General features: G+C 44.3%; 4 protein-coding genes across 6 annotated transcripts; 2 read left to right on the top strand and 2 right to left on the bottom strand.

The window, feature by feature from the left end:
• Window positions 1-2,388: 2,388 nt before the first annotated feature.
• MRPS18B (mitochondrial ribosomal protein S18B) lies at window positions 2,389-14,940 on the bottom strand. Its single transcript, XM_063291328.1, has 7 exons — window positions 14,800-14,940; window positions 9,699-9,849; window positions 6,947-7,044; window positions 5,742-5,810; window positions 5,288-5,354; window positions 3,319-3,378; window positions 2,389-2,910 (listed from the first exon to the last, which is right to left on the bottom strand). Exons 1-7 carry the CDS (start codon window positions 14,923-14,925, stop codon window positions 2,696-2,698), a joined length of 786 nt encoding a protein of 261 aa, XP_063147398.1. The 5' UTR covers window positions 14,926-14,940; the 3' UTR covers window positions 2,389-2,695.
• Window positions 14,941-15,571: 631 nt separating this feature from the next.
• PPP1R10 (protein phosphatase 1 regulatory subunit 10) lies at window positions 15,572-38,733 on the top strand. 3 transcript variants are annotated; one of them, XM_063291325.1, is made up of 20 exons: window positions 15,572-15,642; window positions 16,069-16,421; window positions 26,530-26,647; window positions 27,054-27,140; window positions 27,740-27,875; window positions 28,347-28,398; window positions 28,518-28,595; window positions 29,045-29,215; window positions 29,397-29,502; window positions 30,384-30,493; window positions 31,221-31,321; window positions 31,421-31,568; window positions 31,834-31,995; window positions 33,456-33,702; window positions 34,111-34,186; window positions 34,637-34,834; window positions 35,269-35,383; window positions 36,325-36,432; window positions 36,590-37,180; window positions 37,636-38,733. In XM_063291325.1, exons 3-20 carry the CDS (start codon window positions 26,541-26,543, stop codon window positions 37,743-37,745), a joined length of 2,703 nt encoding a protein of 900 aa, XP_063147395.1. In that variant the 5' UTR covers window positions 15,572-15,642; window positions 16,069-16,421; window positions 26,530-26,540; the 3' UTR covers window positions 37,746-38,733. The 3 variants fall into 3 exon arrangements, with proteins under 3 accessions (XP_063147395.1, XP_063147394.1, XP_063147396.1); XM_063291324.1 differs by lacking the exon at window positions 15,572-15,642 and having other exon boundaries at window positions 15,986-16,421; XM_063291326.1 differs by lacking the exons at window positions 15,572-15,642; window positions 34,637-34,834 and having other exon boundaries at window positions 15,986-16,421.
• A 5,092-nt stretch (window positions 38,734-43,825) lies between these two features.
• On the bottom strand, window positions 43,826-76,660 carry ABCF1 (ATP binding cassette subfamily F member 1). Its single transcript, XM_063291327.1, has 25 exons — window positions 76,543-76,660; window positions 70,044-70,090; window positions 68,319-68,405; window positions 68,049-68,193; window positions 67,315-67,352; window positions 65,687-65,773; window positions 63,778-63,852; window positions 61,968-62,060; window positions 60,889-60,972; window positions 59,618-59,740; window positions 58,987-59,087; window positions 58,205-58,290; window positions 57,381-57,520; window positions 56,356-56,504; window positions 55,203-55,286; window positions 53,524-53,648; window positions 51,834-51,946; window positions 50,468-50,639; window positions 48,991-49,065; window positions 47,652-47,722; window positions 47,381-47,413; window positions 46,588-46,756; window positions 46,096-46,160; window positions 45,515-45,587; window positions 43,826-44,370 (listed from the first exon to the last, which is right to left on the bottom strand). The coding sequence occupies exons 1-25, from the start codon at window positions 76,625-76,627 to the stop codon at window positions 44,204-44,206; spliced, it is 2,487 nt and encodes an 828-aa protein (XP_063147397.1). The 5' UTR covers window positions 76,628-76,660; the 3' UTR covers window positions 43,826-44,203.
• Window positions 76,661-80,197: 3,537 nt separating this feature from the next.
• On the top strand, window positions 80,198-118,233 carry GNL1 (G protein nucleolar 1 (putative)). Its single transcript, XM_063291323.1, has 12 exons — window positions 80,198-80,356; window positions 90,419-90,587; window positions 99,153-99,289; window positions 99,995-100,146; window positions 102,170-102,241; window positions 103,437-103,635; window positions 104,378-104,473; window positions 105,578-105,775; window positions 114,078-114,256; window positions 115,920-116,082; window positions 116,169-116,309; window positions 117,809-118,233. The coding sequence occupies exons 1-12, from the start codon at window positions 80,281-80,283 to the stop codon at window positions 118,105-118,107; spliced, it is 1,881 nt and encodes a 626-aa protein (XP_063147393.1). The 5' UTR covers window positions 80,198-80,280; the 3' UTR covers window positions 118,108-118,233.
• Window positions 118,234-120,142: the final 1,909 nt, after the last annotated feature.

Genomic DNA, 120,142 nt, shown 5'->3' with positions numbered 1-120,142 from the left:
ATAAATACATTTAGGGTGATATTATACTTAATTACAGGTTACACGGAGTATAAAATACTTCATTTGACCAGCATTCAGTTTTAGGAAAGAATCCCAAGTATGTCCAGAAATCCTGTGTACTACATAAATAAGTTAACTTGCTCATTTATTAACCTTCCAGACAGATTCTTTATACTTGAAATTATTCTCTCATCATCATCAGGAAGAGAGAAGACACATAAAAAATCTAAAGATTAGAGAATACTAACCTGGAAAAAAAAGGGAAGTTTGATGCTACCGAATCACTGACTCAGACTAAGAGGGGCTAACTCATCAGACACTGAGCAATTCTTGACAGTTTATTCAATGCTAACTATACCAAATTCTCACTTGCTATCTTAGCTGAGAATAATTTATTTATACATTATTTATTCAAATTTGTTATAGTTGCCCAACCCCAATGGACTCTAATAAGTCACACACCCTGTTTAGATTTTGTGTGAAACCTGGTTTTGTTTTTGTAGTTTTTTTTTTTTGCTTAGGAGCCCATTTTTGAATAGAGAAAGCTATGTTTGTACTACAGCCTTTTCTGTGCAGCACGTGCCTTCTGGAATACCGTATCCCCTGAGATCCAGCTGGCTCTGACTCTGCTGGTGTTCCAGAAAGCCTTAAAAAACATGGCTGTTTTCCCAGGCTTGCAAGGTTAATGGGGCCAATGAGATGGATGCTATTTGTAGTAACTGTTGTCCTTAGCTATCACTATATATAGATTTATTGTTGATATTACTGGTTGTTTTGATGGAATGTTTGTTAGCCACCCAGAGTCACTGCTGTGAGATGGGCAGCCACAGAGATTTAAATAAATAAATAAAACGTCATTGGACTCGGTTACTGGGGTTTGTACAATTCCACAAAAACCTTCAGGGCAAAGCATTGTGCTGCGGCCCAAATTAACTGATCTGAAGTAATTACTTTGGGTTCAACCTCATAGCCCATGAGCCCCATGTGGCCTCCCATGCCCCCAACTTTGTGGGTGCCAAGGGCATGTCCTGGCAAGGCCAGGGCACTAAATGCTCCAAGCTAGGCCATGGGAAGCATTCTCTGAAAACAAGTGGCAGGGCAGTGGGTTTTGGAACAGCAGCAGCAGCGCCTGCTTGGTTGGACCATACAGTTGGTGCCCTGGGGCCTCTCATGCCAAGCAGCACCACCCATGTTCTCTTGTGCCATGGCAGTAGGTACTTCAGAGGAGGCACTAGGCTTTCCAGGCAGGGTGGTAGGAAGGTGAGGCTTGGCCAGGGAAGATGGGCTTGGAGGCTGAGGAGGGGAGAAACAGCTGCAGACGAAGGCCAGGTCTGGCCACAACACCCCATGGTCACTCTGCCAGGCAAGAAGTGAGAAAGATGGCAGGCAACCAAGATCTCTTTTCTAGGGATTTGGCCAGGCAAGGGAAGGAAAAAAGAGGAAAAGCCTAAAGCAAGTTCTCAGCAAGAAAAGGGATTTTGGCAGCTCTGGGATGGGTTTCCTACACTGTATGGTATTAGATATATCTTGAAAGTATTTTCAAGATACGTATTCTGGTTAACAAAAACATGGTTGGATAAAATGACTGTTTTGCTGTAACTTTTTATTTAATGAATTTCTGTTTAATGACATGCTGCAGCAACCTTCATTTTTGTCTCACCAAAGCAGTGTTTCTCAACCTTGGCCTCTTTCAGATGTGTGGACTTCAACTCCCAGAATTCCCTAGCCAGCAAGGCTGGCTAGGGAATTCTGGGAGTTGGTCCACACATCTGAAAGAGGCCAAGGTAGAGAAACACTGCAGCAGACTTTTGTATCAATGCCTGAAAAGGCTTCAGTGTTACAGCTCTCAGACTAACAAACTTGTCTTCATGCAGCATGAGGGAAATTGATAAAACAATGCCACGCAAGTTGATTCTTCCAGCTACTTGCTTAGTCCAGTACTGACCTGCTCTCAACATGTACCTCTTCCCGGTTTCCTTCAATTTTACCTCTTTTCACTACACTATCCATTTTTATTTATTGGTTTCTGTGGTATTCTGAATTGTTTTAACTGATTTTAAAATGCTTTTTAAAACTTGGGAGAATCTTGTAATTTTTTAATGACATCTTTTGATGTAAACTATCTAGGAGCAGAAGTCCAGGAGGGCATACAAATACTCATAGGCTACATTTATTTCAATTTAGGAAAATCAGGCATTTGCCAGAGGTTTTATATGTGCAATACTTTATGTCTTTGCAGTAAGAGTGAAAAGTGTAATTAGGGAGGAAGATGGTTAAAGGGATTGAGGATTTTTAGAATTATGACACTGAATTCATGCATTATATGAAGTCATAATGTGGCGTGCAGACCTGTTTAAAGCTTGTATGAATCCAGCCAACAGCAGCCTCTTTAACAAACCATGATTTATTGTGAAATAAAAACCCCATCACACTGTAGATACACGCATCAAATAGCTCTTCACTGGAACTGTGTTTTTGTTTTACCATTGCCTATACTCCCCCCCCACCCCATTCAGTCAAGTGTTTCCAGCAAAGTTCAACCACCAGAATCATTAGTAACCCCATTCAGTTTATTATGTTGGAAGCCCTCCTGGAGGAGAAAACAGACAACAGCCCCCTTACAGCTGGACTATGCTTCAGAGGATTTTAAAGGATCAGTTATCATTGGGAATGCTGCCATTGCTTTTTGCCAGGCTTATGAAGGGTTGTTCTCCTCTTTCAGGTAATCCTTGTAAATCCTCCTGAAGAGTTTAATTTTGTTTTCTGGAGGCTGCTGCCAGTCATACCAAGGATACCACGATGTCTTGTTACACAAAGCTGGGGATGGAGGAGTCTTGGAAACAGCTGGATGCCAGTTGCTCCAATCCACATCTTGGAAAGAGATCAAGGGTGTGCTAACAGGTAGAAGTCCTGAGAAAGGAGGCACAAGAGAAAATTTATCAGAAAGACGACAATTATTGATCTGGTTCACACCTCCCATCAAACTGTAATAGGAGATGGGGGTGGTTGGCTTAGCATACCCTATGAATTGAGCCACAATGAATTTATAAACCATGGCATATAGTGGATAACTTATGGCACCAGCATCCCATCCACAACCTCCAAAGCACTCCACTGAAATCTGGCAGCAAAATGGCAGATGGGGTGGTGAAAGCAGGGAAACAGTAGAAATGGGTGCAAGCCTTCTGTAAGGTGAGTCACTCCCATCCTCACTCTTGATGCTCTGAAAACTCCAAAACTGATACAAGGGCCATACAAATACTCACCAGCTTCCACAGAACTCTGCTCCATTTCCCAGACCCAATTTATGCTACTTACCGTTGTCCTGAGCTTGATCAATGGCTTTGATTAGCTCCTTGTATTTCTTCATACACACTCCTGCAAAGCAAGAGAAAATATGTTCCCAAGGCTAATAAGAGATCACTATGGCATGAAAAAAAATTAATAATGAAATACAGGTAGTCCTTGTTTAGCGACTACAACTGGGACTGGAAACTTGGTCATTAAGTGAAGGGGTCACTAAGTGAAACTGCAACTGTGCTTATGATCTTACTTCAGCTTTCCTTTGCTTTACAGACCTGCAATGGTTGTAAATGCAAGGAGTGGCTATAAGGTTGCTTCTTCATCACTGTTGTAACTGCAAATGGTCACTAAATGAGGACTACCTATACATACATTAAAATCAGAGTTTCCAACTTTAGAACATCTATCTTTGGATTTTGTACACGCTGTTCTGGATAGTGTGTACAAAGGATACCCAGGAACAGATACTTTTGGATACATCTGCCACTTCATTAGGGTTACCTGAAGCCCAACTCAGGAAACTTCTTTAGAGATCAGTTGGATTTCTATCATGGCCTTTTCTCTTCAGCACTCCATTTATAGGCTATGCACTCTGGAAGGTTTGCCAGGAACCTTCACTGATAGCTTTTAACACAGCACTTATAAGATAGTTTATTCTCCTCTGTTAGACTGTGATTACACAGATGACTGAACAAGTCTGGTTGGGGATTTATTTACTAGAAATTAGCTTATTACTTGGTTGACCTTGTTTTTAAATAAGCTGCTTGGGCATTTAAACAGAAAAGACAAAAAACAATTTAAGAAATACACTCCATGATTATGAAGCCTGAATCGCTCTCAGGTCAGTGGAAGAACAAATTTTCACTGCGTACACTGTTGACCAATGCAACCTGGCACCGTCTCTCCTGACTTACAGTTCTCCCTGAATCTCAGTCAGAGAAAGGCCATTTCCACCACCGGCCACGTGATTGTGCTGCTCTCGGCTCCTCACTTTTGAATTAATTCAATAGCATCTTGGGCCTAACAGAGTCAGCTTAATTGTGGTCAGGATGCTGGACTTTTAGAAGGATGGGAAAAATTGTTTTCCACACCATCTACAATGTTATGAACTTGTAGACCTGTACCCAATCTCCGTTTTTTTAATTTCCCCCCCCTAAATTATAGAGATGTAAGTGCTATGGCCTTGTACAGATGCTCCAAGTCTCACTATTCTGGACACACATTTTCTACTCCCTTATAAGTATCTGCTCCTTTCTGAAATGAGACAAGCAGCCTAAAGCAGCCATTCACTATCATCCTTTCTCTTGATCTCTTCCAACTTTTATCCTCATACCTTCTGACATTCTGCTCCCAATTCCTGGTACGGCTTCCTTTCCCTCTTCTGATATCCATCTTTGAGACCCATTCTCCTTTCCTGAATGAGCCAGCCACATCCTTCTTGTATCTCCACTTCCTCATCCTTCCTGTACTGCTGATAAATCTCGGACCTCTCAATCTACCCTGTTTTGTTCACACACACTCAGATCAACAGGACGAGTACAGTCTATGTCCCAATGGCTACCTAAGAACTCTGTGAATTCTGGACAGATTTGCATTCGGGGAGTTTATTCTGCATGCTACCTATTCCCACAAGGTCCTCAGGCGTTGTATTAAAATGCTATCATTCCAAAGCCCTGGGATCTTGCCTGGAGACAATGCGAGCTGGAAGCCAACATCTGAAAAGCCACAAACTGGAAGCAAAGTAGCTACTGAGGCGCCACAGCCACCCAACTGGGACAATTTCTAAAATAAGGTTTTGGAAAATACTGCAGTTGCTCCAAATGAGTGCAAATGTGGTCAGCATTAACACTGTGTATGGAGAAGGGGGAGAGCAGAAATAACAAATAGACAAAACCAGTAAAAAAAAAAGGGTCGGGGAAGGAGGAAACCATAGCTGGGGCAGGGAATTAAATGGAACAGGCATGAAATGCAATAGCTGGTTTACCTGTATGGATTGGGTCATACAGGATATTCGTGTGGGGGCAGATGAACTGTTCAAGAAGCTTCACGTTCTGTAAGATGAAAAGGCATGCCCAATTTTACTCATCAGTTAGAAAGGGAAACATGGCTTATACAACCATTTCAATTGTTTTGTAGCTGCCTGGATGCCACTGATGGCAAGATAGAACAGAATTGTTTCTGCAGTGGCACCAGTGTCTGAAACTTCTTGTTCAAGTTTATCCTGTTACCTTCTGGGTGCTGTGGCAATTGTTTTCCATCAAATTTCAGTGCTGCCCTTATAGTCTTTATGTCCAGCTGCTCCAAAACTTCATGCATTTTATATTATTTGTAGCACGTTTAAATATCTATGGAACATGTTTGAATCTTTACTTTGGAGACTTTCAGATAAGTTAGATATATTTCAACAAAAATGTAAGAACCGCCCTCTCTACTCTTACCCTATAATCCACAAGAAGATTTTGATCTCTACAGATGGGACAGGGATTCCCACAGATATGATCTTTTCTCTGTAAGTACAAAACAAAACAGTTGAATGTTATTGTGGGAAAAATTAGACAAGAGAATGCTATATATGCCCCATTGGCCATATGCCACCTTAAATATTGTGCCTGGTGTTAGGCACCCTACTTTAAGGAACATTCAGACAACTGGAACAAGTTCAGGGATGAGCAGGGGACTGGAAATTGTCTCATGAACAGAAATCGAAGGAAGACTAAGGAGAGATTTTAAAATACTATACCATAATATCACATAAAGTAAGATGAAGACCTATTCCCTATTATCCCAGAATGCAGAATAATGGACTTGTTAGTTACAGTAAGACAGAGTCTCACTGAAAGAACAAGTAGCTGTTTGACAATAATTGGCCTCCCCATTCATTCCTCTGGATAGGTTCAAGCAGAAACCAGACAGCCTTCTGTCAGGATAAATTAAGACTCCTGCATCGAGAAGGGTTTTGAACTCAATGGTCTAAGGAGCCCCTACAATTTCTAGATCAATTAAGCAAACTATCGGCCCCTCCCCTTCCAAATACTCAGATTAGCCCATTCAAAGAGAAAAAATGGAACATTCCAGGAACAAACCAAGCTATACCGCATACAGTTAATACAAAATACTCAGTCTATCGCTTAAGCCTGAAACTTCCCTTCAAGTACAAATTACAAATATGCTGCATCTTATCCAACCGTCCATACAATTTTTACTGCTTTTTACACCACTTAACCAATTAAGGGGAAGACAGAGTTGCTGTAAATATGATTTTTACAATGTTAGCAAATTATTGCTAAATTTTATAGTTCTGTATTTGCTCCAAGCCCAGTAAAATCACTTTCGGACTAAAAAGGGCCCAGAAGTTGGGGTGCAGGAGAAAAGAAGCATGGAAACTAAGTACAGTTGATTGGCAACAGAATTTGGTGAGGTGAACCATCAAGACTTCCATTAATCATGTTAAACTGCATCAGTCTTAGTGGGTTAACTCTAAGTATGGATTTAGATTTATACTGGATTTATACACGGTTTCACTGAAACAGCATTTGTGAAGTTTTATTGTATTGTCCTTGTGGGTTTTCACATTACTGTAAGTATTTTTCTAATGCTCGGTTCTCTGGGTCCACAGCCACATATATGGACAGAAAGTACTCACAATGCACATCTTCCGGGTCTTCTGTCGTGGAACCTGACCCTTGAAATTACGTATGTATCCAAACCAGACGGGATTGCTGCCATATTTATTTATGTATTCTAAAGGGGGAATGAAAAGAAAATAGAACGACTCACGGAGCATTTAATGATGTCCTGTGCCCAACATTTATTTTACAAATGTGCTCAGTATACATATAGCAACAAGTTACCATCTCATGAACACTGTCAACTCTTTGAGGTAGGCCAGGTCAGGAAAGACACCTCAAGGATTCCAGGAATGCTACTTTATAATTGTAGGGGGGTGTTTCTCAGCCTTGGCAACTTGAAGAAGTGTGGCCCAACTCACAAAATTCCCCAGCCAGCATGGCTGGCTGGGGAATTCTGGGAGTTGAAGGCCACGTGTCATAAAGTTGCTCAGGTTGAGAAACACCGTTGTAGGGTATAATAAGAGAATCTTGAAAGCCCGCCAGCATGTCCCTTTGCCCCCTCTTATACCAAACAGAATCAAGGTGGGTTATTTTAAGTTTCTTTCTCCTTTCTCAGGACTAACTTGTCCAACTGTAACAGCTATAACAATTAATTTTAGCGTTAAATTAGACTGCTGAAATGAAATACATTCAAGCTCATTAAATGAACACATCTTAGATGGAAATAATAAAAACAAATGGAACTTCACCCATATACAGCCAGACCTGATGTGAGCTTATCTATATGCGTCGAGAGTCACCACTGAAAAGACCACTGCTGGAGTTTACCAAATGAATCCATTTTATAGGTAATCCGGTACACCTGGTCTCCTCTTTGATCTTAGGGTACAGGAAGCATTATATGAGGATAGGCAGCTTTTCATGACTGCGTGACCAGCTCCGAACTGATGCTCACTATAGCAACAGAAGGGATTACTTTATACTAAACAAGACCACTTGCCCACCTGGTGCTATGCTGTCTTCTGATTAGCAGTATCCCTTGCCAGGTTTTGAACATGGCACAGGTCTTCCCTTTTTCCAGCCTCAGCTCAGAAATAGCAGACTTGCAATAAATAAAACTGACAAATGTAGAACTTTTGTCCAATGAAGGAAAGGCATATTAAGCCAAACAAAACTTTCACATTATGCTTTAGTGCACTGTGTGGAGAGAGAAAATGAAAAAGGAAATGCTGAAAAGTGTCTTCCTTGGATTCTGTCCTCCAAAAAAGCAGAGGCTTCACTATTTAGAAAATATGGAAATAGATAAGGAACTTGCCCTAAATACCTATACAGTAGGAATGTGCAAAATGTTCTCTGTACGAACCATTCCCTGCATGGAATAACTGGTTTTAGTGATTCATGCCCAGGCTTCAATGTGTGCCTGAAGGCTTTGAGTCCGTACACGGAACGAAATGGGGCTGTTGTTTTGGGTCAAAGTGGTTCAGGGAAAGGGGGTTAAGATCAAGGAAAAAACAAGACCATGGAGGGGAAGGAAGCTGCTAGGAAGAATGGGGTAGGTGGGTGGGCAGACCACAGTACAGCCCACTCTGGAGCCTGTTCCTTATTACTGAGACCCCTGCAATAGCAAACAGGCACACAGGTCAATGCAATGGTGGCGACTGATGGAAGGGAAGATGATGGGAAGACCAGGGGTGGACTGGGCAGCAGAACATAGCACACAGGGAGCTGCTGAGGGGAGGACAGGAAGGAAGGGCTGACACACACCAGCCTTCCCCTAACGCAAAATCCCTCCAGATTTTGTTTTATATAAAACCTAGAATAACCAAAGGGTACCAGGTTTTGTTTCTCCCACATTGAGGCTTACCCAAAACAGTTTGACAGGACACCCAAAGCACAATGGCTCATTCCAGGTTCAAAACATGTTTTTTTAATGTTTTTTAATCACAACCTACTTTATTACATTATTTCACCCTAAAAGCTAAGAAACATATCTCTAATACAGAAAGTATTTGAATGAGCTGTGTACTCCAATAAGATATTACATTTATATCCTGATACCCTGCCTTTTCCTCAAGAAAATTAAGGCAGCATGCACGATCCTTTCTCTCATTCACATGTTTTTCTTTCTGGAAGAACGTGTACCTGGACTCCTACCTCAGGCTAAGTGAGTAGTTTCGGTTTAGATGTGAACCCAGTTACTTATAGTGTTGTTATTCCAGATTGAAGAGTTCATAAAAGCTAATTCTGGTGAGGGCAAAGGTACAATTTCAATTATCCCTAATTATATGGTTGCTTAGTAAAAATCAAAATCTGTTAACTATTATGGTTGCTGTTTGCTCCTTTTCTTTCCTTCTTTCTTTCTTGCTATCATTCTACCTGAGTATATTTACACACTAAGAAACCTCAACTGCAGCCATTATCTACTTCTGTCGCTGTAAAGGCACCCTTAGCAATATGGATTCCTTTCCTTCTCATGTGGTGGTGTACTAAGATAATCACTTCTGAGATATTTTGTAAACATGAAGACACTTAGTTCACACACTGTGGTAAGCCACAGTTGTTTAACCATGGTTTGTTCCCTACACCACAACTAGCTGAGTCTGCACAAAAACACCAACCCAGAACCACACAGACTGCATTTTTCATCAGACTCTAGAGCAGTGTTTCTCAACCTTGGTAGCTTGAAGACCTGTGGACTTCAACTCCCAGAATGCTGGCTGGGGAATTCTGGGAGTTGAAGTCCACACGTCTTCAGGTTGCCAAGGTTGAGCAACACTGCACTAGACCCACACAAACCCTTCCCCTCTCCCTGCGTTCGACGCATACCTTCACTCTCCAAGTATTTCCACGGGGCTTCTTTATAACGTGAATCTATCTCACGATCAACTGGCTTTGTGGGCTCCTCTCGGTTGACTTCTGTGCAGTAAATACGGAAGGCCAATTGCTCAGGTAGCAGGAAGGAAGTGGGGGGTACAGGCTAGGAAACAAAGCAAGGAAAGGTAAGCACTAAATACAGGTACCAGCACGGCTGGCAGTGACACAGTAGATGAAAGAAGTGGAAATTAAGAAAGAATTTTTCAATCAGATATTCAGAAATTAAGAGCAGTATCTCCAATGGGGTAGGCAACCCACTGCCCTCCAGCTATTTTGCAGTATAGGGATTATGGAAACTAAAGTTCAAAATGCCAGGTTGTCTCCTCTTGCTTACAGTTTCTGTTGTCCTGTCTGGCTAATCAATAGCAGTATATTTTTTCTTACTCAACCTTAAGGGTGATCGATTCCACTTCACTGTAACTGCTTATTATCCAGGAAACACATAATTCTGCCATTGCAAGCCAGTATGGTGCAGTGGTTAATGCAGTGTTTCTCAACCTTGGCGACTTCAAGATGTGTGGACTTCAACTCCCAGAATTCCCCAGCCAGCCTTGGTTGGGGAATTCTGGGAGTTGAAGTCTATACATCTTGAAGTTGTCAAGGTTGAGAAACACTGGGTTAATGTGTAAAAAGGGCAGACAACCCCCCCCCCCCAATATTCACTGACAGCCAGCCACACTGACCACCAGGAGGCAGTATGTGACTGGTGACATCCTTATTAGGAATCAGCGGATATACACAGCCAGATCAGTTTCAGTCAGCATTCAAGGTGACTGAGGCATAGCTTGAGATCATACATGCAAGGAAATTATCCCCAAACCACCCGTCCTGCTAGATAAAGGTTTTGTCTTTTTAAAATGAGGGTAGAAGCTGGGAACTGAGGGTAAGAAACAGGTGCATCCCATTTCTTCAGCAGCCTCAGACTTGACTGCCTGGAATCGCCAGGGATCTGGAAGGGAAGCCTTTAAATACAATGCATAGTCAGAAATGGTGCTACTAGATTCCTCCTGATTTTATTTTATTGCCATTATAGGCTGTCCTGCTTCACTATTTCAGGAAAGCTACCTCTGAAAGAACGGGTAACGATGTGTGCTTATATCTCATCTTTTGTTTCTGGTTTTATTCTCTCTATACAAGTAACTATGTTGTCTTTGAATTGGAAGCAGACCAATTCCTTTACATTTTTCTATAGGAAATCCTTTTGAACAGTTTTATATTTTTATTGCTTTGCTATTGAATGTTTTGCATAGGATTATTTTAAGCTAAAAAGGGATTTGTCCTTTTTAAAAAAAAAAATTCTCTTTTTTTGAGATTTGGCTATCTCCCAATGAGTAAGTCTTAATTCTCTTAGTCGCATACCACTACTCTACTCAGCCTGTCAGCCCTTCAAAGTGATCGAGATAGGAAACCAAAACCATGAGTACTAATACTCTTACTATAAAGTTGCAGGAACAGAATCTTGCAAATCTGAAAGCACTTCCCCCCTCCAGTGCCTTTACTTTCCAGACAACTAGGGAGGGTCCCTTCCCAGACTCTTACTCCACCCCATTCCTCCTTCAGACTCAGACTGTTCATTGTCTAGGCGGTCTCCCAAGGTTATCCTCACAGCCCACATCCAGGAAGTGGCACTCCAGAATTATTCCATTTTTATCATCTTTTACTTGTCAGTAACAGAAGGGTGGGAGGAGCCTTATCTTTCTCACACCCTGGGGTCAGAGGGGAGGATGTGAAGCTGAGAAGGCCTCTACAGGGTAATGAGAATGACCAAGCTGCTACCCCAGCAGGCAGAGGGATGGGGCCATGTGTGAAGACCTAGACAGCCACTATAAGAGGGAGTTTGAGAGCTCCACTCAGCCATGCAAGTACAACTGGAAATGTTTCAATCACTCCAATGTTATTTAGAGTTGGGTATAACCATAACCAACCAATTTCAGCACAATCCTATACGTATCTATGGAGTCCTTGGTGCTCCGTGAGCTTGGCGGTTTGCTTGCAGACATTTCATTACCTGACTAGGTAACACCGTCAGTGCGAGGGAGGGTGGGGTTCGCTCCCTGTGTATATACAGTAGCTTGCCCTGCCAGTGTTGGTGGGGGTGCGGTTTTCTCCTTGGGAATTCCTTGATTAGGGTATTGTTTTCTGATAGATTGTTTGTCTGGAGTTAATCCCTGCTTATCTGGGTGTCGGCTGCTGGCGGGGATGTATTCTGGACTTTTTGTTTCCTTCTTAGCTGCTGCTGCTATTATATTATTATTATTGTCTCTTTTGAATGGTGTGTAAATATGGTTTATCTCTATGTGTCTAGTGTTGGCTGATTTGTCTGAGTGCCAGGCTTCCAGCAATTCCCTAGCATTTTTAGATTTAGCTTGGTCTAGGAGGCTCCCAGATTCCCAGCTGAAACTGGTTGAGTCTGTCCATGTGCTGTGAGGTGAAGGAGTTTTTGTCGTGTCTTCTGACTGCCAGTTGGTGTTCGTGGATGCCCTCTGCTGCTCTTCTGCCCGCCTGTCCTGCATAGTGGCTCTTACAGTCCTTGCACCGTCTGTTGTAGATGACTCTTGATTTTTTCTTCTTGGGCTACTGGGTCTTTTGGTTTGCTTAAGATGTTCTGAAGGGCTTTGGTGGGTTTGTGTGCTATGGTGATGCCGTGTGGTTGTAACAGTTGGATTGTAACAACCCGACCTCCCACAAGAGGAGCTGTGTGGAAGGTTGGGTTGTTACATTACTTAGATGAGCACAGACGCACTGCAGCAATCCAGAACACCAGAAAAAGGAAACAGACCGCCTACACAGCATCTTCCAGCAACAACTTTATCAAAAAGTACCTGACCACTCAACCCACTACAGCACAACCTACACAAGCTATGAAAAGGAGAACACTGCTATACATCAGAAACATCTCAGAAGCAACCAAGAGACTATGGTTGAGCCTGTCCATGTGTTGTGAGATGGAGTTTTCATCATGTCTTCTGACTGCTAGTTGGTGTTTGTGCTCTGCTAGTCTTCTGCCTGTCTGTCCTACATAGTGGCTCTTACGGTCCTTACACCGTCTGTTGTAGATGACTCAAGAGGCAGGCATAAGACTAGCAAAACAAAGCTTACAATTGTTATTATTATCTATAAGCTGGTAAGCAACCTGTGAATCTCCAACTATATTTACAGGTAGTCGCTTAATCAACCCTAATTGAGACCAGAATTTCCACTGCTAAGCGACATGGTCATTAGGCAAAATATCATGTGATTCCACTGCTTAGTGACAGCAGTTTTGATTGTGGTTAGGTGAGGACCTCACACTCACTTCTCCTGCCCTGCCACACCTGCCTCCACTTCAGATCCCCCCACCCTATCTCCTCCATCTCTGCCCTCTGGGCCACCCTGCACTCCGCCTCCCCGTTGACCTTTGTCATTGTCTTCCTCCCACTGCCAAGGTGCGCCAGCCTGCCCCTTCACGAGGTGGCTGCTGTCCATGTGCAGTCTCAGGAAGGCCGCATGCAGCCAGCAGCTGCCTCAAAAAGGGCCAGGCTGTGCATGCCTCGTCAGCAGTGGGAGGAAGAAGACAGTAAAAGTCATCTGGGGGTGACAAGGGCGGCTGGGCAGCAGAGTGCAGGGCAGCCAAATGGGCAGAGATGGAGGCAAATAGGCAGTTGGGGGGAGTTGAAGCCCACCCTGCAGTTGTAAATGCAGTGGGCTGCCAAACGCCCAAATTTTGATTACATGACCATGGGGTGCTGCAATGGCCATAACTACTATTCGTTCAGTGCTGTCATAACTTCAAACCATTGCTAAATGAATGGTCATTAAGTGAGGACTACCTGTATAACTATCACTCTCAGACAGCATATATCATTGTCAAAGGATGAAAAGAGACAAGTCCAAGTTATTTATTTACTAGGCTTCTATGTTGTTTCAATGATGTATGACTCTAAGCAGCTCACAAACTTCCAAAACAATAAAATTAAAAACTGAAACGCAACAATGTACTCATACAACTTTCCCAGCACTGAGGAATGCTGCCCAGAGTTACTTTTTTGTTGTTGTCCGCTGCCCAGAGTCTCATACCAGGCAGCTATATAAATCTGATGATTAAAAAAAACAACCAACCATAGCCCATATATATTATCAGGAGAGCAAGAGATCAGTACCTGGGGACAGAAACTATTTGGAGTTCATAAGCAATACTATTATGAGTCCCAGACCCAAAGACCATCTGAAAGTTTTCTGAGGATCACAGCTTCCCACCTTGTCACTAAAAGAACAGCGGCTAAAATATTTATGCTCTCCTGATGGAACCAAGAGTTATCTATTGTACTTTAGAACACGTGCACATCTATAACAATCTAGACAGTTTAAAATGTAGGCTCTGGGAACAAAGTTCTGTACAGTATTCTACGAAGCAAAGCTTTATAGTTTATTTCAATAAATAAAGGCTGAGAATCAAAAGAGATTTTTAAAAAATATACAAGAAAGACACAGGGATTCTCTACAAACAATACATTTTAACAGTGCGACATAGCCAACGTATTTGTTCTAGCATGAAATTAGAACATTTATTCTTATTAAACATAAAACTGAAACTATGAAGATTATGGCTGTTTTAAAGAAAGAGGACCAATTAAGAGAAAAGGGAAGAAAGACAACCACGTGGTTGAAGAAATAAGGGAATACCTACAGCCTAAACGAGGGGTTCTCAAATTCTTCAGGTCATCGATCCCTTCATGAAGTTTCAGATTGTTCATCGACCCCCAAACACTTATGATACGAAAATAATTTAACACATACTACTTTAGTTAAAGTAGGGGGTCAATTGGGGGTCAATATTGACCACTTTGGAGAACCCCGACCTAAACCGTCACGCTAGACATACAATATTCCCTTTCTTACGAGTAAACTTTAAAGAATACTTCACAAAATTTGCAGGAATATACTAGCAGGTAAATATGGCTTGCGCATCTAAATCCTCAACCAAACTAGTGATAATGCAAGTAAAAATATAACATGGAAAAAGTTTTTCTACCACATACCAACCTATTAAAAAAAACAACAAGCGTCCTCTTACCCAGAGCCTGCAAAACCTATTAAAAGCCGTGCGGGCCGCTAAAGAGGCCGAGTTTCCCCCCAGCAACATGGCTCGACTGGAGGACGCCATCTTGCGCGGGGACGAACGCTGTTGGGCATGCGCCATGGCGCCTATTTTTCAAAGTCACCTTGAGAAAATCTCAGGCACTTCCTCCCGCCCTGATTTCAAGGACAGGTCATATTAATTAGCTATTATCTTCAGTTAACTCCAGGAGATGCAATCACACATGTATTGCAAGCAAACCTCACAATTAATTTAAATACATATTTATTTCGGTTGACTCGCTCAATCCTCCTCCCTCCCCCCTCATAAAACCGCACCGGAAGCCACCGAAGCCAATAGCGCTGGTCCTTACTGCGCATGCGCAGAACGGTTACTCTCGGGCGGAGGCTCTACCTTCGTCGTCCGAACTACGCGCATGCTCAGTCCCAGGGACCACCTCGCCCTCTCGTTCCCAGCCTCCACGGGAAGGAAAACGATGGCCGTGCGCGTGCACGCGCCTAACGACGATAGCCTGGCACCCGCTCGCGCATGCGCATTTCTGATCGCTTAACTGCGTCACAAGCTTGCTCCACGTTATTTTTTAATTTTCCGCAGACCTATGTACTGCATTTCAAAAGACGATTCGAACCGTGTGCGTCGATATAAATTTTGCCCCGTATTTAGGGAAACGCGGCGACCCGATTGGGCGGGGGAGACGGCCCAGGCTTTGTTCTTTGGGCGCAGCGCGCGACGGTGGGAGGAGGCGTTAAGCGGAGGGAGTGGCCTGGTATAAAAGCCTCCGCGCGCGCTCCCTTCGGCCATTCTGGGGTCTGTTTAAAGGTGAGTACGGTGTTTCTGGCAACGTTATTACGGGAACGGCTTGGGAGGGGACAAAAGGGCATTACGGTCTGATAATTTTATTTCCTCTTTCTCCCCCCAATACATTGTTATTGGCATTTGCAAATCCTTTTTTTTTTTTCTCCTTAGGCTATAATGAAGGTAATTTGAACCTTCAAGAAAGCCCTTACTCAGTTCTCCCTAACAAAAAAAAAAACCCCGAGCCACTTAAAAGTGAGCATTTAAAACGTAAATTAACATGGTTCGATAATTTATTTCCTCTCCTCTGGTTCTTTCAACCTGATAAAAACGTTTTAGGATAATGATAAATTTACGAAGAGCAATGTTTTACACAAACGCTATCTCTCTTACCTGCTTTGAAGTTAAATTTTTGAAATCTAATTGTAATTTTTTTCCTTCATTTTATAGGTTTCCTTTGGTCTTGAGACACCGTTGAACTTCGTGAAACAAAGAAAAATTCCCCCACAGTTGAGCCTCTGAGACGACACACAAAAAAGCCATCTACATTTCTGATCGTCTGTATTGGGAAGCTGTTAAAATTCTTTATGATCTGAAGGAGAACAACTGCCACTAAAAACATAAACCAAAATTAATATTTAGCAACAACTTTCCCTGATGTTTTTTATCAAGCAACTTTTTGTTACAAAAAGTTGGTTTTTTTTAAAATGAGCAAAGCCAAATTCATTTTTTTCTTTAAAAACACAGCTTAATCCAAAAAAGCTAAACCTTGAGGCGCTGTCGACGAGAAAATTAATTGGATAGTAAGTGTCGCATTTTCAACCAACTGACCAAAAAAAAATTCATCCGTGTCGAAGTGAGCTAATGGCACGAAGAAAAGACAAAAAAATTGTGGGAAAGTGGGTTTTGTTTGAGGTGTTAACCCTTAAGACGCAGGCATTTTGCCACCGAAAATGTATATATAAGGAGAATGATGGTCTCTTAGAAAATCCATCATCTCCAGGACTGTCAAGGGTTAATGAGCTCCCACATAACAGATGGTGGTGACTGAACTATAAAGTGCTGCTTCTTTGTGTGGGAGACAACAAGTTTTTGAATTAAATAAGCAATCTGTACATAAAGATTGCAGGGCAAGAGTTGGGACAAAGAAAGCAATAACTGAGTACAGTAGTAGCCAGAAGAGAGTCATTTTTAAGGATGGGATGATGTGTCATAGCACCTATATTTCTAAGTATTTCAATGTTAAGGGGTTTGTGTTTTTTAAACGTGAAGGTTTTATAATGTATATGTAGGTTTGTAATACTGAAAAAGGCAATCTACAAATAAAGATTGCAAAATGAGTTTGGAAAATCGTTTTAAACGAATATTTTTTTTAAAAACTCGCTAATAGAAAAATAGAGACCAATTGGATTCAAGTGAGATCTTAATTTGCTTTTAAAATGTTCATCTTTCTATTTTTCTCACTCCCCTTGCTGCACTACGGCAGTGTTATTTTTAATCCTTTTGTCCCTGACAAGCAGCATTATAATTTTCCTTTACAGGATGTTTCCATTTTTATTTCATCTATCTCATCTACTGAAAAAACAGGAGGGGGCAAGAGGTATTGACCCTACAGTGGTGAATAATGAGAGGTTCTTTGAGTCTCCGGCACTCACCAACAAGGGATCCCCTTTTTTCAACTGTGTTAAATAGGTTCTAGTTGATAGAACTGACATAAAATGATAGAATTTGTGCATGTGATGGGGGTTGTGTTGCTATATAGTTTCCTCTCAATAGATTTCTGAAGCCTCTTGCTTTTTTTTCCTTAATCACCTATGCTTCTAAAATGGCGCCGCTTCTTTTCTTTCCTTCTATACAAGAACCCACGAGGCTTTCAAGAGCTGATGTAAGCAGCTTGTAGCAAGCTCCTCCCCTTCAATAGCTTGTGTTTGGAGCCCAGAGCAAGCAGTTGGGGAGGGGAGAACTGGCTAACCATTTTGTCACTTTTCCAAAATGATTTAACAAACTTCCGCTACTGCTTCATCTATAGGAAATCTCTAGGTACAGCTTGATAGAAGTGCAAAGTATTATCATAAATCCACTGAGTTTTTTTAAGGTTTCAACATCACATGAGAGCTTTGGATTTCCGTGATACCTACGTGTTTGCTGTATTTGTTTTGAGACAAATTTACTAAGTGCCTATATTTGTGATAGACCGGCAACCTTTTTTGTGTCCTCTTTTCCCTTTCCTCTTTTTTCATCTTCAGGTCTCCGAAATGGGATATGGGTCAGGGAAGCATGTTTCCTAGTTTTCTCAGGTCTAACTGTTAAGATGAAATGCTACCACTGGACCCCAAATATTTAGTGTCAGTGACACTTGCTGGAACTACAAAAAAAAGGGGGAGGGGGGTTGTATTTTCATTTTCTTTGGCCACATGTACACAAAGGGAGTGAGGGTGGGGGTACGTCTTGTATTAATTTGCCACATTCCACCGTTCCTGTACAATGTACTAGGAAAGAAGTGATCATTAGGAAAAAATGGGAATCCAGCTACTTGTATTACCTCACCAAAGGGAGGGGAACAGCCACAATTCACCTGGTAAGCAAAATCTTTATGGTATTAATTACATTTCACAACCTTCATTTCTGTTCCAGACCACTTTGGTTTTTATTTATTTATTTATTTTTGCTGCTGTTCTCTTCCATGTCAACACCATGAAGTGACACCTACTGATGCATGCAGGCTGTTACGGGTGTTAAATGTTTGACAATCTGCTGAGGCTGCTAAAATTCCTCCCTCCCAGCTTGGTTAATTCTATAAAAGTTTCTTAAATGGGTCTGCATGAAAATCAGATAGCATTTAAGAAATGCTGCCTTTGTGACTTTTCCTCATTTAAGCAATGATTATTTAATACTGTGGGGAAACATTTCACAAAGCTGAAATTAATGCCTCCATCTATTCCTCCGGTGGTAGCATTTCATATAGAAACATCCCCCTCCCTTTTTTTAAAATGGGTGATACTGTTATGACTAAAATTTGGTAATTGGTGCACCTCATTACGCACAAGAACATCTCAAGGTGCTCTGTTCAGAACAAAGTCTCAATTTAACTTGAGGGTGTGGAATAGGTAAGCTGCTGCATAAGGGCAGCCTTGACTGTAAACTTGGCAGAAAATAACAGTTCCATCTTTAGTATTCTGTTTTCTGTACAATTCACAAATGATGTATTTCAAAACACTTGATTATGAAGTTCGGATCTCAGCCTAGAACAGCCTACAACAGTTGTAATAAAACTAAGGCACAATGTAAAAGGCATTTTAAATTGCAGCAAAATAGGGTAATGTAACTACACATTAATCTTTTGGGCTAACAAATAGGTGAATATTAATGTTTGCATTGTGAAATGGGCAATTAACTGTTGAAGTTAAGATTAAGTTTTTACACAAGTATTGGTTTGAATAACAGCACAGCAGCCTACCAACAAATTAATGAAAAGATACATAGGGAAATACAAGGCTTTCCCCCAAATCCATTGTTCAGAGGATTCCCTTTCTATGGGCAGAAAACAATGCTTTTAGAATCTTGGTTTGTTTAGGATTCTGAAATTTTGATTCTGGAAGGTTAAGCTGCTGTATAGTTTCACAGAATTGTGCTGCCGCAGACTCCAGCTTTAACTACTACTCTTGTGGCTTAGCTCCTGTATTGCAGCTACATTATTATGTCAGTCAATAATTAGATGAGGCAATGAAATGTCATAACACGGAGCAACCTGGGTAAAATTCCTTCTGTGATGTAAAAACACAAGTGGAAAGCCAACCTTGTTAACTTGGCTTGCTCTTTTTATATAAGACAAAGTTGGGTTTTTCAAACATCTACTGAAGGAAATCTGAGATTGAACTAGAACCTGGCCATAAATTTGATGGATAATAGTTCAACATGGCAATATGTTCCCCTGCTTACTGAGCACTGTGTAAATGGAGAGGTATCTCTTGGGAGAAAATCCTCATTTTATATGGACAAAGAATATAACCTTCACTCCTGAGCATACTTACTAGAAATTTCACTCGGGTGGGCTAAATAATGTGTAATTTGGATGGAACTGAAAGTTAAATGAGTCCACTTAAGAGTGCTTCAAGTTTACGTCCAATTTAATTTAGCGAGTTCTTGGTGTTCAGGCAGCATTCAGTAATGCCACTTTTTTCTCTAAAAGGTATTGCAGACTGCAGCCTTAGCTTCTAATTCATAGCTTGATAATGCTTGGGAACAGTCCTTAAAAGGGTATGCTTCCCAGTATGCCTGAAGATCGTTGCATTACTTTTAAACATTGTTACTAATGCAAAGGCTACTGTAGTAAGGGGGCTGGGATGGCTCCCATGGTCTCAACCCAGAATATGCTTAGGCTGTTTTGATACTAATTCAGTTGCTTTATGGTTGAAAATGAAAATAGCTTGTCACTCCAGAAATTCTGACTTCAAATGGAATTGATTTATTTGCAGTAGTTGCTATCTCTACAATTGATGGATTGACAAGACATTCTTGGGGTAGGGGCCTTTAGCACACGACAGTACAATAATGAACTGAGTACTTGTAATAGCAAGTAAAACATTCAGAAATCGTAACTTTATAATAATTCCCTTGGGAACACATTTTAAAACACTTTGCTGACAAATTAATAGAGGTGTAGGATATACAAGTGTTTGTTGGATTAAAATCTTGATACTATAAACGTACCAAATGAATGATTTTCCGGAGTCAAATCTTGGATAATTCATTTTCAGGTGAATTGGAGCACTTTGGAGATGGCAAATTTGACATATATAAATAGTTAATGTTTGTGTTTCAAGTACCCATATCTTGCCTCTCCTTCCCCTCCATGTCCCCCCTCATTTTTCTCAGTTTTTTATCCAGGCTTTGAGAGCTTAAATGTTAAATTTGTTTTTGCTCCAGCAAATCCAGGCTCTGGGATTCTTGGAAAGGTTTCCAGGATTCTTTTCATGAATACCAAAGCAATATAATAGCATGGATCTGACTGGCTTGCATCTGACAACAGTTAACAACCTACTGTTCGTTATTTTTATGGGAATGTCTTGGTGGGATATGCTGGAGGTCCCCCATATTACAATTCCTATCAAATTTACGTTTTTTAGATATTAATAGTTATAGGTGCCCCTATTAAAATTGGTTTTGTTGCATTGAACGATGTACAAAAAACTGGTATCTTTGTTGCAAGTTGGATCTAAAGTTACTGTGCAATTGTCTGACAATTACAGTGGTGGTAGCAGTTAGCTAAATTCAGTATTTAGTATTTGCCCATCTCCTTTTTAAAGGTTGATCTCTGGAAAGATGAAAATAGCATGTATGTTTTATTCCATTGAGATTCTTATGTGATTAAGGTAACCTATTTAAACTTAATGAACTGTCTACCATATCCATCAGTTCCGGGTATAAAATGTATAAACGCTATTGAATACTGAGAAATGATAAGACATCAAAGATTTAAAACAAACATAGCTTCTAAAAATTAATTTGGGTTAGAGAAACATTTAAAGAATATTGTCACTTGATGAGTGTAGATGATTTGTTCAGACATAGTTCTGTACTGAACTATGGCAGTACTATGACTGAATTATAAGAAGTTTGATATTTAACAAGTGTCTCTCCGAGACTGAATTTCTTGTTTTTAGATCATTTATCAAATTAAGGATGTGATCATGAAATCGCAAAGAAAGATTCCTTTAATTTTAAATATACTATGTATGCAGCATCTGGAAACCAGCAGTGTAGGATACAAGTAGAATGTATCGAAAATTTATTTGGTGCTTCTTAGCCCAGCCACTGCATGTTGACATTGTGCTTCATAATAAAATTAGTTCCAAACACATTAAAATGAAATTGAAAAATGGAATAAGGCCTATGATGCGGTTACTTTTCCCTGTGTATACATTTAGGACTAGAGGCTATTGTGTGTAAAGCTTAAGCTTACGTGTGCTTGTTGATTTTTTTCACAGCCATGCTAAACTGAATAAAAATAGGATGACAAATAATTACCCCGATAATTCAACTTTTTTTCAGTTACAAGGGTTGTAAACTTAGAGTTTAGCTTCTGAAGTCTTTTCCCCCCTAACAATGAAATTTAATGCATATACTCGAGATTTAGCTAAGTGCAGAACTATTTTTTTTAAAAAACATGCTGTTACGATCTCCAACAACTTCAGATTTGAGTTAGGTTTGGTTTTTTAGTCCAGTTACATTTCAGATGTGAGAAAGAGTGGCATGGTTAATTAGGAACATTTATCAATGAAGTATATGTTGACCAGTGCTGAGCTTCATAGGAAGCCCAGTTCCATATTGAGATTATGATGAATAAATGGTGTCAAATTTATTTAACTGGTAGTTACATTAGAAAACTGCTTATTCTAATGTATATATCACTGCTTTTTATTTAACCTTCCAAGTTTGGATTATTTTTCAAACTGCTGATAATTCTTGAATTTTCATTCTGTTCAATATAGTTTTGCTCAGCATTTGTATAGTTGAAAACAGGTTTAGTGGGAGGTGCTTCCAAGTGAATATATAGTTACTAATTGGGCAGCTGCTTTAGTTATAATAAAGCACATTTTCAGAATGTTTTTGAAACTTCCTCTGTTTGATAATCTGAAATGAAACTTGCATCGTCTGTTCAGACTTGCTAACTAAAGTTAATTTTATGGAGATGCACTAAAGATAGAATCAGCTGCAGGAAAAATAGAGACATTTTCTGCTAATATCTAACCTAATTTGATTAGTACGTCTTAAGACAACTTTTTCATAGCTTTTTATTTTTAGAACCTGACTCAGAGCAGAGGTTTTAATAGTTAAATCTTACAGTTCAAAAGTTTACTGCCATAAAACTGCCTATTCAGTCTCTCGCAGTTTTAAAACATAAATAAAAGCTTAAAATGCAGCTGGGTAGCCACTTTAGTTCCTCAAATTAAAACTGCAGTCTAAATGGACATTATTTGAAATAGGCATCAAGATAAACATGTTTGGTTGAAAGAATGAGCATTTTTGCTAAAATGGTGTATCTGGCCTAATCGCTCATCCTTAGTCCAAATGCTCTTGCATCACATCTGATTTTCCTTATTTGAAATAATATCTCCCTTTTTTCTGTATAGTCACAAAAATAGTTTTCATAGCAATACCTCCTAAGTGTAGTTCTTGCTAAATTGTCTATAATTTCTACAGAAGGTTTAATAAGAGATGAAGTTTAAGTTTTGGGTCTTCAAAAATTTTAAGCCAGATGTTCTAAAATTCTGTTTTTCAGAATCTTAACTTTTGATCAGGTAGAAATCTTTTGTGAGAAGTAATTGCATACTATTTGAGTCAAAACATTGTACTTTTGTGTATATGCAAAAAAAAAAAAATAGAATTCTAGAAGACCTTGGTTGGGGGTGAACATTGTGAAACAGATTAGTTTCAAATTATGTATCAACTAATTAATCCCTTGCCTTAAAACATACCTTTTAAAAGGAGGAGAAATTAAAGGTTTATAGTCTTGAATTGCCCCCTTTGTTACATGTGTCCAGTATTATCTCTTGAAAGCATATGTGCCTTAATGTATTTATTAGTCTTTTCAGGTGCTGCTGGATTCTTAGTTTTCTTAAAAGTGAAGCTTTATCCTGTAAACCTTGATTAAATTCAAGATGGTGGCCACACTGATTTCTAAGTATTCATTTCTTTTAAAAAAAGTTGGTTTATAATGTAAAGTTCTCAAATTATGTAGGAATTCCTTACTAATATTCATAAAGATGTAAATTCTGACATGCATTAGATATCTGTAGTAAAGTTGTAATCATAATCTGTTAGCTAAGGAAAGTAAAATTTTAGAACAGCCTAGAATCTCAGGTTCACATGATCTGTAATATACCCAGTACTCAGAATTACTTCAGTTATAGACCTGCAGACCCCCAATCATTATGCCAGAACAAATGGGGCAGAGAGAACCAAGCAGAAGTATGAAAGCCTGCCTCCTATTTCAAAAAATAAAATTACAGCATCATTATGGACCATGTAATAATACTGTTTTTGAAATGCCGTTTGCTACTAACAGAACTTCAGTTAGCAGTCAGAACTTCAGTCTTTAATCAGGTAATCATCATCAAGGGCCGTATGAGTCAAAAGAATACTCTCCTCTGGTTGCTGGGATAGGTGTCCTCAAAGTCTATTGGCAAAACCACTACAGCTGTGGGGATTTAGAATCTAAGATGGCATAAATTATAAGTAACGTTTGTATTTTTTAACTCTCTCCTGGGGTTGTAGTGCTGAAAAAGTGCCAGAATGACAGCTCTGGAGACTGAGGTCCTCTTCACCAAAGCAGGCTGAGCCCAAGTTTCATCAGTGCAAGTTTTCCTCAACAATTGTGTTGCTGCCTTGCATGTGGAAGGCCATATTGTGGGGTGAAAGGGGAGTTCAGTCTCCAAAGCCCACTTCATTTGGCCTTTCCGCTACTGGGTGAACTCACAAATACGGACCTTCAATACCAATTCTTCAGAACTGGACTTGAAGCCACACAAGGACTCCACAAGTCACCACAGGCTGGTAACAACTTTACAATCCCCACTCCGCTGTCATCTGTTCCTGGATAGCATTTTCCTTCATACGAAAATATAACAGGATATTGATCTCTTCTGGCCATGGACTTTTTAGAATTACCAATATCCAAAACATGGGAGCACACTTGGACCTGGGCCCTCCTGCTTTTGAGGAAAATAATTTCTAAACAAAACCTAATCTACATGGCTTTGGAAAAGTGGGATATCTGCTTAGTCCAATTTGCTGAAGACATTGGCTGTGAAAAAAAAAACCCAAAGACGACTGCTCCATTGATTATCAGCCATTGCTTCTACTGCAGAGATGCGGTTAATGCTGTGGGAGGCTTTAAAAAATGATTCCGTATACTAATAGGGAAGGCCGAAGCTTAGTATACTTCATTTTGCAAAAGTGGTGTCACTTGCTGCAAGGTGACATAATAGGTTATTACATTAAGGTACATTTATTGTGCCACAAGTGTTTTACACTCAAAAGGGAGTATTCCTGGACAGTATTAAGATGGACAGTTTCACTGTATCAAACTTGAAAGAGCTTGCCTCAGATAACGCCTGGTTATGCGCTCTGCGTGCTTTGTAATGCAGTGGCAAGGCTGTTGCTGAACATGTCCACACCTAATCCAATAGAATGAAGATGGTTAAACCACAGGCTACCATAATTTCAAGAACTACACCTTTAGTGCAATGGGGCAATACCAAAAAACACGCTTTGCCATGGGATTTGCAACCTGCTACTTAACACAGGACACTATGGGCTTTTTCATGCAGAGCCTAATAAACATGGGAAGGCCAGTTGTAGGTAGTATGTTTTATATCTTAAAGCACTTAGATGAACTGCGTTAGGAATTAAGAAAAAGCTGCCTTAAGCATAACTAGAAGTTAAAATTAGGGCCCAACAATTTTGAGCAGCTGTCAGCCATGCGTGGCCCAAATTTAATTGGAACGGATAAAGCTAATTTTGTTCGTAATTTGACATATTTAAACTTACGTTCTTAGAATACATAAGCTAAGCTCTGACAACAAAAAGTCAAGTACAAGCAACGCAAGTTTATTAAAAACACATTTGTTGATGCTACCATCTTGGATAGTTTATCTTCAAAATACACAGTGCTCTGGCTAAAGAATTGTGGCAGGTTTCTGAACCACGTAACAGTCTTGCACAGGAAGTGATAAGTTTCTGAGCACAAACAAACCCTATGATTAAGAACACTGTCCTTGGCTATAATTTGCAATCAACTAGCTGATTCCCACTGAGCATTAAGATTTGAGGGCAATTAGGTAATTCATACCATGTATAGTAAGGTGCTTTAAATATTTTCCATTTGAATTTCTACTTTTGGGACTCATTTAGTGAGCAAGTGTGTGAATCCAACAACCAAATGGGTTTTCTAGAAGACACCAGGATCTGGGTAGCAGAAATCTTAAATAATGACAGCAGAGAAACAAAAAGCTTAGGACTTGGTTACTATGCTATATCGGTTAGATCTGACAAATGAGATCCATAATGTGTTTATGGAGTTCCACTGGGATAGTTCATCATTTGTAGCAGCTCATGTAGTATCCTTAAGTGTCCTTCACAGGTATTTGTATGCAATACTGTTCTGTGTGCTATAATGCTACAAAACAAATAGTATAGGTGGAGAAATACTACCACCAAAAAAAATTATTCTGATTTTAATTAAGAAAGAAGAACATAGTCTTTGATACCTACCTACTTAGCAGGGAATAAATTAAATTCAGTGAGGCTTTTTCTGAATAAACTTGGACTGAGAAATCCATACATTAGGATGGGTTTGTTTTAAGTGAAGACACATAAATGGTAAATCTGGGGGCAGAAGAAATCGTAATATCCTATCTGGAAAATAAGGCAGGGAGATAGTGTTCTGGGATTTGGACTAAATAGGTGCCATGGATTTTAGATAAGTTGACCTCCATTTTAGCTGAATCAACAAAATTAATGCTTGTGTAGATCTACGTGTTTTAGAAATGGACTCTGTAGTTTTAAGATCTAGTAAAGATAAGAATTTACATTAAGGGATATTTGGGATGTTTTTTGTTTTTCTTAACCAAAAGGAAGTAATGTATGTTTAAGTGAAATGCTTATTATTTGGTCCTCAAAACTTTAAGAACCCCCATAGAAGGACTAATCAGAAGATGTATGATAATACTTTGCACCTAGCAGGACAGTGACCTGTTCTCGTGCGTTTTTGCATTTTGCTATTCTGCAATGACAAATCTTGTTTAACTTTTGGGAAATTTATTTTTAAAATGTTTTTTTAAGTTTTGTTGATTTTTTTCCTCCCAAAGGAGAATTTAATATCGATCATCTCTCTCCTGTGTTTGACAGAATTTGCAAATATGGGTTCTAGACCCATAGACCCGAAGGAGCTCCTCAAAGGACTGGACTGTTTCCTTGGCAAAGATGGAGAAGTCAAAACTCATGAAGGCATCACTAAAATTTTTAAGTAAGTGTTAGCGTTAAGAATCCATTTATGGCCTGTAACTGCAAAACACTGGAGTAGTGAAATACTGTACTACTTTTAATACTTCATTGAAGCCAACTTTTATTTTTCTTTCTACTGTACTGGTATGAATTATAGGCTGCTTACATGGAAAAAATCAAAGGATGTTGACCTTTTTTTTTTTTAAAGAGGAAGTTGTCCAGTATCTCTTTCCACAATTTCCTACAGTTATGTCACACATGATGTTGGTATGCAGGTATGGAATAATTGGATGGATTAATTGCCTTTTTCCCCAATTATTTCTCCCAGATCATAACTGGCATTTGTACATTTGGCAGACTAGTCTTCCAGGCGTTCTATTTCCAATCAAACTTCTGAAAATTTCCACTCTTGACTTTTCTCATTTCAGTTTAATGAAAGATGCGCAGAAGATGGTCAGTCGGTGCATCTACCTGAACATTCTGTTGCAGACCCGAGCACAGGATATACTCGCAAAGTAAGTTCTGCCAAATGTTTGTGGGGGACGAAGTTCGGCCTGCTCGTTCCGAAAGCAAGATGCTTAATGTGTTAAAAGCAAGGTTTTTTTTAACGGAGTCTGCTAGCAGTACCTTTGAGGTACTATTTTATTTTATTTTATTTCGATCCCTTGGGCCTCCTTGTACCTTTCTGGCACTCTTCTGCATAGCTGTTCAGCTTGATCTGCTTTCAGTCAGATTCCAATACGTTGGTAACTTGTTAATTGAATGGAATGAAGGAGTAATGCAGGATTCTGAAACGTGAGTCCAGATGGGAGCAGTGATGATGGTGAGGGGAGAAGGACATAAGATTCAAGTTCCAACTCTTTCTTGGAAATTCTGAGAACACAGTTACCTAACACTATAAAACAGAAATAAAATAGAAATGACAGAATTTAAGTGTGTGTGTGTGTGTGTGTGTACAGACACTTATTCTTTACAGTCATTACAATAATGTGATTTTTGCTTGCTTTTGGCTTAAAGTGTGTATCTAGCTACTTGCAGCTATTCATAACCTGTTTTCAAGCAAGCTATAATATCCTTTACATATGAACCAAGTCTTTGTCTCCTTATTCTACAGATTCATCAAAGTTGGTGGTTATAAGCTCCTTAACACGTGGCTAACAAGCTCAAAAGCATCCAGTAATGTACCCCTTCTTCAGCAGATTCTACTCACACTCCAACACTTACCTCTGACCGTGGATCATCTGAAACAAGTTAGTTAATTAAGCAAAGTTGGAAGTGGTCCTTTTGATTTACCTTTCCAAGCTCAAGGCTTTCGCGGTGTTTTCTGGGCAGACTCTAGCAGGGTGGTTTGCCACTGCCTTCCCCAGTCATCGCCTTCCCCAGCAAGCTGGGCGCTCATTTCACCGACCTCGGAAGGTTGGAAGGCCGAGTCGACCTGAGCCGGCTGCCCGAGAGAGAATCCGGCATCCCCCCGAAGGGTCCGACATGACTCGGTGCTTGCACAGGGACCTTTCATTCGCCTTTTTCAAGATCAAGGCAAAAAATGTTTTGCTCCAGGTGCTGAGGGAGGGAAGAGGACTGTGGGGTTTGACTTTTCTTCAAGATCATATATTGGCAGTGCTCAAAACAACGCTCCCAGTTGCAGGACTGATCAAACCCGCAGCGGTACACCCAGTGGTTTCTGCATCATATAACAGAGACTCTCCTTTTCTTGTTCTCAGAACAATACTGCCAAATTGGTGAAGCAGCTCAGCAAGTCAAGCGACGATGAAGGTAATTGTCACTTGGCCATATACAGAATTCCAATACTGGACACCGTTCTGAGTTGATAGATTTTTATTTGAAGTAACCTGTTTAATTAATTGAGTGCCTGTGCATTCTTTCCTTATTAGAGCTCCGTCGACTGGCTTCCGTACTGGTGAGCGACTGGATGGGTGTGATCCGCTCTCAGAGTAGCTCCCAGCCTACAGGTTAGTGGCTTTGTGTTTCCATAGAAGCATGGACTGGGATGGCTTTACTGTAGAGAAACCAGACTCTTACTGTCATAATCTGTGGGACTGCAGTGTCGCTACCTGCTTATATCACCTACTTTGTATTCCGGGTCTGACCGGAGGGATGTGTTCTGGAACAGTATTTTAAACATCCCTTGTTAATCGATCAGCCCTCTCTTCCCCAGTGTCTTGTTTACATTTTTTACACTTGATCTTGGCCAGAAGCCAAGAAGCTATTGCGCACTGTAATTGTAATATTACAATGTCTGAAAATACATAGTTTTCAGACATTGTAATATTAGACTTTTATCTCTGAAAGGCAAAAAATGTGATTGGATGTTGAATTATAAAAGGGGTGTCTTCGAAAAGGCTCGAAAGCATGAATCCTTCAGCCCTTCTGAGCTCCTGGCTTCACTTGTTCTTTGCAGAACGAGAAAAGAAAAAACGAAAGGAAGAAAACAGAAGCAAAGCACCCGTTCAGGAGAAGCCTCAGGAAGCCAAATCAGAAGCTAAGCCTGAGGAGACCCCTGAAAAGAAGAAAGAAAAACCAAAATCTCTCCGCACCACAGCACCCAGCCACGCCAAATTCCGTTCCACAGGTAAGCACCGTGAGAATTACTATGGCTATGTGATGATGTGAGAATTATCCTAACCTAGCCTGGCTGGAGTTGTTCATGAGCCTTGGGCGAATAGCTGAATCCATGCTTGCAGAACATTCTGGGCTTCTTGGATTCACAGTTGCAAATTATTCTGTTAGTTACCATTGCCGCTTGCTTGTAGGTTTGGAAATGGAGACTCCATCACTCATTCCCATGAAAAAGAACATTAATGCTGCAGTAACCTCTGATAAATATAGTTTGAAGCCAATACCACTGAAAAGACAGAAGTAAGTATTATGGTCTTGAAGGAAAGCTCTTCATAGTTGTCTCTTAGTTTACCATACGTAGGACTGAAACTGGGGGTGTGATTGTTCAAGCACTGTAAGCCTCCAGCTTTCTAGCTTGTAACCCAAACTTGCTGGTTTAAGTTGATGGGGAGGACACTGCACAAGAGATGTGATATTTGGAGACTGGGAGCGCAGGCAAGCTTGTTCTCTTTGCGTTTTTATAAGAGCTTGGTCTTCTCCAATTAATACATGAGCCGGCGTGCAATTCTTTTGGTGTTAAAAGAGTCAGAAATCAACTTTAAAAACATTATTGGTTATATAGAAATGTAGGTATTTAGGAAATGCTCTCAGAAGTCTAAGCCAGGCTTTAAAAAGACAAACAGAAATAGGAAGCATCTTAGGAGATGGCAGGGAGAACACCAACTGGGTTGCCCTCTACTAAATCATCATCTTGTGACAGGCTGCATCCAAATAAACACGCTCTTCCATAGCAGCTCTTTGCAAAACTCATACTCTTAAGATTCCAGATGTTTCCTTCAGCCCACGAAAATGGGGAACGTTTGGTCTGCCTTGGTTGTAGCCCCCTGAGCCCTGTGCAGCTTTGGAAGGGCTAGCCCGCTGTTTCTCAGCCTTGGCAACTTGAAGACGTGTGGGCTAGACCAAAGGGGTTAGGGACGATCACAGAGGAAAAAACCAGCATGTTCATAAAACGGCATACAATGAAGAAACTACTTTTACTTCCAAATTTATATTTTTGTCAAAGACTGAATAGATCAAGTGCATACGTGGAAATGGGAATCTGTTTGGCATGAAAGATATTACCAACCCTGTGAGGTATCCAGTGTCTTCTCTTTGAACTTGAGGATTGTTTTTCTCCATAGCACATCAATCCCAGTTGCGGAAAATCCACCTGCTGAGAAGAAATACAAACCCCTCAACACCACCCCCAACGCTACCAAGGAAATTAAAGTGAAGATCATCCCCCCACAGCGTAAGGCTTTCTCCTTTTTCATACCTACGAAGTTAAGGAGTAACGTGGCTAGATTAGAGGCAGTGAAAATGGAACTCTGGTGTTTTGATCTTGCTCCTAAAATTAATCGCTGAATTCCCCTATCAACTGAAATCTTTCCACATTTGTTAGGGATGTGCTAATCTATCTATCTATCTATCTGTCTATCTATCTATCTATCTATCTATCTATCTATCTATCTATCTATCATATTTCTTTACTGCCCATCTCGTGTTGCAATGACTCTGGGCGGTTTACAAGTAAATAAAAGAATAAAAGATTCATTATAAAATATAAATATACATAAATATAAGAATATAAAATGTTCTGCGCACAAATATTCTGTGCACAAAATGTTACATGCACCGAATATCTGGGTTTGGGGCAGTTTATGCCCAAATTGAAATATGTCCATTTTGTATGTTTTTGATTGACAGACAGAACAAAACAGGGCTGTTTTCTTTCAGTGTAGAGTAAAACATAGTTATTCCAGGCAGGGGTGATTGGGGGTGATGGCAGGGAGTAAGAGTGGGTAAAATCCAGGAATGTTGGGGGCGCTGACTGAGGAGGGACGGGGAGGCGTGGTAGGATGTGCCACACTGGGACGTCAGTAGAGTCCTGGTGGCTCTGGAAAGGAAGGTAGCCATGTCATTAGGATATGTATTTTAGTACAGAATGGTTTTCAAGCCCTTGTCGATTTTCTCTCCAGCTATGGAAGGATTAGGCTTCTTGGATGCCCTAAACTCTGCCCCGGTCCCAGAAATCAAGATCAAGAAGAAAAAGAAAGTCCTGTCTCCAACTGCAGCTAAGGTAAGAAACGTGCAGAGCCAGTAATCCTCCTTTTACAGAGATGACTTTAAATTTAGGAATCGACTAATTCGCTTTGTATGTGTTTCTCACTGTTTACAGCCAAGTCCTTTCGAAGGGAAGCCAGCCCCAGAAACCACTGCTGCCAAGCCATCTTCCCCTGAGCTGAACCCCGCTTCAGAACCAATGGATGTGGATCGACCTGGTACTCCTGTGCCAGCTGTGGAGGTGCCCGAACCTATGGAGACAAGTAAGTGGGGGCAGAAGAGTGCTTTCAGTGTAACAAGGAGATGTGCTGTAGCTGTGGCAGGACACTTTCCCATCTTGCTTGCCTTGGCTAGCAAATGTTTTACTAGGTACTAACCAGCTGGTCCATGTTGTTCATTATGCAAGCGATACCTGGAGCACCATGGCAGCCTAAGGTGTACTGAGTGATCGTAGATTTTCTTTCCTTGAGTATTGTGTATGTATTGTGCTTTAAAGTATCATGGCTGAGTGGATGTGTGCTTTTTCAGATTCCTCTGAGCATGGAGGTTTGTTGGATTCAAAGCCAACTGAGAGCCCAGCTGATTCAACCCAGCTGACAAAGAAGGGCAAAAAGAAGAAAACGGTGAGCTGGCCTGAGGAGAATAAACTGCGGGAATATTTCTACTTTGAATTGGATGAGACAGAGAGAGGTGAGCGTTTTCCCTTTTCCGAACAGAAAATTGCAGAGAAGATACTGGGAAGCCTCACAGAACAGAGAGTTACACCTGTCATTTGTCTAGAGCAGGGACTCTCAACCTTTATTTGCTCAGGACCCCTTCTGAGCCTCATTTACCTCCCGTCAGAGTTGCTGTTAAGATACTGTAAACTGTAGTAATTTTCAATATTTATTCTTCTGAAACCAGCACAGAGGATGAGATGTGAGGATTATGACAAATTGATCAAACACCTGGCACTTAAGTTTAGGTCATCCCCTCAGAGACATACATATGGCCTATGTTGAGAACCACTGGTCTAAAATACATTTATGCAATCACAAAGACTTCCATAGTTTTACCTGCTTCTAAAGCTAAGGAAAAAATCAGCATGTAGTTACTAAGTGAAAAGACTAAATCCTGTTGACTTCTAGATTTCTGACTGCTTAATAACAAAGATTCAAAGCATACTTGGGTTCTCCCCAGGATTCTCTGTGCAAACAGTCATGTTATTTTTTCTTCTTTAAATGATAATACTGATATTCCAGTGCTGAAAATCCTTGAAGCCAACTTGTTACCTCTCCTGCAGGGAGAATTAGGCCCTTTCTGTGGCATTCAACAGCAAAAATCTTTAAAATAAACACAGTGGGTGGAATAGGGCAAAGAATTAACGAAATGTCCAGCTTTGGGCACATTCAGACTATTAAAAGTGTTTTGAATGGCTTCATAAAATGGCTGCCATAATGGATGCAGCTCCTCATAACACATCAATTTTACAGGAAGACAGAATGATTGCTTGAAAGATAAGTAAATTGCACAAAATCCCAAATATATGCCGGTGCTTCACTTTTTAGGATTTTTTTTTTAACTTTAAAACTTCATATGTGTATATTTATGTGTGTGTTTATATATATAATAATTATATATTAAAATAAAATAAAATAAATAAATTTTAGGGCATTTTGTGGACATAGGAAGTTTCTCCCACTAGCTAATCCTGGGCATTTATTAAGTTCCATGGAACCGAGAACTTCATTCGGTCCCATGGAAGTGTGGAGCCCATTAAATGGTTGCCTTGTGTATAAGTTTAGACTTCACTCTTCCCTATCTTTTTGTTATTGTACTTTTTAACTGTAGCTTTTCACATGCAAGTGAGATGGTAAAAGGCAGAAGGTCCCCTGTGCAAGCACCGAGTCATGTCTGACCCTTTGGGAGGACGCCACTTTCGTGACGTTTTCTTGGCAGACTGTAGTGGGGTGGTTTGCCATTGCCTTCCCAAGTCGTCACCTTCCCCAGCAAGCTTGGAAGGATGGAGGGCTGAGTCGACCTGAGCCGGCTACCCGAGAATTCATATTCCGCTGGGATTGAATTCGGGTTGTGGAGAGAGTTTCAGTTGCATATAAATTCAATAAATAAATAAAAACAAGTTGAACGTATTCTCTGTTCAATCCCCACAGTTAATGTAAATAAGATCAAGGACTTTGGTGAGGCTGCCAAACGAGAGATACTATTGGATCGCCACGCCTTTGAGACAGCCCGTCGGCTTAGCCATGATGCTATGGAAGAGAAGGTCCCCTGGGTCTATCCAAAGCCCATTGATTTGCCTGCTCCACTGGTTCAGCCAGGAAGTGGCAGCCAGGAGAAATTCACTCAAGCTGAGCGTGAAAAGGGCATTTTGCAGGAAATCTTCCTCTCCAAAGAGAGGTGAGTAAACTATATGGTGGATTTGAAGTGTGTGTGTGTGTGTGTGGAGGGTTACATATACAAGATTCTAGGCTATTCCCTAGCTGGAAAAAAAAAACTCAGTTTATGCATAGATGACTAAATAGTAACGATTTAAATGTGAGAAGATTGATTCAGAAACGTATTCAGGAAGAGAGCAATGAAGAATTACAGCTGAGAAATGAAAAAAAGGCTGAAGGAAATCGTATCGATAGTCCCGTTTTTCTGTACGATTTGGCATTTGAGCATAAATTGGCTAAAGGTTTAAACCTCCTACTTCAGACATGTGTAACATTCCAGGCTCAGTTGTCTTAGCTTCTACAGATTGATACATTTTTTTCTCACCCTGCATTAACGCCAAGCCGATCTGTGCTGCCTTCTTTTCCCCAGTGTTCCTGACAGCCCTCATGAGCCAGACCCAGAGTCCTACGAGCCGGTGCCACCCAAGCTGATTCCTTTAGATGAGGTAAGTGTGCTTGGTCCCTCTTCTATCCCACCCCGCTTCAAAGACAAAGAAAGAGCTAAGTGGGCTGCAGTAGAGTGGGAATGACAGTCAGGGCTTGCCTTTAAATTATAAAATAGGACCCCTATTTTTTAGCTCAGGGTACTTGACAGATAAGGCTCCCAAGTCCATATATGGATCAAAGAATTTCCTGAAAGGGTACTGGAAGTCCCGTCTGCTGTGACCTTTCCCCCTCTCTGTGTTTCCGTTTCCTTTCTGTGTAACGGAAACAAAGTGGAGATGGGGAATGTTTCCTCGCATAGCTGCTTTGCCTTGGGGTCAGCCAGCCACCCCTCTTTCATACGCCCCAAGTTCTCGTTGCCAGCCTCCCTCCCCCACCTCGGGTTTGAGCACCCAGCTCCCCAGCAGCCAGTCCCTCCTGACGCCTTGTGTCTCCTCTGTCACCTCTCTCAGGAATGCTCCATGGATGAGGCCAGCTACGAGGAAAGACTCGACCCACCCACCGCCTCGCAGTCTCCGGACGGAGCTGGGGGCTCCAAGCTGCCCCCGGTCCTGGCCAACCTCATGGGCAGCATGGGGGCAGGCAAGCATCCGCAGGGCCCCAACCCCAGCTCTTCCATCAACATGCAAGAGATTCTCACCTCCATCATGGTAACTAGAGCCGTCACAGGGCAGTTTTTCAAATAGTAGAAACGCTGACTGAGAAAGCACGAACACCAGCCCTTGATTCACACTCGTCCTCTGCCTTTGAGGATAGCCCAGGACCCTGAATTACTCCCAAGCTTGTCTGTCTCACATTGCCCAAACACCTCCAGAAAGATGTAGGTTCGAGAAAACCAGACTAGGGTAATAGAAAGAACAGGAGAGTTTCCAAGTCCTTAGTAAGTGAAGCTGATAAATGGGATTCTTTCTTGAAACCCATTTTCTGCTCTAGTGCCTGAAGGATACGAAACTGAATCTCTCACTTGTATCAAGTAGCATTTTTAAGCAGGTTTATACATGGGACCAGAGCAGCAAAAGGAGATAGGGCAGGGCAAGAAACAAAACATTTTCTAATTCCACAATTTCTCTTCCGTTTTGTGCAGGGTGGCTCAAACAATCATAAAACAGAAGAGCTGATGAAGCAACCAGATTATTCTGACAAGATCAAGCACCTGCTTGGCAATCTGCAGGGCCAGCCTGGACCAGGCCCTTCAGGAGGTAAAAGAACCACTGGGGGTCCGGGTATGAAGTAGTCGGTTTTGGCCAGCTGTTGACTCACGTCCAGCTGTATTTCTTTCCTTCCCCTCAGCCTGTCTGAGGTCTCAGACTTGCGTTCCCCTTTGTACCGATAGGAAAATGGAGACCCAGTTAGATACAAGTCTGAGGAGCCCTTGGTGCTCTCTGAGCCTTGTTGTTTTCTTGCAGACGTTTCATTGCCAGTCTAGGCAACATCTTCAGTGCGAAAAGGGAGGGAACTTGCTCTCAGTTTATACACCGTGGCTTGCCCTGCTTGTGTTGGTGCGGGTGTTGTTCTCTCCTTGGGAGTTCTTTGATTGGGCTGTGGTTTGCTGCTTGGTTGACTGACTGAGTTGATAGTTCCTTGATTAAGGTATAACACACTGTTTGATTGTTCATCTGGTGTTAATCCTAGTGTCAATCCTAGTGTTAATCTTTTCATATCTGGGTGTTGATTGCTGGCGAGGAGGTGTTCTGGTCTGAACACCTCCCCGCCAGCAATCAACACCCAGATATGCAAAGACTAACACTAGGATTAACACCGGATGAACCATCAAACAGCACAATACACCCTAATCAAGGAACTATCAACTCAGCAATCAACCAAGCAGCAAACAACAGCCCAATCAAAGAACTCCCAAGGAGGGAACAACACCCCCACCAACACAAGCAGGGCAAGCCACAGCGTATAAACTGAGAGCAAGGCCCACTCCCTCTTTGCACTGAAGATGTTGTCTAGTCGGGCAATGAAACGTCTGCAAGAAAACAACAAGGCTCAGAGAGCGCTGACGACTCTTCAGTTCAACCCTGAGCTACAAATATTAGCTTCGATAGATACAAGTCTACCTAGTGCCATTAAAAGTAAAAATACCTTAACCCAGTCAGGTCATGTTTCATTAACAGCTGCTTTGCTCTTCTTACAGTTCCACATGGGCTGCTTGGACCGGGGCCTGGCCCAGTCCCCAATGGATTCCCACCAGGGCCCAAGAATATGCAGCACTTCCCTCCTGGAGGGCCGGGACCGATGCCCGGTAAGTCGAGGCCAGTCAAAAGGGAACGGGACAATGTTATCAAGATGGAGGGAGGGGAGGGGAAGAGGGGGAAGTCTACAGGAGGCGCTGCGGATGGTGGGTGGTTGTCTTACAGTGCCTGGAGTCACATGCCTTACGCCTCTTCTCTCTTCGCCAGGACCACACGGAGGCCCAGGTGGCCCTAACATGCCCCCAGGCCCTGGTGTGCCCAATGGACCTCGGATGATGGGCCCACCGCCTCCCCAGTGCAATGATGGATACTGGGATCCTCCTGATGGTGGCATGCGTGGTGGGCCCCATGGAGGCATGAGAGGCGGCAGTCCCGGCCCTGGCCCCGGCCCTGGCCCTGGCCCCGGCCCCTTCCATCGTGGCCGTGGCGGCAGAGGCGGAGAGCCTCCTTTCCGAGGGCGAGGAGGTGGACGGAGTGGTGGTCCCCCCAATGGTAGGGGGGGCCCTCCCAACAACAGCATGGGCGGTGGCCATGGAGGGGGACACGGCAGCAGTGGCCATGGAGGGGGACACGGCGGTGGTGGCCATGGAGGTCACGGAGGAGGGGGCCACCCGGGGGACCACGGCAGGGGACATCCAGGCGGTCATCCAGGGGACCACGGCCGGGGACATCCAGGCGGTCATCCAGGGGACCACGGCCGGGGATATCCAGGGGACCACAGCAGGGGACATCCAGGGGACCATGGCAGAGGTCACCCAGGGGACCACGGCTGGGGGCACGGAGGCGGCCACGGTGGAGGTAAATACTGGAAATACTAATTCCTGTGCCCTTGGGTTGGGGTTTCTCAGAGGATTGGTGGAGCATTCTGGGTTTCATGGGGAGGCAGGCAGCCATAGAGGCAAGTAAGAGAGGCCTTTTATACAAGGCTTCTGGGGGGTGGGGTGGGAAGGGGGGCTGCTTTTTTCTTCCGAAAAGCAAATACTTTAAAGTGTAGTCATGTCAAGCTAGGCTGGGCAAGAATGGAGTTTTCTTACTTTAATGCTCTGCTTTTGTTTTAATGCCATGCTTTTTGCCATTTTAAAATTGCAATCTTAGTGCTGCTCAAGTAAGGCTGATGTTCTACTTTCCGGGCTCTGGACAGACCTGTGATAGATGTAGAATAATAGGCTTGTTGGGAAAAGCGATATGCATGATGTTCTGGGTTTTCTGGCTGCTGCAGCTGACAGCTCTGTTTCCTCCCTTCTGCCTTTCAGATAGGTCGAAGCGTCCCGTATGTCGCCACTTCACCATGAAAGGCAGCTGCAGATACGAGAACAACTGTGCCTTCTACCACCCTGGAGTGAATGGGCCACCCTTGCCCTAGCACGCGGAGCCTCTTTTCTCCTTGCCTGTCCTGACTGTGGCATCAGCACACATTCCCACTGCCCTGGACTCGGCCTTGCGTTCCCCCTTCAGACTGATGCTGCATCTGCTTTTATGGCTTCTGTGAGGCCCTTTAAATGCTTGGAGCCAGGGAATGTGACTACTTCCTCCTTCTGCATCTGCTGCTACTGATGAACTGCCACCCCTCCAAAAGAGAAACTGTTGGGAGGCATCTTCTCCCTCCCCGTCTGGGGAAATGAGGCAACCAGTGACTTTGAAAGCACAAGAGACTTGAAAGAGGGTTTTTAAAAACCAGTTTGTGTAAATATTCCTGTGGAACCAGCCAAGGAAGGGGAGATTCTTGCTCACAGCCTTGACTTGGCTCTGGGCTGTGTTCTTCAACTTCCTGGGAACCAGACCTGTACTGAAGAATTGCTTTGGTCTGGAGGAAGAGCTGGCATCAGCAGGAAAACCGGCCTTTTTAGGAACGTGTGTGTAAGGCAGGGGAGAGGGTGCAGCAACTGCTTGTGGATCGCTCTGGGAGATCCAAGGGCAAGAAATCCATGGCTCCTCTCAAGGCCCTAGAGCGGGGAATTCCAGCAGCTGACACTTGCACAATGCCCTCTTGAACCATGATGCCCCATCTGCCCCTTTGTAAAATACCCCTTGCAGTGCCCTATTGACTGCACAGATGTGGTTTCCCTTGGTGCTAAGTCTACCATTAGGGGAAACCTACAAACTGTTTTCTGTGAAAACTCAACCTGGAGACTAATGATTTAGGGGGTAACTTTTGTTTTCCTGATTTACATTGTTGGTTGTGGGTTTTTTAAACAGTCTCTTAAGATGTGGACTCTTCACAACATCTTTCATCTCCCCTCATCTTGAAGTGGGTGCAGCAACCCCTCTCCTGAGGGGAACACAATGTCTCTAAGTTTTGTATATTTTGTACATTAGTAATAAACATGGTGAAAAAGAAATATCTAATTTAACCATTAATAGTGTGGCCTTGTTCATTGTTGAGCTTGGAAATCGCATTGTATTGACAAAAAATTGAGTATAGTGTTCCAGGTCTTTAAAATGTACATGAACCACCCAGTGTACGTAGAGCTTGAAGTTGCTAGCCCTATTGAACAATTTTTGGAAAAATCATCAAAGACTATTCTTTGGGTGGTGGTAGAAGGAGAGAATGGAGTCCACATACTCAGTTCTGGGCTGCTTCCAGTTCTCCAGAGTATGAAGTTAGTACTTGTTGGAAGTTGCTTGTGTGGGCTCCTTTATTGGGGTTCCACAGCCAGCCCTTGACCCCCTTTCCCTGGGTTAAAAATCCCACCGGTAAAGGTTGCTCCATAGGGGTTGCAGCATTTCTTTGGAAGAATTTGAGCAAGGACCATAGGTGTTCTTTCAGAAGGTATTCCTAGGAAATGTTGAAAGTTCCAACATGTCCATATCTTTTGCAAAATGTTTGAAAATTGTTTGTCCTGGAGAGGACATATATAGCCCAAATATATATTTGCTCTGTAGAAATGTAGACCTGGAAAAATAAGATAAATTATTCTGCTAAATCTAAACTAATGTGGCCCTCAGTGGTGTTAGTTTGTGAACCATACGAGCTTCTTGGGAAGGTGGTGTGTACACGGGGGGGTAAGGGCTGTCAAATGGAACGAGTAGTTTATTATCAGTTGGACTTTATCTTTGGTACCAAAATGACTTTAAAGGAAGAGCCAATGTTTTTCTGCAGCGTGCAGTACATCCTCTTGCAAGATCATGTTTTCCTGTGTGTCATCCGTCCTTCCCAAGTACCACTAAAGTTGTATTTTACGAGCTGTGGGAAATAATTGTTTTATGTCAGGTTGAAACCATGCTCTTTCTGCTTGTATTTTTTTTTTCTGTTGAACTCATCTGCTCTTCAAAATAATTTGGAGCAAGTTTGCACTCTCCCTCCATGTAGTAGACATTAACTAACTGTACGGCTGATCGCTCCCTCTGGTAACCATTGGTTCTAATGGTAGTTCAGCTTTTCCAGCTCTTTCGCTACTCTGCTTCTGATGTATCTCAAGTTTCAGCGGTATTCCCATCACAAGTCTTGTCTTTTATTGAGCTGCTTCCTGGGGAGGCCATGCTAAGCAGGATTCGGTGTGGAGAGAATGAGTTAGTGTTTATTTTCCATGGCATTAACATTTTCCACAGTAAAAGCGCTGAGGGCCAAAATACAGAAACCCAAGGAAAAGCGAAGTACAAGTACAGAACTTGGGCTACAATAAGACTAGTAAAATTAACATTTCTAACAAGCTTGTTGAAAAGAGAACCTTACATCCAGCTCCCAAGGTCAGTCACTCCCCACGCAAGAATTTCCTAAGGATTCAGCTCAGCTCCGTTTTAAGTGGAGATTCCAGCAACGGATCTTGTAATTGATTTCACAAAAGGTGGCATGCTTCAAGAAGCCTACGGGCCTAGAAGACAAATAGGAGTTCTGATGGTTGAAGTTCCCTTTCTTAATAACCACAGAACAATATACCACATTGGTTGTAGCACTTCCACAGCTTCACGTGGGTAGAGGGTACAATTGCCACTTGGAGACGGAAATACTCTACAGGACAGCCTTAATGCAGGCTAGGTCACACCGCAAAAATGAGGCTAAATATAAAGAACGCACAAGGAGCAATACTGTGTCCAGCGATCATGTAACTAAGGAAATAAACGTGGAATAGGAGGTGTCTGTCACTGTTGGATCTATGTTTTTTGCCATGATTAGTACCTTGACCAACCTTTGGGCAGAATCTTGCTTCCACCCATAGAGGGGTGAACAGGCATCACTCTTGCAAGAGAGGAAAGCGGGATCAAGAATAGGTCCATACAAGGATCTGGGTTAGCAGCTGTACAATCACCAACCGGTTTGCTCCTGCTGCGTCCATTTATAAACATCTTCTGGGAAATCCATGTTCTCAGCCAGCCTTAAAGCTACATAATCTACACGGTGCAAACAGGCTGGTTAAAAGGTAGCTACTTCCTAGCATAAAGCATGCTATTAACTACTGCTCCTCCTGCAGTAAACATACTATTTCCTTGCTACAAGTAGGATTCTGCATAATGGCAGGGATTCTGCACATCGTACCAAGTCATGGTTTGCTACAAAAATCATACCATGAAATTAAGGTTGCTAAAACCTCAGTGGTTAGGTCACATTACAGATTAAGCCAAAAACATTGAACATTGTAACAGTGTGTTGTGTGTGAACTAGACCAGTATCAGAAACCCTTTGTAGGCAGGATGGATTTGAGGTTAATTACTGTGTGCAGATCTTAGGACAGTGTCTTAGCATGCCCTGGGAATTCTCAAACAGCCTTGGGATTTGAGTCTAGAGATGACTGCTAATGTTTCTAGGGTTACTTAATCACTGAACTAAATATTGTGGTGCTCATCTGTATGACTGCAAGAAAATCCAGGTTTAGTGTGTGTGTGTGTGTGTGTGTGTTGGTACAAATGGGTAAAAGCTGGAAATTTACCATAGAGCTAGGTAAACAGGAAACAGAAACATTTTACTTTCAGGTGAGTGTCAAGGGAAATGTAAATTCTTGATTCTCTAAGAGAGTCAGTGTGAATAACAAATTGACTGCAAAGGCTAAAATGTAAATGCAAGACTGGGGAAAATACATGGCATGTGCATACTCTCCTTTGTACCAAGTATTCTGGCAATGGTGTGGGGGTTTTTTAAGCTATTTATTGACTTAAGTAGAGCAATACGGGGCAGTTCACACTGATTCACGCCTCCAATAAGATCTCTTTTATGTCTCCCGGGCACAAGCAGAACCAACATCATCCTTAGGACATACTGGTATGAATCAAGACCCTTCTGCTTGAGGGGTGGGCAAGCCAACTAATTACTATCAGAAGGCTGAATCCACCCTATTTGCCACTGGGTGTTGTTGATCAGCACTCTGCATCAACAAGGAAGTCATCGTTTTTCCTACAGCAGGGCAGGGAAGCTAAATTTTAAATAATCTGGGAGAATTTTGTCGATGATGCAAAACTGGATGTTTAATTTTACTTTGTGTTATGTATTATATATTGTTTACTTGTAATTCAAATGGTAACATTATTAATATCTGTACAATATTGGAAGTTGAATTCAGTATGTACTGTTTAATAAAGAAAAACAAAGACAGCTTGGACATTGGAATTTCAGACTTCTTGCTGTAAATATTTTACTTCCCTATAACTACTTAAAAATGTCCATACTCTGAGTAATGTGTCTTGGTCCATATACATAAAGCATTTCATCTGTGAATATACTGCAAATGTATTTTCTCCACATCACTGGGGCTGGCAGATCATCTGGACAGATTCTGATTTAAATTCTAAAGAGCTAATAGCATATTGATTTTTGCCTAGAGACTACCGCTTGGAAAAAGACTTTGTTTCTGCCATCAAAAAATATTTTTTGAAACCTATCTTCTTTGTTGAAAACACATTTGGCTTACTAAGCTCACTGCTATGTGGATGACTGCAGGTGTTTTGTATGGGAAACTATTTAAGACACACTTAACTCTTTCTGAACACCTAGTTTGGAAGAGTTTGAATTTCTCTGGGATTTGTAAGTTTTGTTTTTAAGATAAAATCAAATTGCAGGTGAAAAAGACATTCCTAGGAAGCACTTCTGCCTTAGGCATAAAAAAAAAACAAGGTTGTTTACCAGTGCTGCTATCTGGGAAGTCTTGAGCAGTGTTTCTCAACCTAGACAACTTTAAGATGTGTAGACTTCAACTCCCAGAATTTCCCAGCCAGCACTGCTGGCTGGGGAATTCTGGGAGTTGAAGTCCATACATCTTAGTTACCAAGGTTGAGAAACACTGGTCTTGAGGATAGCTGTAGGGAAACTGGGCAGTGGGGCCCTAATGGAGTAAGACAAAGAAACTTAAGAACTGCCTTAGATCCAACCATATTGAGGTATCCATGGATGGAAGGATTGGAAAAGATGTGACATAAATGCTGAACTTCAGAGGGAGGATGAAACTGAAATTAAAATCAGCAGATGATGTAGAATGGGAGTGCACATATGTCTAACCTTCAACTAGCACAGAGTCCCAAGTAGGCGGAAACTTTTTTCTGCTACCTGATGGGTTTGTAGCTTGAGACGAGGCAAAATCCACAAGTTCCTACTTCACATATGGGATACAGTAGCCTGCTACATTCTTACTTCCCATCCATCCAGCATGGTTCACTGAGGCTCCCTTCAGACATCTGAACTCCAATGCTTATCAACCCAAGGCAGCAGAGCCAATGAGGAGGAGCAATGAGAGCTGTAAAACAGACCCAGAAGGCGGGGTCTGCCTCTCCTTTGGAACTTAGAATACTGCCATGGTGGGAGTCTCTCAGCGTAAGGGGGCATCTGAAAGATCCCTTTGATCATTTTGTTCCCCACTTGGTCTTGCTTCCAAACAATGGTCGCATAGAACCAAAGAATCTTAGAGCTGGAAGAGACCACAAGGCTCATTTAATCCAACTTTCTGCAATGCACAGGAAAGTATATGGAACAATCCTTGAGAGGTGACTGTCCTATCTTCTTAGAAAGCTCCAGAAGTGGACAATCCACAGCTTCCATAAACAATACATTTCCACTGTCCCCTCAGTTTCTCCCAACTGTAGGGAAAGCCATCCCTTGAGGTAGGGAACTGAATATAGTGAGCTTTGCTTGTTGTCACCACAGATTTATTGTGGGTGTCCTCCAATGACTGAAAATAACACACACGCTGCAAAAGGGCAACCCGAAGAGCCACTGGTACAGGTAAGCAACTAGTTTTTCTTGGCATACTTTGGGCACATCGTCAGGAAAGACCGATCGCTTGAAAAGGACATCATGTTTGGTAAAGTCGAGGGCCAGCAGAAAAGAGAAAGACCTTCAATGCAATGGATTGATACCATTACCGCCAACAATGGATGCAAAAACTGGGACAGTCAGCCATATGGCGCAAGACCGAACAGCATTTTGTTCTGTTATACGTAGGGTCACCATGCGTTGTAAACAACCCGACGGCAACTAACAACAATTGTCCAAAACATAAGAAATCAAGGAACACCATCCACAAGAGTGACCGTCACGCTTTAATTTAATAAGTTTACATGTCTGTGTTCCAACTATTCCCAAAAATAGTGGAAGGAGAGGAGAGAGGAGATTTGCAAAATGAGAGTGGTCTTCCAAAATGTCTGCTTGGGGAAAAAGAAGTCATTATGAGACACCTACCCAACCACACCCTTCATCAACCCTTTGGATAAGTTCACTTCCCTGCTGGTGGGAGAGGAAGGGGAAAAGTTAAAGAACGGACAGTTTTTAATTTCTTGCACGTGTTCAGATCTGTCCCTCCGTGTCACATAAATAAAGCCCTGCTTCTTTAGAGGGCGGAGCTTCCACTAGGAAAATGGAAAGAGGCTGTGCGTGTTCTGGAGACTCCACCTCTTACAGCCTCATTCTCTGGGTCGGTTGACAAGGACTTCACCTAGGGCTTCTAGCACTTCACGTTTGTAGTCTTCAAAGTCGCCATCAATCTGGTTGACTGTCTGGTCCTCCACCACCCACAGATGGCAGTTGGTCTCTGTGATAAGCCGAGCATCATGGCTGACAATGATCACAGCTGGAAAAGACAAAACACTTAGCAAGACTTAAAAAAAAAAAAGTTCAATCCTCTCCGATTCTTGGAGACTGCCTGGAGAAGTTCCTGCAGTTTTCTTGGCAAGGTTTTTTGGATGTGGTTTGCCATTGCCTCCTTTCTGGGGCTGAGAGGGAGGGACTGGCCCAAGGTCACCCAGCAGGCTTTGTGACTATGGTGGCACTAGAACTCCCAGTTTCTAGCCTGGTGCCTTAACCAATACACCCAACTGGGTCTCAGCAAGACCTTAAGCCATCATAAAAAAAAAAATCTTCCTTGGATGCACTCTTTATGTTTTCAAGAACTGCCCAGAGAGTGCCATTTGGAACTGAACATGAGCCAACCTTCTGCCAGTGTGATATGAGTTAGTAAAGCAGAGGCAGGCAAACTGGTGATTTCTTCTTCCCCCAGATAAGCCCCCCAAACTTATCCAATCATTAAAAAAGCAATTGCTATTTCTTAAGGTAGCGAATCTCCTAAGTCCAGGGTGCAAAAAATACAGCCCACCAACACTTCTTCCATGGCCATCAGAAGGAGCAAGCCTAAAATTCTGGCTTGTCTGTACATTTTTCTTTATGGGCTTGGGGGAATTAAGGGTTAACATAGGTACTTGAACCCTTACAGGGCCTTAAGGGACCATTCTATCCCTTAAGAACCCCCCCAAAAACTCAAAAGCCCTTTTTTGGGATGCTGCCCTCACAACGTGCAGCAAAGCCTCGTGTGGCTGTGCACTGCTGCTTCACTTGTGTTTTATAAAAATTATTCAGTTAATCAGCTGTGATCTATTCATTGATGAACAAGTTCACTAGCTCTGGCATTCATGGTGACTTGACCAGAAGCAGATCACTCTTATGTAAAGATGTTGCCCTTAATCTTCAGTCTTTCCCATCCTGCCAAATGATGGGGTAGAGCAAAGTAGCAACCTTGCCTCAAATGTAAGAGATTATACAGGACAAAAGCAATAACCTGACGTCACTTCAGGAATGCCTGATCCCTTCTGCTTTCGGTACACCTATCAAATTTGTAAGGACAGTATAGTGGTAAGAACAGCACGAAGAGATGGGCATGATGGGTCATGTATCACCACACTCCTTTAGAAGGAGTTCAGAGCCAACAAGTTTTCACTCACCCCCTTTATAGTCATTGATGGCATCTCCCAAGGCATCAATGGATTCAATGTCCAGGTTATTTGTTGGTTCATCCTAGGGGAAAGGGGATTTATTTTTATTTTATTTATTTTTCAAATTTTGCCACCGCCCATCTCCCCTCCACAAGAGGGACTCTGGGTGGTTTACAATAAAAACCATCAATTAAAACAATAACCATGAAATATAAATACATAAACTATAAATACAATTATCAAATATATATAAAAATAAGAATAGGAATAAAATCCAAGTGGCAAAAAGATGTAACTCAGTCCAGTGAGATGGGCAGTGACAAAATTCGATAAACAAACAAGGAAGGAAGGAAGGAAGGAAGGAAGGAAGGAAGGAAGGAAGGAAGGAAGGAAGGAAGGAAGGAAGGAAGGAAGGAAGGTTGATTTAAAAGACTCTTGTCTTTTATTGTTCTCTGCTTCTACAATGGGACAACAGTGCTGATACCGTATGGAACATGCTAGTGCTGAAGGAGACAAGTTGATTTGGGTTTCCTGGGGGGAAAATACTACAGACGTCAATAGAGATTATTGTAGATAAGATGGTAACTCACCAAAATGAGGACATCTGGCTCTCTGCAAGCCAGTTCAGCAAATACTACACGGGCTTTTTGTCCCCCTGGTAATGGGAAAAAAAACGAGAGAGAGAGGAAGGACTGGAAGATTAGCAAGAACATGCCCGCTTCCCCAAAGCTGATGCAGAGAGAATCTTGCCTGCCAGCATTTGAAAAGACAGGACATCTGGAAGGGCAGGGCGTGGGGTCAGAACTCCTGAGCTTTGCAAGACCCCACCAAGTCCTTTTGAAGGCTATCGGTGCTGAGCAACATCCACCTCCAGCCTGCTTGCTCAAGGCATAGATGGACTACCAGGCACTGAAGCTCCAGTACTTGGTGCCCTCCAGATGTGATGGGCTATAACTTTTATTATCCAACACACCTGGAACATGCCACAGTGGGGAAAGCTACACTAGCAGCCCCCATCCTTTCTTGGGGTGCTCTTGACCCATTATCCCCTCTTCCCTTCTCCCAAGAAATGTTCCCCATACCAGACAGCTTGCAAATCTGGATGGTGTGCGCATGACTCTCAAGGCCAAACCGCCCCAGACATTTACGGGCATCTTGATAGGGCAGGTTGAAATTGCGCTGAAGATATTCCGTCGCTGTTTCCTGCATATTCAGCTGATCGGCGTATTGCTGGTTGAAGAAGCCGACTTTCTACCAGGAGAAAAAGGGGAAACTGGATGAAACCTCACTCAGACGGGCACTCAAGCTTAACACGACGTTCACACCTCCCAAGGCCACAGCTGGCATTCCAGGGTGTCTTCTGTGATTCTGCTCCTGAAACCCTCCGCATTTCTATTTCATCCAACTCATTTTGGCCAGGGTGAAGGCTGACAGGGGCTTTCCAAGTATTCTGGACTAGAACTTCCACAATCCCTTGCCACTGGCTCAGGCTGGCTGGGGTGATGGGAGGTAGAATCCAAAACATGGGATAGGAAATAACAAGGTTGCCTCATTCTAATTTAGGACATGGTGCTGTCCTGAAATCACAGTCTCCAAACTGTGTGATGAGGTCCTCAAGCTGAGGACATGAGTAAGCAGGCTGTGTGTAGACATACTAAAACGTGAAAGACCAACAGGGGTGTTGGATATCCCTCAATCAAACCATCCCCTCTCCAAGAAGACTACTCCAACAGCAAACCACAGCTGCATGTGTGCACTGCTTCCTACCACCAAAGGCTTCCCAACATGACTTCTAGCCCTGCTTTATAAATAACCCCCCTCAAATCGCACGGCGCCTTCCCACAACATCCCAACTGAAATCTCACCAACACTTACTAGCCTGTGGTTTTTCCTCATTTCTCCTCTGGTCTGGAAAGATAAAAAGGAAAACAAAACAGGAAGTTACCAATGCCTTGGTTCTCTTTTCTGCAGTCCCGTCAGATTAAAGCAGAAGTGATTTTTAATGGACTCATACTACTATACTTCCCAATAATAGGTTGCACTCCTTTGGGGTTTGATCAACAGGGGTCCAAAACAAAGAAAAGGGAATCTCAGGGAAGGACAATCGACATCAAGTGGAGCCAAAGGTTAAACGGACGGTACTTACCGGTGTCAGCTTCCCAGTTAACAGCAACAGCAGTGTACTTTTCCCCACCCCATTGGGGCCCACGATACAGACTGAGAGGCAGAAAAAAGGGAGGGAGAAGGGATTATCGTTAGTAACAAGACAGTGCCAGGCAGACATATTTTTTTTTGGAAACTGACTTTTTTTCCCCACCTCCATCTTTCAATAAAGAGAACTACATCAAAAGCAGAAGTGACTTTTCCCAGCTGCAGCACTTTTAAATTATTAAAAAGAAAAAGTCCTGATGAGGATTTCCCCCTTGGAAACCAAGAAACACAAACAGAAGGCTGAGAGCATTAAAATTTCCTGGATTGCAAAGCCCTCTGGTCACTCATGCCCTAGTCATCTCCTGTATAGACTATTGCAATGAGCTCTACATCGGGTTACCCTTGAAGAGTATCTGGAAGCTACAGCTGGTTCAAAACGAGGCTGTGCAAGTTTAGGCGCCCCAAGATTGGCACATGTAACACCTTTGCTGTGAGAGTTGCATTGGGTACCAGTTTGCTTTGCTTCTGGGTCCAATTCAAGGTGTTGGTCATCACCTTTAAACCCTACATGGCATGGGTCCAGGCTACCTGAGGGACTGCCTCATCCCCATCACATCAACCCATCTCACCCGGTCAGGCAGAGAGGGCATGTTATTGTCATGAGTACTGATGGCGAGCAGGAGGGGGCCTCTATCCAGGGTGGAAAATGCATGCGTAGTACTGAGGAATTAAGCAGCCATTCAGAGAGACACAGATCAGACCCGCCTTGACTTTTGGGGTTTATCTGTCTGGGTTTTTCCCACGCTTCTTCAGTTTGTTAGGATTCTGTCTTATGTAGCAGTAATAAACACTAGAGACCTACTCCTTGTCTCAGCGTGATTCCTGACTGTTAGGACAGTTATGTCCATGAGAGATTGTCGGTTGGCAGGGCCCAGGAAGAGACCCTTCTCTGCCGTTGCCCCCGCCCTATGGAACACTCTTCCCCCAGAGGTGAGGCAGGCCACCCTCATGGTCTTCCAGAAAGGAGTGAAGACCTGGCTCTGCCATCTTGCGTGGGGCGTGAAGAGGGTAACCAGCCCTGGGGGTGGTTAGCACCCTGAAGACGCTCCCTGGAAATTAAACTAAGAACTTTTTACCATCCACCTCTTTGAAAGTATTATTAAGAAGATTGTTTTTACTGCATTGTTTTATTGTTTTACTGTATTTTAACTAATATTTTATTCCTGTTTTATGTCAACCACCCAGAGTTGCTCTCTGAGTGAGATGGGCGGTGACTAAATTTGATAAACAAACAAACAAATAAACAGTCTCTTCTCTCCTTCCACATTGCTTACTTCGTGATTCCATGTCAATCCCAAAGTCCAAATTTTTGAAAAGGGGCTTCTGCCCTTCATAACTGAAGTCCACGCCTGAAAGAGAAACAAGGAGAGAAGGATCAAAAGGAAAAAATGTTTTCTCAGGAACATGAAAGCAGAGTTTAGAGGAACGACCGCAAGAACGGCCAGACCGAAAGACCAGTTCTTAGCTGGTCGTTAACAGCAGAGCTTTGACTGAACATTCAGAATTTGGGCCTGAGGTTGTTGGGGTTTTTCAGCTCATTCCTCCCCATCCCATCTTGATCATGTCTTCTGGACTGAGTGCCTCAAAGCGAGGGATTGTGCTTTGCTTTGAACTGACCTGCTAACTGTACAAAAGCAGCTCTGGGGCCCCCATCCCCAGCAGATAATGCAATCTTAAGAGATCAGTAACCCATGCTCTGAAAAGTACTGCAGAGCTCGCCATTCTCTGCTGAAGATGCCTCCAAGCTTTTTTCCTGAACATCTCCCTGGCATGCAGAGCCAGTGTGCATGTGCTGCAGCAGTTACGAAGGCAGCTCCTCCCTCTGGGCAGGGGCTATGAGCTGCAAGCACGGTGGGAAGGCAAGACGAGGGGTCCTAAGGAAGCCCAAAGCAGGAGATTTCCAACAGCGCCCCTGGTACCTGATCCCCCCACCCCACTAATTCCTAAAGATGGCAGATAGACTCGTCCTATTGATACAGTCCTTGGCACATGCAGATGCCCTGTTTTTCCAGCACTGGGGAAGCTAAATGAGCAGCATAAACCTCCCTATTTCTGCATCCATTAGCAATCCATGGGCAGTATCCTGCCCTGGCCACCTTGGATCGGCAAAAACCAAGGCAGGACCTGAACCTAAGTTACACGGCTGCCAGGCAGAGGGTCTCTGCCCACAAGAAGTCAAGCATCCCTCCCCTGCAGATCCTGCTGGGCTGTAAGTCCCAGCTACCTCAGCCAGCCTGGTTGGTGGCAAGGGATGCTGGGAATTGTAGTTTTGCGACAGCCAGAAGTTCAGATGCCCTCATCTTCCTCTAATGCAGGGTTCTTGTCATGAGTAAGGATGGCGAGCAGGGGGCTCCCATCCAGGCTGTAAAGCACATGTGTAGTACTGAGGAATTAAGCAGCCATTCAAAGAGACACAGATCAGGCCCACCTTAGCCTTTGGGGTTTATATGTCTGGGTTTTTCCCACGCTTATACAGTTTGTTAGGATTCTGTTTATGTAGCAGTAATAAACATTAGAGAACTACTCCAGCAAAGCAAAGCTGGCTGGGGAATTCTGGGAGTTGAAGTCCGCACAGCTTAGAGCTGCCAAGTTGAAGAACCCTGGTCTAATGGCTTGAAGAAAAGAAAACAGAGTTCAGAACAGCTGATACCGAGTTTTCTTTCTAGGAAGTCATTCACCCCGCAGCAGGCCCCTAATCCTTCCCCTGCACCCCCTTCCTGACAATTTGCCCTGCCCAGAGAGGAGCCGTACCATGGAGGCCCAGAATGGGTGGGGCGAGAGGTGGTGGGTCTGGAAAGGTGAACTTCACGGTGTACTCCTTTGGCCGTTTCAGGAGCTCGGGGGCCTCGCTGGACTCTTCGTCCTGGTTCTTCTTGCGGCATTTCTGCTGCTTCCGCGTCAGGGCCTCCTTGGTCTGCTTTTCCTGGGCCAAGCAAGACAGGTTAAAGGAGGAACAGGCAGCCCTTCTTTCATTTTGGGTGCGGGGGGAGGCAGATGGGGGGCAGAAGCATCCTCTTCAAAAGGGAGGATTCTTCTTCCTTAGTGCCGAGAGCCACGGCAGGAATCCTGACAGCACCAAGTGGGCAGGGCTCAGGATTTCTGGCGGAGTGGGAGTCAGCTCCTCCCACGGGAGATCTCAGATTTTCCAATCCCAAATGGGCAGAAAACTGGACAGCCAATTCTGTTAGTACAGTCAGAAAGGGGTTTCAGTGTGCATCTCCCAGATCAAAGGGTACAGCTGAATTACTTAGCATCCTCCAACTGAGCTGGAATGTCAGAACGCTGAAAAGCGCTGATGATGTTGCCTAGTTGGGTAATGAAACATCTGATGGAAAATCTCTGTAGCTCAGGGCTGAACTGTGGAGTCCTCGGTGCTCTCTGAGCTTGGCTGTTGGCTTGCAGACCTTTCGCTGCCCGACTAGGCAGCATCTTCAACGCCCTGAAGGTGCTGCCTAGTTGGGCAATGAAATGGCTGCAAGCAACTGTACATCTGGGGGGATGTACAAATAAAGGCACTTTGGAGTCCTTGAGCTTGGCTCTTGGCTTGCAGATGTTTCATTGCCCGACTAGGCAGCATCTAGTTGGACACTCACTTTCAAATAAGCCTGCACAAAATGGCAAACTTACTTATGAGAGTCAATCTTCTCTCAACTTCCCTGCTCTGGAAGAAGAGTTTTGGCCTAACCTCAGAGAACTCAAGGTGAGATTTTGATAACGTACAGGTAGTCCTTGTTTAGCGACTGCCTCATTTATCGACCGTTCGCAGTTAAGATGGTGATGAAAAAGTAACTTTACAACCAATCCTCACATTTACGACCTTCATAGGTCTGTAAAGCAAATGAAAGCTGAAGTAAGATCATAAGTAGAGTTGTGGTTTCGCTTAGCGACCACTTTGCTCGCTTAATGACCAAATTTCTGGTCCCAGTTGTGGTCGCTAAATGAGGACTACCTGTATCGTAGTTTCGATATCCACAGAATGGGAAAATACTGTAGCATCTAGTTCTGCAGATTTAATTCAGCATAATCGTCCTGCTTCCTCAGGCCACTTTAGTGAAGAGGAGAAGACTGTAATTGCGCAACATTTCTGAGCTGGCAGGTCCTATATCTTGGCACTTACTGCCTGCTTTGTTGACTTTCCCCCGGCTTTCAGGTCTTTGAGCTTCTTCTCTTGCTTCTCATACTGTTTGAGCAGCTCCTTCTGTTTCTGCTGATACATCTTCTTGAAAGTCACTGTCAGGAAAAGTGACAAAATACGACACTGAGGTGAGCCTATTTCCCTATCCCCACCCCGCAGTACAGCTTGGTATCATTGAACAGGGGAAGAGGCAGACTTCTGCTTGTTAATCTGTGGTTGGCCCTGACTCTGCAATAAAACAAATAAATCTACCTTTAAAAAAAAAAAGATAAGCCCCCAAGCCATCAATCCGAGTCAAGGGGAAAAGATTGATGCTTAGAGCCAAAGAACAGAATGACGAGGAGCACATTCAGTGCATGCCCGGCCACTTCAGATCTCCCTTCCCTGTAAGACCATGACTTCAGGCATCTAAAGATCTGAAGCCCGTGATTATCATTTTGGCTCTGAAATATATTTACAGGTAGTCCTCAACTTATGACCATTCGTTTAGCAACCATTCAAAGTTACGACAGCCTGAAAAAAATGACTTGCAACCGGTCCTTGCACTTACAAATATCATCATGTCCCTGTGGTCACATGATCAAATCCAGGCACTTGGCAAATGGCTCACACTTACAATGGTTGCAGTATTCCAGGGTAACATGATTGCCATTTCCAACCTTCCCAGCTGGCTTCCAACAAGCAAAGTCAGTGGGGGAAGCCAGATTTGCTTAACCACCGTGGTGATTCACTTAACAACCAAAGCAAAAAAGGTCATAAAATTGGGCACGACTCACTTAACAACTGTCTCGCTTAGCAATAGAAGTTCCAGTTCCAATTGTGGTCGCAAGTCGAGGACTACCTGTCATTCATTTTTATGATCCAAATCCAGCTTGCTTCATCCATTGCAGTCCCTTCCTTTCCCCTTCTGGAATGTCAATCCATTCGACTTGGGACTAATGCAAGAAAATTTGGCAAGGAGGTAGATTTGATGAGCCCATAATGAGGCTTGCTTACGACCATGCATGCTGGGAAATATTTGGAAACAGTATTTTGAACCTCACTCAAGCATGAGCCCAGAACCTATTCTTTAAAGCAGCCTCTAATTCTTCAGGCTTCCAAAGAAGTCTGAAAAAAAAAATATTACAGCTCTTTGAAGGAAGCAACTCATTGAAGTTAAGGTGACCCCTAAAACAGCTGCATCCCGGAGATCTTTCCAGCAGCCATACGCCAGGTCTTCTGCCATCTTTGCAACAACCCCCTTCCATTCTATCTTGCAAGGGAGAAACGAAACATTAAATGCTGCCCTGGGCTCTTGCCCTAAAGCAGGAAAAATGTGTAAATCACATGCAGCAGCTTTAAGAACTGTTACAGGGAACTGGATCAATATCTGAAGCATGGCAGCTTGGCACACCGGGCGTTTTCCCACACAGCAAAAAGACCCAGCAATTCAAACCTTTGATCAAGAACGGGCGTGTCATTGTAAAAAATTTCTTTAAAATTGATTTTAAAATCAAACATTTGAACTTTGTGATTTGAAATGGATATAGATTTCCAAATTAGGAACCCAAGAATTACACACTTTATGTGCTTGCCAGCTGTGCTCCCTTGTTCTTGTATTTTTCACCTTATTTATTTATTTAATTCGATTTATATCACAAAGCCGTCTTCCCCTACCCTTATCACCACTCACTATAGTTTCCCCGGTAGTAGAAAAGCTTCTGCATGTCCAAGTGGATGATATCTGTGCACACATCATCCAAGAATCCCTGGTCATGGGAAACAATGAGAAGGGTTTTCTTCCATGTTTGGAGATAGCTAAAAGAAGAGGAACAGAAGGGGATTAAAATAATAATAATAATAATAATAATAATAATAATAGTTACAACTACTACTACACCCTCTTCTTGTTTAGTGACTGCATTCTGGTCCATTGACTTGGTTGTTAAATGAAATGGTCACTAAGTGAACATGTGACTGAGAGAGAGACACTGCAACGATCACTGGTTGCTGCCCTCTCGTTCAGGTAAAGGTTCTCTTGTACAGTGTCCTTTGCCCGACCCGTTTTTTTTTCTTTTTTTGCCCCCTTGCAGGGCAAAGAGATCGCTTAAACAAGCTGTCTCTCTTCATGAGCTGCTTTTCTCCACAGTGCAGTGTGTCCCTAAAAAGTGCTAAGGTCAAGTTAACAAACTCAGCTCTGTGGCCTTGATTAGTTGATTAGAACCCTCAGCTGCTGCCTGAAACTGACCAGACCTTAATCAGTTTCACACTGAAGGTTTTTGCTGTCTGGCGCATGAAATTTGGTCTAAATGCACGCATTGGCCGGAAAATGAATTTTTTATTACCATTTATTACCGTCATATCTGTGAATGGTCACTAACTAAGGTAGTTGCTAAACAAGGAGTGGCCGTACTACACCAAGATTGCCTTCAATAACTCTAACTAATTCCTCTCAGTCTGAGATCTGTGCACGTTACGGAGAATGTAAGTAGGAACATGGCACAGGTAACATTAAAGAAAAGACCCCTCTGAATAATTAATGGACACATTTCATCATTTCTGTTTCATTCAGCTAGCTATTAGCATTTGTATATTTTAAACATTTTTCAAATATATACTTTTGTTTTTAAATACTGTTATCGAATTGTGCTAATAGCTGCCCTGAGCCTGCTAATGGATGGAAAGGCGGGATAGAAAATGAATTAATAAAACAGAAGATTGCATGAAATATATTATACAAAATAAATTTTGCAAATGTGTACACAATCTCTTTATAGGCTGTTGGAGCCACTTCTGTGGGTCATTAAGAGAAACAAAAGATGAGAACAAAAGAAGCTTTGTTAACAGATTATTTAAAATGTGGCCCACACATACATCCTTACTACAGGCAGTCCTTGCTTAACAACCACAACTGGGACTGGAATTTTGGTCACTAAGCAATGCAATTAAGCGAATCTGACCCAATTTCATGAGCATTTTTGCAGTGGTCATTAAGTGAATCACATGGTCATTAAGCAAACCACATAGTTTCCCATTGATTTTGCTTGCAGGAAGCTGGCTGGGAAGGTCAAAAATGGCAATCACGTGATTGTAGCATGCTGCGACGGTTGTAGACGGCTGCCAAGCGGCTGAATCATGATCACATGACCATGGAACGCTGCGATGGTTGTAAGTGCGAGGACCAGCCACAAGTTGGGTTTAGCACCATCGTAAGTCTGAACAAATGGTCGTTAAGCGAGGACTACTGGTATGTTCTTCTGGGATTTTGCCAAGATATTTATCTGCTCCATAACAATGTCCCATAACTTGAAGGAGCCCCAAAGCCAGAACAACTGACCTTCTCTTCCCCAGCTTGGTTAGCTAGTGACTTACTTATTAAGCCAGATGACTGCATTGAGATCCAAGTGATTGGTAGGTTCATCAAGCATCAGCAACGTGGGCTCCATGAACAAGGCTCTGAGAGAAAGAAATGATTACCAATATCTGTGGGGGGGATAAACTTGCAAAGCCTCTACTTCTTATGGAGCACATTAAGGGAAACTACCTATTTGAGTAGCAGGGACTATGTGAGAAAAGAAAGCCCCTTGATATTTGGGACTCCCTAACCTGGGTTAAGAAGGGACCTTCTGCTTCATGGGAATAGAGGGGGAAAGAGGTTGTTCTAGGAGTAACAGACTCAAGGAAGGAGAGAGAAAAAGCAGTGAGGGAGCAGAGCACAAAGGCCATTGATACCCCACTGAGCAGAAGCAACACAGGAGAAATGCTATAGAATCTTACATCCAGTAACCAGCCAAAAAGAAATTCAGCACTTCATTTAAGGAGAGGCAGGGATGGAGGAGAAGAAAAGCATTAGAGGCAAGAAGGAAAGAATAGTTTAGCAAATGCATGCTCAGTTGCAATCAGAAGTTGGTAGCAAAGAGGAGGACGCCAAGGAAGAGGAAATTAATGGCAATCCACTTCAGCAATGGTCCTTTTTTATTACTACTGTGAATTAACAAAGCTTTCTTAAGCTGAGTCTGAACATTTGATCCACTCAGGGCAATCTAGCTAAGTCATTTATTCCCAAATGGCTACCCACAGGCCCTGGATGTTATCAACAACCATCAAACACTTAATGACAAAGCAGTATTAGGGTCTTTTAACCTTTTTTCAGACCCGGTTTGGAAGCTACAGATTGGATGCGAAGCCATAAGATGGTTTCTTGAGATTTGGTTGCCATGCGAACCCAACCACTGTAAACCAAGACAATATCTCCCTTAACTTTTAGGAAGACCAACAGGGGTTGGGGAAGGTGCTTCTTACCAAGTCCAAACATTGGCCTATCTAGCAGTAGGCTTCCCAAACCTGGTCTTCCCCAGATGTGTTAAAATGCAGGGGTCATCATCTCCAGCCAACATGGTCATCTGGAGGGAACCAGCTTAGGATGGACTAGTATGAGAGTGGTGAAGCAGGTAGATTGCTTTGAAGGGGTTCCCACCTTGTGATTTCCCACCCCTCTGGCTGATCTCCTGCTTTCAACAATCACCTGGCCAAGGACACCCTCATGCGCCAGCCCCCTGAGAATTTCTTGGTTTGTCTATTCTGCATCTCAGGGTTGAAGCCCAACCCAGCCAGGATTCTCCGTGCTTTGGCCTCTGCTGCTGCTGCTCCCGTAGCCCGCAGTTCCTCATAGATCTGGCAATGGAAAATAGGAAGGGCGCGTAAGAACCTCAGCCCATTCTGGATGCTAGAGTTGAGGTCAGGGTTAGGATTGGATGGAGAACGATTCTTACATGAAACTAGCATTTCCTATTTAATTCTCTAAAAACCTTAGACAATTCTGAGAGTTGCAGTCTCAACACATCTGAGGACACCAGGTTGGGATAGTCTGGACTACTTGGTCCTGCATCCTTTTCCCAGAGCAGTCCAACTGATGCCCACGGTGCTATCAACAAAAGTTCTCTCCAGTTCATATCCCTGCAACTGATGTTGAGAGGCACCCTGCCTCTTCATCACAGAGGCACCAAACAGGCCCAGCAGGGCCAGTAGCTATAATACTCCAACCCCAGTGAAAGCCAACATTATCATCAACATTATTAAAAGACTGGGCATGTTTCACATAGTCTTCAGTTGGGTTCACATAACATGCTACACCAAGGCTGGGTAGTTGGTACTTCAGTATGCCAAAAGCTGGGTTTCTGTAGCGTACTGAAATTGTGTTAAAAGCACATTCTGCTAAAAGGCCATCGTGACTGGTCTGGGCAAAGACCAGTTGTTAACCCAGCTTAAGTGTGTGGTGTGCGTTCCAAGCCTTTGAGAGCAAGACTGTGGTCAGAGATGTGATCTGAATCACTGCTAGGATTCAACCCAGATTAAAACTTGCCATAAGAAAGGGATGATTTTACAGATGTTCTTTTTAGATGCTTGGGTTTTGAGGATCTGATCTAAAGGCATGCTTGGGTCCCTGCAGGGTAATGATCTACTTAGGTAAAATTCCAGAACTGCGTAAGTGAATCATGGACCACCCATCCCCACACCAAGTCTAACAAGCTGGTCATGGCTCCTGAGTACCTTTTCCAGGCGCTCTGCTGCTGTGTCATCCCCTTTCTCCAGCTGTGCCTGCAGATGTTTCTCTTCCTCCAACAGCTTCAGTCGCTTGGTGTCAGCCTTCAGCACAGCTTGCACAGCTGGAGTCTCATCTGCAACCACCTCTGCAAGGAGCAAGGCGAGGAGGAGGAAACGGAAAGAAGCCGTATGAAGGGACCAAGAACTTTTCAACCAAAGGAAAAAATATTCTTGCTGAATTCTGGAATAGCAAATAGGGTGGCATTACAGGACAAGCAATAGGCTTGTCTTCCACCTCTAGTGGATTATCTGCTTGTGGACTTTAACATCATCAAAAGATGGGAAACTCAGCAGCTAAGAGATCTGACAATCAATCAGAAAATCTGAGCTTCCTATCACGCCTAAACAAGGATTTAGTTCAGCAACTTCCAGACAGTCATTGGTTTCCGGAGTTACAAGGGTCTAAAGCAGTGTTTCTCAACCTTGGCCACTTGAAGATGAGTGGACTTCAACTCCCAGAATTCCCCAGCCAGCATTGGGAATGACGTCAACCCATCTTCAAGCGGCCAAGGTTGAAAAACACTGATCTAATTTTCTAAACAGAAAATTCTCTCTGCCTAAAACAAACAACACCAGATTAACCAGCATGCTACAACCAGGTATTCTCCAACTGTGCTAGATTACAAATCCTATCAGCCCAGCAACATATGAGCTTTAGCCCAAATCCTTCTGGAGGAAACCAAGTCGGAGAAGGCTAGAATGAACGCAGAAGGGATCAATGAGCCCAAGAGCTGCCGGGGTTTTTGTTGTTGTTGTTGTTGTTCCTTTACCTTGTTCACAGAGCAGCACGTCAATATTGGGAGGGATGCTCAGGGCCCGGTTAGCGATGTGTTTCAGCAAAGTGGTTTTGCCCTTCCTGAAAAGAAGGACAGAGAGCAGATGAAAGAGGCGGTGGAGATGACCATCAATGCCACTCCCAAGTATTTTGGGGTGGGGAAGGTGAAAGCAGATAAACACAATCTACCCTCTTCCCTGTTCAGAATGGTTTTCCTAGAAATTAATTAATTAATACTAACTAATTAATTAATACTATTTTCTAGGAAATTAGTATTGGACAAGATAGGATCAGAACTTTTTTTCAAATGGTGGGGTAATCAAATAAAGCAATAGAGATTACAGACGTAACCGCCCAGAGTCCCCTTTTCGGGAGAGATGGGCGGTGATAGAAATTTGAAATATAAACAAACAAACAAACAAACAAACAACCCCCCCATATGGAATTTGTGAGGCATCTCCTATTAAACGTTCCAGATGCCTGCTGAAGACCCTTCTCGTCTTCCGCACCTCATCTGTACAAATGCTGGAGGAGTCGTTTGCATTTCTGCTTGTCAAATGTGTAATTAAAACATTACAAAAATGATGAAAATCTCTGTGGGCTCTCCAACCTGACAGATATTTGTTAATGGAACCTACTCTCCCACGATTAGTCCACTAAAACAAGGTCTCACTATGTTGTTAGGGTGTATTTTTTTAATTTGTAAACTGTTTCACAGTACTTCTGTACAGGAGGCATCATAACGCTTGTCTAATAATTATAATAAGATACACTTACCCATTAGGGCCCACCAGGCCATATCGGCGCCCAGCTACAATATATAAGTCTGCGTTGACAAACAATTCTTTTCCGTGAGCTGAGATGCTAAACTTCTCCAGCTATAACAGGAAATGAAGGACATTAGAGAGCTTTTTGAGTTTTTAAACCTATTTCACCCACTGGCTCTGCTTTTTAACTCTGGTGGTTCAGCAGCTATTCCAAGATTGCATTTTATTGCTTTCATTACTTTTGGGAACAGCTTGGAAAACACTTGCGACAAAATGCGAGACACCACCATTCTAAGCAAAGATGTCACAATCTACCTGCATTTACTCTTACAGGAGCAGACTGAGAAAAATGAGCAATTATTATTGTCGATTTTCAGGAAGTTATTTAAAAGCATTTCTTTTAAAAAAAGATCCTTAAAAAAAAGGCAAACCTTATTTATTTATAATCCTGAATCTGCAGAATTCTACCACTCTCCAAAATATCACGATCCTCTCAGCTTCCCTCTTGAGTCACGACCGCATTGAGAGGGTGAAATAAAAGGCAGCTGGTGCAAAACACTCGGCAAGAGAAATGGAGAACGCCGAAGAGCTGCCGCTTAGAGGAGCAAAGCAGAGCGGAGAGGGAAATGAGACCGAGGTACCTTGATGTCTGAGGCATTTTCCAACATGGCTTGCCTCGAGGTCATCTCTGCCTGGGACACCGAGAAGTCGTTCTCAGCCGCGTTGGCTGCTTTCAAGGTTGCCACCTGTCGCTCGTACTCCAGCTGACGGAGCAAAGAAAGGCCCAGTCGGGTCAGTTGCCTATTCTAAGACAAACTCGCTTGGAGGTCAAGTTAAAAGAGCAAAACGTACCATACTTTTATTTCTTCGTAAGATTTATGTAACTGCCCAACTCACATAGCTGCATCACCGGGCAATGTACATCCAGTATAAACCAAGCAGGGAACAATGGATTATAAATAAAATGCCAGACAAAAGCGAAAGAAATGAAACCTATAACCGATGTGGCAGGCAACAAATGGCTGGAGTTAATGAGACACCCTCCACCTTCCAGAAGACAGGCTCATCTATTGTCCTGACCCGATGCCTGGGCAAACAACACGTTTTTAAAGCTTTCCAGAAGGCTAACAAGATCAGAGGCATTCATATCTCAGGGAGGAGGGGGGGGGCTCATGCCAGAAAGGAGGCATCAAAACAGAAGAGACACACCTCCTAAGTCCCATCAGATGAGGAAAGGAGACTACAGGTAGTCCTCACTTAACAATCATACGTTTAGCAATGGTTCGGACTTAGGACACTGCTGAAAAACCAACTTGCGACCGGCCCTCACACTTACGACCGTTGCTGCATCCCCATGGTCATGTGATCATGATTCAGGCACCTGGCAACCAGTTTGCATTTACATCCGGCACAGCATCCCATGGTCACATGATTGCCATTTTTGACCTTCTCAGCCAGCTTCTGGCAAGCAAAATCAATGGGGAACCACGTGATTCACTTTAACAACCACGTGGTTTGCTTAACAACTGCCCCCCAAAAGGTTGTAAATTCGGGTCAGATTTGCTTAATGACCACTTGCTTAGCAACCAAAATTCTGGTCCCAATTGTGTTTGTTAAGCGAGGACTACCTGTATAGAAACACAGAGATGCGTGTTTTTACTACAGTTTCAAGTATCCTACAAGATCTACTTTGGGTAGATTCCACCACATAGAGATTATTCCCAATCTCAGTTGCAGTGAGATTTATTTCTGCCTTCCCTTGTACGAGGGCTTTCATAAACCCCTTAAAACAGAACTTCGGAGGGAGGAAGAAAATAAGCTGCTGGAAGTATACAGGAGTGGGTGCTACGGCTGTAGTCAAGCCAAGTCACAGAAGGCACAGGAGAAGTAGCAGCTGGCCTACTCCACTAACCTGCTTCTTGAGCTTCTTCTTCTCCTTCTTGCTGAGGTGTGCATAGGGATCGTCCTCCTTCTTCTCCTCTTCTTCCTCCGATGTCTACAGAGATGAGAGGAAGCAAAAGGTTATCGTGGAAGGAAACCAAAAGGCCTTACTATGAAATCCTTGGAACTTGGATGCAGAATAAGCCCCATCCCTTCATCTCCGGGGCTCAGCCTTACTTCAACAGGCTACTTGGGTGACCTGCTTGTTCCAACTTCTATTGTGACCACAAGTGGCTTGTCCTGGGAGAGGGAAGAGACCTTTCTCTGCATCCTTCCAGTCTCACTAGGAAGCACATTCACTGCTAGGATTCCGGGGCAAGTCCCAGGCCCACAGGCCACCGGCTCATCTCTCTCAACGCGCTCTGCAGCAGGGAGGAGCACCCCAGGCAAGGCGGGCCCTTCAGGGATCTGGGGGAGTTCCCAGAGTGCCCTCCCAAGATGCCGCAGCACTGTTTGCCACTGACATTTTCTTACGGCCCGGCTCAGTTAAGTTCTGGCACAACTGAGGAGAGTCCTTCCCCAGAAGAAAGCTCTATGGTGTAGAGAGCAAGAACCAGGGAAGAAAATCGGGAACTTCACGCAGCGGCGGCAAACTGGCTACGCCGCAGCCTGTTACATCTGGGTGCCCCAGAAACCATCTGGCAGCCATGAAACACACTCTGAGTCCCTGTAATGGAAAGGGCTAACACAGTCCCCCTTCCTTTTCTTTTCTTTTTTTTTGGCATTCTGGGGAAACTGAGGACCTTTAAAGAGCAGAGGCTCATAAAAACCATTTCATAATAAAAAAAAACAACCCAGTCCTCCCATGATCCTGTACACCCGTAGTAATTTATTCCAGTTAATGACCGACATGGGTGGAGAATGACGGCAGCAGTGTCAGCTCTGGAACATTCAGACATCTGAAGCACCTTGTGGGAGGCCATGTTCCTGAGGCCTGCTCTTCCTCCTGAGTACCCCACCCTACCCCATCCTAGGTAAGAAGGGGCAGCACCGAGGAAGGTACCTTAAACCAGCAGATTTGTTCTCCACCATAGAGAACTGGGTCCTTACCGACTGGCTGTCCTGTTTGGATGTCTCTCTGTCCTCAGTGAGGTCCTCCTCTTCATCATCTGTCTCCTCTGCCTCTAGAGCAGCAAACATATTCTGCAGCAATGAACGTCAAGAAAAGAATACCTTATGTGCTTGAAAAATGGTTTATCATGTGCTCACTTCCAGCAGCTCCACCTATCACTTCACCAAGTCCAATACAGATTGCACAGAAGGGTTACATATGGAAGATACTGACCAGGGTTCCATGGAACCCTTGAGTTCGGCGAGAGGTCCCTAGGGGTTCCCTGGGACATCACGATTTATTAAAAAAAATATTTCAAATTTGGGCAACTTCACATTAAAGAGATAAGTTTCATTCTTTATTTTTAATTTAAGAACACTGTTGATGCATATATACAGGCCTACTGTCAGGCCCAGCCCAAGAACGACGAAGAATCAGTCCAGCCAAAACTTCAGTTATTTGCTTTATAGACAAAATCTTACCAGACTAAAGCAACTCTACCTAACCCAAGGGGAAATAACCTGGGAAGGCCCTAGGGCGGGGCCATTCTGAACCTCTTGGTTTTCCCACAATCGCCTCCTGGACTACGTTTCCTCTTATCTTGTCCCCCTCCTTGGAATGTGCTCCCTCCTTCCTGAGAACCAGCGGCACTGCTGAAATCCACATCTACACATGAAACAAGTATTATAATTTTGTAACTTCTGGCCTATATTTGAGCCTGAATATGCAGGCTTCCCTGAGGCCTGAAAAATATTTCATGGGTTCCTCCAGGGTCAAAAGGTTGGGAAAGGCTAGTCTAGACTGAAAGCCAGCTTGGTCTAGTGTATAAGTTGTTGGACTAGAAGCAGAGAAACCTGAGTTCTAGTCTTGCCTCAGGCACGGAAGCCAGCTGGGTGGCCTTGAGACAGTCACTCCCTCTCAGGCCTAGTGTCAGATTCCTCCGATCAAAGCGTTCACAGAACCCCTTATCGGAGCATCTTCCATCACTTCCTTATCAATGGCTTAGCCTCTCTGTCGCCGGATGGGAGGGGGTGTTGGGATGGAGTGTGAATTGCATTATTGTGGCTGCAGGTTTATGATGCGGCACATCAAGGCCAGTGGTTAGAGATGCAGCAGGAACACCACCTGGGTGGGAGGGGGGTGACATGATTTCGTGGGAAAGGGAGGCAGACAAGGGAATGTAGTTTTAAATGTATGTCTTAGCGGGAACTCTCCATTCGCAGCTTTACCTCTGTCCTAGCCATTTCGCTTCATTGAACAGTCAAAGGAATCCAGGCTCCTGACTGTCACTGTGTGAATGCTCGAATGGTCTAGTGCTGACACCTAGAAGACGTTGCCTAGACAGCTGCATGGACTTGTCTGACTTGAAGACAAAAGCAAACGAGCAAAAATTGTCTAAACTGCTGCTAAGAGGAAGGCAAGGAAATGTTCCATCATTGGGGGTTTCAAGCAAAGGCTGGACAGCAATTTGTCTCAGATGGGGATGGACCCAGAGGGTCTCTTCCAACTCTATGATTCCATGGTTCTATGAAATTGCACCACAGATCCCAAACCAGTAGCTTCTTTTGCCAATACTCCTGATTAAGCTGGCACTATTAATCCCGCCCCCCTTGACTGACAGTTGCATTCAGAGACCCTGAACTGTCCTTGAGGGAGACCACCTTGACTTATCTAAGGGGGAGACACCAGTAAACAACAGATCTGAACTCTCCAAAAAAGGTAACAATCAGCAGACAGCACGTCACGTCTCTTCCACACAACCATCAAAATTGGGCATTCTAGCTTCTAGGTTAGATGTTGAACACGTACCTGGGCTGGCTGATTTTTCTTCCCTTTTGGTTTTTTGGTAGCTTCTTCAGACTGAGCAGTTTGTTTGGCTCCAGCCTAAAAAGACCAGAGAGCAAGGAAATGGGCAGAAACGGTATAAGTAGAAAACAAAACAACAGTAATTCCAACCCTCTTCCAACCTTGTAAATAATCTAATTGTCAAAATAAAGCCATCAAAAATTACTGGCCTACTCAGAAGCTAGGAGGCATCCTTCATTAAGGGAGGTAACTATTTTTAATTAAAAATAGATAAAGTAGCCCTGCTCAGCAGGGATGAAAGCACCCTACCACCTGTCCCACTAGATCAGTGTTTCTCAACCTTGGAGACTTTAGGATGTGTGGACTTCAACTCCCAGAATTCCCCAGCCAGCATGGCTGGCTGGGGTATTCTGGGAGTTGAAGTCCACACATCTTAAAGTCACCAAGGTTGAGAAACATTGCACTAGATGATGCCAAATCAGTTCAACTCTGGTCTTGCTGCTAAAGATCCTCCTTTTTTCTAATGAGCCGTTAAGATTCCAACAGTTGCCCCCAGCTCAGCCTTTACAATGCAGAGAGAAATTGCTAATTTTACCTGCCCCCCCATGCAATCTTATTGCAAAGGTGGGGGAAAAGGAATGAAGGACATGGGGAATAAAGAGAGTTTGCCAAAGGAAATGCAGGGAGGGCAGCACACCTGGGAAAGGGGGTTGAGAAGCACCATAGCAGGCCAATGAGCCAATCCTGGCCACTTTACAAATGCCTTCAATCAAGAGAAAAGGCTTTGCTAGAGCCTTTCCTGTTCAAGCGGTAGCTTTTTGATGCAAGATTCCATATAGGGAAGTTTCTGAATAGATTACTACAGTGCCCCACTCCCCCACCCCACCCCCACTGAAGGGATCTAGTTCTAAGACTATCATATGCTGTTGTTGAACTGGTCCTGGGATCAGTGTATTACAGGTAGTCCTTGGGTTATGGCGGCAATTGGGACAGGGTTTGCTGTTGCTAAGCAACGTGGCCATAAAGTGCAACGTCACATGACTGCATCGCTTAATGACGACAATCCTGGAAGTTCCGGTTGCTGTCGTAACCCCAAGACATGCAGGTTGTTATGTGGGAAGCAGCAGGAGTCCCAGGTACGGAGCACGGGGATGCCATGGGGGGGAGGCCCAATGTAGGCTATGCGAAAGAGCAGGGAGGCTGAGGGAAGTGGGGTGTGGTGCTGCGCAAGTGCAGAGAGGCCCAGGAAAGGAGGCCGTTGGTTGGCGTGAGCGCAGGGATGTTGAAGGAAGGAGGCTGTGGTGCTGCGCAAGTGCAGGGAGGCCAGGGGGACTTACAGGAGTGACTTGTGACCTTCCCCGCTGGCTTCTCCATTAACTTCGCCAGTGGGAAGCTGGCAGGGAGGTCACAAATGGCAATCATGTGACCGTGGGGTGTTGCAGCTGTCCTAACTGCGAGCCAGTTGCCAAGTGCCCAATCACAATGTAACTGTGGGGGTGGTGCGACAGCCAGAACTTCAAGGACTGGTCATAAGTACCAGTCATCCAGCACCGTCACAACTTCAAATGGTCACTGAACGAGTAATTGGTAAGCGAGGACTACCTGTGCTCTACTTAGCAGGGTAAGAGAATAAGAAGGCTGAGTTGCAGCCTTCATAGCTGTTACCCTCGGAAAATGAACAGGGGAAGACAGTGACGTAAGATATCACTTCCTATTTAGATCAGTGTTTCAATATTCAGGGTCCGGTTCTGGCATCCCTGGAAAAGACGGGGCTCATTTTCTGAATTCTACCCAATTGGGCTACTTTGATGATCCAACAAACAATCCCAACCAGAACCTGGTTAGTGATCTATCCATGGGACGCTCTCTGTGGACTTGGATTCTCATTTTCCACACTCCGCTTCTCCCACACCTTAGATTTTTCCTTGGGCTTCTTGGTTTCTTCTTCTGCTTCCTCCTCATCGCTCTGAGCCAGGACTGCAAATGCTGAGCCTCCTCTCTGAACGTAAAAAAGGGAGGGAGGGAGGGAGGAACAGACACAGACAGACTCAGCCCAGCACAAATTCCACACAATAAGAAAAATGCGTCTCTTTGACATTTTTGGGGGGGGGTTCTTCTGGAAGCAAGAGTGATGGATGAATGTCAAGATCTGCATCTGTGTTTTTGTTTCTCCTTGCTGACAGCTACTTAGCCATCCTGGTGATTATTCACTCTTCCTGAGCCCTTGTCAAAGAAACTGTCTACAATCCTCAAATCTCTTCTGCAATTGTATACAAGTAGTCCTCGCTTAATGACCACAATGGAGACCGGAATTTCTGTTGCTAAGCAAAGCAGTCATTAAATGAATCTGACCTGATTTTACCTTTTTTGCAGTGGTCATTAAGTGAACCACATGGTTGTTAAGTGAATCACACAGTTCCCTATCGATTTTGCTTGCCAGAAGCCAGCCAGGAAGGTTGAAAATGGAGATCATATGACCACAGGATGCTGTGATGGTCATAAATGCGAACCAGTCACCAAGCAACCAAATCATGATCACATGACCACAGATGTGAGCACCAGTTAGAAGTCGGTTTTTCTAGCACCATCGTAAGTCTGAACCATCACTAAATGAATGGTCATTAAGTGAGGACTCCCTGTATATATACGTGTATGTTTTTGTATTCTCGTTCGAACTGCTTAAGAGCCAGTTTGATGTGGTGGTTAAGGAATCAGGCTAGAAACCAGAGTTCGAGTCCCACCTTAGGCATGGAAGCTAGGTTGGGGGACTTTGGGCCAGCCACTCTCCTTCCGCCTTAGGAAGAAGTAATCAAGGGCAAACCATTTCCAAAATCTTGTCAAGAAAACTGCAGGGACTTGTCCAGGCAGTCACCAAACTGACTCAGAGGAATGGGAAAAAACGGGTTTACCTTATAATACAAAAGACAGTCTAAGGGAGTTATTACAGCTCTGCGTCTGGCTCACAACCCCTGCCCCCAGGATGATCATTATCTTAATGAATTACATGACTTAATAGTTTTCAAACTGTATTAATTTCCTGCCAGTTTATTATCTATACTATTACATAGGAAGCAAACCAACTAACCTGACTTTTTTTTAAAATGAGGGTTGAGCATCAGCCAGCATGGCCAATGGTGATGGATGCTAGGGGTTGAAGGTCAGCAGTATCCGGAAGCCATGGGTTCCCCATCCCAGTTTAAGGTGATTGTGTTTATGCTGATTATTTAACCATAATTCTTCCTAACCCTCCACCTGCCTTTTTAAAACAGCTTTAAGGGCCACGTAGACTGAAGTGACCTAGGAATAAAATAGCTGCTCCTAGGTGGGGCTGGCTCTGGCACCACCTTGTTCACGGTGGAGGACAAAAGTTTTGCAGAGCACCCTCTTGTATTCTGCATGACTCAATCAATATTTATAGAGCTAAAGGTTGCAAGGGCTGGTTTACTGCATCCAAACTCTCTTTTTCAAAGGTAACTCATTCCATTTTCACCTCTCAACCTTGTCCAACAAGAAAGTACTTGGAAAGCACCAGGAACTTACTTTCTTTTTCTTGTCTGCTTTGGTGACAGGAACGGGCACTGGAAGAGAAGCAAAAAAGTCATACCGGGCTGTGATCCAGAGCAGGGTTTCTCAACCAGGGTCCCGTGGCACCCTCGGGTTCCGCGAGAGGTCGCTAGGGGTTCCCTGGGAGATCACAACTGATTTAAGAAATTATTTCAAATTCAGGCAACTTCACATTAAAGAGGTAAGTTTCATTCTTTATATTTTGTTTAAGAACATTAATGCATATACACAGGCCTACCCATGAAACAAATATATTTTGTAACTTCTCGCCTCTATTGGAGCCTGAATGTGCCGGGGTTCCCCAAGGCCTGAAAAACATTTCAAGGGTTCCTCCGGGGTCAGAAGGTTGAGAAAGGCTGATCCAGAGAGATGCTAGGTAGGATTAAGCTCACAATGTGAAAGACATACTCAGACTGGTTTGGACAATCTCCAGTCACACCCAACTAGCAGAGGATGGTGGCCTTGAAGAACGCATCTCTCTCCTCGGCAACCCTGCCTGAAATCTTGCAAGATCTTGTCATTCCTTCTTCCACGAAACCTTGTGAGATCTCAGGCAGGAGCCCTGAAGTCTCCCAAGATCTCAGCCACATAAACTTAAATGTTTCTTTAACGTGGAAGGTCCTCACCACATCAAGGAGCGTTGCAAGTACCCAGGGCCAGCCCCCATAATAGCCGTCTGAAAAGCAATATGAAAGCCTGCAGCCTCCCACCTTCCTCTTCCTCTTCCTCATCGCTGGCTTGGTTAGACAGCTTCTTCAGTCTCTCAATTAGCTGGTTCTCTTCCTCATCTTCTTCCGCTGCCAGTTTTTTCTTCTGATCCTTCTTCTTATCTCGCCTTTTACTTTGCTGCTGCTGCTGCAGGCAAGAGACCGCCCAAAAAGGAGGAGGTCAGGAGGATGGGCAACCTACTGCCCTCAGCAGAGTAACACCCCGGCTACAGGGTCTGCAACGATCTACACAACGATTTGGAAATTACTTGCCTGTTGTTGTTGCTGTTCCTTCTTTTCTTTCTCTGCTGTCCGATCCTCGCTGGAGTGTTTCTCCTCCACAGCCAGTTCCTCAAAGAACTGGTGGCACAGGAAAGCAATTTGGGAGAATCAGGGGCAGGAAGATGGCAATCGAGCAGTAAGATATTGCTAACCCCACCACTCCTACTACAAGGGTGAGTAACTTCCTTGCAGTTGGGAGCTGCAAATAGGCGCAGGAACTTTCAGGAATTATGGGGGGGGGGGGGAAGAGACGGTATTTGGTGATGTCATGACATCAGAGTGGATGGGCCAATGTTCAGGTGCATTTGGGGCAGGTTAAAGAGCAGAAATGGGGACATTATGTCCCTGAAAAAACCCAAACAGAGAATATTGACCAATTTGGGGAGGAATGGAATTGGGGCTTTTAAGTAATGAAAGGAGTCTCTCAAGCTTCTGTAAGAGTTAAGGCACTGATTTTATTTTTTAGCTAATCACCTAATATGCCAAAAAAAAAAAAAAAAGTCATGTATTTTGGCTGTGCTCAATCTGGGCCTGCAAAAGGACCTCAAAAGGCATACTGGAGGGGGTAATGTGGCCCATGCTCCTTACCCTACCAAAAGGGTGATGGAATTTATTTATTTAAAGAATGTATATGGCCGCTTGTCTCACATACTGATCCTAGGCAGTTCTTAAGAAACAATTGCAAAATAATTGGTTTCAGCTCCCTTCCCTGGGCCTTTTCCATGTTGCTGTAACAACAGGAACCAAAGTTCAGGGTTTAAGCTGAATAAAAGCATGCAGGAATAGCTTTGACCCCAACTTATACCAGACAGACTCATATTTAAAGGACTGTGCTGATGGTACTTAAGGGGTTCAGAGAAGCATTTTAAGGCAGAGCTTGGTCTTTGCTCCACCAACTTTGCTCCAGCAACTCTGAAGACTGGATCATGCAAAACGTAACACGGATTATGCACTCAGTTGTGGGTATCATATGCAGAAAAGAGGAAACATTATCCTTTATAGTTATTGCTTGCTTTCTGAAAGAGAACTGGGGCATTTAAACACCCTGCCTCTCCCAAAGGGATAGTGATGGCGTTTTCATTATTTCTCAAAGGTTTTTTCCTTTGAAAAATAATGAAGTTTTCATCATTTTGAAATCAAATCAAATCAAAGCCTAGAAATCAAAGGTTACAAAGGTTTTCAAATTTTTCACACTTGAGCTAAAAAAAAAAACATGTAAATTTAACTGAAAAGCTTCACCTCACATATTTCTGTCTCCAGTTTGGGAGAGACTTCATAGAAGGAAAAAAAGGACAGGTCAAAAATAGCCACCTCTGAATTTCATGGTGGCCCTGCTGCCTTTCTCTAAGGCAAGCTCGATGGGCTGGAGTGCTGGGTCAGGAAGAGCTGGCCAGGGGTATTATCAGATAAGTAGAGCAAATAAGCCTGGGACGCTGAAGAAGTGTTACACATATAACTGAACAAAAAGGCTGTGCAATCCCAAATATTTCATAGCAGAAGAAAAATGCTGGAAATGCCCTAAAAATGTGAACAGCTGAAGTAGCCTTGATCAGTGTTGTGCCCTTCAAATTAGCTGAGACTACATTTCCCAGAATTCCTGGGCAGAACAGCCAAACAGAAAGCTGAGCCAGAGAGGCTCCAGATTTGTGAACCTCTAGCTTCTCTTGACCAAAAATAATTATGGTAAAGCCATTAAGCAACGAGACTGAAACTTACCGATTTTTTGGTCTTTTTATCCTTCTTTCCCTTCTTTACTACTTTGTCTGAAAGAAACCAAAAGAATCAAACCAAGACCTGCAAGCACCATTATTCTAAAGAAGTTCCAAGGATCACACCACTTGGCCCTCTGTCCAACCGAAACAGACTTCTCTCTCTTGCTGGTCTTTGACCGTAATAAAGATTTGATTTGACGTAAAGAGTGAGAACAGGAAAATGGGAGGACTGGCAAACTGAAAACCATTGTTAATGCTTGGCAAAGTGTGAGCCAGTGTGATATAATGGTTAAAGTACTGGATGGGAGCTGCAGGTTGAAGTCTTCACTGGAATCACAGAGTTGAAAGGGACCACGGAACCTCAGGGGTGTTGGGTCAATCGCTATCACTCTGCCCAAGCTGCCTCCAGGAGTTGTTGTCATGTGTATAAAATTAGAGGGACTTCCACAGGCGCTGCTCTGAGCATCCAAACCAAATGTAGGAATTGAAAAAAAAAGCCAAGCCAGCTTAGTTCACTACCCATTTCAAATTCAATTAAGTGCCTAAATGATGATGACTTATCCTTGAAGAATATCCGGAAGCTTCAGCTGGCTCAGAATGCGGCCGCGCAGGCAGTTTTGGGTGCCTCAAGGATGGCACGTGACAATTTTGCTGTGGGAGCTGCACTGGGTGCCAGTCTGCTTCCGGGTCCAATTCAGGGTGTTGGCTATCACCTTTAAAGCCCTACACGGCATGGGGTCAGGCTACCTGAGGGACTGTCTCATCCCCATGACATCGACCCGTCCCACCCGGTCAGGCAAAGAAAGCATGTCACAGACCCCATCCACGAAAGAATGTTGATTGGCGGGGCCCAGGAAGAAGGCCTTCTCTGCCGTGGCCCCTGCATTATGGAACACTCTTCCCACAGAGGTGAGGCAACCCCTGCTGTCCCAGCCTTCCAGAAAGGGGTGAAGATGTGGGGCGTGAGGAGGGGTAACCAACTCTGGGGGTGGTTAGCACCCAAAAGATGCTCCCATAAATTAAGAACTTTTTAACACCTATGTCTTGGACTAAATTTTTATTTAAGAATATTGCTTTATTGTACTTTAATGATTATTTATTCTTGTTTTATCGTAAACCACCCAGAGTCGCTCTTTTAGTGAGATGGGCGATGACTAAATTTGAAATATAAATAAATAAATATTATTATTCCTCCACCTTTTTTATATATACCTCAAGATGGCAAACACACCTAATACTCCTGCCTTCTATTTTCCTACAAGAACAGCACTGTGAAGGGGTTCACCTTAGAGAAAGTGACTGGCCCAAGGTAATCCGGCTGGCTTTCATGCCTAAGGGAGGCCTGGAACCCAGTTTCCTGGTTTCTAGGCTGGCATCTTCACCACTATACCAAACTGGCTCTCTAAAACGTTGTGGTGCCCCCTTCCCTCGGTGCCCTAAGCACATGCTTATTTAATCTAGAGCACATTCAAATCCGCTGCCAGGAATTGAACTCATGGACCATTGTACTTTAGATGACTGCATACAGTGTATTACCTTTAGGAGCTATCTAACATCCTGGCATTTAACTAAAGATAGCTTAACTACCTTAGGAAAGCAGCTTTGTATTTGTGTTTCAGATGAGGACTCAGAAAGTCTAAGTTAAAATCTGTATTCAGGCAGAATGCTGATCTGAGGCCAGTTGTACTTTCTCTCTCTCTAGTTGATCTTACAGAGTCATTTTCTGAAAATGATAGAAGGAAAAATCCTGACTGGCACTGCGCAGCACTTCAGAATTAATTCAGAAAAGGTGTTGTTGAACAGCCAGGCTGGTGATATAGCATCAGTCTGCAATTTTTCCAAGCAGCTGCAACATAATCCATGGGAAATATGAAGCTGTGTGAAAGAATTGCAGAGAGGTGCTATGTTCATACACCCATATCTTCTGAAGCACCTTTTCAGAATTGAATCCAAAGCATCGCAAACCAGCTCTAATATTGAATACTGCCCTGAACCATCTCAGCAGAACCACAGGACAGTATAATAACCTTTTGAAGCGAATTATTTGTAGCTCAGGGTTGAACTGTGGAGTCCTTATGGAGCACCAAGGACTCCATAATAACCTTTTTTAAAATCCATTCAATCATGTCCAATTCTTGGAGACTGCCTGGACAAGTCTCTGCAGTTTTCTTGGCAAGGCTTTTCAGAAGTGGTTTGCCATTGCCTCCTTCCTAGGGCTGAGAGAGAGTGACTGGCCCAAGGTCACCCAACAGGCTTTGTGCCTAAAGCGGGACTAGAACTCATGGCCTCCCAGCTTGTAGCCTGGTGCCTTAACCACTACACCAAACTGGCTCTCATTAATAACCATACCTAACCCACAAAGTATTTTACATGCCAATGGATCCTAAGAAAAGAAACTTGTGGCAAATAAATTTCCTGAAATAGGGTAAGGGGAAAAAAGCCCACCTTCTCATGCATTCATGGAAAAAAAAATCATAGCACATAGCAGCTTAAAAAGCTGAAACTCAATTTATTTAAAAAATGCATTATTATTATAATTGTTATTCCAGGCTTTTCCTAACAACTTCTACAAGCTTTTTGGCAGATTCAATTTGTTAATAAATCAGGAAAGAATAAGGACAAGGGTTCAAGCTTAGCAAAACACTACTCGGGCAAGACAGGGAAACCACATTGACTTGCTCCAACTTCTTCTGATAACAAATTTGCCAAAATGGCAGGATAGACAGAAATCCTACTGAGTGCTGTTGGCAGGAGAGCTGGACTGAGGGCCCTTTGGCAAACAGCCATCAGATAGGCTCCTCTATTATTGTTGTTGTTTATTTGTTTAGTCCCTTCCGTGACTTCATGGACCAGCCCACGCCAGAGGTTCCTGTCAGTCGCTGCCACCCCCAGCTCCCCCAGGGACAAGTCCGTCACCTCTAGAATATCATCTGTCCACCTTGCCCTCTCTATATTAGTAGATCCTATTTAGAGGCCTATCTGGCAATAGCAGGAATATCACTAGGTGAACATCTTTGAACAGGCTCTGGAATCCATTACTTCAATTCCGCACAAGGGGCCTGACAGTTTTGCCTCCAGGGCATTGTGGGAAACTCAAAACGGTAACTCTACTAAAGGTCTCCATTTTCATTCCCCAGAATGCAGCAGAGCAAGGTTAAGTTGAGGGCCTTGTGGGCAATTAGAGTGGGAGTCCCAGAACTAGCAGGCTGATGGGAGACAATTGTTTAAGGCAGAACTGGGCACCAATCAGCACTAGAGGTCCTGGGTCTCCAGAACCTGCCCAAGGAAACAGCAAGTTAATACTGGGTCTAGTTTGGATTTTTAAAAACACAAATAAAAGATGGTCACTACACAGTACGCAGCTAGACTAGCCTTATTTGCTTAATTAGGAAGCATCCTATTTCACAATTTGCAGGACTCCTCCCAACCCCATTATTTTTTCCCCTCCCACTCCCAATTAACTTATTTGTTTGAGCCTAATATCTTGCATTTCTCATCTCAATCAACCTTCCCAGCTGCTTTCATCCCAATCAGCATCTCTCACAGCCTTTTCACCCATAAACTGCTAAGGGTGGTTTGCTTATGAGCGAGTGAATGTGTTTGCTTCAAGGCCTTTTAATAGCTACATGCAGAAGGGTTGAAACTTTTTTCCATCCCAGACTTAGGAAAAAGATTAAGGCACTGACTTTTGCCTTTCAGGCAGCTGTTAAATGTTCAGGAGCCCAGCAGCAAAATAAATATAATTGCCAGCTCTGTTCCTAGCCAAATGCCTCACCTTTCTGAAATGTCTGGGCATTTGTAAATCAGAGCTCAAAACTTGTGAGTGGTGGGACAAATTTCCATGGCACTATTAGGCCATTAAAACTGGAGCTCGGGATGAAATGAACAAGGAACAAAAGAGATTTCCTTGGGCCACACAAAACTGGCACAGCTCTCCAGGGAATCTGCTGGATCTCCTGAAGTTGCTGAAGTCCCACAGCTGCTACAATGGCCAATGGTGAGGAATCTTGGGAGTTGTAGTTCAGTAAACAGGCTCCTGGTTTATATTAAATAATGCTGAATCAATGGATCTGACACTTCAAATCTTGCCAGGGACTCTCTCCCTTTCTTCACAACAGGAAAGAATCATAGCAACTGTTTTCCCATTTAGCACCTTCCAGCACCTGTTAAACTACAACTCCTATCAGCCATGCTGGCCAAGGATGATGAAACATTATATATTGTGCTAAGCATGATGAAGTGTTTTGTACACAGAGGTGACTAAATGAAGGAAAGACAGAGAAACAGCGTTTCTCAAGGCTGGCTGGGGAATTCTGGGAGTGGGAGTCCACCCATCTTAAACTTGCCAAGGTTGAGAAACACTGAAGAGAAAGGTAACAAAGATTCTAAGGAAGTTGTGGGTACATATGGAAGAAATTTAACAGAGCACAGGAGGCAACCCAGTATAGCAAAGAGAGAGTAGAAAGAAGGCTGAGAAAGCCACATTACACAAGAATTAGGATCAGGAGGAACTATATGGCATTGGCAAGAAGAGAACAGCAGAGGGAAAAGGAAAATGTAAGCTTTGTGAAACCCAACTCAAGGAGATTTATAGGACAATAGGATGGCCATATGCTAAATTTCACATATTTTGGGCTCCAGCAGAAAACGCACAGTTCTCAAGTGAGAAGTAATCCAATCTGGTCCACCTACCCTGCTCTCAGGAAGTTTGAATTCTCAGCCTCGCATTATATATGTAGACCAGTTGGGATAGACAGATGCAGCCCTCCCAAGTGGGAACAAGAATGACAGGGGTCAAACAACATATGGAATATATGGCATAACTGATGAAAGGTTGTACTGTAAATCAGCAAGTCTCTTTCCAACTGCTGTGAATGAAGGGTGGTCATAGACAAGCTGCTCTCTCAGTCCATCCAACTGTGATAATGGAAATTAATCATACCAACCCAGAGCAGCATGTGAAGCACTCTAACAGCCTACAGCAGGGTTTCTCAACCAGGGTTCCGGGGAACCCTAGAGTTCTGTGAGAGGTTATTAGGGGTTCCCTAGGAGATCACGATTTATTTAAAAAAATATTTCCAATTCAGGCAACTTTGAATTAAAGAGGTACGTTTCATTCTTTATTTCCAGTTTAAGAACACTGTTAACACATCTATACATCGCCATGAGTCATAAATGCCTCAACGGCAACTAACAACAACAACAACCCATGAAATGGATATAATAATAACTTCTGGCCTATATTTGAGCCTGATTGTGCAGGGGTTCCCCAAGGCCTGAAAAATGTTTCAGAGGTTCCTCCAAGGTCAAAAAGATGAGAAAGGCTGGCCGACACTGTAGCACAAATGTTAAGATGTCATTACACAGCCCCACTTATGGACAAATACATCTTTTTGGTTAGGTGGGCTGCAATGTTTATTCAGCTACAGTACTATGGATATTTATCAACCTAGCCTAAGTAATGCTTGTCTCCTTCCCCTCTTTCTTAGGAAATGAGAAAATAAATATTAAATAACAAACATTAATTCAGCTATACTAATTAAAGAGCAGGCAATGTGTACTGGCCTTTTCTGAAGCAATTATCCCAGTTTGTGATCTAGGCTACGGTCACTGCAAGTGCGTTTCCAATATATCAATACCTATTACTCATTTTTAGACAATCCGTATCTCTTTTGGATACAAATCAAATGTGGGATGGCAAAAGGTGTACCTACTATCATTTCACATATCAGGAGCACTGCTAAAGCAGAACCATGGGCCTCGTCTAAAAGCACCTACATTCAAGTTACGCCCTTCCCAAGCCAAGTGCCTTGACTAAAACTCCTATTACGTCAGCCAACGTGGCTTGGATGATTGACATTACCTTCCAAGACATATGCTGGAGAAAACTGGATTAGAAAAATGGAAATGGACTAAACCACAGAGAGAGAGAGAGAGAGAGAAGGTTGGTTTCAACAAATGGAGAGAAGTGTCATGAGGCTAAACACAAATACATTCACACAGACTTAGGTTTACCTCAGTTTCTCCTTATGTATCACCCTCTGTCTACATTGGAAATGCTGCTTATGTTAGGATTTACAGTCCAGCCTCTACAAAGGACCACAGCTGAACATATTTCTGAATAAATATGTAATTATTAGATAAAAGGCCACTTATTTTGATTTTTCTGGCATTTTGTAATGGCTAGAAACTTGTTTATAAAGCAGGATGGGGAAGGGTAATCATTAGAGCAGTGTTTCCCAACCTCAGCAACTTTAAGATGTGTGGACTTCAACTCCCACAATTCTCCAGCCAGCATGCTGGCTGGGGACTTCTGGGAGTTGACATCCACACATCTTAAAGTTGCTGAGGTTGGGAAACACTGTATTTAAGAGGAATTATTCTCCCCTTATTTTTCCCAGATTTTCAAACCCTTCCACTCCCGTTTCAGACAGGCCTCTGAAAGTCTCCAGCAATGAGCGCTCCTTCCAGATTATCCCTGTTGAATCGTCCCCCCATCGCACCTCCAGCCCCTTGCACGGGGCGAGTCTCCTCCCCGTCCCCGATCCATTCCTCTTGAGGATGGTTTTGCTTTCCTCCTTTAGGCATGGCTCAGCACTCCGGGTCTGCCCCGCCGCCGCCGAACTCCTGCGCCTCGGATGCCCGGAAAAAGAGGCTTCCCACATGCACGCCTCTTTCGCACTGCGCCTGCGCGGGAGGCGGCACAGCTGAGCTACTGCAGGCGGAGCGAATAATATCGCCCTATAAGTGCCGACCGGGTTGAATGATAGAGATCGAGATATTTCCTAGAAAGGCCCGTGGACATGCTAGCCATAGAGAGCAGCCAAGTCGGTTTAGAGATAGTCGAGGAGCCGCGGAGAGGTCCTCCCTCTGCTAAACAGATGTAGTTTTTATTTGGAGTTCAGGATGTGAGGCTTCTTACATCCCAATAAACTAAGGCCATTTCCTCAATAGTGAACTATAGTCTCTTACTGACCACCATTGTTATTGCAAATAAAGGCAAGAACTTTATTGCATCATTCTTCATAACTATATGGGGTAACTTTGGGTGGCCAATCACTTATACATGCTCCCTCCTCTTATTTTTCTCTGCAACTGAATGGTAGAGGGGATGTAAGTCATGAAAGCAAATAAAATTATATGCATGGTTGGATGATGGCATAAAGTGCCTTGAAATGGTATAAATCACATGGCCTTTTTTATTCGTAATTGATGTTTCAGCGTAGCACATAACAAACGAGTGGATGGATGTCCCAGGGAGATGAAACCAAGTCTAAAAATAGCCAGATGGCATTGAACTTAAATATTCAACTTCCACAAGCCAAAGCAACTGCATTATTGTTGAGTATTTGTGGAGATTTCTCCTACAATGAATACAAAATCCATCTGCTAATATGGGAATGTCCTTATCTGAATCGGTCAGAAGATTCTCTCTTTTCTGCAAAACCATCCAGTCGGCTGGCAAATTGTTAAAAGAACAAAGAAGTGAACTTCCTCCTACTTAATGTGGGAATGGTAGCAAATCATGTGGGTTGTCTCCCCTGCATAAACAAAATGAGAGTCAAAAAGGATATTTCTGTATTAAGTAAGTCAAGTCTCTTTGATCTGAGTTCAACTCCTAATTACTTAATGGATTTATCTATGTGGTCTTGGCAACAGTACACAAGTAGTTTGCCATTGCCTCCTTCCTGGAAATTTTTTAACTTCTCAACTAACCTTCACTTCTGGAATTCCAGCAGGTCTCTTATCCAAATATCAAGCAGGCCCAAACCAAGTCAGCCAGTTGCCTCCTGATAACAAGTGGTGACCAGCTGTATTCCTGGTCACATTCCTCAGTAGATGTACTGACAGTAAGGAATTACTTGGTGTTTAAAATTGGTATCAATTTAATTGTTTACCTTTTGGGGCAAGCAATTTTTAATTACTGCTGTTAAGTATATTATCATTGTGTTTCAATGACCAAAATCTTATAGAACCCATTGCACTCAATGAGCCTGATTAAAGTCACTAGGATTAATTTTTTACTCAGCATGCTTATAATAAACTGATTTCAAGGGATCTGAGATCCAGATTCCACTCCCACCTCCCAGCCACTGTGGCTTAGTAGAGCCATGAAGACCTGGCTTTTCACCCAGGTCTTTGGTGAGGGAGAGTGAGACCCCTCGCTTCATTGTGCTTGTCATCTTTTATCTTTATTTTTTATTTCTTACTAATTTTATTGTAATTTCTTTGTTTCATTGCTGTGAGCTGTCCAAAGTCATTCAGAGTCAGGCAGCATACAAGGTTAATAAATTATAGTTATAATTATAATTATATAGTGCTCTTATGATAGGAGGAGCTTAAATGTCCTACCTCTTTTACAATCAACAAATTCTTTTGTTGATTGTAATTCTATAGTTTTTGTTGTTGCACTCTTGTTTTAGATGTATAGTGTATGCAGCTCTGGAAATGTTTTTACATTAAAAGGATGTAAAATTATTAAGCAAACAAATTGTACTGTTGTTTGTACTAAATATAATTGCAATTGTCTTATTTTCTTTGAAGACCAAAATATAGTTAATATGGCTTTGGATCAATTCCTGTGTGTTAAAGATGCAAATATTGCCCTTGGCTGGCATTTGGAATCAATCAATCAAGATATCAATCAGCATAGATTGTTCTGACCCTAACCCTGACTAAAATATTGCTGGAATACTGGAAGTAAAAATGTGCACCTGAACTGCAGCAGTGGATTATATGATTTGTGGGGTGACATTAATTCTTTCCCTTTTTTTTTTACAAAGGAGCAAGGAGGACTTTTAAGCAGTATGTTAAAATATTTAAGAGTTCTGTTTATAATTGTATTATGATGATTAATGTGATGATATATTTACAGTGCTGTTGAATGTATGTATAATTTTGACATTAAATATTTTTAAAAGACCAATATATACTTTTAAAAATTCTTAATAAATAAATTCCATCCAATGGTTAAAGTGGTTTTGCATCTTTGACATCAGGCTCAATTAATCCTGAGTCCATTCCTATAGTAACTTTGTTCAGAGGTTCTCAGCCTGATAGAAATAGCAAGTGGGATTTAGAATAGTCTAGGTCAATGTTTTTCAACCTTGGCAACTTAAAGAACTCTGGACTTCAACTCCCAGAATTCCCCTGGGGGCAACCATTGGAATCTTGACAGCTCATTAAAAAAAAGGGGGATCTTTAGCAGCAAGACCAGAGTTGAACTGATTTGGCATCATCTAGTGCAGTGTTTTTCAAGGTTGGCAACTTTAAGAGGTGTGGACTTCAACTCCCAGAATTCCCCAGCCAGCATGGCTGGCTGGGGAATTCTGGGAGTTGAAGTCCACACCTCTTAAAGTTGCCAACCTTGAAAAACACTGCTTCAGGTGAAACACATGCCAAGTCAATGAAACTTTAATTCAGTCTTTTACAATAAATGATAAATATAATAACAGACTGCCTATAAAAATTTAGATATCCCCAAGGAAAAGTGAGTTTTTTTCCCATCAGAGAAATTGATATATCAAAGCTAGATGAATCGTGTAATAAAGATGGGGAGTCTATTCTTTTATTTCTTATTCCTAAAGGACAGCACTATTCTACCTGATTCTGGAAAATCCCAGAATTTACATGCACTTTTCCCCCATTTTCTTGCTCCTAATAAAAAAAAAAGTAATGTCAACTCGAGTGATCTCCCCCACCCGCCCCGTTCAGGGACCAACGTGGCTGTAATGGCTTTTTATGCCTTTCTACGTCACGCTAGGAGGTACTCCCGGCCCTCCAACAACCCACGAATGGAATAAGCTGAAAGGCACAATTTGGCTCAGTCCTTTCCTCCCCCGACTGAAATGGTACATTCCGCAGGGGGGCATAATGAACTCTAGGCTTTTCTGCTTTCGATGGTACAGTCCATAATCGTCGCTGTCATTCCTTTCCCAAGCGCATCACATTCCGACCTCTTCTCCCCCTGTTCGCCTGCCCCTAATGGATTGCCCCAACCACCCCCGTCCTTCAGCTCGATGTTTTCCCTCCTCTACGTCACGACCTCTCATTCTTTAGTTCGCGCCGGCTCCGCCCCTTCCACTGTGCTTCCACTCCCTTCCTCCGCGTTTATTGGTTCCTTTTCTCCCCGCCGAAGGAGTAATTTTCTTGTGGCTCCGCCCCTCTCCTTCACTCCGGGGCTGCGAGTTCGGTGCTGTTGGAGGAGAGGAAAGAGGAGGGGACGGCAGCCGGGACAGGACATGCCCCGCAAGAGGCCGTTCAGCGCTAAGCAGAAGAAGAAGCAGCTGCAGGACAAACGGGAGCGAAAGCGGCAGGGTGAGAGGGGGCGGCGGGAGGGGGCGGGGCGCCTCTCCCTCCAAGAAACATCTGGAGCATCTTCCGAGCTCCCCGTCCTCCTTGGGAGCATGTGCAGGAGTTCCTGTCCTTAGCACCTGGATTGTCCCTTTTCCTCGGACATCCCATAACGTTCTGGAGGGGGGTTTGCCCCCATATCTCATGGTCATCCACAGACCCCTTTGGGGCGCTCCTCTACTTGAAGCGTTGGTTCTGGCGGGAGAGAAGTGTGACCTTTACGTTTCCTCCTTTTGGGGTTACGTGGAGAGAAATGATTTGTTAGATAACAACCCTTTCCCTAAAATATTTAGCAAGCGCTTGACATTCCCTCTTCCAGTCTTCCCTTTGTCTTCTGGAAGATCTGAACTAAGGCTAATTTTCTAAGTCGCTCAAACATGAAAGGCGCCCCTGATTTAACTAAGACGACTGCTATGATAGTGACAGTGTTTAGTGCTATTGTATATAAATGTCAACTCTTTCTTGGAGCAGCTAAGCCTTCTCCATTTCACCAAATAATTAAGAGAATCCACCTCTTGAGCTTGGTAGAGAAAGCAGCAGTCCCTGGCTCCGACTTTCCCCTTAATCTAGATCAAAATAAATCCAAGCCGTCTTCCTAAATCTTTGCAGAATGGCTTCTCCTGTGTCTTCTAAGCCATATTGAAAGATAACTGTTTCTTTGTAAAGCTGGATTTCTTTGCCCTAATATCTGCAATGCAGTGGGTATTATATCACCCTCTCTTTTTCCCACTTAAACTGCTTATTAGAACTACTACTTATCCCATTGATAAGTACAACCTCATTTCCCCAAAATTGAGGGGAAGAAATATATTTCAGACATGGGAAGCAGCACTTTCCTCTAGAAATATATATGGGAGACCATAGACACCCATTACGTTCTACTTTTCATGTTTAATTGTATTTTCTTCCTAGTTATATTTATTATTAAATATCTCCAAACCATTCTGTATAAGGCTTTAGTTTAGAAGACAGAGGAATTAATATCAGAGAAAACAGGTATGCTGCAGTGGTTAAAATGTACTAGAAATGCCAAAGACTTGTGTCCAAATATCAGCGGGGTCAAAAACCCTCCTAGGTAACCTTGGGCCAGGCATTTGAAGTAGACTAACATACTTCATAGAGTTTTTGTAAGACTGACAGCATAGGGGGTGAGAGAATGGCTGGGAGTACCTTGAAAGTAGGGTGAGACAAAAATGTAGTGAATAACGTAGCAATGGTAAGAATGTCATTTGTACTGGATGAGTTGTCACAAATCCAGGATTTTTAGGTGGACAGGACTCCTGAATCCTGCTGCACAGTGTCCTCATTATACAGAATTCTGTTTAGGATTGCAGTGAAAAGTTTCTAGATTTCATGTGAAACCTGTGCATGTTGCAGCTCTATGCCAAGCTGCGTTTAGGGGCCGCAAAATTAAGAGGTGCATTGAGTCACTCATGGTCTGTCATACATGACAGGTGTCCTCTGTTTAGCATGGTGGGTTGCCAATTGCACAGGCCTGTTCCATATTCTTCCCTGTGATGCTTGACGGTGATGCATATGTGGGCCTAACCTTTTATTCCTGAGTCAGGTCTTGCAGTAATGATTTTCTACAGAGATGTGGGGCTTTTTGATTACTGACGGACATGTGTGGTGTAATCAGTGAAAAAAAATCACTTTAAAAATGAATTTGCATCAGTGATAATGTCCCTGGGTGGTATCTTCTTATAGCTGCATAACCACGAGCCATTCATACTCATCTAATACAATCATTTCTGATGTGAGTGTATTTAAAAATAGCAGGAGTGGTCCAGGCTGCCTGGAAGATTTTGTTGACTTTAGCATCTTTAGAAGAGGGAGCAAAAGAGAAGCATTGGGACCTCTTGTGTAAAGTCACTGAGGGCATTTTACAAAGGGGAGGGGGGGAATGTAAACGGTTACTGTGCAGAACGCTGAAAAAAAAAGCTAAGCCTTCATGACGGGGTAGGATGAAAGAAGATTTTGGAGGGTTATGAATTGTGTGCTAATAGTACTGAAATAACACTGCAGGGAATTAAATAGGCAGCTGGCTCGGAGCAAAACTTTTGTGTGGCAGCTTCCAAAGACATAGCAGAAAATAGGAAAGTAGTCATGTGTCACTGTCCTTTAACTGATGGTCGTAACAATCCATTTTCTATAATACGCTGGAGTCTAGGAAGAGTCCCACATTCAATTCAAATGGTGCTGAGAACATATTTGGGGGCAGCTTTTCAGAGCAGTGTCCTTCCAGGGCAATTCAAAACAGGTGAAACTGTAAAGCTACAATTCCAATAATAGAAAACCACCAATATCATTTTTCAAAGAAAAAAATAGTCTAAGCCAGCATTTTCCAACCCTGGCAACTTTAAAATGGGTGGACTTCGACTCCCAGAATTCCCCAGCCAGCATGAAGTCCACCCATCTTAAAGTTCCCATGGTTGAGAAACACTGGATGCGGCTATGCTTCTAATAAAGTGAGCTGCAGCCTTTTAATAAAAATATATTAGTCGGAAAAGGTACTACCAGGCTCCTGCTGATTTTTTGCCCCCATAGACGTGGCTCTCCTCCTACATTGTCCATTTATATAAAAGGTATCAGATCAGTGCTGTAAAATTCCAGAAGATCACTAGAGGGCAGCAAAGAGATACGGAAAAAACCCTTTGTTGCCATGCATAGCTATATGAGATTTTGCAAGCCAGGTATGGTACATGGAGTTTCTTGCATTCTATAGCTATCAGATTAATGCTTGAAGGCTGTTTTAATTAAACTGTGTTTAATTAAACTGTGATCCTCCCCCCCCCTTTTTTTTTTTGGTGCCTTCAAGTCAGTTTTGACTCCTAGCAACTCTAGTCCCTGCAGTGTTCTTGGCAAGATTTTTGGAAATGGTTTGCCATTGCCTCCTTCCGAGGGCTGAGCAAGAGTGACTGGCCCAAGATCATCCAGCTGGCTTTGCGTATAAAGCAGGACTAGAACTCACAGTCTCCCGGTTTCTAGCCCGGTGCCTTCACCACTACGCCAAACTGCTCTAGCCTTCTAAGAAAACACATGGCTGCCTGGGGAATTCTGGGAGTTGAAGTCCACACATCTTAATGTTCCCAAGGTTGGGCAACGCTGCTCTACTCCCTCTTTCCCTCATCCCCAAGTCAGGACACTGTCTCTGAGCTATGCTCCTGTTGATGTTAGCAAACAGGTAGCCCAGGAGGGGGTTGAATGAATAGGATGCTTTACTATATTTCTCCCCACCTGTGATTTAAGTAAGACAAGCCTACATCATGTTGTTTGTGATAGGTGGAGTTCATCTTGCCATTATTCACCTTTGAATGGGCAGATGGTTAAGGGTAAAACTGGCTTGTGCCATCCAGTTACTCCCCCAAGTAGCCAAGTATCCATCAGTATTTTTTTTTAAGAATTTACAGTCCTGCTTGTTATCTATCCTGTCTTGTTAATGGCCGTCATGGCTTTTCATTGTTAGCTTGCTTTGTACGGAGGGATTTGGATTGTTCTCACTGGCTTTAACTCTGCTGGAAATCCTTTTCACAGACTTTTTTTTCTTCTTGATGTTGTTTTTGTTGTTGTTTATTCGTTTAGTCGCTTCCGACTCTTCGTGACTTCATGGACCAGCCCACGCCAGAGCTTCCTGTCAGTCGTCAACACCCCCAGCTTCCTCAGGGACGAGTCGGTCACCTCTAGAATATCATCCATCCACCTTGCCCTTGGTCGGCCCCTCTTCCTTTTGCCTTCAACTCTCCCTAGCATCAGCATCTTCTCCAGGGTGTCCTGTCTTCTCATTATGTGGCCAAAGTATTTCAGTTTTGCCTTGAATATCATTCCCTCAAGTGAGCAGTCTGGCTTGATTTCCTGGAGGATGGACTGGTTTGATCTTCTTGCAGTCCAAGGCACTCTCAGAATTTTCCTCCAACACCACAGTTCAAAAGCATCGATCTTCCTTCGCTCAGCCTTCCTTATGGTCCAGCTCTCGCAGCCATATGTTACTACGGGGAACACCATTGCTTTAACTATGCGGACCTTTGTTGTCAGTGTGATGTCTCTGCTCTTAACTATTTTATCGAGATTTGTCATTGCTCTTCTTCCAAGGATTAAGCGTCTTCTGATTTCCTGACTGCAGTCAGCATCTGCAGTAATCTTCGCACCTAGGAATACAAAGTCTTTCACTGCTTCTACATTTTCTCCCTCTATTTGCCAGTTATCAATCAAGCTGGTTGCCATAATCTTGGTTTTTTTGAGGTTTAGCTGCAAACCAGCTTTTGCACTTTCTTCTTTCACCTTCATCATAAGGCTCCTCAGTTCCTCTTCGCTTTCAGCCATCAAAGTGGTATCATCTGCATATCTGAGATTGTTAATGTTTCTTCCAGAGATTTTAACTCCAGCCTTGGATTCCTCAAGGCCAGCTTGTCGTATGATGTGTTCTGCGTACAAGTTGAATAGGTAGGGTGAGAGGATACAGCCCTGCCGTACTCCTTTCCCAATCTTAAACCAGTCTGTTGTTCCGTGGTCTGTTCTTACTGTTGCTACTTGGTCGTTATACAGATTCTTCAGGAGGCATACAAGATGACTTGGTATCCCCATACCACTAAGAACTTGCCACAATTTGTTATGGTCCACACAGTCAAAGGCTTTAGAATAGTCAATAAAACAGAAATAGATGTTTTTCTGAAACTCCCTGGCTTTTTCCATTATCCAGCGGATATTGGCAATTTGGTCTCTAGTTCCTCTGCCTTTTCTAAACCCAGCTTGTACATCTGGCAATTCTCGCTCCATGAATTGCTGAAGTCTACCTTGCAGGATCTTGAGCATTGCCTTACTGGCATGTGAAATGAGTGCCACTGTTCGATAGTTTGAACATTCTTTAGTGTTTCCCTTTTTTGGTATGGGGATATAAGTTGATTTTTTCCAGTCTGATGGCCATTCTTGTGTTTTCCAAATTTGCTGGCATATAGCATGCATTACCTTGACAGCATCATCTTGCAAGATTTTGAACAGTTCAGCTGGGATGCCGTCGTCTCCTGTTGCCTTGTTATTAGCAATGCTTCTTAAGGCCCACTCAACCTCACTCTTCAGGATGTCTGGCTCTAGCTCACTGACCACCCCGTCAAAGCTATCCCTGATATTGTTATCCTTCCTATACAGGTCTTCTGTATATTCTTGCCACCTTTTCTTGATCTCTTCTTCTTCTGTTAGGTCCTTGCCATCTTTGTTTTTGATCATACCCATTTTTGCCTGGAATTTACCTCCAATGTTTCTAATTTTCTGGAAGAGGTCTCTTGTCCTTCCTGTTCTATTGTCTTCTTCCACTTCTGTGCATTGCTTGTTTAAAAATAATTCCTTATCTCTTCTGGCTAACCTCTGGAATTTTGCATTTAATTGGGCATATCTCCCCCTATCACTGTTGCCTTTTGCTTTCCTTCTTTCTTGGGCTACTTCTAGTGTCTCAGCAGACAGCCATTTTGCCTTCTTGGTTTTCTCTTTTTTGGGGATGTATTTTGTTGCCGCCTCCTGAACAATGCTGCCAACTTCTGTCCAGAGTTCTTCCTGGACCCTATCTACTAAGTCCAGTCCCTTAAATCTATTCTTCACCTCCACTGCATATTCCTTAGGAATATTAGTGAGCTCATATCTAGCTGATCTGTGGGTCTTCCCTAATCTCTTTAGTCTGATCCTAAATTGTGCAAGAAGAAGTTCGTGATCTGAACTACAGTCAGCTCCAGGCCTTGTTTTTACCGACTGTACAGATGTCCGCCACCTTTGGCTGCAAAGGATGTAATCAATCTGATTTCGGTGTTGTCCATCTGGGGAAGTCCATGTATAAAGCCGTCTCTTAGGTTGCTGGAAGAGAGTGTTTGTTATGCAGAGTGAGTTGTCTTGGCAAAATTCTATCAGCCTATGTCCTGCTTCGTTTTGTTCTCCCAGGCCATGCTTACCTGTAATTCGAGGTGTCATTTGACTGCCCACCTTAGCATTCCAGTCTCCTGTGATGAAAATAACATCTCTTTTAGGCCTGTTGTCCAGTAGGTGCTGCAGATCCTCATAGAACTGCTCTACTTCAGCTTCTTCAGCTTCTGTGGTTGGGGCGTATATTTGGATCACTGTGATGTTAGATGTTGTTTTAGCTTTGTTATTTATAGGTTTCTTTTACTTTGACTCCACTACGGTAAGTAATATTTTCAAATGTGAAAAACTTTTGACTCTTTTTTGAGGAAAGTCAAGTTAAAACACTTTTTCAACAAATGCAGGAGCCACGTGGAACAATTGGCGTGACTTTAATTAGCCATATTTGTTGGAAGTTTCTCAAGATTCTTCACTGGCTTTGTGAGAGTAGAAGAACTTGGCAACTGGGCATGTTACATTTAATTGAAATAAATTTATTTATTAAATGTATTAAATATGTATGAAATAAGGTGTGCTACTTCATTTTCCTACTAGGAAAGGCTATTCAACAATAGAAGTATTGATTCAGAAACCTGGTGGGCTCCCTTTCACTGGATGTCTTTAAGCAGAATCTCAATGGACATTTATCAGGGGTGTTTTACAGGTAGTCCTCACTTAACCACCATTTGTTTAGTGATGGCTCAGACTTACAACGGTGTTGAAAAAAATGACTTATGACCAGTTCTCACACTTATGACTGTCGCAGCATCCCTGTGGTCATGTGATCATGATTTGGGCGCTTGGCAACCGGTTCGCATTTATGACCATCACAGCATCCCGTGGTAATGTGATCACCATTTTCGACCTTTCTGGCAAGTAAAATCATGGGGAACTGTGTGATTCACTTAACAATCACGTGGTTTGCTTAATGCCCACGGTGATTCACTTAAGATCCCTTGCAAAAAAAGTCATAAAATCAGGTCAGATTTACTTAATGACTGCTTCGCTTAGCAACCAAATTCCAGTCCCAATTGTCATTAAGCGAGGACTGCCTGTAATTAAGATTCTTACACTTGAGTAGTGGATTGGAATCCATAATCTGCATAATTTTGGGAGTTGAAGTCCACACATCTTAAACTGGCCAAGGTTGAGAAACACTGGTCTAAGCAGCATTTGCTTAGTTTACATCAAGGTTCAAGTGAAGGCCAAACAGTAGCCATCAAGAAGCCATAACTGCCAAAATAACAGCATATCTTGGCTAAAAGGTATTTGAAACAAGCAGATCTGCAGCCCCTTGAGACAGCTGGAACTGCAGGCTGCTTGTAATCGTAACTTGTTGTAAGCCGCCCAGAGTTATTGTTGTAAGCCGCCCAGAGTCACTTGTTGAGATGGGCGGCTATAGAAATCACATACATACATACTCTCAGCCTGGGTTTCAACTCTTTGAAAATCAAAACAGGGTTATGTTGTCAGAAAAAAACCCTAAATTCTCTGAAGCGTGCTTTGCTTGAAAGATGCTACGGGACAATTGATATCCTGATATACTAACAATGGCTGAGACATGCAAAGAAATGTAGCCGTGGTAAAATAATCATTGATTTGTTTCCCCTTTTTGCCAAGCAAGTTTTGTGTATGGAAAGAAAGCTATAGGTGCCTAAAATGGGAGGGACGGGGGACTGTTTTTTGCAAAGGAGTAAATAATGTGCAAGAAGGAATGCGCCATAGGCATTTTTATGCCCAATTCACCAGTGAAAAGAGCATTGAGAAAAAAAGCAATTTTATCTCCCTGGTTTGGGGTCAAAATTGTCCCCATGCAAACATATTCACAAGACGTGCCTCTACAAGGAAATAGTGCTTTAGCGACTTGACAAATGGTAACAAGCCCAACTGGGTATTAGGGAAACGACTTCATATTATTCTGGGATGATGGACATCTGGTTGTCTTGCTCACTGTTGTAACCTTGTGTAGCTGTATGGACCAATCCCTGGAATTCCCAGACAACATGGCCATTTCTGAGCATTCTCAGAGTGGAAATTTACATGCTAGTCCAGGGTTTCTCAACCAGGGTTCTGTGGGACCCTTGGGCTCCATGAGAGGTCACTAGGGGTTCCCTGGGAGATCACGATTTATTTAAAAAGTTATTTCAACTTCAGGCAATTTCACATTAAAGAGGTAAGCTTCGTTATTTTTAGTTTAAGGACGCAGTTAATGCATATATGCAGGCCTACCCATGAAAGGAATATAATACTTTTGCAACTTCTGGCCTATATTGGAGCCTGAATGTGCAGGGGTTCCCTCAGGCCTGAAAAATATTTCCAGGGTTAAAATGTTGAGAAAGGCTGGGCTAGAGAATCGCCCACTGGGGTCAAAAGTGCATTATTGTGTATACACAGACTATGTATCTAAACGCTTTGGGAGGGGGGTCTCCCTTAGGGAGGTCTTCTTCTGCACTCAGTGAAAGAAGAAATGGAATCTCTTGCTTCTGCTTTGTGCCCTGAACCCTTGGTCTGCCAAGGTGTTTTCCTTACCCACAATCTATCTAGATCAGCGTTTCTCAACCTTGGCAGCTTGAAGATGTGTGGACTTCAACTCCCAGAATTCCCCAGCCAGCCATGGCTGGCTGGGGAATTCTGGGAGTTGAAGTCCACACATCTTCAAGCTGCCAAGGTTGAGAAATCTACATGCTAGACCAGATGCATGTGTGGTGGGAGCAGCTGAGATCAAGAATACTGGCCCCTCCTTCAAGTAGAGTCATCCTCTCCAATCGCTCAGCCCCATCTCCCTCCCTCAGTGGAAAATCACTTCAGAATCTCAGGAAGTCGGTTGTTTCTGAGAATGATTCTTTGTGCTTCTCCTGCCAAGGTCGAAGCGCTGAGCTCATCCAGCATCATACAGTGCAAACCCCACCAATCTGGCGGTGAGTCCCTTCTCCCCTCCCTTCCCTGCTCGTCCTCCCTATTTCTTTTGGAACTAGACTTTTCTCTCTGTAGAAGGCTCCCTTCCCCTCCCAGGAACAGCTTTCGTTCTCTTTTCTCTATTTGCCTTTCAGCACCCACAGGTTCTGGAGTAGTTCTGTTTTCTTGCTTTCAGCCTCACCCAAACAGAAATGTGGGCAGAATCCACGGCTGTCTGGATTCCAACATTGCCTGTTGTCTGTATCCAAGTTCCCACTGTGTTGCTTCCCTCCCATTTTCTCAGCGTTTGAACTGGAATCTAGGGGTTCTGAAGGTTAAGGCTGCTCCCCCCAGCAGTCTCAGTCTGAGCAGTTGGGCTTTAGCCCTTTCCCGGGTTCCCACAGCATGGAGCTAACCTTGTTTGAGCATAATGTGAAGAGGCCTAGACGTCTCCCAGCTTGCATGTTCTCGGCGTCTTCCCGCGAGCAGCTGGGAGCCCCTGTTGTTCAGCTGTGGCGACATACCGAAGCGCAAACTGTTGCTCCTGCCAGCTGGTTTCTGAAGTTGTTTTGCTCAAGCAAAGCGTAGTTAATATCGAATAGAGATCTTGACGTTGCATGGCGTGGGAACGCACAGTCTAACTCAAGTGGCAATGAGTGTTGTCAAGCTCTTCCTCTTGGACGAGGCTGGTGCAGCTTGTGTAAAACCAGAGCTGGCTAAGACCGATGGCACTTGGAGTCTGAAAATCTGAGAGTATCAAATAGCCTGCCTCTGCTTTAGCCTGTGATTTATGACCACAATACCGACCGGAAAACTTGTGGTTAAGTGGTACGGTTGTTAAGAGGGGCATCATGTGACTGCACCCGATTTTATGACATTTTTTGCAGCAGTTGTCAAGCAAATCATGCAGTTCCCTGTTGATTTAGCTTGTTGGAAGCCAGCTGGGAAGGTTGCAAATGGCAATCATGATCCTGGGACGCTGCAACTGTCGTAGATACGTGCCAGTTGCCAAGCACCCGAATTTTGATCATGTGACTGTGGGGGGAAATGCTGCGACAGTGATAAATGTGAGGACCGATTGTGAGTCACTTTTTTCAGCACCGTCATAACTTCGAATGGTTGCTAAATGAATGGTTGTAAGTCAAGGACTACCTGTAATGTCAAATGCAATCATTATTGAAGAAACCGTTGCAACCCACGTGTAAGATAGGCTAACTCTCTTTGTTGGTTTTCCCTTTGCTGTCTTTCCAGGCTTTCAAGATGGTGTGAGGTCAAGTTCAAACAGCCGGAGTGGCAGCCACGATCGACATGAGGAGCACACGGACACATCGGATAGCGAGTCTTTCTCTCTGCAGGTCCGCAAACTCAATCAGCAGCCTCAGGTCCGCAAGCCGGGTGAACGGGGCTATGATCCCAACAGGTAATATAGAAGATTTCTGAGTGAACAAGAACTAAGGTCACCTTCCCCAATCTGCCACTCTCCATCATGGTGGTTAGCTATAAGATAATTGGAGATGAGCAGAACATGCCCAACCATCTGAAGTTGTGTTCTCTGTTGAGGACTACCTCACCTGCACTTGAAGAACTTCACAGGCTTAGCTATGCTGGTTGGAATTCCTGGAGTCACCATTCCCATGGAGGACACCTAGTTAGGAAAAGATGACTTTTGGGGTTTGCTTGCTTGATTATGAGGTTCTTTCCAGAGAAGCTTGTCTGACACCCAGTGTTCATTGTCAAAAAAAGATCAGTCTGGTCTCTTCATCTTATAAACATTGGATGAGATTTATCTCTGATAGTTTTGATGGTGTTATGCTGTTATATTTTTATTGAATATTTTATTGTATTTTTATGATTGTATCACTTAAGGTTCTTGTGAACTATTCAGCTTATTTTTGTGTTTGTAGTCTGAAAGCAATATTGGAACGTATTTAGTAATAATTACTACAGTTAAGGATATTATTAGGGAGTAATTCCCTCTAACATGGCTTCCTTCAAAGAAAACATTCAAATGACTGCATTTTTCAGTTGATAAACCTGAATCTTATGTTTTAAAAATTCTATCTCTTGACTTTCCAGTTTTTTGGATCAGTAAAAGGCTGACGTCTGTAGGCTTGACTCAAATATGATTTTTCTTTTTATAATGTTAAAGAATGGAATAAGTTACAAGATATCTCGTTCAGAGGCCTGGATAAGACAGGCTTACAGTGGAATATTAGAAAACCCTGATTTTGAAGGAAAGGCAGGATATAAATCTAACAAATTGTCATGCACTGCCTACCGCTGAGTAAAGCACAGACACTGGTTCAGTTGAAGCAGGTTCTGTTTTATTTCTCACGTAGTGTCAGTTGTGGAAAAAAGCTGAGAGTGAAGGGAGCGCGCCGGTGCGGGGTTTAAATACCCCGCGCCGGTCAGCGCCCCCTCTCCTTAGGTTACGTCACCCGCCCTTTGTCCTGCATCCTTTCGTGCCGGTAGGTGTAGGGTTGCGGGGCCCCTGCGGGTGCCCCGGGATCGCCCATCATCGGTCTCCTCCTTCAGCCGATGATTGCTGTCCGCTGGGCGATCTCCGTGGCGCTCCTGCTAATAGCTTGGGTGTGCCTCGTGATCCGCCTTGTCTTTGTCTTCTTTTCCTTCTCTTTGTGTCGTGATGGCTTTGCGTGCTATGCTTATTTTGTATCCCTTCCTTCTGCTTCCTTGTCTTTGTCATGTGTGCCGATGTGCTGATGTCTTCAGCTCATCGGCACTCATGACATACCGCCCCCCTTCCAAATAGTGCCCCCCCCTGGCTTGCAGGTTGTCCCCTAGGAGAGCTGTCAAAATTTTTTTTTTTTTTGAATTTCCCGCCGGAGTGTTTTCGCCCCTCCCTTTGTTCCGCCCTCTACCTCGTGTCCATCTAGGGTGTGTTCCCAGTGCGCATGCCCCGACCACACCCTGGGCGTGCGCATGCTCCGGCCACACCCTGCTTGTTTGGCTCAGTTCGGCGAGGAGAGAGGCGTGGCTGGTCGGGTGCTTATCAGCTCCAGGTAGGGCCCTTATTTTTATTCTAAGTGCGTCGGCTTTGTTATGTGTGCATCCTGGGCGTTGCCCCCAGGCATGCACAGGTGACTTGATTGCCACTCCCCCGTGGGCCCGGGGCGGGGGGAGGGTGCTGGCGACCGCTTGTCACTCCCTCGTGGGCCCGGGGCAGGGGGGGGGAGTCCCGGGGGGGGGAGGTCCACCCAAGTCGCGGGCTTGGGGGGGGCCCTTTCCCTTGGGGCGCGGTAGGCGGGGGGGGCCCGCGGGGGAGGGGGTGTGCAGGTGCCGGTTTGCTTGTCTCACCTTAGGCTTGTCGGGGTACGCCCGGTGAAATGCCCGGGTCAGGTCAGGCGCTTTAACGTGCGCCGCCACCCATTCTGGGTGGGGGAAGTGTTTCCACCTGACCAAATAGTGTAAAGTTCCCCGTTGCCTGCGGGAGTCGAGTATGTCCCTTACTTCGAAGTGATGTTGGCCGTCGATCATCACTGGTGAGGGCAGTGGCGTGCTTGGGTGCCATCGAGAGGTAGTTGCAGGTTTCAGGAGGCTGGTGTGGAATACCGGGTGGAGTCTCCGTAGGTTGTGCGGCAGGTCCAGGCGTATTGCCACCGGGTTCACTATCTGTGTGACTCGGAGCGGCCCGATGTACTTAGGCCCCAGTTTTTTCGAGGGTTGGGGCGACTTTAGGAATTTGGTGGATAGGTAGACCATATCCCCAGCCTGGAACGTCGGTTGCTGGCGCCGGTGCTTGTCGGCCTGCTCTTTGTAGGCCGCCTGTGCTTCCTTCAGCGCTGCCGTGATTATTGGCCACGATTCCGCAATCTTCCGTCCCCAGTCACTAGCGTCCACCTGTGGTCCCGGCGGTTGTGGTAGCTCCGGTATGGGGACGAAGTCGCGCCCCGAGACTACTTCGAACGGAGTTTTCCCCGTGCTCGTGTGGACGGCGTTGTTGTATGCGACTTCGGCGAACGGGAGCAGTTCGACCCAGTCGTCTTGGTGGTAGTTGGTGTATGAGCGTATAAATTGTTCTAGGGTGGCATTGAGGACCTCTGTGGCTCCGTCCGTCTGGGGGTGCCAGGCCGTGGATAGGGCTTGTTGGGTGCCCGTCAGCTTTAGGAAGGCCCGCCAGAATTTAGAAGTGAATTGTGTGCCCCTGTCGGTCACGACACGTGCGGGACATCCGTGTAACCTGTACACGTGTATGAGGAAGAGTTTGGCTAGTTGTTGTGCGGACGGGACCGATGCGCAGGGGATGAAGTGGGCCTGTTTCGAAAAGTAGTCTTTCACCACCCAAATGGCCGTTTTCTTCTGGCTGGGTGGGAGGTCTACTATAAAATCCATGGAGATTTCCTCCCATGGGCGGGAGGGTTCCGCCACCTGTTGTAAAAGTCCCGAGGGCTTGCCTGGTGCCCGTTTGGCTCTGGCGCATGTTGGGCAGGACGCTACGTAGGCTTTCACGTCCCGTCTTAGCGCGGGCCACCAGAATTGCCGCCTTGTTAGGTGCAGGGTCTTAAGGAACCCAAAGTGTCCCGCTTGCTTGGTGTCGTGGGATCTGTGCAAGATCGCTTGGCGTTGCGAGTCCGGGACATAGATTCTGCCTTCCCCCCATGCCAGGTCCTGTGCCATCGTTACCTTGTCGGGGTTTGCTAGGAACCAGGGGTCGGTTTTGAGGGCGGCGGTGAGGTCCGTGCGTATCCCCCCTGGCAGTTGCGGTTGGCGTCGTCTGGTCATTGGTTGCCCCGCCGTCGGTTGCGCCGTAGAGTTGTGCTGCCTCCGAGCGCCGCTCCGGGTGGTCACCGCCATCCCCAGTTGGGAAGCGGATAGGACCGTCCCGATCGTGTCTGGGGCGGGCTCTTCGTCTTGGGGCAGTCGGGAAAGGGCGTCGGCCAGGAAGTTCTTTTTACCCGGCATGAACTTCAGCTGAAAGTTGAAGCGGCTGAAGAATTGGGCCCATCGGACCTGTTTTGGGCTGAGGCGTCTGGGCGTTCAGAGGGCCTCGAGGTTCCGGTGGTCGGTCCAGACCTCGAATGGTTGGGCGGCTCCTTCGAGTAGGTGTCTCCATGTTTCCAGCGCCGATTTTACCGTGAAGGCTTCCTTCTCCCAGACGTGCCATCGCCTTTCTGTCTCGGAGAATTTCCTCGACAGGTAGGCGCATGGTTTCAGGACTCCTGTGGGGTCCTTTTGGAGTAGGATGGCCCCCAGGGAGAAGTCTGAGGCGTCGGCTTGGACCACGAACGGCCGTTCTGGGTCCGGGTGCGCGAGGATTGGCTCTGTGGTGAACAGCGCTTTCAGCTTATTGAATGCGGTCTGGCACGCGGGAGTCCAATTCAGTACTGTGCCCGGGTTCTTGGCGCGTCGGGTGTCCCCCACTCCTTTGGTTTTGAGGAGGTCCGTTAGGGGGAGGGCTATCTCCGCGAACCCCCGGGCGAATGACCTGTAAAAATTCGCGAAGCCGAGGAAGCTCTGGAGTTGGCGTCTGTTGCGGGGGCGTTCCCAGTTCACCACCGCCTCGACTTTTGCGAGGTCCATTTCTATGCCGTCTCTGGAGATTCGGTACCCCAGGTAGTCTAGGCGCGCTTTATGGAATTCGCACTTTGAGGGTTTGGCATAGAGCTGCGCCCTTCTTAGCTTATCGAGGACTTGTCTGACTAGGGTCACATGTTCCTCGTGCGTTTTGGTGTAGATAAGGACGTCGTCTATGTAGACGAGGACCCCTTTGAACAGGTGTTCATGCAGAACCTCATTGATGAGCTGCATAAACACCCCCGGGGCCCCCGCTAGTCCGAACGGCAGCACTTTGTACTGGAAGGCGCCTAGGGGGCAGTTGAATGCAGTTTTCCATTCGTCCCCCTCCCTGATTCGGATGCGGTAGTACGCCTCGCGAAGGTCCAGCTTGGAGAAGACCTTGCCCGTGGACAGGTGGGCGAGCATATCTTTTACCAGGGGTAAGGGGTATTTATTGGACAGGGAAGCCGCGTTTAGGCCCCGGTAGTCGGTGCAGAGCCGTAGGGTGCCGTCTTTTTTCTCCCGGAATAAGACGGGGGCTCCGACCGGTGAGCATGCTGGCTCTATGAATCCCCTCTCTAGGTTTTTATCGATGAACTCCCAGAGGGTTGCCATCTCCTTCGGGGTCATCGAGTAGATCTTCGGTCTAGGTAAGGGGACGTCGGGCAGCAGGTCAATCCGACAGTCCGTCTTGCGGTGGGGGGGTAGTTGATCAGCTTCCACCTCTCCGAAGACCTCGGAGAAGTCAGCGTATTGTTCCGGTAGGTCAGCTGGGGTAGCTGTGTTGTCCTGGGTAGCCGCCTCTGCTCGTCCCACCGTGGGGTTGGTTCTGCCCGCCGGGACTGGCGCCCGGTACTCGCCGTCGCCGAATAGGAAGGTGCGGGTCTCCCAGTCGATGCGCGGGTTGTTTGTCGCGAGCCATGGCATTCCCAAGACTGCGATGGGTCGTCCTATGTGGGTGACTACGAACGATGTGCGTTCGGTGTGGGTGCCCATTTGCAGGGTGACCGGCTCGGTCTGCATCGTGGCTGGTTTCCCTCCCACTGTTGAGCCGTCCAGCTGGTGGAATGCCAGCGGCGTGGGGAGGGGGGAGCAGCGGAGGTCGAGTTTGGCGACTATGTCGGGGTGGATCAGGTTTTTCGAGCACCCCGAGTCCACTAGTGCCGCGGCCGTGGTGACTCCGTTGCCGGCAGAGAGTTTGATTGCCGCCATTATAACGGAGCTTTCGCCGTTCTGTCGAGGTGGTCCGCGCTGCTGTCCCACCGCCTGCCTCGCGGCGCGTTTTAGGGCAGGCGGGGAGCGTTTTCCGCCAGCTGGTCTGGGTCTACGGCGTCCTCTCCCCCCCAGTAGGCGTCCCAGCCTTCGTCTGGTGTCGCTGTGGCTCCGGTCATTCGGCGGTGGGGGGGCGGCGGCGGGTTAGGTGGTTTGAGGCTAGTTTTCGGGGCGGGTTTGGGAGCACTAGCCGGCGGTCGGTTGGCGAAGCAATCTGCCGTCTTGTGCCCCAGTTTTCCACACCTCCCGCAGGGCCCGCGATTGAATTTCTTCCTTGGGTATGTGGGACCGGCCGTCCCCACGTGTGGCACGGGTACCTTTGGGCAGGTGTTGGTCGTGTCTTCCGTCGTTGCCATGAGGAAGGTGCGGTGCGCGTGTTCTGCTTTCCCCGCAAGGTGGATCCAACCGTGTAGAGTCTCCGGGTCGTCCCGATAGAGGGCCCATTGGAGCACGTCGCGGTTGAGCCCCCTTTTGAACATTTCCAGCAGGGTGGTCTCGGACCAGTCGTTGATCTTCCCTGCGAGGGCTTTAAACTCGAGGGCGTAGTCCGGGACAGTGCGTGCGCCCTGTTTGAGTCTTTGGAGTGCGCTTTTCGCCCTCACTTTGGCTAGTGGGTCCTCAAAGTAGCGCTTCATCTCGGTGATGAAGGCGTGGAAGTTGGCGAGGGCGGGGGAGCTGGACTCGTACATTTGGACGTACCAGTCCGCCGCCCGGTCTTGTAGTTTGATCGCCACGGCTGCGATCTTGTCCGCTTCGGAGTCATAGGAGTGTCCGTGCCTCCCCATGAACTCCCTGGCGTTCGTAATGAAAAACGACAGTTTCGCGGGGTTCCCATCAAAGAAGATGGGGAAGTCCTTTGGGGCCCGGGCGTTTTGTGAGCCCCCTCCTCTCACTTCCCGGCCTGTGGCGTCGTCTGCCTGGGCCGTTTGTTGATCATTATCTGGCCCGTGGGAGTGCGACGCCCCGCTCGGGGTATGGACCTGTGCGGGGACGTCGTTGGGCGGCGCAGGGGACATCAACGATTGAAGCATGGTCCGGAGTTCCTTCAGCTGGGCCTCCATGGCCGCAAGTCTAGCTTGTGTGTCCCCGTCCGCGATCCGCGCCGCCGCTGGGGCCGGTTCCATCGGTGTGTCGGCAGGGGTGGGTCGCCGGTGGGGTTCAGGCACTCCCGTCCGTTGGTCCGCTTCCTCCGCCATCGGCTGGGTTGCCTCTTCGTCCTCCCCCGTGCTTACCGCCGTTGGGCTGCCACTCCATGCCCGTGGCTGGGGTGCGATGTGGGGCGAGGGGTTCTCCGCTGGTCTCGGGAGGTATGTTGCTCCCTCCCGTGGCCGGGTTGCCTCCATCGCCATCTCCCCCTGGGGTTGGAGCTGAGGCTCGGGTTGGGCCGGGTGGGTGTCCATGGCTCCGGGAGTCCGCGGTGCCTCTGGCCTCGATCGGTCCTCCTCTGCTTCTTGCCGTGCGGCTCGCCCCCCTTGTCCGCGTCGCGCCGGCCTCATTGTTCCTGGTCTTCCCACCGTCTACTCCTCCCGCGGCTCGTTGTCGTCCGGTGGGGCTCGGCGAGGCTGACTTTGTGACTCTCAGCTTTATGTCATGCACTGCCTACCACTGAGTAAAGCACAGACACTGGTTCAGTTGAAGCAGGTTCTGTTTTATTTCTCACGTAGTGTCAGTTGTGGAAAAAAGCTGAGAGTGAAGGGAGCGCGCCGGTGCGGGGTTTAAATACCCCGCGCCGGTCAGCGCCCCCTCTCCTTAGGTTACGTCACCCGCCCTTTGTCCTGCATCCTTTCGTGCCGGTAGGTGTAGGGTTGCGGGGCCCCTGCGGGTGCCCCGGGATCGCCCATCATCGGTCTCCTCCTTCAGCCGATGATTGCTGTCCGCTGGGCGATCTCCGTGGCGCTCCTGCTAATAGCTTGGGTGTGCCTCGTGATCCGCCTTGTCTTTGTCTTCTTTTCCTTCTCTTTGTGTCGTGATGGCTTTGCGTGCTATGCTTATTTTGTATCCCTTCCTTCTGCTTCCTTGTCTTTGTCATGTGTGCCGATGTGCTGATGTCTTCAGCTCATCGGCACTCATGACACAAATAAATACACTTCAAATGTCATGTCAGAAGCTAGCATTATAAAATAATATCAACTAATTTCAACCCCCAAAGCATGAATTAATCTTATTTATGTTAATAAAATCTGAGATTCTGCACAGAGGTCCTTTTTTGCTTCCTTCCTGATATTCCTAAAATGGCATTGGCTGGGATGACTTTTTCTAGGGCACACAGAATTCGAAAACATGCAAATGTGAGTAGATTAATAGGTACCGCTTCGGCGGGCAGGTAACGGCGTTCCGTGTAGTCATGACCAGGGAACTGTCTACGGACAAATGCCGGCTCTTCGGCTTTGAAACGGAGATGAGCACCGCCCCCTAGAGTCGGACACGACTGGACTTAATGTCAAGGGAAACCTAGATAGTTTTATTGCTTTATTACTTATTGCTTGTGTAGACATTTTTCTTCCATAAGGAGGGAGAAGAGGATATAAGTTACAAGACTATAAACTGATAATTAATAGGGCTGAATCTCTGTCCACATTGTTATTACAGGCAGTCCTCACTTAACAACCATTTGTTTAACGACAGTTTGGAATTATGACGGGGCTAAAAGAGTGGCTTATGATCCATCCTCAAAGTTACGACCGTCACACCCTCACCCACAGTCACATGATCGTGATTTGGGCACTTGGCAACTGGCTTGCATTTACAACTGATTGTAGGGTCCTGCGGTCACATGATTGCAATTTGCAACCTTCCCAGCTGGCTTCCAACAAGCTAAATCAATAGGGAACCATTGATTCGCTTAACAACCACAGTAAAAATGTTCGCAAAACCGGGTCTGGTCACGTGATGCCTCGCTTAACCACTGCATCGCTTAGCAACTGAAATTCTGGTGCCAATTGCAGTTGTTAAGTGAGGACTACTTGTAGTGGCTTACAGTCCAGTTCAAAACTGGTCCGTCCTTCAAGTGCTGGCATGCCCAGTATTGTGTCCAAGAGACTGCTCAGCCCCTTGTAGTCATGAACTAGGCAGTGTTTTCCTAGTTCTGAGGTATAGTAGAAGGTCCCTCTAGGGTTCTTTTTCCTTTTTCCTTCAAAAATGGCCCCTCCATTTTAGCCACTAGCTGATGCCCGCCATTACCGTTTTCTCTCCTTGGTAGATACCGGCTGCACTTTGAGCGGGAGAGCAGAGAGGAAGTGGAACGGAGGAAAAAGATTGCCCGGGAGAAAGTCTTGGAGCTGGTGCCAGAAACTGAGACTGAGGTGGACATAGAAGATGTTTACAAGACTGGCTCAGGTAAGCGAAGAGGGTCAAGAAAAGCTTCTTGGTGCGTGGGTGGATCTGAAGGGCTCCCCCCCCCCCGCCCCCAGCTTCCTCTTGCTGTTTCTTACTCTTAGCATACTACTTTCCTGGTCTCTGGAGGTCTTGCTTCAGACACGTGGCCCATTTACGTTGAGGAGCTTTTAATGATCTGAAATGCATGAACGCGTCTGAAGATTCAGCACAAACATTCTGCTCATCCGTCTGTTTCTAAACACAGTGCAATCTCTTGCCGGGTTTTTCAAACCAATAGCAGGCTGGCTGGAAAAAAAAATGCAGTCCCAGGATGTCTGAAGGACATCAAGCTGGGAAGGGCTGGTTGGGATACAAGAGTCTGTTTCTGGCACATTGTGTGGATTTTCACTACCCTCTCCCATGCTTAATACTGCATATCAGCCTTCTTGTGATAAGATCCCTTCTTGCCCAGACCTCTCAGAGTTAATTTAATGTCACTACCATGAGGACAACAGAGCCGCTATGAAGACATTTCTCATCCTTTTCTAACCTGACTTCATATTGCCTGATTTTCAGATGCATTTCTAGAGGAGAAAGAGCATAAATGGGGATTGAGTACGTTCCTTGATTCAAAATATTTCTAACCTCTTAGGACTTTACTCCCATTTCTTTCATGATGCTGGAAAGTTTTCCTGACTGGTTCTTGTTTTTTTTTTCCCCCAATAGTACTAGATTTTCCTAAACGGCCCCCTTGGAATTACCAAATGACCAAGGATCAGTTGCTGGCACGAGAAGAGAAGTGTTTCCGGGAATATCTAGAGAATATCTATAGCACATTCCAGCCCAACCAGCTGAGTTACTTTGAGCACAACCTGGAGGTAAGCCCTTGAAAGGTCTAAGCTACGTGGCCCTCAGGCACCCCATTTGAAGCCCCCAGAATGTCTCAGAACAGCGGAGACTAGCTTTCTCATTGGGGGGGGGGATGCATGCTTTAAACCTCCAAAAGGTTTAAGACCCGTATTATGTCCCTTCAACCTCAAAATGCAAGACAAGACTGACCATTTCAGTTGTCCCCCTGCCAGTGATGACATGATATTGTGGCAGAACCTACAAGGTTCCTTGGCAGGACATAGAGCACTGTTCAGGTTGAAAAATGTCCACTTTTCTCCTTTGGCAGAGCTTTGATCCTTTTATCTATAGGACACGTAATTGGCTGCTTCATTTAGCTAACTGCATACTCCCTTTCAGGAAAGCACTGTTACCCAAAGTACAGAAACAGAATGAACTGGTATGCAGGAATTAAAGATGGGACAGGATAGAATAGGAGAGAAAATTTAATTATGTTTAGTTTACACCAACGTTATTTGCTGCATCACTCAGTATTTGGGGGAAAGGACTGGGGTGGTGATGTAGAAACAAATACAGGTAGTCCTCGCTTAACGACTGGTTGCTTAACAACCATTCAAAGTTACGACAGCCCTGGAAGGGGTGCTTCTGAGTGTCAAATGTCGCTCCACACCCCTGCGGTCACATGACCGCATTTCAGGCACTTGGCAACCGGCTTACATTTACGACAGGTTGCCAAGTGCCCCATGGTCATGTGATTGCCATTTGCAATCTCCTCTGCTGGCTTCCTCAGAAAATCAATGGCAGGGAAGGTTGCAAGCAGAGGGAATGGAGGGGAGGGGAAACTCTTTGGCAGGCTTCAGGAACGGAGCTCAAATCCTGAAGATTTCAGCTCCGGTCCTGCAGCCCCACAAAGGGAAATCCTTCGGCAGGCAGCTCTTTCTCTCTGTCTGCTTAACAACCTGGGAGATCGCTTAATGACTGCAACTGGGAGTGCTGGGATTGTGGTTGTTGAGTGAAGCAGTCACATGGGCATCTTGCTTAATGACCAATTTGTTCAACGACCGAGATTCCGGTCCAAATCGTGGTCGTTAATCAAGGACTACCTGTTCATAAGCATTTTTCCCCTTTGTTGAAGTCAATTCACTTTTCTTCTGTATCCAGGATGTATTTTTCAGTTCCTATACAAGAAACTATATTGTGCAGCAGATAATGTGAAAATCTCATAACATTTGCATGTTTATTACCCTTGGTTGTTTGGATGTAGGCTTTTTTTTTATGAATGAACACAACCGTCACAATACATTAACAAAAACCTAGTAAAACTTATACATCGCAGTTCATACACGCCAATCTATTTGCTATGCCTGCCCTGATTCTGCCCCTGAAAAAAACTGATTCTAGTGCACCTTCTCAAACCTGGTGCACTGGATTCAGCGCCCTTAATTTGCAATTTTCAAAGGCTGCCCATCAGTCTTGATAGTCAATGCATCCGGAGGGCACCAGGTTGGGGAGGTCTGTTCTTGTATTTCTAGATTCTTCAGAGAAATCCTATACCCTTTAAAAGCTGGAATTGATCAGGCAATATTAATTATATGGCTCCAAGAACAAAGGTTGAAAGGGATGCAAAATCTGGTCAGGCCTGTTATGACTGGCTCATTAGGTAAAAGTAAAGGTTTCCCTTGACGTAAAGTCCAGTCGTGTCCGACTCTAAGGGGCGGTGCTCATCTCCGTTTCAAAGCCGAAGAGCCAGTGGTTGTCCGTAGACACTTCCGGGTCATGTGGCCAGCATGACGACTCGGAACGCCGTTACCTTCCCGCCGAAGCGGTACCTATTGATCTACTCACATTTGCATGTTTTCGAACTGCTAGGTGAGCAGGAGCTGGGACAAGCAATGGGAGCTCACCCCGCCGCGCGGATTCGAACCGCCGACCTTCCGATCGACAGCTCAGTGGTTTAACCCGCAGCGCCACTGCGTCCCATTGACTGGCTCATTAAGGGAAGATAAATCCTATAGGAGACTTTTTAAAAAAATATTCTGGTTTCCTTTCTAGACATGGAGGCAGCTGTGGCGTGTACTGGAGATGTCAGACGTTGTGTTGCTTATCACAGACATCCGACACCCGGTGAGAATCCTGTTGATGACCTGCTGTGCTTGCTGTGGACCGGGTTCATCCAGACTTGCTCAGCAGGAGTTATGGAGTGGCACGGAAAGATCAGTTGTTGGCATTCTATATTTGAAGACACGTTTTTGTTTCTTCTTTTCTTCTGTGGTGGTTAATTCACGTGCCATTTATTCAGCCCGGCTTTAAAGATCTGGAGATGTTTGATCATTTTAAATGATGGAATGAAGAAGCCTCTAGAGAGGCTAAAGGCTTCCGTTCTTCTACAAGAGCCAGTAGACGGTATTAGGGATACCTAAGAGAAGAGAACAGCCCATTGTGATATAACATTGAAACTAAAGCCAGGGAGGGTGATCTTTGCCCTTCCAAATGTTGTTGGATTGCAACATCCATCAGTCTCAACAAAGAAGACAAATGGTCAAGGATGATGGGAGCTGAAATCCGGTGACATTTAAGATGACTCAGGTTATTTGTATGAGGCCAGAAAATAAAAGGAAAGCCACTGCTTCCATGCACTGTTTTAGAGAAGCATAGACTCAAGCTAGTAACTACAGCTGAAGAGCCACATTTGTACTCACCGTAAGATTTGGGATTCTGCTTTTCCATAATACCAGGTTGCACAGAGAACTGAATGCATCTGCACGCAGATCCCAGGGCATTGTCCCTTCACACCTTGAGAAAGGGGCAGAGGGATAAAGGGACATTTAGTTCAGCTGTCATGTATTCGTTAATGTTTGGAAAGAAGTAAAGGCAACCAGATATGCAGGTTATATTACTGTAAATCCATCTTCAGTTTCCTGTCTGTTTGTTGTCATTAATTGTAATGATATGCGAGACAGACCATGAGAGATGGGGCAAAGAGATGCTGCCTAGGGAATGGTCAGATAAGAGACGGCACAGCCTGCAGCTGCATAGCGGGTGGAGAAAGAGGCTCAGAAGGGACCCCCCCCCCCGACTTCTCAAGACTGTAAAGGGACAGTGGGAGATTTGTACTTTCCGACTTGCAAGGTTCTGTCAATGTAGCCGCACGATAAAGTTGAATTAGCTCATCTGGTCATGTTTCCTGTCTGGTCCACCTGGGAAGGCTGACGCAAATTAAACCAATTCTTTTCTCTAGAAAACTGAAATCGGAATGATGTCTTATTTTTGTAGATCTCCCCATTTTATCTTTTCCCTTTGCCAACCCTTTCTTGTTCAGGTCATCAACTTCTCCCCAGCCCTCTACAAGTTTGTAACCAAGCAGATGAAGAAAAACCTCATCCTAGTCCTGAACAAGATTGACCTGGCCCCACCAGCCCTGGTGGTGGCCTGGAAGCATTACTTCAAGAGTCGGTTCCCTGAGATCCATGTGATCTGCTTTACTTCTTACCCACAGCAAGACCAAGATCCCAGTGCAGGTATTTTCTGAAACATATTCATAAACTTTCACAGCGACCCCTGGATGCCACATTTCAATGTAGTTCTGCGTTGGCTGAGCTGTCACAGATGTCGCATAGCACCATATGCTATGAAGGGGATAGCAGAATTATAATGGTTCATTTTGGTTTTTTTATTAATAAAAGGAACATTGCAGGCTAAGGAGTATAGAAAAGGTCCTCAGTCATTGGCCAGATCTGAAGTGTGTGTGAGTTTGGTCTCTAAAAAGTGATGAACTCCCTTTGGTTGAGCTGACTCCTGGAAACCACATGAAATGTTCAGGTTGTCTTCTTTGCAATACTGTGGAAGTGGTTTGCCTTCAACTTCCTCTGGAATGGTTCTTTAACTACATCCAGAGATTTCCTAGTAGTCTCTCTTCGTGACCAGCCAATGTCAGGCAAGTGCTACCTCCTGGCAGTGTCAGTAAATTAACATGTGATCTGGGGACAAGCAACTGGGTTCATACAGATGTTTTGGATCTCACTTCCCCTACATCCTGACCAGTATTCAAAATATGTGGACAGCCAACAATGTAAACAATATCAGGATCATTATTATTACTAATAATTTATTCCATGTATATGCCACCCAACTCCCAAGGACTTCTGGGGGGTTTGTGGCCTTGATTCCTCCTTTGTCTACTACTTCTCATGTCATGGACAGAATCCAAAGTTTTGGCTTTGAATCTTGACCTGAAATCTTCTGCCTTTTTTTCACTTTCAGTGTTTAAAAAACGCCGGAAGCGTCGAAAGGGATGGAGCACAGCTCTGGGGCCCGATCAACTGCTGAGCTCTTGTGAGACTATCACAGCTGGCAAAGGTTCGGCTGGTCACATCTGGGCTGGGCCTGCATCACTACTTTTGACCCGGGATGAAATCGCTCCTAAAAGGCAGTGCCAGGATGGTTCAGTTTGGGCTTAGCAAGGAAAGCTGCCAGAGCTCAAGGGTGCAAATAATCCATTTTCTTTTCCTTGAAACCCAGCCACTTTGGCTCAGTTTAATAAAGAATAAGCTGTGGAAGCTCAGGGTTAGCGTATATACTCAGAACTTCTCCAATCTATCACTAAATTTGGAGTAAAATGGTCTCAACAAGGCCACATAATACAGAAGTGCTCTCCAATTTCCTCCATTTAATTTGATATACAGGTAGTCCTCGCTTAATGACTGTTCATTTAGCGACCGTCCGGAGTTACGAAGGTGCTGGAAAAAACGACTTATGACTGTTCCTCACGCTTACAACTGTTGCAGCATCCCCGGGGTCATGTGATCATAGTTCGGGTGCTTGGCAACTGACATGCATTTACGACGGTTGCGGCATCCTGCAGTCACATGATTTCCATTTTCGACCAGCCGGCTTCCAATAAGTAAAATCAATAGGGAACTGTGTAATTGGCTTAACGGCCACGTGGTTTGCTTAATGACCATGTGATTTGCTTAAGGACCACCACAAAAACGGTTGTAAAATTGGGTCCAGATTTGCTTAATGACCTCATCGATTAGCGACCTAAATTCCAGTCTCAATCTCAATTGTTAAGCGAGGACTCTCTGTATACTTCAGACACCAAATTGCCTGCCTGCCTGCCTGCCTGCCTGCCTGCCTGCCTGCCTGCCTGCCTGCCTGCCTTCCTTCCTTCCTTCCTTCCTTCCTTCCTTCCTTCCTTCCTTCCTTCCTTCCTTTCTAGATTTATATCCCACCTTGACAGTATTTACACAATTCAAGGCACTCTGCATAGCAGCTCCCCGTGAAGTGGGTAGGGCAGAGAAAGAGGGACTGGCCTGAGGTCACCCAGCCAGCTTCAGGCCAAAGGCAGGAAAAGAACTCACCATCTCCTGGTTTCTAATCCAGCATCTTCACCACTGCACCAGACTGGCTGTGATCATTTCTGCTGTTGTCATTGTTGTAATTTCCCCTCTTTTTTGCCAGTGGACTTGAGCAGTTGGAAGGAGAAAATTGAGTGGGATGCTGCTAGTGCAGGCCTGCCGCTTGATGACTCCGAGGAAGAGGAGGAAGATGACAGAAGCGCAGCCGTGCTAGTGGAGCATCAGACAGATGTAGCTATGGAGGCTGGTGAAGTTTCCCAGGAACTCTACAAAGATGGAATCTTGACAGTTGGCTGTGTAGGTGAGTCTGCCCTCAAAGCCATCCAGCAGGGGATTGTTCTGAAGGGAGCAGAGAATTTGTAGGACTATCTTTGAGGGGGAGGCTTGGTGAAATCATCACAGGTACTCCTCGATTACGACCACAATTGGGAATGGAACTTTCATCACTAAGCGAGGCAGTCATTAAGTGAGCCAGACCCAATGTTACGAACTTTTTTGCCACAGTCGTTAAGTGAATCACTGCAGTTGTTAAGTGAATCATGTGTCGTTAAGCAAATCCAGCTTCCCCCATTGACTTTGCTTGTCCGAAGCTGGCTGGGAAGGTCGCAAATGGCGATCATGTGACCCCTGGATGCTGCAACCATCATAAGTACATGCCGATTGCCAAGCGCCCAAATTTTGATCACATGACAGCAGGGATACTGCAATGGTCATAAGCGTGAGGACTGGTCGCAAGTCACTTTTTCCTGCCCCATCGTAACTTTGAGCAGTTTCTAAATGGTGGTCATATGTTGAGGACTCCCTGTACCCTTGTGCTATAGAAGGACATGGACTAGAACAGGTCCAAACTTGCATACAAAACGCAAAGCCAGTGGTATGTTACTGACAGTGCAATCCTGTGCGTATCTATTTGGAAGTAATGCCTATTGAATTTACAGGGCTGATTCCAAAGTAAGTGAATTTTGAATGGCCGCCTAAATGAACCGGCTAAAGTATTGGATTCCTATTGGTAGGATTTGGGTTCAAGTTCTCTCTTGTTCATGGAACTCTTCACTGAAAGTTGCAGCCAGCCTTCTCTCTTGACCTAGTTAATTTCACAAAGTCGTAATGAGGATAACCACCTGAACTCCTTGCAAGGAAAGGTGAGATCAGACTGTACTTATAGCAAAACCTCAATTTAATGGGCTCTCATTTAGCAGGTTTCAGTTATGACGGAAAGAATTGTTGGCAGATTGCTGGGAAAGCCTTTGGCCCAGGAGAGATCAGAAAAGTCACACACCAGGCATTTCTATAAAAAATAATTTTATTTACAGAAAGCAAAACATATTTAAAAGCTTCTGCATTTTTACAGGCTCTCAGTGAGAGCTGCTACATGCCTACACAGAAGGGAAACAAACTAAAACAAGTCCAGGCAAGTTGTTCCTCCCAGGTGCAAAAAAATTAACATCCGAAAAGCGGACAATTAAATTCAACCTCTTCACCTGGCCAAAATGATTAGTTACCATAGTAACCTTAATCTGTAGTAGAAAACATTAACACTCCCCTTTTTCTACTACAGAATAAGATGCAAACCAATTTTCTTTGACAACTCTGTCCATTCACATTATTTTAACATTATCTCCCCTTTGGTTTAACAGAAAGCTACCATCCTTCTTCCTGTGTATTTCTAAACCTAGGTTGTTATAATTCCAAGGCTTTTTAATGTGAAATGGCTTTTCATGCAGGCTTCAAAATCAAGCCTTTGTTTTTCTGTTGGTGTGAACAGCAGCAAATCATCAACATAAATGCACAGATACATACAGCCTTGTTTGTCCTTCTTCATATATACACAGGGATCTGCTTTTCCTTTTTCAAAACCAAAATTCTGCAGTTTTTCATCTAATTTTTGGTTCCAGGATCTAGCAGCTTGTTTTAACCCATAGATTGACGTCTGTAGTTCACAGACTAGATTCTCCCCTTTTTCATAGCCAGGGGGTTGCTGCATGTATAATTTGTGGTCTAAATCACCATAGAGAAATGCAGTTTGAATGTCATAGTGGTGAACTGACATTCCTTTCAGTGCAGCAATTTTTAACAGTAATCAAACTGATTCACCTTTAGTAACTGGTGCAAAAGTCTTGTCAAAGTCTAAATCTTTCCTTTGAGTGAACCCTTTTGCAACTAACCTTGCTTTATATTTTTGGATTTTGCCATCAGCATCCCTTTTCAGTTTGAAAACCCACCTGCAACCTAGACAGCGTTCATTGGGAGGTAGATTTACCAGTTTCCATGTTTTATTTTCTTTCAAGGATGCTAATTCCTGTTGCATGGCAGAATGCCAATTTTGTGCAATCTCAGGTGGTAAAGCATTCACTTGTTCTGAAGACTCAGGTTCTGTGAATATGTGAAAAGCCTTTATTGTTTCAGCCTGAAAACGTGATGGAGGAACGCCTGTATTACTCCTCTGAGATCTGTGAGGTAATACAGGGCTTAAATTTTGACTCCTATCGCTTTCCTGAGAAGCATCTGTCTCATCAGACAGATCTTCAGTTTGCTTTTCTGGTTTAATGTCCTCATCAGGCAAAAAATCACCATCAGCAAGTCCTTGCTGTTCTCTTGTGGTGGTCAGATCAACTGGAGAGCTAGAATTTAATCTCCCCCAGTTTTTTTTAGCAAAAGAAGCGCTTTTGCTAATTATTAATTTCTCTCCCATTATGAACCTGTAGCTCCTTTGGCTTTGTTCATAGCCAACAAAAATGGCTTTCTTTGTTGTGGGGCCTCCTTTCCTTCTCTGTTGTTTTGGAATATGAACCCAAGCAGTGCTACCAAACACTCTCATATGGTTTACCTTTGGTTTCACACCATAAAACAAATGGAATGAAGTGTCCTGAATCACAGAGTTATACAATCTGTTTTGTACATAACAGGCAGTAGATATGGCCTCTCCCCAATACTTAAAAGATAAATGTGAATCTTTAAGCATGCATTCCATTGCATTTTGCAAGGTTCTGCCCTTTCTTTCAGCACCACCATTTTGCTGAGGGGTGTAAGGGTTAGAAAGAATTTGTTCTATCCCCTTTTCCACTAGGAACCTTCTGAATTTGTGAGAAAGGTACTCTCCTCCCCTATCACATTGGAGTGCAGATACAGGCCTAGGGAATTTTCTATTTGCCCATGTCACAAAACTTTTAAATTTCTCAAATGCCTCATCTTTGTGTTTTAAGATGTAGATAAATGTGTGTCTTGAGAAATCATCAGTGATGGTCATTGCATACCTTGCTTGTCCAAGACTTGGAGTAAAAGGACCAATAATGTCAGAGTGTACAATTTCCAAAGGTCTAGTTGTAACTCTGTCACTGTGCTTACTCACAGGAGCTTTTAGTGTTTTACATTCTTTGCAAACTAGACAATCTAAGTATTTGTCACAGGGTTTTATCTTTAGGTCAGCACACAGCTGTGGCATTTGTGCTATATACTTGAAATTAGCATGACCAAATCTCCTGTGCATCAGGTGTACACATTGGTCATGATATGGCGTGTTGCCAACTGCAGCCTTGCAGCTTGGCTTCCTTGCATTTTGCACAATGTACAAGGAATCTTTTAATATACCAGTAGCACACAATTTTCCATTTTTACGTATCTCACAACCATTTTTCTTAAATGTTATGACATACCCTATTGCAGCTAATTGTGCCACAGATAAAAGGTTTGACTGTAGATTTGGCACATACAACACACCTTTTACAGTTTTTCCCAAGCAGGATAAATACAAGTCACCTTGTCCCATAATTTTGGTCACAGACCCATCAGCCAAAGATACACTTTGTCTTTCAGTTTTAGACAGTGACACAAAAGAGCTTTTACAATTACATAAATGACAACTGGCCCCAGAATCTAACACCCATACATCAGAATTACCCTTCTCAGCAACCTGTGCAATTTGGCTTGTCTGAAGAGCCTTCTTCTGTGTTGCCATTGTGTTCTTCTGTGTCTTTCTACTCTTGGGTCTCAAGGCACAGTCTTTCTGCAAATGTTCAGCTGAACCACAAGTGAAGCATCGCTGGCTGGCTAGTGCTGTGGCCTCAGCTTCCTTTCCCTTCTTTTCCCTTGTTTTCTGGTACTGCAGCTTTCCAGAAGAAATGGGGGAGGATCTTTCCTCTCTCTTCTCCCATTCAGCGAGTAAGTGCTGTGTAACATACGATGGGGTGAGGTCTGCTTCAGGCATAGCCTCCAGGGTACAAATCAGCATGTCCCACATTTCATTCAGTGAGGACAGCAGGATACAGGATTTTGTGGGAGGTGTAAATTCCATTCCTCTCTCCTGCAACTCAACAAACAGCTGCTGAATATAATGCAGGTGCTCAGGAAGGCTATCTCCTTCTGCAAGGTAGGCTTTGTACAGCTTTTTTGTCAGGGTAACTTTACTCCCTGCTGTTGCCTTTACATACAAGTCTCTCAAAGCATCCCAAAGTTGCTTTGCAGATTGCATGCCTCGCACGTGGACTAGCTGATTGTCCTCAACTCCCAGGATAATGGTGGCTCTAGCCCGCTCATCCTGTCTCAGCCATTCAGCACTGGGATTTTGGGGGGATTGCTCACCAATTGGCAGCCAAAGATTCTCTCTGTGAAGATACATCTCCATCTTCAGGGCCCAATTCAAATAGTTGGTCCCTGATAGGCGCTCCAGAGGCATTGCTGAGGGCTGGGAGGTAGCCATGGCTTCTTCCTTCTTTTGCAAGTCACCTCAGCTGGCTTCTTTGTCCTGCAGACCGGCGGTTACTGGAAAATCTCCAGGTGGCTCCAAAGAAAATCTTCACAGGTCTTTGCTACCTACCTTTAAATTGTGCATGAGGTGTGGAGCTGATCTCTCTATTCTCTCTGGGTTTTACTGGGCTTACTGGGCTGTTTACTGGGCACATAACCTGTTGGCAGATTGCTGGGAAAGCCTTTGGCCCAGGAGAGATCAGAAAAGTCACACACCAGGCATTTCTATAAAAAATAATTTTATTTACAGAAAGCAAAACATATTTAAAAGCTTCTGCATTTTTACAGGCTCTCAGTGAGAGCTGCTACATGCCTACACAGAAGGGAAACAAACTAAAACAAGTCCAGGCAAGTTGTTCCTCCCAGGTGCAAAAAAATTAACATCCGAAAAGCGGACAATTAAATTCAACCTCTTCACCTGGCCAAAATGATTAGTTACCATAGTAACCTTAATCTGTAGTAGAAAACATTAACAAGAATTTCTATCTGGACATTCCCCCACCTCTGAAATAACAGCCTTGTTCCTTGCACTTGAAGTAGTCCAGATGAGACAGTCAGCAAATATAGAAAAGAAAAATGTTAAATTTCTTATTTGCCCTGTTTTGCATAACCTGCAGCATGGCATCATGATGCAAATGACATTGATTTAGGTCATTTGCATCATGACTTCCAGATCATGCAGACTGGCACACATTACTATTTTGCATAATTTGTGTCATGACACCATGATATAAATTATACAGATTGATGTGAACAACATAATGCTATATTTAATGGGCATTTGGGATGAATGGGCACTTCTTCCCTGGAACAGCCAATTAAATCCAAGTTTTCTTTTAATAACAGCTAAAAGTCTGGAATGTAGTACAGCATTATTACTTGCTGATTAGAGGTGCTGAATATAGCTGCTATAGTTTCTCATTTGTTCTTGGCTAACTTTTTGAATTAATGATACATTTTGTAAAGGTAACTTGGCAATGGTTTAGCTGGTACAGATGGAAGTTGCCCTATGCAGGCTGAAAAAAAGAGAGAAGCTGATTCCTGTTGGATTTTTTTTTTTAAAATCTGTTCAGTCGTGTCCAATTCTCGGAGACTGCCTGGACAAGTCCCTGCAGTTTTTTTTTCTTCAGAAGCGGTTTGCCATTGCCTCCTTCCTACGGCCGAGAGAGAGTGACTGGCCCAAGGTCACCCAGCTGGCTTTGTGCCTAATGCGGGACTAGAACTCACGGTCTCCCAGTTTCCAGTCTGATGCCTTAACCTGGTATTTCCCAATCTTGGCCACTTGAAGATGTGTGGACTTCAACTTCCAGAATTCCCCAGCCAGCAAGGCTGGCTGGGGAATTCTGGGAGTTGAAGTCCACACATCTTCAAGTGGCCAAGGTTGAGAAACACTGCCTTAACCACTGTACCAAACTGGCTCTCTTCCTATTGGATAATCAGAAGGAAAAAAAACAGCTAATTTTACAGCTCTCCTCCCTAACTGGAATATCTGCAAGAAATAACACTTGCCTGCAGGCAGGAACTGGTGGGACCACAAAAGAGACAAAGTAATAGAAAATGAAGAAGCCAAAGTGCTTTGGGACTTTAGAATTCAAACAGACAAGCATCTGCTACACAACACTCCAGACTTAACAATCGTTGATAAGAAAGGCAAAAAAAGTCTGGACAGTGGACGTTGCAATACCTGGAGACAGTAGAAGAGAAGAGAAAGAACCGGAGAAAAATCACGAAATACAAAGACCTGCAAATAGACGTAGAAGGACTGTGGCAAAAGAAAGCGAAGGTAGTACCTGTCATGTTCGTCGTTGCAATGTTCAATGTACATCGTAACGTTTCGCATGCCATGGTGCTGACGCGCGTTCCGGTTGGGAGGGAGCTGCTGGGAGACCTTGTACCATGGTCCTTTTTACCCGTTGATTAGCAGAACTCGTTAGGAGCACCTGGGATGGGGAATTTGAAACGGTTGTATGAGGGGGGAGGGCTTACATTCACACCGAGGGTTTTTAGTTTGTATTTGGCGCGCTTTTGCTCATTCTCAGCTTTCTTTGTACTTGCATACTGTTCTTAAATAAACCGGATTTTATTCAAGCTCTGGCTTGTGAGTCTGAGAATACTTTAGGATAGGCAACCATTACAGTACCAATAATAATAGGCGCCTTGGGTGCAATTCCAAAACATCTGGAGCACCACTTGAACACCATCAGCCCTGACGAAATCACCACCAGTCAATTGCAAAAGGCAGCTTTACCTGGAACAGCTTACATCCTGCAATGATCCCTTTAACACCGTCAGTCAACAACATCTGCCTATCCCAGGCTCTTGGGAAGGACTCGATAGATGGACAAAAATGCCAAACCCATTCTAAACACCTGGCTGGCTGTGTTTTGTTGTTTATTCATTCAGTAGCTTCTGACTCTTCGTGACTTCATGGACCAGCCCACGCCAGAGCCGCCTGTCGGTGGTCGCCACCCCCAGCTCCCCCAAGGACGAGTCCGTCACCTCTAGGATATCATCCATCCATCTTGCCCTTGGTCGGCCCCTCTTCCTTTTGCTGGCTGACTGTGACCAACCATGTAATTTATTCCACTTGTATGCTGTCCAACTCTCAACAACTCGGAGCCAGCTGAAGGAGGATTGGCACTGCTCCATCCCACCACTGTGCTCAGGCGGGAGCCAAGCATAGCTGCAGATTCCCTGCTTTTGTGCACTCACAAAGCTGTTCAGAAAACTTTCTACAACTCAGCCTTGTTCCGTCTTTCAGTCCTCCTTTCTTGTTATATCCCTTACTTATGGGAAAAGTCTTGCTATCTTGAAGAAACTAGTGTTCTTTTCTGTTTTGCATGGAACTGTTACCCTGGACATGGTTCCTCCTGCAAGCCTTTCCTTTTCTGCAAGATCTTTTTCGCTTCACTTTCATTGCAACTGTAATGGCACTTTAAGTGTGGGTTAGCAGCATTTGTCCCTATTCTTCCCTCTTTCCCTTTCTTTTCTGTTTGCTGTGTATTTTAGGTCCTTTAAGAGCACCATCTTTGGGAAGTCCTATACACCAAATTTGTGGCATAAATAAAATATGAAACCCTAAAGTTTGGGGGGACTTGTAGACCTACCTTCCCCCACCAGGGCACCCCTCTAGATATAGGACTTCCAGTTTCCAATATCTGGCCAAAATCCTATGGTGAGCCTTCAAGGTGGCTGTATGATGTCGAATGACTGTTGTTCTTCCACAGTTTTGGATTTTTGGGTTTTCTTTTTTACTTACATTTGAGCATTTTATGGTTTTTTAATTGTCATAATGTTTGCATGCCACCCAGAGTCATGTTTCGTGAGATGGGCAGCTATATAAATTTGCTAAATAAATAAGTAAATAAATAAGCAAGCCAGCTGTAGTAGACCACCTGGCCCAACATCTTGTTTCATGCAAGAGCTGGTGGGTCCCCCAAGCAAACCTCTAATGCAGCCTTTCTCAGCCTTTTGACCCTGGAGGAACCCGTGAAATAGTTTTCGGGCCTGGTGGAACCCCTGCACGTTCAGGCTCAAAGAGAGGCCGGAAGCTACAAAATTATTATATTTGTTTCATGGGTAGGCCTGTATAGATGCATGAACAGGGTTCTTAAACTAAAAATAAAGGATGAAGCTTACCTCTTTAATGTGAAGTTGCCCAAACTGGAAATAATTTTTTAAATAAATTGTGATCGCCCAGGAAATTCCCTAGTTACCTCTCACGGAACCCTGGGGAGCCACTGAGCCCTGGTGGAGAAATCCTGCTCTAATGGCAACAGCTCTGATTAATGCTGGAGTTGGTGAGAAGAGCCATTTTGATTTTGCCCTTCCCTTTCCCTGTCTGGTCTTCCTCCCTGCAGGCTTCCCCAATGTGGGCAAGTCCTCCCTCATCAACGGGCTGGTGGGCCGCAAAGTGGTGAGCGTCTCCCGCACTCCTGGCCACACTAAGTACTTCCAGACCTACTTCCTTACACCCACGGTCAAGTTATGTGATTGTCCTGGGCTCATCTTCCCGTCTCTTGTTGAGAGGAAACAGCAGGTAAGAGTTTGTGATGGGAAAAGGTTGGGGGGGACCATATTGGCTGCTTGTGTGGATCTGCATTCAGAGATCTGGAAGGAAATGACGTTTGGAAAAGGGACAAAGTCGGTAAAGGTTTCATCTCCAGTGTGACCAGCACTTGGATGTAGTTGATTAGGAATGTGAGCTGAGGTTCTGTCACACTCTCATGCTGTGGTGGGAGTACATGTTTGCAAAATCGCGAGAAGGCACATAAAGGATTGAACGGAGGGAGCTCCATTATATGTAGTTTGACTGTTATTCTATGCTGAACAGTCGCACCTCTCTCAGCTCCGGAAAGGAGTTTCTCCAACCCAACCTACAGAATCTAAGGATTGGATTTTCTTCCAACTCACCGTGCAAAATGCAAGATAGTGAGAATTTTAAGTGATTTGCCATGGGCTCCTTCATCTGCAGGTATTATAATCGCTAGTTCCCACATTGTTCGATCACTCAGCCAATTCTGGTAGAGAGTATTGCTGATGGAGCTTACCAGCTGTGAAAATGCCAGATTCCAAAAAGATGCTTTGACATTTGCAGAGCCACAAATGTATCACTCATCTGCAACTATGTAGAGTCACCATGTCTTTTCTCAGGCTTGTCCAGCTTCCCCGTCTTCAACCCTTTGGAGGCAAAGAATTGCAGACAGGTGCTTTGTTGATGCCTTTAGGGTCTTTGAAGCACCTCTCTTGAACTGCAGCTGAAGGGCTGCCCAGCCCTAGCCTGCTAATTGGAAAGTTTGTGGGTGATTCCTATATTAGTGTAGTGTCATGGTGACAACTTCAGATGAAGGCAATTAGCATTCAAATCCTGCTCTATTGTGTCCAGTCTCTGAGGTCTGCTAAGTATTTCTCACTCTTATCTATTTCTTCTTAACTTTTTGTGAAGATTAAAGGAAGACTATCAAGGGTGCTTCTCTAACTCCTTGACAGAAGGCTAAGAAAAAATGGAACGAGTGGACATTACATCTGAAAAAGCCCACTTATATTGCTGATGCCTCTGGATCTGAGCGATGGACATGTGTGTGTGTGAATGTGTGTGGGCTTAAAAGACAGTTGGAAGGTCTTAGGTACTAATGGAAGAGCCTCCAGAGTCCCCCTTAGCCGATGAAGGCTTGTATAAGGCTGCTTCGGTGTATTTCTACAGAGACAGACTAGGAGGCATGCAGGGAGATTTGTGATGTGAAAACTTCATGCCCTGTTCGATGATGATTGCAGGAGGATGTCCTTTCCCTTGTTAAAATCAGTATTCTGCCCATCAGGCTGCACTGCCAGGGCAGGGAATGTTTCATGGCTGTAGGAGATGAGACGCCCAGATACCCTTTGGTGGGAGGACCACGAACCTGTATTGGACCATCAGCTAAGAAAATGAAAAACCAGAGTGAAGGAGAGACTTGGTTTCTGAGGTTCTATTATGCAATGCAGGGGTGTTCGTTGGAAGAGAGACAGGATGACTCACTGTTGCCCATAACTGGAAAGACGAGTTGTGTGCTGCAGGAGATGATGTTTTGAGCAAGGGGTGTGTCTTTTGTTGAAAGAATATCCTCCCATCTCCCTTCCTCCAGTTTCTTAGTCTGTCAACTACTGCAGAGTAAATCAGATTGCAGCCCCTGGCAAACAACAGATCCTTTCTCTTTGTTTTTCAGATACTGGCCGGGATCTATCCTATTTCCCAGATCCAAGAGCCGTACACATCTGTGGGGTACCTGGCTAGCCGGATTCCAGTTCAGTCCTTGCTCAAGCTGCGGCATCCAGATGCTGAACACGGCAAGCCTGAACCCCCTTGGTGTGCCTGGGATGTGTGTGAAGGTAACGCTGCTGGAGCAACAACATCTCAGCTGAGTTGGGAGCTCAACATGGCTCTAACCCCCCCATCCCCTTCCCTGTCTTTTCAGCCTGGGCTGAGAAACGAGGTTACAAGACAGCCAAAGGAGCCCGCAATGATGTTTACCGAGCAGCCAACAGCCTTCTACGCCTGGCCGTCGACGGGCGGCTCTGTGTTTGCATGCGACCTCCGGGCTACATGTCACAGAAAGGTCTCCGACAACTGTCTCCAGCAGTCTCCAACTGCCACTCTAGCAGTTTCTCCAGAACTTCCAAAGGGGAAACGGCAACTCTAGCCTGGTGCTCTTCAGATAGATGGGGCTTCTGCAATCTCATGAATCCAGCATGTCTGGCAGGCTCCAGGCGGGGGAAAATTGGTCACGGGAAACAGGCAGGAGTTGTGAAGGACTCACATCCAGCTGGCCTGGAATCACGCATAAGTGCTGGAGAGGATCCCCATGTCCCGATAGCTTCCCACTTGCGTTTCTCAGTACTGGTATAGAGGCCTATTTCACGTGCCTTGAATGGATGAGCAGCCCAGCGCTTAGGTGCCAAGCATGGAGATCCATGCAAGCAGTGGGAGTAGCTCCCATGGAGCTCCTTCATGTATATTTTATGGATGTCTCTGTGTTGGGGTGGCCGCGATGTGGGCCCTGCTAGCAAAATCTCAGAAAGGAATGTTGAGAGTGAGGATAAAAGTGGAATTTGTGTTCAGAAGAGTTAAGGGTCCAGCATCCCGTCCTGTTTTATTTGTATTGTATTGTATTGTATTTTATTTGTATTTATTATCCAATGTGTGCCCCACTTTTCAGGGCTGTACCAATGTTCAAGGCAGCCTGCAGCAATCAAAATTTAGCTAATAGTATAATTGATGCAATCAAAACCAAAACCAAAACTACAATCAGCTTTCAAAATAATCAACAATTAAATACTTGGCAAAAGAGAGGCCATTTGTCCATCTTCCTAAATGCTGGGCATATTATGCGTAATGATTTATGCATAATCTATATGCTGCTAAAACTCTTGTGTCTGTTTGATACATTGTAACCTTCAACTGGCTGAAATGGTGCATCGTAGGGCAACAATTTTTGAACCAAGGTACCTCAAATGGGCTAACGTATAGAATGCATCCAAAATCGGGACCCTTGATGTCTGTAGAATAGAAATTTGGCAAATTTTATAAAACCTATGACATAAAAATTATCATAAAACATTTTATGACATAATGCAAAATGTCCTAAAACATTTCCTGTGGTCAGCTCCTGATGTTTGACTGTGCTATACAGTTCAACATTTGCTACTTTCAAGGCAGATACATCTCTGAATGTCTCCCTAAATTTTTAAGAACTTTTCCAATGAAGGCAGTGAAGGCATTTGAAAGTTGAAGGCACTGAGGGATCTGGTAAGGAAATATCTTTGAAATGACGACTCAGTGGGCCACGGGTTGTCTAGTATTAGCACAAATACTGTACTACACTCTGCCTTTTTGTGCAGGAAAATGGATGTTTTGCAGAAGCGATCACTTTGGGATCACAGAGGGCTTTTATTTTTAACTAGAAAGAATGGCTCAGGGTAGAGGACGTGCTCGCCCTGTCCCTGGCGCTTTTTTGTTTTTCACAGCTCCATTTTTATTTATTTATTCTATTTATTTATTTGATTTCTGTAGCCACCCGTCTCAGCAAGTGACTCTGAGTGGTTTTGTCCTCTGCAGCCATGTGGGAGCATCACCCTGAGACAGCCGAGATTGCAGCTTTGCAGGAGGCTCACCGCCGAGAAGGCAAGCGCAGCTCTGCTGAGGAAAACGAGGGGGAGGAAGAAGAGGAGGATGAAATCTCCAGCTCGGGAGAGGAGGAGGATGAAGAGAAAGACCGGGATGCTGATGAAGAAGGTGAAGAGGAAGAGGAACCGGTCTCTGCACCCAAGAGCGGGCCCAGCCAGCCAGCTCCTCCCAGAAAGGGAAAGTTAGCCACCCAAAACTTGTTTGCTTTGCTTGGGGAGGATGAATGTTAGTAGCTTCCCCTGTTGGACTAAGGGGTGGGCGACAGACTTGCCCAGCCCAACCCAGCCGCCCTGCCCGCTGTGCATTCCCCAGCTCCGGAGCCGCTGTGTATCAATAAAGGTGACGTTTATTTCCTGGTCTACTTTTGTGGCTGTGGGGAGGTGAAGGGTCAGCGATTAGGAACACAGGATGAGTCCGTGGTCTGTCTTGCTCTGAACTCTCGTCATAGTTGCTGGCTGGGAGATGCTGGGGTGCCCACGAACAGAACCGTAACCTGCTGCCCATCACTTGGGTGGGTTGACCGCTGCCCAGGATTGCAGATTCGTTCTCAGATATTTACATCCTTTTGTAGTCAAAGCAGGATCATCTGTGCATTCAGCGAAAATAGCCCCAGGCCCAGGGAAGCGGAAGTTTTGCAAAAGTACAACAGTCTTTAGGAAGGAAGTGTATGTGGGGGAAGGAACTTTCATACCACCACTCAAAACAGCCCAGTGAAAATGGAGTCTGCTCTGGGTAGAGAATACTGACGTCTCCAGGTGGGGCAGGAAAGAGAAGTGGGGTGGGGTGGAAAGGAGTAGAATAGGGCATGACTGGTTCGCATTCAGACTGAAATGTTCACACCACCCTGTGTCTTGCTCAGTGTTTCTCAGCTTCAGCAACTTTAAGATGTGTGGACTCCAACTCCCAGAATTCCCAGAAGAATGTGTGGACTTCAACTCCCAGAATTCCCCAGGAATTCTGGGGAATTCTGGGAGTTGAAGTCCACACATCTTAAAGTTGCCGAGGTTGAGAAACACTGGTCCTGCTGCCGATTTCATTTCATGGTCTTCCATGGCGATTATTATATTTAATATGGTATATCCATTGTTCAGTTTATGGAAGAGAGATTTGTCTATGGTGGCCACTATCACATAATCTGACTTTGTCTTACAAATTTAGGGCAAGCTATATGCATAAAAGCTTCCATCACAAATGATTGAGATGGCCTGACTGCCAAATGAGGCTGAATGAATGAATGCTTTGCTGCGGTCTTAGACCCGAATACAAACTAAAAATCAATGTAAAACACAGATTAACGGGTCAAGTGATAATGCATTAATTCTGTGTAATTAGATTTTTTAAAAACTCTAGTTTCATGTGAATCGATTTGCATCAGTCCTGTGGGAGTTACCAGAGTGTGAAATGGAGTTAAATCCCCAAGTTAAAAACAAAACAAAACAGCAGCAACAGGTCTCCATCTTCCTTATACCTGCTGCTAACCATTCTTTGATGAAATGCTTGTTGCCATGTGAATTTTCCAAGGGCTGCACTTTCTCATTTGAACTGTCTCGACTGTGATTGCCAGCTAATAATGCATTAGTCATTATCGTTTGTCTTCTGGCTTGCCTGGACATGGGACAAAGGTCTTCTCAAGGCAGCGCTAGTTTAATTTCTGCCAAACTTCAGCTTGACTCCTTTCAGAATTGACACGTTGCTCACAACTTTCCAGTATAATCAGTACAGAAACTTGTTGCATTCACATTTGAGCAGTTTTCCCCATGTATCTTCCAATGCATTGGGTTCCTACTCTTATTGTCCCCAGCGGGCAATATCAGCCATGTAGTCCAACTCAGCCAGAGTGCCACAGGCTAGGAACAGCTCCATTAGTGGCTGCGAGAGCTTGCAGGCATCCTTTGCCAGCACAAGCGGGCCAACTCTTTGACTTATCTAAAGAGTGAAATGAAATTTAATGGCAGATGGAACCCTTGGATTGGCACTGTCTCTACATGTATCCCATTGTAAGAGCAAGGAAGAGAAAGGGAAGGTTTGTGTGGCTTTGACCGTGCGTTTTGAATGAAGAAGGCCTCTTTTCTACACCTTGGCGTTTCCAATGGAAGGGTTTTACAGCTGAGGATTGCCTGATCCTTTACCTGCTGTTGGTTGCCTGCTCCTAATCTTTAGGTACATATGCAGAAAGGTGTGTGTGTTGGAGTGCTTTGGCAGGACGTTTACATGCAGTATATGTACTGCTAATACAAAGGGCAACATTTAATGATACAAAAAGTA

Source organism: Candoia aspera, chromosome 2, assembly GCF_035149785.1.
Source record: "Candoia aspera isolate rCanAsp1 chromosome 2, rCanAsp1.hap2, whole genome shotgun sequence".
NCBI lineage: Eukaryota > Metazoa > Chordata > Lepidosauria > Squamata > Boidae > Candoia > Candoia aspera.
Note: the sequence above shows the minus strand (reverse complement) of the source record. Positions and strands in the feature narration are given on the sequence as shown.

Coding starts and splice junctions, on each gene's coding strand:
- GNL1 (XM_063291323.1), top strand. CDS start 80,281: ATGCCCCGCAAGAGGCCGTTCAGCGCTAAGCAGAAGAAGAAGCAGCTG. Junction 102,242..103,436: donor TCACAGACATCCGACACCCG/GTGAGAATCCTG, acceptor TTTCTTGTTCAG/GTCATCAACTTCTCCCCAGC. Junction 105,776..114,077: donor CTTGACAGTTGGCTGTGTAG/GTGAGTCTGCCC, acceptor TCCTCCCTGCAG/GCTTCCCCAATGTGGGCAAG.
- ABCF1 (XM_063291327.1), bottom strand. CDS start 76,627: ATGCCTAAAGGAGGAAAGCAAAACCATCCTCAAGAGGAATGGATCGGG. Junction 62,061..63,777: donor AGAAAAATCAGCCAGCCCAG/GTACGTGTTCAA, acceptor TCATTGCTGCAG/AATATGTTTGCTGCTCTAGA. Junction 50,640..51,833: donor GAAAGTCAACAAAGCAGGCA/GTAAGTGCCAAG, acceptor TGCTTGGCCCAG/GAAAAGCAGACCAAGGAGGC.
- PPP1R10 (XM_063291325.1), top strand. CDS start 26,541: ATGGGTTCTAGACCCATAGACCCGAAGGAGCTCCTCAAAGGACTGGAC. Junction 28,399..28,517: donor CAAGTCAAGCGACGATGAAG/GTAATTGTCACT, acceptor TTTCCTTATTAG/AGCTCCGTCGACTGGCTTCC. Junction 29,503..30,383: donor ATACCACTGAAAAGACAGAA/GTAAGTATTATG, acceptor TTTTCTCCATAG/CACATCAATCCCAGTTGCGG.
- MRPS18B (XM_063291328.1), bottom strand. CDS start 14,925: ATGGCGCATGCCCAACAGCGTTCGTCCCCGCGCAAGATGGCGTCCTCC. Junction 7,045..9,698: donor GAAATACTTGGAGAGTGAAG/GTATGCGTCGAA, acceptor TTCCCCCTTTAG/AATACATAAATAAATATGGC. Junction 3,379..5,287: donor GTATGACCCAATCCATACAG/GTAAACCAGCTA, acceptor CTTGCTTTGCAG/GAGTGTGTATGAAGAAATAC.